This window comes from Eublepharis macularius, chromosome 2 (assembly GCF_028583425.1).
Source record: "Eublepharis macularius isolate TG4126 chromosome 2, MPM_Emac_v1.0, whole genome shotgun sequence".
NCBI lineage: Eukaryota > Metazoa > Chordata > Lepidosauria > Squamata > Eublepharidae > Eublepharis > Eublepharis macularius.
In genome coordinates, this window is record NC_072791.1 from 64,527,290 (window position 1) to 64,667,143 (window position 139,854).

Genomic DNA, 139,854 nt, shown 5'->3' on the forward strand with positions numbered 1-139,854 from the left:
CTCCTGCTACAGACAGACTAATATGGCTACCCATCTTGATCTAATAGGGGCAGAGATAAAATCTTATGGTTCAATGCCCTGTACCAATTTTTTTTTAATGGAGGTGGGAGCTACTTCCAGTACATACATGGGACTATGCAACTGCAAGGGGCTGTCTGTTCACTTCACTGGAAGGAGACTGCACATAGACAAGCCTCGTGAGTCTATAAAAACATCCATTAGGCTCTTGATTAAGGTGCAGCTCCTATTGTATTTGCTGCTGCAGGAATAGTCATTTGTCTCCAAGGACACATCATCTGCTCTTAATTCCCACAGAAGTGCACAAGGAAATCCAACAACTTAATTGTGGTTTCATTACAAGCTGCCTTTCATATGTATTGTGTGGGTGTGTTTTTTAAGGAAAAGTCATTCAGAAAGAGATGCATAACACATAACCTAATTTTATTGCATTCTGTAGAGCTTTAGGTTTGTAAACCATATAGTCAACAGGGAAAACAAATTTTCCAAAGAACAACATTCACAGAGATTCCTGACAGAACAATGTGCATTCCAAGAACAGAACAAGTCACATCTGACTCATAATTTAGGAACTCTTTACTTTGTAGATAAAGCAAGTCCAAATATGGTACAGCAAAAATTACAACAAAGAACAGACACATCTATTACAAGTGAGACTACAATGGTTGACAACCGGACAAGGATTTGACATGGCATTATTGCTTACAAAGCATTTGCGGGCATCTAATTCTTTTTGGTCTTGAGCAGAGTGCATCTCAAGATCCTAGCAATGATTTCCTTCCCAGAACGAAGCTAACAGACTAAAGAGATGTGCAGTGTACTGAGCAGCAATGGGTTCATGAAACTCCTAATGGGAACACTAATCCAATTTGCAATATTATCAAGCTTGGCCTACTGACAGCACAATCCTAAATTACAATACACACTTTTGAAGTAGGGGCATGGCTAAGTGATACAACATCTTCCTTTCATGCAGAAGGTCTAAAGTTCAACCCTGGCATCACCAGCTGAAAGGATCAGGTAGCAGGTTATGTGGAAAAGACCTCTCCTTGGTGCCCCAGAGAGCTGTTGGTCAGAGCAGACTAGGGTCACCATCCACTTCTTTAATTGTGACCTACTTCTGAGAAATGAAAAATACCCTAAGCTACTCCCACTTCCCCTGCCCCACCATGTTACCAAGTCTCTTTCTATCCTAGAAATAGAACATGGTCTAGGAAAAGCTCCTGAAATGAAGCTATCACCTCAGTGGCACAGAAGAAAAATCTACAAAGCACTTTAAAAAGCCTAGAGAATTTTTTAATGGTCTTTTCCTGGGTGTTCTGGGGGGATCCATAAGCTACTCTGCAACAGCTGGCAAGCTATTGTTGGAGAGCCCTGGAGTAGCAATACTGACTTTGATAAGCTGATGGTCTGACTTAAGTCTGCTGAAATGAATGGGTTTAGGATTAAACTGAGAGTGTAAATGATTAAAGTGAATATTGTATTCAAATTTAACCTTGACACCATGAGGACTATAAACTTTTAAAAAATTAAGACTTTAGATTCTAAAAAAACAAAACAGGAGCAAGAATGCCTAGGAACACAAACAACTGGAATGGAGATCAAAAATTTCTGTTCATCTGCCCATGGCAAATTGGGAAGGAAAAGAAGATTTAAAAGGGGGCTAAATCCCCTCTGCCTCTCCCAATTCAAATCAGGGAGGCATATACATATTGCCTTTGACAAACAGATGAAGATACAAGGTCTTTGTTGTGTCTGTCTGTGCTCACTTGTATGTAAAACCCATCACAAAATGGTTATTGTTAACCATCCTTCAGCAACAGTATACCTTAGCTTGCCAAAACTCTTTGTATGTTTCTAGATACATGTATATAAATAAAAAATTAACCATAAAATTGAAGGATGGCAAGGGCAACAACATGTGAGAACCCCCAAATGTTCCAAGACATCTAATGTATACCCACTAGCCTTGGTTGCAGCAGGTAAATGATTGCTTTTGGCAGGGACTGGTAAGGTTCCCTGACTGATGAGCCTATAAGCATTAATGAAATTCTGAGACCAGTTAGTGGATGACACTATAAAATGGCTTCGATGGGTGCAGCGAGCCACAAAATGGCTGTCTCAGGGCCAAATTAGGCATGATGGCACCCACAGGCCTGAACCATGGACGCTGCCATTTTAAAGCAATTTATAAATCCCACAGAATGCCACAGCACAGCAAACTGAGGTGCTCGTTTGCCCCATAACTTTCAAGTGCTGAAACAGCCAAGTGAGGGAAGGGTGTGGCCATTTCACATCTTAAAAAGGCACCGGGGGAGGGGGTGGGGAACAAGAATACCTCAGCCTGCTATGCTGTGAGTCCACTCAGGATCAGGTCCCCTCAGCATTTTTTAAATGGCTTTAAAATGGCAACAGCATTGACAGTCAGATCCATGGACACATCTAGTATGGCCCTAAGCAGCTGAGGTCAGTAACAAAATGGTGAGTTTACAAAGCCGCACGTTGATCTATAATGGAGGCAGCTGTTTTTGAACTGGTGTTCCCTGCAGGCAGAAAACTGATGCCTCTTGGGTTTTTCTGAAGCACCTCCTCCAACAAGTGGTGGAAAGCCAGGATTGGCTTGTTGCTTTATCGGAGAGATGCTTCAGCAAAGAAGAAAGTGGCTGCCAAGAAATACACTGGTGAGTGCCATGGTGCCTGTGAGTACCATGTTGATTATTACCTGTCAAAACCATAAATCTCTGTCCAAAATTGGTCTCTGGCTGCAACATTTGCTTAGGTTTAATTGTTTTACCCCTCAGAGGTTTGACTGTCAAAATGCCTCCCTGCCCATGCTTCTATGAGCCTTGTAAGAAAATTCAGATAAGCAGCAGTCTTGAGAGTATGAAACTACCTTATATCAGGTCAAAATCAGTATTTTTTACTCTGACTGGCAGCATTTCTCTAGGGTATTGTGTGAGGGTCTTTCATTTCACCTACTACCTGATCCTTTTAAATGGAGATGTTGAGGAAATGAATCTGAGACTTTCAGCATGCAAAGCAGATTCTCTACCACTGAACAATGACCTCCTCCCCTGTTTTCCTTTCTTTCTCAAGGAGGAAGGGCAGTTTTGATGAGCAAAATGGCACAGGAGTGCAATGATTAGGACCCCCCCCCTCGCATAATCTAATTCTGGGTTGTGCACATCTGAAATTTATTGTTTTTAAATCCTGGGAAGATCCAATCAGAGATCTTCCTAGCGTTATTTCTGTTTTGATCCTTCTTAAGCCTTACCAGTATGTGCTGGTCAAAGACCACTGAGGTAATTTCATTTAGGTCAACAGAACAGGTGTTGGAAGCAACAAAAATCTTAAGAATCAAATACAAATCAGGTATCTGAATAATGTAAACTTTTAAGGAGCCCTAAATGAAAATGTACCTATATTGACATTAAAACCAGAAAGGCATTTGTAGAACTTTAAAGGATTTGCTGTGGCACAAGTTTTGTGGATTAGAGCCTACTTCACCACACCAGTTGCATGAGAAGGGATCACAAAAGCTCATGTCACAATAAACTGGCTAGTCTTTAAAGTGCCAGAAAATACTCTTTTAGTTTTGGTGCAACACACTTATCTGAGCTACTCCTCTGCAATCTGAATATTCTTTCTCTAATTAGAATGACTGTTGACCATGGAACAAAAACTGTTTACCTGTAAAACAGAAAAATCCTATTTCCTGAAAAAGCAAAATTAATTTCCCCATAGCTTTCACTGATGTTGCTGTTGTTTTTGCTAATTTCTTTTTTTAGTTTTTTTTTATACACCAAAGTGATGCTTTTGCAAATGGTCAAGCACAAGCCTATGTCCATGACTAGGTTCTACAGTGTTCAATGGGGATTACTCCCAGGGAACCATATACAAGATTATTGTAGCCTGCAACAAAAATGATCAAAATACAGCAAGATACCTCTCCACTAGGATATTTATCTATCTCCTATTCTGGAGATGCCCAAAAATGGATTTCTTGCCTCTGTATTTTGCAAGAACTGCTAGTTATAATAGGAAATTTCTTACTGATTTATTTATTTATTGAAATATTGATAGGCTGCCTTTCCTACTGGTACAGTCACTAAAGTGGCTAATAAAGCCACAAGAAAACAATTCATGACAAATAAAACCAGCTAACATATGTAAACACTCCAAATCATGTTGACAGAGGTTAATCTGGTGAAGCAGGTCATAAATATTTCAAATACATAAATAAATGCCTACTGCCAAATATACCTCCCAGCAGAAAAATGAGTAAACCAGTAAGTAGCCAATGAATCTAGATGGGCGCCTCAAAAGCCTTCCTAAAGATCATGGTTTTGACGGCCCCCCAAATGCTGTGAGACATGGTGGAGCTAACTGATTTCTTCCCAGAATTTCAGCGCCAAGTCAGGTAGGCAAAGCCAGTGTTTGAGAAAAACTGGGCCAACCAACGCAAAGGCTTCGCTCAAGCGACAGTGAAGACGACTGAGGTCCCCCATTGACTGGGGTGAAAGCATTTTCGTCTCTTTCCCTGAACCGAAGGGGATCTGCAAGTGCATACATCTGGCTGGATCATGCCCACAGAAGACGTAAAACCCGGCGACACAGACGCACATAAATTAACCAGTCTTATCTCATTATGATATGAAAAATGCACAGAAATGGTCGATTCGCCCACGGTAGAAATAAACGGAAAACCTTCCCTTCCCCGAGATGGGGAAGCACGCCCACAGTCCTCGGCCGGGCGACGGAAGCGAAGCAACTGTCCACTTCGCGGCAGGCTGGGCAGGCGGAGGCAGCCGAGGAGCGAGCGGCGCGGCGTGGTCGGAGGCGCCTAGCAGCCCAGGAGGCTCTGGCAGTCGGGCGCCGTGGCCCTGCGGACCAGCGGGCGGCCTCTGAGAGACGGGCCCCCTTGCGCCGCTTCCGAGGCCGGCTTGCCGGGCGCCGAGTCGCGGGGCAGCCGCCAGGGCGTCGCCTCCTCCTCCGAGCGCCGCCGGCCGCCCGCCACGTGGGCCGAGGGAGCGGCGGCGTTGGCGGCGCTGAGGGTCGGCGGCTCGGGCAGGGTGAGGACGAGGGCGCCGGCGGCTCGCAGCGCCCGAACGCACTGCCCGTGCCCGCCGGCAGCGGCCAGCTGCAGGGCGGTGCGGCCGGCGCGGTCTGCGCGCTCCAGGCACAGCTGCCCGAGGCGGCGGAAGGCGCGCAGGAGCCACTCGACCACGGCCGTGCGGCCGGCCGAGGCGGCGTACATGAGCGGGCTCCAGCCGCGCGCGTCCACCGCGTCCGGGTCGGCGCCGTACTGGACCAGCAGCTGGGTGGCGTCCAGGTGGCCGCGCTCGCAGGCCAGGCTGAGGGCGCTGCGCCCGGCGTCGTCGCGCAGGTTGACGGCGGCGCCGCGCTCCAGCAGCAGCCGCGCGAAGGCCAAGCGCCACGCCGGGTCCTGCAGCGCCACGGCGAACATGAGCGGCGTGCGGCCCCGCTCCGCCCGGCAGTCCACGATGCTCCCGTCCAGGGCGTCCAGCACGAAGCGGCCCAGGTGCAGCCGGCCCGCCCGCATCGCCTCCAGGAAGGTCCGCGTGGCCGCCCCCGGACCCAGGTCCCGTGGCTTCAGCATGGCCGGGCCCCGACGGCGACTCCGGCGGCGGCCAGTCCCTGGAGCCGCTTTATAGCCTCGCCTCAAGTCGCCATGGCGATGGTTGCCTTCCAGCTCCAGGAGAGGCACGTTCGCCGCCCGCTCGACAGGCTGGGTCGTCGGAGGGGGCTCCCTCTCTTCCGCCAGCTCGCGCCACTCCCCGCCCACAACCCCCGGTTGAGGCCTCACGCGTTACAGGCTTAGGGGTGTCCACTGGGTTTGGGGCGGCGGGCAACGAGGTGGCAGGCAGCAGCGGCAAGCAGGTCCCTTCTTCAAGAAGCAGGGATGCCTGCTGCTCTAGCACTACAGGCCTCAACAGAGTAGCACCCAGCTGCTGCTCCAGGATGGTATCGTTTAATGTACTCTCCGCAATGACAATTTTTAAAAAATATTCAAGGATGTATAAGGGCGTCTCAGAAGTGGAATGAAAACTTAATTGGGAAGTGATGAGACTCTGAGATGGGTGAAGATTTCTGCGTGAACTATTTTTATATTGTCCTCCAACAAAGGATTCATTGGCCTCCGAAGAAATGCCTCCCTTTGTGCCTCCAGAGTCTGACCAATTTGCTTTTTCCTGTTTAGATGATCTTATGGAAGGGCAATGTGGTCCGGTAGATAAGATAAAATGCACTTGGGCCTCCCTTAGTATCACAGTGATGACTTGCAGACAAACTTCTGAAATTTGCCCATTGAATGATGCTGTGTTTGAGTCAATGTGAAGAAAGCACAATATGGGGTCTGATGGGAGTTGCTCGATCTTAACAAGCATCGGCCAGTTCACTGACAGTGTCTGCTTGGGTTTGTTTAAAAGACCAGATCTGTATACGGCAGCCCCTGTCGTCTACTCACCTGAGAGTCTTTTTCTCCCTGCTTTTCTACAGGAAAGATGGTGACAAAGGTGTCTCCCACACAGGGATGGGACTTTGTGGTTTCTCTGTTGCTGGTAAAAGCCCCGTGTGCAGAGTGGTAAGCTGCAGTACTGCAGCCCAGGCTCTGCTCATGACCTGAGTTCAATCCTGGCGGAAGCTGAGTTCAAATAGCCAGCTCAGCCTTCCATCCTTCCAAGGTCAGTAAAATGAGTGCCCAGGTTCCTGCAGGTAAAGTGTAGATGACTGGGGAAGGCAATAGCAAACCACCCCGAAAAAAGTCTGCCAAGAAAATGTCGTGATGCGACGTCTCCCCATGGGTCAGTAATGACTCAGTGCTTGCACAGGGGACTACCTTTACCTTTACCTGTTGCTGGTGTGGCTGCAGATAAAGAGTAGCAGCAATGGGACTTCCACAAGGCAGGTTTTCCATCAGTGGCCATCTCACCTTTCCTGGCCCACCAGGGCTTTTGCAATTTTTTTAAAAAAGTGCTAGGATAGTGTTATATTTACACACCTTGCAACAACAGGTATACCAGGTTCCCTTACAAAGATACGCCTTTTCCTTATATCTCAGCAAGGGGCTAGACACTGTTTTAAAAATGAAAGCTGAAAATTCAGATCATCTGCTATACTTGTTGTCACAACAATATATTGATACAAGGCTATTCTAGTGGAGTCGGGGGAGGAGGAAAAGGCTGCCACAGGGACAGGGTCAGGGAAAATGGCTACCATGTGGTCCAGAAAATCCTAATTTACCTACACATACAGCAGCCATCCAGCCTTTACTATGATCTTTCCCCCCAACTTTGGAGCACTGCAGGTTTGGGAAAGATTTGAGAAAAGCTGGGGAAACCCCTGAAGGTACACAAATGTTGTGGGGAAGCATGAAAAAAAATACTGCTTCCAAAAAGCATTGAACCTGGAGAAGATAACCCCTGAGGAATATCCCAAGAGCAGGATGAGTGCATCCGTGCTGTTTTTACAACCCAAATTCATGGGCCTCTAAAGGTTGCCCTGCCTGCTTGTACCCTTCTTTCCAGCAGGAATAAGCTTCCTGGCATGAAAGCAGACGAAGATGTGATGCATCTTCACACACTGGCTGAAAGCAAGGAGTGGTTCACATGTATATTTGTTGCATCATGGCAACTTGCACTTGTGAAGTAGCTATTGTAGCTAGAGCTTTCATATCATATTACATGAATTCAAATGTCATGCTTTTATTTGGTGTCAGAGTAGGTGACCAGGATGCAATGGGCTCTGAGAACAGTGCTCTACACAGTATAGCAAGCTCTTTTTTGCCAGAAGCCATGTGGCTTTATAAAGAGACATAAGGGTAAGTAATAGGCATTTAGGTGTACGGTGAGGGGAAGGTGGCTATGAGAGAGGAGGATGTTACCAGGCGGTGCACAGAGGCTGAGCGCCAGAGCCTTTTATAGAAACTACCAGTTATGTTGGCAAACTAATCCTTGAAGGCTAAAAATCTACTTTTAATTTTAAGTGAAAACAGCATAACATTTTTGCTTCCCTGCCAGTTTGAGGAAAAATTCTAGACGCACAGAAGACTACTAAATATTTACTGGTGATTTTGCACTGATATTTATGTGAGTGCAAGTTCAGCTCTACGTGCGTCAGATTACCATTGGATGTCACTGGTGCTGTAGTGTGCAAAAAGCCAGTGGGCACCAATGGCAGCTAAAGCACCCTCTGTATGTGCTGATGTAGCCCAAATTTAGATCTGTTTGCATAGAGCATGAAAACAGAAATCAAGTAGCCATTTCACATCAATTTCAATCATTTTCTGGGTGTTTGCTTTTTCACTTTTCATTGGTTGGCTGCACAAAATGCTTGAAACTATCACAGTGGTATTCAATGCCTAAAGTTTCTGCTTGCATCATTACATTAATTAAAATGTAATAATAAGCCACCAATCAGGCATTGCCAGGGCTCTGTGAAACAACCTGCTTCTTTCGATATTGTTGGATGAAAATCAGGTCAAGTAACCTTTTTATATATGTGAAGAGGAACAGAGAAAAAATTGGTAAGGAGACAACTTTCCATACAGAATCTGATGTATCCATTTGCAAACTAGGACTCATGCCACATACATAATGATGCTCAGCATATGCATACATGTGTACAACATTCTGTTTCGGGATTCAGTCAACATCTCTCTGAAACTAGAAAGGTCTTAATTAATGTGGAGAAAATACCATTTTTTTCATTTCATGGTTCCCAGTCATTAATAGAACAGAATTCCAGCTTCACATTTGGGGGTGGTGAAGCATATTAAAACAGTGCAGGTGTATTCCGAACGGTTCGTATCGGGAGTTTTTTATTTGTATTGCTTTCCAGTTATATAATCCTAAGCCTAACTGCATTGCTTATTTGCCGTCTTTGCTATCTGATTGAATTGCTTTTCATATACTGTAATCTGACTCCAGTCTCAGTGCAAAAGGTGGGCTATAAATGAAGTTAATACTAATAAGTGTAAGAAAAACCTTTTCCTTTTATGCTTTGCTGTTTAACATAGAGAACATTTATCTTTTTTATTTTGGAATAACTGGGAATCTTCTCAGAGTCAGTAATGTGGATCAGCAACATCACAACACCCTTTCAAATACAAAGTCTATTGTTTTGCTGTTTGTTAACCATCCAGATAACTTATAATGAAGAAAGGAATGGTTTAAGTGTATTAAGGAGAAAGCCATTTGTAAAGCCATCTTCTGAACGCTTTCTAGGTAAACGAAATGAGCCACATCTTTCCCCATGACTCTCATGGCTCAGAAGAGGAATTCTCAGTGTGTGTCAAAAGTAAAACCCAGCCACGACACCACCTTTGAGCAGATTTATCTGCTCATGGGCAGCGCTGGGGCAAATTAAGTTCTTAAGTTATCACTTTCAAAGAATGATCATCATGTATTCCTTGGTCCCCGGTATTCTTCATGCCAGTATTCCCTTCTGTTTTAGGATAGTGTTTATTTTTGTGTATTTGCTTGCAAAATGAATAGGTCTTGGGGTCCAACCCACCCCCACCCACAACGTTTTAAAATCAATTAAAATGGTGGTGTCACCCACAAGAACACTGTCATGTCTCGTTTGGCTGTTACAGAGGCATTATTGACCTTAAGTCTTGGGAAGCGCCCAGATGAAATGTTGGAATTGCAAACTGATGCCAGCTGCCACTCTGCAGTTCATATCAGCGGTTTAATCATCCATCCAACCCATTGCTGCTTTACTATGAATCTGTGTTAACACAATCCAGTGGATTCCTTCAATTTGCTGTTGGAGAAAATATGCAACCTAGTGGAGTGTGCATACTTACCAGAAGAGAATGCCCTGCCAGTTGATTTAGCCCAACAGGGAAGCATATCACAAAGCCTTCTTTCCTTCCCCTGTTGAGATTATTATACTGTTATCCAAAGTTGTTATTGTTAGGCCCCTTTCGGTGATGATGTTCTCCCTCTGGTGACTTTCCATGTGGCCCAGCATCTCTGCAACCATCCCCAGATACTGAATGCGAAGGACTAATTTACCTGTGTCTAATTTCAAAGCATGTAATACCCTGTGGAAGTACTGATTATTTTGCAAATGAAAACAGTACACTTTTTTTTTGCTGGTGGCTCTTACGGACCTTCAAGCAACAGATTTCAGGCAGCTACACAGGAGGGATGCCTGCAAAACCAATCCAGACTAAGGAGGGATGCTAACTTTGGCATGTTCCAGTAGGTGAGCTTACCCTGCCCAACTCCCTCAGTTATCTATAAGGCAGTCTCCGGATTGGATTGTCTTGTTGCTAGCACTCATCACGAGTAGTTGTGTGCCTGCACTTATTCTACAAGGCCAGCAGCTTGCAACTGCTTTTGCCCAGACCAACAGCTACATTTTTCTCAATGGATGACTGAGGCATATATCACAGTTGGATCAGTAAACTGGTCTATTTGTATTGTGTTAGCTGAGTTCATAGACAGACATGGAAGACACATAGATACACTTGTAGTAAGTCTCACTTAAAAAAATTTAAGAAAAATTTTAAAACTATTTCTTGTAACTGCTTTTAAAATTGGAGTCAGCAACAAATGAATTGTGGCGGTTAGCTGCTGCTGCTGCAAAAAAGCAGTGTAATCAGGTGAGAAAGCAGAATAGCATGTAAATGGACACATCCCAATTCATTCAGACTCATCTGAACATCACCTTGAACAATTCGCTCCAGCTTGCGACTTTTGATTAGAATGTGAACGGAACCAGTGAGTGCTCAAGTATGTGCAACTGTGTTCAGATTTTAGCTAGGATTTCAGTATAGATGGTATTGTTCATGTGTGGTTGAATTTACAGCTTACTTGGAAAAAAGCTGAAGATGGATTGTAGGGAGAAGCAATTTGGGTAGTGCTGAGTTATATTGATTCAGTTTTTGTCATAGGATTACCTGCGCTCCTTATTGTACTCCTTTTCAAATATTTTAAGTAAGCTGATTTGCAGTACATGACAAATTTGTACTTAGCAAGCTTTTGGCTAGGAAAAGAGCTTCCAAGTAACTGGAAAGGAGTCTTTTTCAAGGACGTGTCAAGGAAAGATCTAGAGGGATGATTACTGCCATGTTCTATGCATTCTCATTGATCTGAAACCACAACACTACTATAAATTTGGAAAGTGAGTTCCACTACATCAAATACAGATCATTTTCTGAAATCTCTTGTGGTCTTTTGAGGCCTCTCTTCTTTGGAAAAAACTATGAACTCGAATATTGAGGTAGCTCCTTGCACTGTGGATGATCTTCTTTGACAAGGGACATTGGTTCAAATGATGCTTAATGTCAGGTCCAGTATATATCTAAACTGTACTGACTCCATTTTCTAATGCTTCTAGTGTTTGAGTGTTTTCTTCCCAGGTGCACCAGTTCCCAGGCAGCATCCCCACCGGAGGAGACTGTTTTGTCTAACACCGTTCCACCAAGCATTGGCCTTGAAGAAGAGCAGCTTCCCAGGACTGAGAGATGTTGTTTTGAGAACTGTGGGGGGAGGCTGATCCAGATGGGTATTGTTACGCTGTATCTTATGCTTGCTCTTCATTGGTAACAATGATCATGTACCATCCTGATTCTCCTATTCAGGACAGTGGACTATAATGGACCTTTTCTGCAGTAAAGTTTCCTTTTCCAAACAATGGACTTGTGTTTGCTTCTAAAGGGAACCCTGTAGTGAGTGCCTTATTTAGCCACAGTCGGACACTTAACAGCATCAGACCAGTTTAGGAAAGCCTCAGTCATAGGAGTGGAAGATCAATTTTAAGAGCAAATGCAATGTGCCAATGAGAGGAGTGGAACCTCCTGTTCTTACAGCTCTCCTCTCTCTCCCAAGCACTTTTTTTGGGTACTGTAACCATTTCGAATATTGGAGGAGCCTGGCTGGAGAAAAAAAGGCATTACAGTGGAGGCTGCTGGGGGGGGGCAGGGTTCTGCACCCGTTACTTTTGCCCTCTTAAAATCAACTTCCATTGTGTACATTGTATTAATAGGGTCTGCCACAGTCATTTGTCGTTTGAGTTGGAGACAGAAATGCGATATTTTTCTCAATGTGTATATATTAGAGGGAATCTTGCTGAAGCAAGAGGCATGTATATGCTGGAGATACATGGGCTGTGTTCACACATATGTTACATCTCAGCTTACATGTTTGTATTTTCTGCTGCAGGTATATTTTAATTTGAGTGTTCATCTTGCATAACAATTTTATAGAACCAGCAACCCAAACTGAAAAGACGCCTGAGTGCTAATTTTGGGTGCTCAGATGACCAGGTACTCGGGATTTTTCTAGGCCATAAACCATTGATAAGCTGTGGGGTTCATATTTTGAAATGGGGGGAAACCCCTCTTCTCAACTTTCCTGCCAGCCTCCTCCCCATTAACCTTCCAGTCTCTTGCTTGCTTCTGCTTCACTGGTACCTGAAACAATTGGAATGAGGATCCCTGTTGCAGGGGGATTTAGAAGAACTATCACCACTTTCCACCATTTCTGACAAGTTTCAATGTTGTTTCTTCCCAACAGAATCTGTTAATTGTAGAAAGTACAAATTTCCTTGTAGACTCTGAGTTATTTAGATTACAGATCAAACTTTGAAGCAGATACTCTGAAGTTGCAATGAGGAACCCCATTAAGGAATTGCTTTCTGCAACAAAGCACCATTTTAAAATAAGGCATCCTTAAAATCAGGATTAATTGAAGAACTAACAGTAATTAGGTGAAGTCTTACAATCTGCTGCACTGAGTATCAGTGGATTCCTCAAATTCTAAATAATTCTCTGCCGTCTGAGTTTTAAGCTGTACAGACTCGAGCACCAGGTCGTTTTCTTGCAGTTGTGGCTTCAGCCTCTCGTCTCCCTCGTCAGCAGCATTGAGGACCTCTTCTTTGGCCACTTCAGCTTCTAGAGGGAAACAGACTTTGATGCAGTTCTTCACTAAGTCCTGCACCTCTGCATTGAGGGCTTTCACCTTCTCCTCATACTCTCCCAAAGCTTCCTGGTGGAGCTGCAAAAAAAAAAAAAGACAACTGTCAACATCCAGGGAACACATCCTCCTACTGCACCCAGAAGAAACACAACAAAATTCAGTGACTGTTGTGTATTTATGGAATTTTGCGGCTGAGGAATGATTCTGGCACTGGGAGGATATAGTTAAAAGACACCTTATCTTAAATGGAGTCTGTCTCTTTCTAGGCTGGTACCCACACTGTGGGACACAATCCTCAATATCAGTCAGGTCATCTCTTTATAGCTTTTTTGTGCTCAGACTTTTTTTTTTTAAAGAGGCATTTGCTAATGGGTGTTTGTTTCATTTATTCCTCACCTTTCTCTGCAATGGGGACCCAAAGCTTCTTACATAATTCTTTCCTCCATTTTATCCTCAACCCTGTGATGTAGGTTAGGCTGAGTGTGTGTGTGACTGGCGCTGTGAGCTTCCACGACAGGGTGGGGATTCAGACCTGGAATTTCTAGATCCTAGTCCAACACCTGAACCACTACACCACACTGGTTCTTCTCAGTGCTGACCTGAAGTGATATTCCCAGGGACACTGAGATAACAACAATGGGAAGCTGGCAAGGGAATGTGCAACTGATGCTTTTCTAGCACAGGTGCATGCAGTCTCCTGTTGGTCCTTTCCCACACCACCCTTTTTCAAAAGAACTAAACACCATGCAAATTCTTAAACCAAAGAAAGTTGTAATCATTATTGGAAGCCTTCTTACAGACTAGACAATTATCTAACCTAAATTTTGGGTCAAAATTCATTACTTGTGACATGAGTTGAGTCAGGGCACCCTAAACTCAACTGTGGCCTTTTTCAGATAGATGTGACACCGGGGAACTAACACTCCCAAGTGTGCTGCGGCCTGATTTAGCTTAGGAATATAGTGCAGAGGGGGGAGGAGCTTTCCCTCCTGTGTAATTTTCTTGAGTCGAAATGGCTCTGCTATGGGACTCCATGTGATACTCAAGTCACAGATAATGTGCAGTTTGGCCCTTAAAACACAGGAAGCAAAGATGTCCTTCATTACAGCTTCCTAGCAAAGGACCAGTTTGTACTATAATGAATTTATCGATCAACCTTTCACATGGAATGTAGATTTTTGGAAAATGTACAGAAAGGACGGTTCATCTCTTTCTCAGATTAGCCAAGAAAGTTTGTTGTGTTAAGACATGCCAGGTTGTATCACTGGTTGATGCATGATATATATATTAATTCTCCAAAGAATTGTATTTGAGACTTGAGCTGACTCCAAAACAAGTTTAGCAAATCTACTGTGCTTAGAACTGAAAAGAGAGACCACTTGAAGGGCTGTGTGTGTGTGTAAAATTCTAAGACAGACAAAAGATGGGAACGTCAAGAGATTGCTACTTCTGGAAAACTCCAGTTTGATAGATTATCTAAGAAACAGCCCCTCAACTGAGACTTTTACCAGCCTCTCTTTTGGTGGCCTATTGACTACAAACTTAAGTTGTTTACTAATTTAATTGACACATCTTCTTCCAAAGAATCCTTTGGGAATTATAGTTTGGGGAGGAGGGCTTAGAATGCTGTTGGTGATTCTTAGAATGTAATTTTCTATCTACCCTCTCCTGCCAACTTCTACATAATACTACATGGCTCACTTGCTTGAACCATCTGGATTTCTGGTTGTTGTTTTAATTTCTCATCCGCAAACTGATGACAGTTAAATACATGCAAAACTAATATTAGTGAGCCAGTTTGGTGTAGTGATCAGACAGATCAGGGTTCAAATTTCCACTTGGACCAGTCACACACACTCTCTGCCTAATTTAAAAGTCTGTTGTGAGGACAAAAGCAGAGGGGTAGGAAATAGGAGATTTATGAATGCCACCCTGAGCTCCTTGAAAGAAGAGTGGGATAAAAATAAGGAGATAGATGGGCAATAGGGAAGCTGATGAACACAGCCTTGTTATTTAAGCAACCATTTCTTATTTGGTTGTTGGGGGTTTTCCGGGCTGTATTGCCGTGGTCTTGGCATTGTAGTTCCTGACGTTTCGCCAGCAGCTGTGGCTGGCATCTTCAGAGGTGTAGCACCAAAAGACAGAGATCTCTCAGTGTCACAGTGTGGAAAAGATGTAGGTCATTTGTATCTACTCAGGAGGGGTGGGGTTGAGCTGAGTCATTCTGTAAGAGTTTCCCAGGGTGTGGAATGCTAATGGCGGGAGGCTTCACTGTATCCTGAGGCGGTTCTTTTGCATATGGATTGGTGCTTGATGTGCTAATCTTCTCTGCAGGGCTATTGTCGGGTGTGGAGTGTTTTGTTGGCCTGGTGTTTTTCAGAACTGGAGCCCATGCTCTGTTCATTCTTAAGGTTTCTTCTTTCCTGTTGAAGTTTTGCTTATGCTTGTGAATTTCAATGGCTTCCCTGTGCAGTCTGACAAAGTAGTTGGAAGTGTTGTCCAGTATTTTGGTGTCCTGGAATAAGATACTGTGCCCTGTTTGAGTTAGGCTATGTTCAGCCACTGCTGATTTTTCAGGCTGTCCAAGTCTGCAGTGTCTTTCATGTTCTTTTATTCTTGTCTGGATGCTACGCTTTGTGGTCCCGATGTAAACTTGTCCACAGCTGCAGGGTATACGGTATACTCCTGCAGAGGTGAGGGGGTCTCTGAGGGGGTCTCTGCATTTCTTATTTGTTTACCCTGAGTCCTTTGTTACTGTTTTCAGCTAGTGGCATATAATGTTGTTTATTCAAATGTTTACATCCTGCCTTTTGATTTTGTCAGTCCCTAAGGTGGGTAAATGGGATGGGACTGAAACCACTTGGAGTGTCCTTGATTGCAGAGAACTAAGGAATGTGATGTGTGCAGTGAGTGCTACTTAATGGATGCAGGAGAGCGACTTGGAATGTCGGGATTAATTCTTGATGTATGGGAGTGGGAAAATCCCCAGACTTGGCAGGGAGCATACACAGGGTCTTCACAGAGCTGCTCCTCTTTCAAGAGCTGAACCGCCACCTGATCAGCAGCATCCGGGGGGGGGGGGTCAGAAGGAGGCAGAGGCAGGACTTGGCTGAAGTCATTCTCAGCCTTGGGTGGGGAGAGCCTTGCAAGAGGTCAGAAGCAGCCAGGGGGCATATGAGGCTTGTTGCACTGCCTTCAAAGGAGGCCAGGAGGAATTGTTCAGTTTCTCCCCTTTGGAGCACAGGAGAGAACCAGGAAGAAGAGGAGGAGCAATAGGCTGGGACCCCTGCACCCCTTTCATTCAATGGCTTTGAAGGCATCAGGGCTGCCTGCCAGAGAGAAGCAAGGCTTGGACCTGCGACTCCCACCTCACCCTATGCCTGTGATTCTTTTCTTGCATTACTGGTCCACTCAATAACCATGAAAGACATTGGGTGTGAATTATCCACAGTGAGATACCTGGGTTTCTCTTCCTTTAATTTTCTCAAGGCAGTCTGTCTGCTTTGTTTCCAGGACTTGTTGATACTTGGCCTGCTTTTCATTCAACTTGAAAAAAGGAAAAAATAATCTTCCTCAATTTAATCACGTAAAAGTAATAATATAACCAATCAGCAAACCCTAGCCCATCCCAAAAATGATGCTGCACACTTGCTGCTATCAAACCTGTTTCATGGTAACTCATAGACGCTCCAAGGTTAAACTCTGGCACCTACTCAAGGTGGGGTTGGCCTCATGAAATATAAAGGCTGTGGATCAAAAATGATAACCCATCAGGTCTGAGACTATTTTTGTTTTTTTATGGATATAAATCCAAATTGTTTGGGACTTTCTTTTTTTGTTAATCTTGATTTTTGTTTTTTTCTAAATTTTGCAGTAATTGTTAGGAGAAGGAAGGTGGCTTCCTGACTGTCCTAAGAGGCAACCAATCAGCCCTGTGTGCCCAAGTAAGGGCAGTTAGTCGCTTTTTGACTGATACGCCAGGGCTAGCCAATCAGTGCTTCAGAACCCTCCTTTTTCTCAGAACTAGAAAACCAGGCTGTCCCTGATACTGATGCCCAGGAGGACAATATGTATGCCTAAGTAGCAGACAGTATGCTTGCAAGTGGCCTTGCTGCTGAAATTATGCACGTCTCTTTATCCTTAGGAAAAACTATAGCTGTCTTCACAGTACAGGGTAGTTAATTACACTGGGACCTGCTCCTCTGCTGGGAAGTCTGCTTACAAGTGAGACAGAGCAAGAAAACTGACAGCTGTGAAAGAAGAATCACATCTGTCATGGTGTAAGGCCCACTGGAGACTCCTTGTCTAAGGCAAAGGAATGAAAGATGACAAACACACAGCGTCTTCTGCTGTTACACTTTAAAAACTGGAGCAGCCAGTGACCTCCCCACCACTCCAGAAAGCTGGTTACAACACAACACAACAGGGCTGAGGCTCCTATTATTTCTCATCCTTATTCATTTTACGAAAGCACATGCTGAGGTACTGTTCACCCAAGGAAGAGACTTGTCTTGTGTACGAAGTCCTTGGAGTTTATCACCACAGCTGCCAAGAATGCCTTTGCGATCAGGTAATTACTTGATAAGTTTCAGTACTGTGCTAGCTTTTATATAAATCAAAAAGAGTCCAGTAGCACCTTTAAGACTAACCAATTTTATTGTAGCATAAGCTTTCGAGAACCACGAACGTGGTTCTTGAATTATGCTACAATAAAATTGGTTAGTCTTAAAGGTGCTACTGGACTCTTTTTGATTTTGCTACTACAGACTAACACGGCTAACTCCTCTGGAGCTTTTATATAGTTGCTTGGTGACCTGTGGTTGGGCAAGCAGTCAGCTGCTTCCAGGTCATGCTTAGCAACCACAAAGGGTTCCCTCTATACATGCATTTCAGAACTATTCAGCTAGGAAATTTAAGTGAGGATTTAAATTAAGTGATAGGCCTGAAATATAATAGAAAGGGATGTGTAGATGCAATGGAGGAGACCGAAGTAGGAAGTGAGAAAATGCAAGCTAGCATGCCAACAGCTACTTTGACAACAGTATCATGAGTCCTGGGCCAGATTAAACTACTTATGCCAAAGTACCAGTTTAAACAGGGTCCAAGCAATGAGCCTTGGACCCTGAAACTGCATCTTCTAGAACTTCTTAAGACATCCTGCCAAATGAAAGAAGGGTAGAGCTGGAAGTCATTATGCTAAGTCTCAGGCTCTTTCCTTGAGCCATATAACGAAGCCTTGGCAAGGTCCCTGTGGAATCTAAATGTACATTCTTTATTAGAACTAGATAAAAGGAGCAAGATGGCTTCCTTGCAACTCATGGAATCCAAACTTCATTCAAATCAGGGGAGCTTGTCAAGTGATCTTGGCAGGGAGGGGGATTTAGGAGGCTACCCAAGAGATTCTTACCTGTTTGATCTGCTGTACCACTTCTTGAATATGTGTGCAGTTGATTTCTCTCTTTAACCTTTAGAGGAAAAAAACACACCAGGAATTAAATTGTTAGGTCTGTTATCTTGGGGGTGCCTGTAGCTTTGATTAGAGATGATTGACAGGTTTATCATCATGGGAACCCAATTAAAATGACTATTCAATATAGAAAGATAAAAAAATACACTTTTGAATACAGAGAAGTGCCCAATTCCTATTCAAGGGGCAGCTAACCTGCAGTGTCCTCTTGAATACTTTGAATATTATAGCGGATACTGAAAATTTATACAAAATTCAATCACCTAAGCAATGGCCTTCACCGATATCTTGTCAGATAATGAGCATCTATTAAGGAAACCAACCCCGATGAGAGAGTTCCAGTAATGGGGAAAGTTTTCATCACACTTAAATACCAACTAGTGACAGCTTTGGCACTAGACAGCCATAAGAAGGACAGAGTTGAAAATCAAGCTGGCCATTAAACTGCTTTTGTGAAGACAGATCAGTTGAGGACTTGACTTGCTCCGTCCTACTTACAAGGATGTTAGGAATGAATACTTTTCCCAAGTTGTAACTAGAACATCTTTTATGCAGACCTTTCTGAAACTTGAGATTCTTCTCAATGAGACACAATGTTTTGCCTTAACAAGAAATAACAGAAGTTGTTTTGTTTGCTACCACCATAGCAAAGCTAAGAGCTATTCTTGTTAAATCTAATGTCAATTGTTCAGCATACTGAGGCAATTTTAGATTGGTTTTTTAATCCGTATTTCTGCTTTATGGTTTCTTTTGGTGCATTTTGTATTACTTTCTCTATTTTTACAATATATTTAATAGAGTTGTTTTTATTTCACTTAGATATTTATGCTTCATTTTGCTCCCTAATGGATACCTAAAGTAGCTGACAACATTGTCCTCCCATCCTCCATGTTATTGCTGTGGTGAGGCAGAGAGAGTGGCTGTCTCAAGGACAACCAGTGAGCTTCCACAGCAGAATGGGGATTCAAACCTGGATTGCCCAGGTCCTCATCCAGCACTCTAACCACTACACGATGCTATCTATTGATAGGAAACGAAACTCAAACAGAGTCGCTGAGAGAAATGTAGGTCCATCTGCCTATCAATATACCTTTCCTGAGCACTCCTGTCACTGGCATTCTTAGCCACGGCTTGGATTCGGTCTATTCTCTTGACCTCCAGTTTCTTCTTCAACTCTTTATTGTAACTGCACAGGAACAGATTATCAGACATACTTTATGAATTACAAGAACAATACATTCTATCAATACAAAACGTTTTCCCCTCTACATAAGTAATATTTTCAAGTTCCTCGGTCATGAAGCAGAGAATTGTTGGTAGAAGAAACGCAACATAAAGCCCTTTGTTTACTGGATTGAAACTGTTCCTTGCCTGAGGTGTATGATCCCCATGGGATGAGAGAAAATGCACACCTATTATACACAGGTTACATCATGCAAATCCCTGCTGTCAATTCTCTAACCGTTTGTATTTGGGGATTTCAATCTGCAGCGACTAACCAAAGTACGACAGCTCTCTTTTCCCCAGTTCAGACTGGTTACTGGTAGTGTCCTGAACCAAAAGCACCTGAGCGCCAGAGAGCCTGCTTATGTGGATACCTTTCAAAATTACACACAATCCTTCCGATCAGTTCCATTCTGCCCCCTACTCTTCCCAAACAGCTGGGTTTTTTTAGGATTTCTTTAAAAAGAGTTCCATGCATGCAGTCAAGCAGTCAAATCTGAAAAGGCTGCATGTGCAGGAGACATTTGCAGATGGTTTGCCAGTGGTGATACACAGAAACCAGCTTTGCACATATATTGCCCCCTAGCTGAACTGGGCTGAAACAAACACTTATTGGATAAATTAGTTGTTTATATGCTTTGGACTACAGAAGGTCATTCTTCAGACAAACCTCCCCCCCCCCCCAAATCAAGACAGCTGAGGTCTGTGGACACAGGCAATGCCTAAATAAACTAAAACGATTCTAGTCACAATTCATCTGGTCTCACCCAGAGAGATGGCTTGGGATTTAATTGCCCAGGTCCTGATGCAGGTATGCTTGCATGTCAAAAGCACCTTGCCCTGTCTTGTGCATGCATTGCAAAGATATGCAATGCATCTACAGTATTCTTTGATTTTCTTTATGCAGTGGGTCCATGCATCAGGCAGAATACATGAAAGCTAATTCAGTTTATTGCTTGCTCCTCATGCAGTAGGACGCCCTCTTCTCCTCGGTGTATATCTGTGCATATGGAACAACTGTAGCTTCAGAATGGATCAATCACAGAATGAGGAAGTGGAGAAGAGCACAACAACATAAGTATATGCAATTATACCATTTAATAAGGAATTTAAAAAGTGAGATAGTTGAACAGGAATTTTCAACACAAATGCTGAAGGGGAAAATATTAAACAATGCAAAAATCAATCCTTGTAAAGCTAGCAGATGAAAAGCCCAAATCATGGTTATTAGTTGTATATCTACCTTTCAGAAGAATCCTTCAGTGCCTTCAGCTCACATGCTTGCTTTTCTTTTGCAAGTTCTATCATTTTAGCAATTTGCTATTTTAAAAGATTAAAGAAAGAATATAGTATTAGGATTTAATTTAAAGTAAGACTACAGTATTAGAACTTCATTTTGCTTCCTATTAAAAATGTTGATGTCTGTAATGTTCCCTTTAGCCCCAACGAGGCTTCCAAGGAGGCTCTTCACCCCGCCCCGGGCAGATGTGCAAGTTCCACCATTGAGCGTTATACTGGAAGCATGGATCACACGTGGATCTGCTTTTTCCTGCTTATTCTGATGTGTAAAGTGACTCTCAGTCTCTTCATCTAAGCCAGTACCCAGCTACAATATAAACAGGGTTCAGGCAAGACCTTTGAGCCTAAGGGTCACTCCAGGAATGAACTTTTACAGACCGCTTTCCTCCTAGGAATCCATGGTGGATAAAACTACACGTAAAAAGCTGCCTGTATATATGCTGAAGGATGTCACAGAAATTCCCTATGAAACATAGGCTGCCATTCTAAAGGCCAATGAGCAGGAAGTGCCATGGATCTCCAGAGAGAGCTCATTCCACTGCAATGGGTCTGCAATGAAGAAGTGAGTGAGCAGGTAGTGGTCTGGCATGCCAGAGGGCAGGGTGTGTGCACAGTGAACAGATACCGATCTCTACCTCTGCAGCATGCTGCTCCTTCTTCTTCCGAATCCCGTCATAGTGTTCTTCTCCCAGCTGCAGCAGCTCTTCCTCCAGCTTTTCCTTCAGCGCCAAGACTCTGTGGCCAGGGCTCTCGGCCCTCTCTGCAGTGTTCCTTCCTGCAGTCATCTCATCTAAGGTTAAGCTCCTGCAACTTTAGAAATGGAGAAATAACTCTCACTGTACAGCCATTTTGCAAGGCATCCGTGTCTCTTTGTTATTCCCTACATGCACCATAAGCAAACCAGTGAATGATGAAGCCACCATCCACCTTCTGCCTTTGCCTGGCTCCCTTAATACTCTGCATATATAGAAAGCACATGGTGTAAGCTGAGAATTTGCAGGCTGAGTTTCCCTTTAATTTCTTCCCCTGCATCTCCTCAAGATTCCTGGAGATTTCTAAACATGGTGAATAAACAACTACAAAACACACGACACATTTTTTCAGTGCATTGGACTTGGACCTGCTGTTTCATTGCATCCTTGGGTGGCAAAGTGTATACCATTGGGAATCAATCAGCCAATTCCAACGCTCTGTGCTTAACACACTCCAAGTAGCTCTAGCCAGCATATCATTCTCCCCTCCTCCATTTTATCTGCACAATAACCTTGTGAGATAAGTCAGGCTGCAAGAGCGAGCAAGAGGTTGATTCAATCTAGGTTTCCCAGTTTAAATCTGGGACCCCCAGATTCCAATCCAGACTCTCTAACACAATAACATAAATTTAACGCAAAAGTAAGTAATGCAATCCCAAGACTTGCAACATTTCTCCTCTAATCTCTGTATAAGAGAAGTGTAAACCACATAGATGTTTTCCACACAGTTTATGGCAATTCAGATTTCATTCTGCTCTCATTCTCCAGATTTCTGCACAAGAAAAGGAGACATGAGATGCAGAATTGAACGTCGCCCAGCTTTTCCTGATTTTTTCCTGTGCACATATAGTGGCTTTTAAAAAAACCCTGCTGTTAAGTCACCATTGATGTGTCTTATATGCCTGGGTTGCTGATTGGTTGGCCACCCAGTGGAAACTACTTCCTCCCCAGCTCTCCACCCTCTCCCTCTTTATTTTTTTTAAAAATGAGGGAAGGGCTGTAATGCTGCAACATCATTTCTCATAAGCCTGTATTGTGAAATAAATACTGCAAATTCATAACCTTATAAATGGTGCCCGCAAATTACATTTTTTTTCATCTGACCAACTCTTTGGCATTAAGAGAAGCCTAACAACCAACTATTTTCTCCAATTATCATTTCTTGGGTTTACTTTTTATTTCCTTTCTTTACCACCAGGGCTCAAGATGATGGTGATTTGGAAATGAGGGAGGGGGGGACTTGATCTCAAGAATCTGCCCTCTCCATCCCAGAACATGGTCCCATGATGTGAGGAAGCCAACGAGAACACTGGTTTGTTTGGGCAGCATTTTGCTCTGCCGTAGAGGTGCCATTTTGTGCCAAGCAGACAAGTCAAACCACACCAGAGCAATCACAAAGAACTGTAATGGCTGATAGAAGATTCTGCCAGTGGAACAAGCATGGAAAGCACTTTGTAGGTTTCACCCCAGAACTCCACTGCCAACTACCTCTCCAGAATTCTTGGGGGGGGGGATTGGTAGGCACAGGACTGTCCAATCAGCAAATACAAGGAGAGGGAGGGGGTTGGTGGACACACTGGATTCCAACAATGCATGAGCTGAAATTTTTTTTAAAAGTGACGTCAGCTGCAACCCCCCCCCCTTTCCAAAGGGTGGCTCCAAACACACATTTCAACAACTCTGGAATAAAAAAAACAGACACCAAATCACTTCAGCATCCTGCAGTACAGAATGCCCAAGCTGATTCAGCACTGATCAGTATGAATACTCAGAAGTGCCAGCTTAAAAAGAAGCTGACGACTTACTGGCAAGCTGGGTTGGCGCCGGGTGCAAGGCGGAGTAGAGGCAGGACCAGAGGAAGTAGGAGGAGCATCCATCCTGCGCTGACCCAGCCGCATAGTCAGCGCCATTATACCGGAGCATCTGCAGGAGCAGCTTCTCACCCTCCCACCCTCTGCTGATAAACAACCATTTTGGGGACACTGTCACAACTTTATGGGTTGGCGAGTTTTGAGGCATTGGGCCTGATCCCAACAGGGTGAGTGGGACTTCGGGACTGCTCACCCCGACGGATCTGGAAGCAAAAGTCGCCAGGCAGAGCCGGCGACGGAACAATGTGTGCTGAGGTGCCAGCGGGAGGCTGGCAGGTGATGCATCGGTTGGCAGCCAGGCCTACGATGCCAATGGGGATCCATGCCCAGATGCCAGACCAATGCTCCATCCAGCTGTAACCAATAAAGTTGAGGCCATTTCTAACCCAAACTAGTGTCTGGTGTGATTCTTTGCCTCAACGCAGCCTGGCATAGCACATAGGTGACAAAGCGTGCCTTGCAGAAAGGACTATAATGTCTGTTCCTTTTGTGACTGGGAAGCAGCTGCAGGGCTTTCCAAAACATGTTCCCAGGTAGGTTACCATTCAGGCCTTTTGGAATACCTGTTTTTAGAATTCAGATATCATTGCAATTTAAAAATGCTGTAAGCGTTGAAAGAGATCATAATTTCAGGTTTCAATCAAGAGAATGTAATTATGGTGTGTATATGAGAGTGTAAATTTTTGGTGGTGGGGGAACAACTCAACTTCTCTCTCACCTCCCTCCTTTCAGTCTGTTATGTGGGTTGTGGATGGATGGAGCAGGTCCAGTACTCCAAGTCCTCAACATTCAGCAGCGATGGCAACTGCAGTTTGGATGAAGGGCCACATGCCAGAAGTCGGGGAAAGAGCATGATCAGGAACACGGTTGGAGGATCCTGGGCCATTCCAATGTGCATCTTCAGGGCCTTTCCAAATTTGAGAAGTATGTCTACCAATACCCCGCCCACACACTCCCCGCTGCTCCTGTGATTCCCTTCTCCCTCCATTTTTTGGCCAGGCTTGGTTAGCTGGAGGAGGAGGGAAGGCAAGATCAAAGCACACATGCATGCCTGACTCCCATCTTGACATGCATTTCAGTAGCTCATCAATTAATATGAAAAGTCAAGGCTTGAATGCCAGTAATCTCAACAGCCTTTTCTCTCTGTGTTGTGACTTTTTACCTTTTCTTTTTCTGAGATTTTGTTGGGCACAGTGTTTTCTTCTTGCCAGCCTGGACAGCCAGTTCAGTGAAAAGGAAGGTGTATTTTTGAAGCAGATCTTCCCTTCGCTTGCTTGCCTTCCGCTCCAGCTCCTTCAGCTCTTTCTCTTGCTTCTTCAACAGTTTTCCAAACATCTTCATCTGCTGCAGCTCCTCGATGCTAGCTGTCTGGGGCACTAGAACATGGCACGTGAAAGAAACTCTCCCGTTCAGTTAAAAGCCACTAAAGAGCTTCTTATTTTTGTTATCCATTTGAGGGACACATCTGCTCATCTTCCCTCAGGGTTGCCCACTTGTTGAACAGATCTCAACATTCAACCCATAACATTTATGCTTAAGAAAATGCAGTTCTTGCCACCAAAGAATACATTAATCGCTGCTGTAAGTGGTTGCAGGGAATGTAGTTGTGCAAATGTCGTGCATGCTTGTGGGATGCTATTTGTGAGTGGCTGGGATCCAAAATGCCATGTATAATTTTTTGTTGGATGTACTAGGGCATTTACTATCTCTTTTCACCCTGATCTCTTTGTATCCTTTCAAAAAGTCCATCTTAAGGGTTGGGGGATCCTCCAGAACATCATGCAATGTGAAGCAGCTGTGGAGGGAATTAATGCTCCCCCCACCCCAGTCTGTGCACATAGGAATGTTTACCATTCACATAGAAAGTTTTTTGAAACCTGCACATTATTTATTTACTTGTTTAAAAAAATTCTGTTGCCTCTTCAGGGAACCTGCTCAAGAAGGCTTACAAAATAAAGCACGATAAAAACATAAAACACCATAGAAGTTGTTAATTAAGATCTAGCATTAAAAAACTCAGGTGGGATGGAGCAGCTTAAAATGAGCTTTACAGTTTCAGGCTAAAAGCAGACTATAAAAATGGTGTTAAAAGATCAACCCCACTATTTATTGATGAGCAGCACAAATTTCTCACTATACCATTGTAGAACCTCTTAATGTTTTTTTACAATGTGAACATTTAAAAGGCAGTATCTTCAGTATGAGATCATTAATTTAACCATACCTTTTAAAAAAGGTGGATACACTGTAATGAAAACCTATTTTGGTTGTTACAATTTATCATGCATAAGAGGTGGTGGTGGTTGTTTTTACCGTGGCTGAAAATACACTTGTTTTCCCATTCAGACAAAAGGATAATTCCATGTATTGGGAGGGTCGCATGTAAGCACATTCTCCTCATAAACATGGTAAAACATAACTACTGAAAAGGGCTCTTTTTTCACGGCAAATCTCCCCACCATTTTATAAATCTTTGGTTTATCACTCTTGAGTTGGGCACACATTTAGCCAGGTTTTCCCACCCTTGCCTCCCCACAAAACAACAACAAAAATGGAGCATTTCTTTACCCTTTAAAATAAATAGGCAGACAGAAAAGTGGTGCACATTAGTATGGCTTCTCCAGAGGTAAAAAAAAACCCCACCCCTATAGTTTCATGAACTTTTTTTCTCTTTGAAAAAGAAAGCTTAGAAGGTTGTGTTCTTTTCCTAGTGTCTTCTCTAGATGTGAAAAAAGCACTTAACATCATATCTGATCTTGAGCATGAACAGTATTAGAATTACCTGTAGGGTTTTTTGCAGGTTCCTTTGTGGTTTCTTCTTTTCCTCTTGCTGAAGTTCCTTGGAGGAAAAACAACTGACATGATGCTACTGTATCTATTTTGCCTAATGAAAGATCATAACAATTGATATTTGAAATGGGCAGATTGGTAATTAGTCACAATTGAACACATGAAGCTGTCTTTGGTAAATCAGACCATTGGTCCTTAAAGATCAATATTGTCTGGCAGCAGACTGTCTGGGGCACTAGACTGGCAGCAGCTCCAGAGGGTCTCAGCTAAAGCCTCCTCCAACCACCTGCTACCTGATCCCTTAACCTGGAGATGCCAGGGATCAAACTTTGGACTTTCAGCATGCCAAGCAGATGCTCTGCCACTGCGCCACAACCCTTCCCTATCCTGCTTCCCATTTCAAAGCCATACTCATTCTGAACAAGGCTTATATCCCCACATGCCTTTAAGCCTGTACTCGCAGAATTACCTGCAGATCCATTTGAAGGAGGGATACTTATGGTGCCAGAGGCATTGGGTAGTCCATTGGTATTGAGCTGAGTAGTAGAAAGGCCTTTTTGTAAGCCGGGCTTCTAAAAGAAAGATCAAGAGCATGTCAGTGCAATCAGAATCCTGGAAGCAATTGCCTGGTTTGGCTCTTTGATTGTGCTTCAGCACCTTCAGTGGCTGCAGCACTGAAACCATGGGAAGCAGAAGCAAGAGCCAAAGATGCTTTGAGGCCATGAGGCGCATCTTTAATTTTTTTCCGATCATCTCTGTATCACATTAATGTTTCATTTTTTGTTTTGGATAGTTTCATCCAAAAATACACATTAGTTGCTATAGCCCCTACTACAGAATGAGAAGATAGCCTGGTGTATGTAATTGGACAGGTAAACAGAACAGGTGAGAAGCCTTTTTTTCATTCAGTTTTGGCACTCTAACTGTGCAAAAGTGGAAAACACACTGCCCATGGCCCTCTGTATATGCACGGTTGCCATTTTGTGTGAATAATTCAAGGGCCTCTTTACATATTGTGGAGTACACAGATTGGGTCTGGGGGCCCCCACCCTGTGTAACCATCAGATCTGACTCTTATGGGCTCTTCTTAATACCTGCATGCATGCTGCTTGAGTCAGATCATGACTTTGGCACACATGGAGAAGGGGCTTCAGCCCCACTCACTCACATCATTTGCAGCCTAGGCTGATGGCGCGGGGGATGGCAAGCGCTGACGACAAACTGAGACCACACACTGGCTGGGTGAAAATAGGCCACAACTTTATTGCGAACAGCAGGTAAGGAGCGAAGGCAGTCATGTGGATCGGATCCCCAAGCATCGGCTGGCCCGCCTGCCAGCTGATGAACCCTCCCCCCTCAGGCCCCAGCTGAGGGGGGGCACCCAAGGAGCGGCATTAAGGGGGAGATCATCTGGGTGTACACCCCTGCATGATTCCCCTGTCGCCTGGTGGTGAGTCCGCCTGGCAGCCCCCGAGCTGGGCATGCACCTCCGTGACTCACCCCCAAGATTCCTTATGGGAATCCCCTTACAGGAACCAGGGCGGAGGCCCTGATTCCCCCAAAAGAGATCCGATCCAATGACCAACCGCCAAAAGTTGTGACAAAGAAGAAACCATACAAGCAATGAAAGAAAGGGAGCGGTGGGTGGGATTCGCCGCCCGAGCCGAGTGATCTGAGGCCGGGCCGGGCCCTAAATAAATACCCAGCCAGTGGACCAGAGGGAAGACTGCCTCCCCGAGGTCCGCCGGCTGGCCCGGCCCCGCCCCCCGGCCGGCCGATTGGCCGGCCGGAATTCAAATCCGATTGGATGCTGGGCTGCCCGGCTGAGACCGAGTCAGCCAGCATACCGGCCGCCGCGCCTGCCCTGCCCCCGCGCCTCCCGGCAGCAAACCAGGCTCCCGGTAAGTCGGGCGCCCGCGCTTGCAGCCTAGGCTGATGGCGCGGGGGATGGCAAGCGCTGACGACAAACTGAGACCACACACTGGCTGGGTGAAAATAGGCCACAACTTTATTGCGAACAGCAGGTAAGGAGCGAAGGCAGTCATGTGGATCGGATCCCCAAGCATCGGCTGGCCCGCCTGCCAGCTGATGAACCCTCCCCCCTCAGGCCCCAGCTGAGGGGGGGCACCCAAGGAGCGGCATTAAGGGGGAGATCATCTGGGTGTACACCCCTGCATGATTCCCCTGTCGCCTGGTGGTGAGTCCGCCTGGCAGCCCCCGAGCTGGGCATGCACCTCCGTGACTCACCCCCAAGATTCCTTATGGGAATCCCCTTACAGGAACCAGGGCGGAGGCCCTGATTCCCCCAAAAGAGATCCGATCCAATGACCAACCGCCACCAGAGCCCCCCCGGGGGGGGGGCTCCCGCCAAAGCTCCTACCGCCGCAACCACTCCAGCAGACCATCCCTGAGGTCCTGCAGCCAAATGTCATGCCCCCAGCTGGACAGGTGCACCCCATCTGGGCGGAACAATGCCTCCATGCGGAATAATATGTCTGAGTGCTGGATGAGCAGGCCCCCAGCAGCAGAGATGTAATGTCCCATGGCGCGGGCCACCCTTTGCCGGATTCCGTCCACCTTCTCAGGGTGGCGCGCAAAACGCCAGCAGCGCCTCTGGAGCAAGTCCGACCACAGGAAGAAAGTCCGAGGGAACAGCCCCCTTAGATAGTCCAGGTCACTGCACATCGCCCGTTTCAGCTCCGGAGCCTCCCGCCTGCCCAGGTCGTTTTCTCCCAGCTGGATAATCAAGGCGTCGGGTGGGCTCTCCCGGCGGGCCTGCCGCAACAAGGTGGGAACCAGCGCCTCCCACCGCATGCCCCGGGAGCCTATCCAGCGAATCTCGATGCGATCATCCAACCCGAGGTGTCTTCCCCATCCTGAGGACGCTGCGTACTTTCCGGCCCAATGCACGATACTGTGGCCACAAATCCAAACAATCCTCCGGCACCCTGAAACGTGAAGCATAAACAGACTCAATGAGCCAGAGCCCGGGCAGGGCGGATGTAAGTGCGGAAGGCCCGGGACTGCCAGCGGCCGAGCCGCTGGATGGTAGACGCGGGGAGCCCGAGGCCTGCCGCCACTGTGGCTGCGCCAATGCGGAAGGAATGGGATGCGAAGCTCGCTGGCGGGAACCCAGCTGCCTGTAGGCATGCCCGCAGCAGGGCCGCGAACTGGTAGCGTGTAAACGGGGCGCCTCCCCTGTGCACCAGGAAGGGGCCGGGGAGGGGAGGCCGGACTGCTAGGTAAGACTGGACGGCCCTGACTGGACAGATAGCCTGCTCCCGAGAGGCCCGCAGGCTGACAGAGACCCCCCGGCCCCGTTGGTCGGTTTTGGATTGCCGGACCAGGATGGTGACCCTGCGCCTGGAAAGAACCACGTCCCCTGCTCCCAGGGCCCTGCCAGAGGTATCCTGGCGGGACCCCGCCACCAGTTCGCTGACCCTGAAGGCCCTGAAAAAGGCCAGGGTGAAGGCCATGTGTACAAGCCGCTCCTCGTACGAAGACCAGCAGATGTCTGCGAGTGCCTGCAAGATCACCCGCAGGATGGGCAGGGTGATGGGCCTGCGCTGGTCAGGTGCCCGCGGGGAGACCCTGCCCCACCCCTCTATGGCCCTGCGAGCCTGGAAACCGTCACATGGATCGGGGAATCCTTCTGCCTTGCAGACGAAAGAGATTCCCGACAACTCGCGCCGCATGGTTCCTGGAGCGAAGCCAGATCCTCACAGGTGGGCCAGGTAACGCAGTACCGTGGTCTTGGATGGCGGCCAGGGGTCCCGGTCTCCTTCCCTTCCGATGAAGGTGAGGAAGCGCGCCACTGCCTTGGCATAAGCCCGCAGAGTAGAGGGAGCCACTGAGCTGAGAATTCCCTGTGTCAACTGTGTCTCGCCAATCCGCCACAGGTTCACCGGGAATGGGTCGAGAGTGCGTGCCGCTTGAGGGGCCAGCGAGAAGAACTTCTCCATCTGGAAGCGAGACAGCGCATCTGCCATGCTGTTATCCAAACCTGCTACGTGCCGGGCTGAAAATGAGATGTTAGCGGAAAGACAGCATAGCACAAAATGCCGGATGAGCCGCATGACCCGCTCAGAGCGAGAGGACTGCTTGTTAATCACCCGGACTGACGCCTGGTTGTCGCACCAGAAGAGGACCCGTTTATCCCTGAACTCCTCCCGCCAGATTGTAACGGCGACCAAGATGGGAAACAGCTCCAGGAAGGTGAGGTCCCTGAGGATCCCGGAGCTGGCCCAGGATGAGGGCCATCGCTGAGCGCACCACCTCCCTTTGAAGAAGACCCCAAACCCCAGGCTGCCCGCTGCATCCGACTGCACCTGCAAGTCGGAGCCTGGAGAGAGGGCACATTGCCACAGCGAAACCCCATTGTAATTGGAGAGGAACTCCCCCCAGACCCTGAGATCCTCCTTCATCCCCTTAGTGAGCCGAATGTGATGGTGTGGTGCCAATGCCCCCCTGCACGCCCTGGCCAGGCGAGCGCAGAAGGCCTGGCCCGGGGAAACCACTCGGCAGGCAAAGTTGAGATGCCCAATGATGGACTGGAGGTCCCTTAAGGTGCACTTCTCCCGAGGGAGAGTGGACTCAATGATGGCCCGCAGCCGAGCTAACTTGTCCTGGGGGAGGCGAGAAAGGCCTGCCTCGGAGTCGAGTTCAATCCCCAGGTAAGTGAGACGGGAGGTGGGGCCCTCCGTCTTTTCCGGCGCAAGTGGGACCCCCAGCTCCTCAGCCAAGTCCTGGAAGATCCTAAACCGAATGGCACAAGTGTGACCACCAGGGGGCGCCATAATCAGGAAATCATCGAGGTAATGAGTAATATGGGGGGAACCCATGCGATCCTTGGCGGCCCACTCCAGGAAGGTGCTGAATTCCTCAAAGGCGGCACAGGCAACGGAGCACCCCATGGGCATGGCCCTGTCCACGTACCATTGATCCCTGAACTTGAAACCCAGGAGGCAAAAGTCCTGAGGGTGAACCGGAAGTAGCCTGAAGGCGGATTGAACATCACACTTGGCCAAGAGGGCCCCCCGCCCGCAGGACTGGACGAGGCGGACCGCCTGGTCAAAGGAGGCATATCTAACTGAGCACAGCTCCTGGGGGATGCAATCATTGACTGAAGAACCACGCGGGTATGACAGGTGGTGTATGAGTCTGAACTCTCCAGGGGCCTTCTTGGGGACGACCCCCAGAGGAGAAACCCTGAGGTTAGGTAACGGGGGGGAAGAGAAGGGGCCAGACACCCGGCCAGCCCCCACCTCCTTGGCAATTTTGGCAGCGACCACCTCGGGCAACTCCTTTGCAGACTTAAGGTTGCCCGAGGAAGTGGCCACACGGAGGCCCGTGAAAGGAATTCGGAAGCCTTTGGAGAAGCCTCCCATCAGGAAGGCAGCCGCCAGCCTGTTAGGGTATTGTTCCAGGAGGGGGCGGAGGGCCTGCAGGCGGATAGGTGTGTGAGCCAACCCTAACTCAGCGCAGCCAGGGCTACTTGCTGCCGCTGTTGGGCTGGTGACCGGCGGTGGAACTCGACCCCCCATCCCTATGGGCACCGCTATTGGAGGACCGGCCCCCCCGAAAGGGAGCCGTGGCCTGGGATCCTCGCGGGCATACCTGGCGGGAGTGCGGGGCACCACACGACTCGCAACAGTGCTCGTAACGGCACTTGGACCGCTGGCACTTGCCCTGATTGAATTCCCAGCACAGGCTGCGAGGTCTGTCCCGCCGGCTGAACCAGCGCCCCCCCCGGGCAGGCTCCGCCCGCCCTCTCATATGGGGGCCCACCAGCCAGAGCCAGAGCTTCTGGCTGATGAGGTCCCACCTGGCCCTGGGGTTCTGGGAAGCCCTCTTCCGGAAGGCCTCATCGTAGTCCATAGCTGCCGCCTCCCCGGCCAGGGCCCGGGCCCGCAGGACGTTGCCAAATGGTTGGACAAGTGCCACCCTCGTTGCGGATACGCTATCTGCACCACCCCCATGTAGACAGTGAACCCTTCCATCCAGTTACTAAAGGTCCGTTCAGCTGTCTCCTTTTTTGGCGTCTTTTTATCCCGTTTGTTGGACGGGGGGCACCTCCCATCCTCTGCCTCCGGCCTGAGGAGGGAGAAAACGTCTACGTAGAACCCGTTCAGGATTCTCTCCCGGGCCTTGCGCGATAAATGAATCCCCGGGGGATCCTCATCGTCCGTGAAGGACCTAGAGGAGAGGGGGCGTGTTTCGCTGTCCTCTGTTCCCCAAACCTCCCGGGAGTCCCCAACGCCAGCTGCCCCTCTGCGCCGCGAGGCCCAGCCTGGGAGGCCAGGGATGGCGGCCCCCGCTTCCCAGTAGCCCGCCCCGCCACACTCATCTTCTGAGGAGGACTCACCTGTGGATCCCTCGCTGTCTGAATCCTCCTGGTGCCGGCGGCTTCGGCTTGTCTTCCTGGGGGCCTTCCTTCTTTTAGTGGAGGGGGGCCGCCTGCGGCTGGAGCTCCTGGAACTGGAGCTCGATGACCTTTCCCCTCGGCGCCCTCTGGCAGGGCTGCTTCTCCTTCTCTTGCTGCGCCCGCTAGAGGGGACCTCGACAGGCCCTGGGGGAGGTGCGACTCCCCCAGGCCTGGAGTTCCCCAGGCTCTCCACCCTGGCAGAGAGTAGCTCCAAGGTGCGGCTGATACTCTGGAGGGAGGTGGCTGTGCTATCCTCAGCAGCCCCCCCTCCTTGCACTGAGCCCTTATTTGGGGGGGGGAAGCCGGACGCGGGCCCCCTTCGCATGCCCCTTGGCCTTCCTGGAAACCGTGGTGTGAGGGCGCTCCCTGGAGGGTGCGGAGCCCTTCGGGGATGGCTGTTGCTGGCGCCTCCCGACTTGAGGCTTTTTCCCCTGACCCCCGGCAGGCTGCTTGGGCTTTCCACCTATGGGGCCCTTCTTGCTCCTGCTGCCGGCAGCCCCCTTGTTGGGCCCCCCGGGGGATGCTGGTGCTGCCTTGCCACCCCCCTGCGCCTTCTTCCCTGCCCCGCCAGCCCGCCTGATTGGAGCCATGCCCTGGCCGGTGGTGGCTTCCGTTGGGGCGGGGTGGTGCCGCTGCTCCCCTGCCCTGGCTAACCGAGGGGCCGGGAGCAACCAGAGGCTGTGGAACGGCTGCCTGGGTTGCACCACGCGGTCCTCCCTGGATGTCTTCACCGCGGAGGGGCCTGGGCTCAGCTCTGCCCTGGGTCCCCCACCGCGGCGCTCCCACCTGCCCTGAGCTAACAGGAGGGGCAGGGAGCCCGGTCCACGTGGTCGCCCGACGAGCGGAGAAGCAGAGAGCCAAAGGGGGGCCCAAAGCCGGGAGGCAGTGGAGCTGGGCGTGAACGGGGGAGGCTCAGCTAAACCTCCCCGGCCTCAGCCTCCGTGCTGCCAGTCCAACGCCGCTTGCCTCCTCTCTGCGTCTTCTCGTCGCCGCTCGCCGCTCCTTCTCTCTCCGCAGCTCTTCTCTCCTTCGCCGCCCGAGCCGAGTGATCTGAGGCCGGGCCGGGCCCTAAATAAATACCCAGCCAGCGGACCAGAGGGAAGACTGCCTCCCCGAGGTCCGCCGGCTGGCCCGGCCCCGCCCCCCGGCCGGCCGATTGGCCGGCCGGAATTCAAATCCGATTGGATGCTGGCTGCCCGGCTGAGACCGAGTCAGCCAGCATACCGGCCGCCGCGCCTGCCCTGCCCCCGCGCCTCCCGGCAGCAAACCAGGCTCCCGGTAAGTCGGGCGCCCGCGCTTCTTGATCTGAAATTATCCCAGAAGGCAGTTTTTGATCTATTGGGAAAGCCCATGTGTACATTTGTGGATGAAGTTAATTTAGCATGTAATGCTGAAAACAGCTGTTTAAAAAAAATGTGAACCGTATTCTCTGCGAATATGCTATTTGAAAAGTTTTAATGAATATAGGTTTTGCCAATCCACGATCATATGAAAGTGCATTTTTAACTGCTTCAGCCACCTTCCATGTAGAGAAAACTGGTGCAAAGTCATTGTAAAGTCACTGAACAGATGTGGAAAATAAAATAAATGATTTAAGTGAAAGCTGCTGTATTCATTAGTGAACCGGTAGACCTCTGGGTCTTAATGTAGAATTAATCTTATAAATCTGACTCTACAACCAACTTCTGCCTATCAGTTCCTTTTAGAAGAAGAAAGAGACTGGATTCTTTCCCCGATCATTAAAGTGTGTGCTAGCTGTCTCCTGAAGCAACACCAACTCCTTTCAGCTTTTCCCTAACTGCTAACAAAGCAACCAAATGGCCAGAACATTTGTTGCAGCAGTTGCAGGACTCACCTCCATATCAGCCTCTTGGGTCTTGGTTGACTTTTTGTCCTGTGCACTAAAAAATTTGATTGGGTTGCAGAGGGCCATGGTCATATCTAGGGGAAAAATCCAAGACACTCAATACAACCATCCATTTCCTACTTATTACACAGTAGAACTCCTACAACCTGCATGTTGGTCAACTTGAGATACCCAAACTCATACATAATTTTCCAGACTTGCTGAGTTGTCCTAGTTTTTTGCCATTATAACATGGATTAATCCGACTATTGCTTTTTATCTTGCCCTTCCTCCATTCCTCACAACAAACCTGAGGTAAGTTAAGCTGAAAGAGACTGGCTGGTTCAAGGTCACCCAGCAAGCTTCGTGGATTGGCTCTTCAAGGACTAGTCCATTTATAGCCACTACACCACACTGCCTATCACATGAATGCACTGGGGCTTTCAACTCAACCGCAGTCTCTGTAATGGAACTCTTAAGAGCCAAGCGACAAGTGGCGAATGACACTTGCCTGGCAAGGGAGCAGACTCACGGGTATTCACTGCATGATCAAGTGGAGGGCAAGTGAACAGGGAGGAGTACACGTGAGTCTGCTCCCTTGCCAGGCAAGTGTCATTCGCCACTTGTCGCTTGGCTCTAGGTCTTGCAAAGTTTCTGACACTAAGAAAAATGTGCATGTACGTAAATCTCTGTGTAGGCAAATTAGAACAATATTCCCAGTGCAATCCTATGCAGAGCTACTCCAGCCTAAGCTCACCGATATCAATAGATTTAGACTGGACTAATTTTGCATAGGATTGTATTGTTAATTACATTTTGTTTGGGTGCAGAATATTTTTGGGAATGATTTTTAACACAGCACACAAATAATTTTCTAGGTAAGTTTAAACACATGCGTGCGTGCACCCACTCACACATGTCCACATAAGAGGCATTCTACACGTGTATGCACAAGTGGCTGCTGAGGATGTGTGCAGATTAACCTTTCAGAAAATTAGAGGTCAGCAGTTTATTGTTGAAGGGATAAGCAGGGTTGCACCTACCTGTAACTGTTGTTTGTCTAGTGTCTTCAGTGCAGGCACACATTGGGACTGAGCAGCTGCAGTGCAGCTACGGAGAGAGACCCTCTAGTTCTAAAACTGTAGGGAGCGCTCTGTCCACCCAATGTGAATGTGTGGGCGTTTCCCCACCTAAATGGAGCATTGCAGAGCAGAGCACCCACTTATCCCTCAGTTCTCCTGAGCTACCAGAGGTCCATGTAAAAACACAAAAGCAGGACAGGAGGAAGGGGAATGTGTGTCTGCACAGAAGACACTTGACGAATAACAGTTAGGGGTAAATGCAACCTTGTTTTCATCATAGGTCTTCTGTGCAGTCCCACATTGAGAGTATGACAAGCTACTCACCAAGGCAGGAGAGTGTAAGAGAACTAGCTGAAAAGCGAATGCAGGATGGCTGTCCCCACTGCTGCATCTTTTCTTAAGTTTGTGTTCAAGGAGTAATGCCAGATGAATGTGACTGCTGAGGACCAGGTGGTGGCTTGACAGATGTCTTGCAGCAGCGTTCCTCGAAGGAAGGCAGCAGATGATGCCTGTGCTCTGGTAGAATGAGCCAAGGTTCCATGTCCAGTAATGATCAGGGCTCAGTCTACCACAGCACAGGCATCATCTGCTGCCTTCCTTCGAGGAACGCTGCTGCAAGACAGATCTGGGAGGAAAAGATCTGTGGAGGAGGGGTCCAGCACGTTCAGCAGGTGTACGAAGCTCCCCTGGAACATGGCCCATAGGGTAGGGAACCAATCCTGACATGGCTGGAAAGGGGCAATGAGGATACAGTGGGTTTGGAAGTGGCGGATTCTGCAAAGGACCCTGGGTAGTAGAGGAACTGGGAGGGGAAGGTGCAGAAGAGGACTTTGTCCCACAGGACTTGAAGAGCATCCCCCAGGGAATCTGGATCTGAGCCTGCCAGTGAGCAGAAGGTTCTGGCCTTGATGTTGGAGGAAGTTGCAAAAAGGTCCACATTTGGGGATCTCCACATCTGGAATATGGGATGTATGTAGTTATTGACTGACCACTTGTTGTGTGGCTGGAGCAATCTGCTTAGGGAGTCTGCTCTGTCATTTGTTGTGCCTGTGGGAATATGTTGGTCTTTATGGCTTATGGCCACAGTTCTGAAGCCTCGGCACACAGAGTCAGTGATGCCACCCCTCCTTGCTTGTTCAGGTAATAAAGTGCGATGGTGTTGGTTTGTACCTGAACTCTTTTGTTATGTAACAGGCATCAGGTCAAAATGCCTGATGTCCTTCGGGATTGGTACGATTGGTACATCGCAGAATGCTACTTGTAGGGTTGACAGCTCTGGAAGCGATACTTAGGTGGTTGGTGTTGTTGGGTATGAACTCTAACCGCAGGAGAACGGGCTGTCTGATAAGTCTTCTTCATTGGAAAGAGAGGGAATTACCTTCAAATTGAAAATCCTTGATCTTATTTCATTTGTCCTGCGGTAAAGCAGTGGAGTGTATCCATGTGTGCCAACATAAAACAATTGCTGAGGCCATGGATCTGGCAGAGCGGTCAGCTGTATGTCCCCCCCCCCAATTATCTGTTGTTTGGCCAGGTCTTCTGGCCTTGCCCTGCAGAACCCTCATGAGCCCTTTTATCCTCAGGTAAATCTTGGGTATAGGTAGACAGTCATTCCCACAGGATCAGATTGTAGGAACCCATAATAACCTGAAAGTTTGAAATTTGAAAGTTAAGGGCTGCAGAGGAATAAACTTTTCTGCCTATTGTATCTAGCTTGCATTCTTTCCCATCCATAGGGGATGAATGAGAGCCATAGTGGTATCTAGATTAGACTTTTTTGGTTACAAATGATGAGGGGTGTGGATGATTGAAAAGAAAGGTGTAGGCTTGTTGTTTCAGCTTATAGTAGTTCTTGTTTTTACGAGAAATGGTAGGTATGGAGGCTGGTTTCTCCCAGATGCCATGCACAATATCTAGGAGGTCTTCCACTGTGGGAAAGGCCACAGATGCTGGTGAATAAGTATAAAAAGCCTGGACAACCTTGCTCTTCATTTTTGGTGGCAAAGCAGAGACATCTATCTCCAGGGCTCTCACCAGCCGCTCAGAGAAAAGGTAGAAATCATCATTGGGGGATCATGAGGTGACCTCCTCAACAGCTTCCTCAGGAGAGGGATCCAAAACTAGCTGTGATGTAATGCAGGAGTGGGAGGCAACCTCTTCCTGTTCCTCAAGGTTTGATAGAGTTGGCAATCGAGCCTGGAACTGTTGAGATGGAACCAATGGTTCCATTGGAACCAACGAAGTCAGAACCAAGGGAGTCAGAGCCGGGGTCAGGAGAGATGCAGACTGTAACCAGACAAGAAATTCCTGCCAGTTTGGGATCTCTGCTGGGTAAGCTGAACCATGTGGCCATGACATAGATACAGGAGGAGCTACAGCAGTCAGAACCAGAGATGAAGCCCATGTCTGAGCCAAGGGCTGAATAAGTTGCGTGGGTCATGACACTGGCAATGGAATGGAGGAGGCTGCCATTGGAATCAAGGAGACTGTTGGAACCAAGGGGGTTAGAACTGAAGGTAGTGGTGCCGATTCAGTTGTGGCCGTGGTAAACATAAAAGCTAACTCCTCTGTTAGGCTCACCTCCTCGGCCTCCTGATGTAAAGTTGGAGTGGTGGAGATGAAGGTGTTCAGGGAGCAATAACAACTTCCTCCTCAACAATAAGCAAAGGTGTCAAGGATGCAGAACGGTGTGAGGAAGTGGAGGCAGGTCTTTTGGGGTGTTTGGTCTTCATTTTCAACTTCTTTGTTGGCAATTCCAAAGTAAAGAGCTCAGAACAGGATGGTTCCAGTGACTGATGCTTTGATGATTCCACCTTGCAACTTGGGCATCATTTGTGTGTTGAAATCCTAGGTGGACAGAGATCCACAGGTGGAGCAGCAGGAACTAGAGAGCAAGGTTTAGTCAGATCTGGTGTTCGAGCCTTTGGAACCGAGGAAGGTAGCTCAGATCGGGGATTGGTTTCATGCTCGACAGATGACTTTGCTGCCAGCCTACTGGAGCCTGATAAGACCATATTCCACATCAGCCCTTTGAAGTGGGAAGTTCTGGCCTTTGGGGTAAATCTCTGGCAATACCAGCAAGTGGACACATGATGGCATTCCCTAGACAAAGAAGGCAAAGCTCATGCTCATCTGTATGAAGCATCTTTGAATCACATTCGGAGCATTTTTTAAATAGTGCTTTATGAGACATATACAGCTCTTTTCCTTATTTCTTGTTATATGGAGATATGTATACCGTATACTGAAGATTAGAGACTTATCTGAAAAGTTGAACATGTGGAGAAGTGCAGAGAAGAAAGACCAAAGAGAAGAACCTCTCTCAACTATGGTGAAAGAAGAACTAAATGAATAAGGGGGAGGGGGGCTACACTCTGCAACGCTCTGTTTAGGCAGGAAAATGCCCACGCATGCGCATTGGGTGGATGGAGCACTCCCTATAGTTTTAGAGCTAGAGAATCTCTCCCTCTCTGAGACTGGCCTGTATCTGCACAGTCCCAATGTGTGCATGCACCGAAGACTGACAACAAACAGAGGGTTGACTTCAGCTCCCCTTTCCCTCTATTGTCTCTGTTTGATTCCATTTCTGAAAAAGAAAAGTGCACAGCCACGGCTGCTGCACATACAGTAATCTGGATCTGAGTCACAATATTATTAGTATAAATATTATTTATCAGGTTGGTAGGAATTTGGAGTTTTATTGTTCTATCACTGAATTTGAGGTTTTGTTGCTCTAAGCCATGAAGAAAGGTAGAGTATAAATGTTTTAATACATAAATAGTACGTAAAATATTGCTTCTATTTATTGTTGGTAATCGGGTATTTTCAAAAATATTAATAATTACATTAACATTATTAGAACTAACCAAGCAAGATACAGAGCGGTCTATGATCAGATTTCCTTTTGGACAGTTTGTTAAAGTTAGAAGCAGCTGTGTGTGGGTATCTGTACATTTTCAACTCTGTAGGGAAATTAGTAGCTCTTGTAGGGCAGGGGGTGGGGAGGAGGGCAGGAAAGTAACTTGAAGGGAAAGGATTACATTCCTTCCACCAGCACCTCAGCCTCAAACCAATTTGGGTACCTCTATGGCTGCTTCTAACCAAATCCCTCACAGAGTTTGAGGTGATTGTATCTTCTAATCTACATCCATTTTTACCCTTAATGCACTACTTTCTTCTCTCTTATCTACTCTTGATGATTCCACAATGCCATATTTGCCTGAGGAAACTTCACCTCCCTGTGTCAAATACTTTCTCCACATCATGAATGTTTCACTTAGAATTCTATGGGTTATAACCTGCCTTAAGAAATGCATATAAAACAGCAACATTCTTTCTTTCTCTTACTCAGATCCTATCCCAATCTTCTTACAAGCAAAAATAGGTGGGGTAATCCCATTTTTCCTCACAAAACCCAATGAGGTGGGTTAATAATAATAGTAACATTCGATTTATATACCACCCTTCATGACAACTTAATGCCCACTCAGAGCAGTTTACAAAGTATGCCATTATTATCCCCACAACAAAACACCCTGTGGGGTGGGTGGGGCTGAGAGAGCTCCAGAGAGCTGTGACTGACCCAAGGTCACCCAGCTGGCTTCAAGTGGAGGAGTGGGGAATCAAACCCGGCTCTCCAGATTAGAGTCCTGCACTCTTAACCACTATACTGAACTGGCTCTCTGAGAATAATTGGCCCGTGGTCATCCGGTGAGAATCACAGCATGAGGGCCTAACTGCACATTACATTTTTATCAGGAATCTACCTAGGGGTCACACATTCACACATATTTGGGGAGCACTCAGGATTTAGACCTCCCCACCCCACACAAGTTTTCCAACCTGAAATGGCTCGGCGGGGTGTGTGTGTGTCTGTATTTCCCCCACTGGGGAAGAAACTGCATAGCTGTATCAGTATACATGCAGTCTCCAAAGAGCATATACAGACTCCCTGGAGCCAATTCAGGTCACAAAAATGGTATTGGGGGGTTGGGGTCTAAGCCTCCTCTCTCTGCTTGCCACAGTCTCAGTCTGAATCAGGCCATCACATAAATGAAATTCTCAGAGTATATGCATGACCTAACCAGCTACATCCAAAGGAAAAATATAATGTGAAGTTAGGCTCTCTAAGTTAGGACTTGAGCCCAGGTATCACAAGTTCAAGTTTCTAACCACTAAACAACACTGTCCTTGTAAATTAAAGACTCCCTCCATACATGTCAACTGCATCCAGCAGAAAACATCCAACAGTAACAAAGTGATGTCCATGTTTCAAAGCTGCAATAGAGGAATAGAGATTTCATTTCAAGGAATTTCAAGAGCAATACCTGCCCATGAGTCAGGAACATAGTCTTTCATCTCCACATAAACGAAGAGAGAAGGCAGATTAAGTGGCATGTTGGCCTCACTACGAAGGCAAATGTGGTGATAGCCTAAAACAGAGAGCACACGTCTCAGCAGGGAAATACACTACAAACAAGTGACAAACAGAATACCAGTAAGGAACGAAATTCAAGTCCAATGTACATTGAAAGGCAACTTTTCATGGTATAAGTTTTTGTGAGTCAAAGCTCACTTTGGCCGTTGTCACACGGCCATAAATTTAGCGCCAAACTAGCGCCATCTCCCGCTGAATGCTCACCTTATTCTGGTTCTCTTGCGATTTCGCCATTCTCCCCAATTCACGCTTTGTGACTCTTTATGTTGTCTTTATCCACTTCCATGTGAATGCCCTGGATTGACTATGAACGCTTTGCAGCACCAAAATGCTCACTCTTCCCGATCATTTGTCTCACCTAATACTGATTCTCCTGCCCTACACTCCCACAAGCCCCAGCACGACCCGCAATTAAGCCTCAAAGTATTTTTTTTTTTAATGTCAGCTTTATAGCGCTATAGCACTATTCTGCCATGGGTGGGAAACCTCTGCTACCTATCACAGTTGGCTTTTGGGTTGGCCCAGCACAACATTGGTATCACAGAAGAGTGATATAGCGCAAATATGCGAAAAAAATAATTAAAAAGGGGGCGGGATTTTTAGGGCCCCGTTTCCAGAGGCACTTTGATTGACCATCGAATTGCACTTTTCCCTTTTAATGTGACTGACTGGAAGCACAAGCAGTCGTCAAAAGATGGGAGAATCCGTTCTAATAACGATAACAGAAGAAACAATTTCTAGTGCAAAACTGACGAAATAAGGGCCCGTGTGATGACGGCCTTTGTCAGAGGGAATAGTTTGTAAAGAACTATTTTAAGAACATGGAGATGGCAATCACAGTTCTGCCAAGGCATGATATGAGGCAGTGACCTCAAATTGCAGTTTTTGCATGCCAGTAAGGATAGCAAATAGGAAGTTGTAGAAATGGTGTCTAGTAACAGGGCCTTTTTCAGTGGTGTCACCTCAAAGTTCGCTCAGCACCTACCTTACTTTTCTTTAGGGATCAGATTAAAATATTCCTTTTTACAAAGGCTTTTAACTACAAGGCTTTATCTTTTAGCTGTTTTATGATTTGCTTCTGGCCTGAGGACCATTTTATCAATATCATTTTTGTGCTGCTCATTGTTTGTTTTATGCTATCTTTATGCCTTGTTTTTAATAGCTTGCTTTAATTGTTTCAGCTTGTTTTTAATGGCTTGGTTTTGTTTTTAATGACTGTATTTTTATGGTTTTGTTTTAGTTGAGCAGGTGTTTGGTGATGCAGCATATAAATTTTCTTTAAAAAAACTTTCCTTCTCCATCTTGCAAGAAATGTATAGTATAATATAGTGAGCTGAGGCATAGGAAAGAGCTGTCATATACAACGACTGAAAGATGTCATACACAAATTGTTAAATTTTCAGTTTTAAAAGGAGATCACTTGAGGTATATAGAAATGATATTTGATAAAGTTAACAACCATCTGGTTTAATACTAAGAGAAGGGTTTTTAGAAGTATGGACAATTGACTGAAAATTTGTGGCCTTTGGTCGCAGTATGTAATATTAGTAGAGAACAAATTGAATTACACAGTGAATGGCTATTACCCCAAACTGTTCAGGCCATGACAATCAAATGTACTTTTCCACACTTGAAGAAAATCAGTCCAAGCCCAACTCTTACCTGAACATACAGCAGTGATGGGAATGATGCGCTGACCAATGAACTTTCCGCCTTCCTCCAAAACCACAATTCTGAGAGACGCCAACTCTGGCATCATAATCTGGGGAGGAAAAAAAGAAAATAGGAAAAGTTCAGGAGGCTTCTCTTAAATCCCCACAAGGCTGTGCCAAGCTGAGCAGCTGCATTCTGGGCCACACTAGACATGAGAGGAGCAACCAAGGTTGGTGTTTACTGTTCTGCCTGGACAGCCCTATGCATGGAGATGGGTGTTGAGGCACATGAGTGAGGTGACACTCCTGATTTCCGACCTCACTTCTCTAGATTTCATTAGCTCATATACTTTTCTCCCAGTCTTACGCCATTCAGTAATAGCAGTGACCCAGATCAAAGAGAAAGGTGCCTGAAGTAATTGTGTGAGGGGAGGTAAGGTGAGGGAGGGAACAATCAGCTCCCCAGAGCAGCATACCATTTTTTGTTTTAAAAGCATAACACTTATTTACGCTGCTTTGTGTGTGCCCTTCCCCTAAGCATAAAAGGCATAAATCGTGATCGTTGGTGTGGGTCATATTTGTGCCACATTGTTGGCACTTTTTAAACAAAGAAGATTGAGACACTTTAGAAGAAACACTAACCACAATGCTGAAGAATGCTAGGAAAGAACCTATTTCAACGGCGTTGAAAGGAGAACTGAGGGAATTCAAGGGCACTCGCCCTAACAACTGTGTTTTTAAGCAGGAACGAGGCTGCACATGTGCAGAACGGACGAGCGCCCCCCTAAACAGTTTTTAAGCTAGAAAAATCTCTCCACAGCAGGCCTGCATGTGCGCAGTCCCAGTGTGGGGCTGCATAGAAGGATGGTGACGAACCATGTGTCCCTGGGTGTCTGTAAAGTATACACTGAGAGTTGGTATCATGCTACTACTGGCCTGTAGAAACATCCCTGGAAGTTCAGAATCTAAACCAAACGTATCACTGGAAGAGAAATCACTGATCTGAAGTGTTGTTACCTTTTCAAATACAAAAGCCTCCTCCTTCCATACAGGATTAATTGAGTTTGCAGTTGGTGTCAGCTTGGTTCTGTATCGGCGTTTGGGATCACCTGGCAGGCCAAACAACTCCACTTCTACATAGGACCTCACACTGCGCTCTGAGAGAAACTGGCCAGAAATTATCTACCAATGAATACAAACAAGATCAGCACAATATCCCATTTTAAACCCAGAACTGTCCGTAGTGTCTGGCTTTCTCTTTATTTTAGAGGCATGTCTGCCTTGCTTCATTCTTTATGAGGCTGATCCTGGGACCACATCACTCCAGAAAGCATTCAATGCTCCTATATATCAAAGACTCCCTGCCTATACAAAGCAGACATCACAGGTAGCCTAGTTTTTCCCACAATATACTACATTACTAAATGCAGGAAGTTTTTTTGGAAATCCTGAGCAGAGGCGAGGACTGCTTTTTAGAAAGAATTTCATCTTTCATGAAAAGCACCTTTCTGGGGGAGGCTCAAACTGGCTCAGAGGTTTTTGTGTATTGACAGTGAAGACATTGTGAAGAAGGAAACAGCCCTGTCACTCTGAATCAGTTTCCACTGTTCTCAATTAGTCCTCCGTTCCTTGATTAGTCAAACTGGTCTGCTATGTGATGTTAAGCTATTTCCAGGAATAAGATGACTGATTTTTTAAAAAAGGGTGTGCGCACATGTGCAATCAGATCAAGTACGGAAATAAACAAAATGAGAAAAGTGAGGGACATCTCCAGCCACCAGAAAGTATGACTTCTCCACTGAAAATGTACAAGTGTGAACACTTTGTGTAACCCTAATGTTTGGGAAGAGGAGCATTCAAACAAATCCCCAGCTGCATGCTGAAGTGGTACAACTCCAGTTGAGCTGTGTCACATGATTGGAGGGGGCTCAGAGTTTCCTGTTTAGAAGTGTACCTGTGTTGTCCTTTGCTGCAACAGAATTATTCAATGAGGCAAATGGTAATTTTCTATTTTTATGCAATTTATTAACACTGGAAAAATAAGATGTTTTCATAATAGTATCACCTGCTTGCACATTTTCCTATGAAGAGCCCTGATAAGGAAGCCTTGGTCTTGTACATACTCCTGGTGAAAGCATAAGTCCAGCAACAATTTAGTGGTTTGTACTTGCCGTTATTGACAATGTGCTTGCCACCACTACATCAATGCGGTCCACAGAGTAAGGGTCAAATTGCTTATCTGGCCGGCGCATGAAGTCATGTTTGAGGAGGTAGCCACTCTGCCCATTGAATTCAAAGAGGGCCAGGTTCTGTTGCATGGCGGCATCTGTGAGAGGAAGAAGCCACAAAAACAAGTGCAGCTGTTGGTTTATATATGGAAAATTGATGACATTACGCTTCAATAGTATCTTTCTGTCCAAGACCTCTCAGCACGCTTTACACAAGGGATTAGCCCTCTTTACATGGGAAGGTTGTTTTGTGTAATAGGAGCACCTGTCAGAGTAGTCTTTTACCAAAGGAATTTTTTAAAAGTACCCTAGTATTGATTTATTGGCTTGGATCCTGTAGCAACTCTCCCCTGACAGAACTTTTGTTACTAGAGTAGAACATCTTCCCCTGTTCCCTCCTACTATAGCCCAAAAAGCCCCCCCTCAATGGTGCTCCTAGGAAAAGGGAAGTCCCCAAGAAGAGCATGAGGGGAGTTGGAGGTTTGCAGTGGGAAGCAAGACTGCCAAAAATCTTCCTGTTTTTCAGACAATATCCCACTTCATCAGACATATATGGGTTTAGGTATACTTCAATGTAATTATTTTGCTATACGGGTTATCATTTTTGTGTAGGAAAGTCACTTTCCACCACTGCATCAACAGAGAAAAAGTCAGATTTGGAAAGTTGGTAAATATACACGGGGGAAATTAATCAAGGCTGTTTTCATACGTCTTACTGGCTGCCGGAATGTTGTGCAAAACTCCCAGCAGACAGCCTCTTCTTGTGCGAAATCACCCCAGGAAGATGCGAGTTCACACAAAACTCCCAGATAACAGCATCTTTCTGGCATGATTTCACGCGAGAAGAGGCTGTCTGCTGGGAGTTTTGCACAACATTCCAGCAGCCAGTAAGATGTGTGAAAACAGCCCCCAAGTTAACAAAGAAGCAAAAGCTAATGGGGAAAATTGAAGCCTGATGCTTTCCCTCCATTGTCCTTATGCCATTTCTGTTTCATGTGAACAGGATTTCAGATCAAACTTGAAATGTATGTGAACATGTCAGCCTCAGTGCTCCTGACACCCTTCATTCCATTCCCCCGTCATTCCCTCTGTACCTCCATTCTCTTGTTTACCTTTCAAGTCTGTTCTCACTGACTCATTCCACTATACTATCTCTTCCAACAATGTCTGAGAGCCAAGCTACAAGTGATGCCTGACACAGGTTGGACACTTGTCAGCTTCCCTCAAGTTTTGATGGGAAATGTAGGCATCCTGGTCTTGCAGCTGTAATGGAGAGCCAAGCTGTAAAACCAGTATGCCTACATTTCCCATCAAAACTTGAGGGAAGCTGACAAGCTGTGTAAGGCGTCACTTGTAGCTTGGCTCTTCTTTTCATTTCCTCACCCATTTCCCTCTGGGAACACCCTCCCTTTCATTAAACCTCTCTTTACTTTCCATCTCTGTTCTTCAGTACATACATCAGCACCTTTTACATATGGTGTAAAGAGAAAGGAAAATGAGGGCAGAAATTAGGGCAAACAGAGGGGAAAAAATCGTATGAGTTGTTGTGTCCCAAGCAGAAAATGCTGGACCTCCTAATTTTCTTCATCAATATAATGAAATTAGACTGGGTGAAATGATGGTGTGTTAGACGCTCAAATGCAGATACTAGGAGGACAACTGCACAAGTACAGACTTTGCTGCAGTCTACATTTATTGTACATCAATACTGAATTCAGGCATCTGTCATGTGACCTGACTTGCTAGGTCAGGGCTATAGCAAGCATCTGGCATCATCATTTGCACCAGCATATGGAAACTGTTGTAGGCAGTGTCCAATTGCTCCACTTACCCTATTATGAAAACTCAGCCAAGCAGAACTCCACATCAGGGTGGTGATAACCATCCATTTGTCCTTGTATGAAATAAGAGGTTCTTCCAGTTACACTGTAGGCTCTACCCATTATTCCAATATTGTCTTCCTTTTCTTCTTGCATCTGGCCTTGGTGTTGCCCAATATCAAGTGCTGGTCTTCTTTTTTTATCCTGATATCTCTGTATGTTATCTGCTTTCTCAAAAGTCCTCATTGCCCATGCCTACCTGCTTTCCCTATATCACCAGTCCTAAGAAATTCCAAGTCCTACTTACAGACATTTATATTAAGGGCGAACTCACCATGTGATTTTCTTTATCATTCATGTTTGTTATTAGATTTATATTTAACTATGTTTGAAATAAGGATAAAAACCAGTCTTCTTCATGGTGGTTTAATATATCTGACCACATGAGTACATGTTCATAACACAGTTTCAGCCTCAGTCTTGTCTGTTTGTCTGTCTTGAGTGTTATGTGCAGTCAAATCACTTCTGATTTACGGCAACCCTATGAAAGACCTCCATTTGTCCTATTGTTAACAGCCTTGCTCAGGTCTTGCAAACTGGACGATATGGCCTCCTTGGTTGAGTCAGGCCATCTTATGTTGGGTCTTCCTCTTTTCCTATTGCTATCCACTTTTCCTAGCATTATTTCCTACTACCTTCCACTTTTCATAGTATTATTTCTTTGAAAAGGATGCTTATTTTCTAACAATATGTCAGCTGCAAAAAAGGCCCAATAAGAAATGAGCAAATGAAGGAATATAAATGAATGAGGACTAGAAAAGATGAAAGGGAGAAGAAAAATAGGAAATGAAACAGCTTTGGGAAATGTATGCAAACGTGAGAAAATGACTGAAAGTGGGAGCAGACCCAAATGGTAAGAAGCTGTGAGAGACCCACCACTCACCTGTTGTCTGGAAGTTTAAGGCCGCCATTTGGCAGCCAACATTCCAGAACATCTGAGGCATGTAGTTTGAAGAATCCATACGGGTGCCCTTGGGATAAATTCGGCTCATCTGCCTCTTGTTATAACTGAATATATTTGCTAAGAAATCCACCTCTACACATTATTATGGTATTCATATCCTAGGAGTACTGGATCATTTTTTAAAATAAGAAAAATGGTTATTGGTATTTAATGAGTGCAACAGGCAAGCACGTGAGATAAAATACAGACAATGAAAATCCTTTCCCATACTGCCTCTATTTAAATTCACACTGTATAGCAGAGTGATACAATCGGAAGAGAACAAAGGGACCACTTAATACATCATAAATCTCCTTCAAAGTAGTAAATTCTATATGGTGTTCAATAGCATTTAATTTTTGGTTTATATTTTGCCAAATGTTCCCTTTTAGGGACAAACTAGGTGTGATGAAGGCCTCACATCCACCACAAGGATGCTACCGCCATTTCAAAGTGACTTAAAAATGCTGCAGATTGGCAGGCTGAGGTGCTCTTGTTCCCCCCCCCCCCCTGTGCCTTGTTAATTGCCAAAACAGCTGCAGGAGTGTGTGTTGCTCTTTCAGCACTTGATAAGGCATGTGGGAGTGGGTCAGGGCTCACTTTGCTGTGTTGTGGGCCTTCTGAAATTTTCAAAATGGCAGTGGTGTCCTGGTGATGGACAGGAGGATGTCATTGCATCTAGCCTGGACCTTATTTGGCTGCTCTGCCATTTTCCATAAGATAGAAAGTTTACATTTTCCTGTCTGAAATTTGGCAGACTGAATCTCTTGAGTGAAAGTCATCATCCCTGAGAATTTCATTGTGTGGGTGGGTGGGTGAGTGGTTGAGGGGCTAACAATCAGAAATCTTCCCCACTGAAACCAAAAGAAAATAAATCGAATAGCTAAAATGAATAGTTTAAAGAATTAATTTAAAGAATTTTTTAGTTTTTAAAACCTAAAATGAACCAAAAACAAAAAAATGTACACACCTATACTTATGATCACCATCATTAGGGTACAATTACGAAAGCAGGGGCAATAAAATAAGGATACTCTACAAACTGGATGGAAGATTTGGACAATAGTTCATAAGCCTTCGTCTCAGTGAAAGAGGAAATGACATAACTTCTATTCTTCTCTGGAAAAACAAACAAGGGACATATAAAACATGCCTCATTCCTAGTATTATAGCTCCAAATACTTCTTTCCCATTTGCAGTCTAACATCAACCCCCCGCCCCGCTGCTATCCCAGTGTCTTCTTTTCTCAAACAAGACATATAAAAGTAGACTTGGGCTTTGGAGAGGTCTTTCCAGACATAATAAATTTATCCAGGAAAGGTACAATGTCACTACTGGAGCACCCAGACAACATCATCCAGCAATTGCTTTTGTTCTGGGAGCAATCCACAATCAGCAATCAACTGCTTACCAAAAGAGTAAATGGAGTCACTCATCCTATCAGGCATGGTGGTTGCATGTCTTTTGCTATGTAATTGTTGTACTACTGCAATAGGAACATCATGACATCACCATGAGGTACTTCACAACATTCCTCTTCCACCTCATAGATGCAGAGAAGTTAGCCGTGTTAGTCTGTGGTAGCAAAATCAAAAAGAGTCCAGTAGCACCTTTAAGACTAACCAATTTTATTTTAGCATAAGCTTTCGAGAATCAAGTTCTCTTCATCAGATGCCTGATACAGTCTCTGTATCAGGCATCTGATGAAGAGAACTTGATTCTCGAAAGCTTATGCTAAAATAAAATTGGTTAGTCTTAAAGGTGCTACTGGACTCTTTTTGATTTTCCTCTTCCACCTGTTTATGTCCTTCTGTTTGTCCCTTACTTCTAAGACCATGAACTGATTTCGTACAACAGCAATTTAATTTTTTGTAATGCATGATCCTAATTAGCCCTTTGTTTCATTTCCAGGCTGTCTGAATTAGTCTTTCTTCTTGCTGAGGGATTTATGGAGCAGGAATCTGTCCAAATGTATATTTAGCAAAAACACAGGAAGGCTCATAACGCCAGTAATTTTATGTCTGACAATGATTCACTTGAAGCCAAAACTTGAGGGACAAGTTCTGCATTTCATCAAGTTTTTGCATCAGTTCTATAAATCTTCACAAGGCCACTCAGTACTTGGCCCAAGTTCATGAATCTTTTGATAAACCTTGGCAGATATAATGAAAGCATGGAAGGAACATGATACATGGCTTCAAGTACACAACCTTCTCTCTCTCCCAAATAGTTGATTATGGTGGCTGTGGAGGAGGCAGGGCAAGCAGGGACAAAGTTCAGCTCTCAGTCAGGCAAGTGTTGACCACACAGAAACTCTATTGTCACAGGGACGTTTCTCTGGCTTGGTGCACCTCTGTATGACTGAATGTAAATGCCCGGTAAGGGTGAGACTAGCTGAAGCATGGGAAACCAGTGACTGGATTTAATTTTATTCAAACGCAGCAGGACAGGGATCCCAAACTAGATTAGGGCCATAGTGCTGGAATCCTCTCTCATCAATGTCATTTTTCTGATCTAAGTCACACCCCCAAACTGCATTTTGCCCTATGTATATTTTCTCCAGCATGGCAAATAATAGTTTTGTGAGGGGAAAACTTAGACCAGGAAAAAGGCATGGGAGGGAAAGAGTTAAAATCTCCATTTCCCTGCTTCCCCCACTACCACCCATGCCATGAATTCAGGCCAGTTTGAAGAGCCTGGCAACTATTACATAAAATTCAAGAACCTGGTATTTTTGATCATTGATCAAAGCTTGTCAGACTCCAGCAGCCCTAGGGAAAGGAAGCAGGAAAAGGCTTCTCGTGGGCTGAAACTTCCTGTCTGTGGCCAAGGCATGTTGAAATTTGTGTTGCTCCTGATCTTGTTCTCCTTAGCCCCTACCTGAAACTGTGGTGCTTTGGTATCCAACCTAAGTTGCTGGACTTTCCCTCTTATCTAATTATGCCACTAATATCGCAGCTTGCGTCAGACACTAACTTTTGTCTTTGTACGAGTGGATGCTTGTATCAGAGAACTCCCTCCCCATCTGCAACAAAGATGTCAACATTTAAACATGTCAGAATTCCTGCAAGCAAAGCTCTTCTGCATAAGAATTAGTCTGATGAGGTCTGCCGTACTGGGTTTCATTTTGCCATTATATGAATATTTATTTATCCCAGCTATTGATCATATTTGTCTTACTCTGTGTAATCAGCCTTGAATCTCAGTAAGAAAGGCAGATGATAAATGACATTATTATTTAATAACAACAACAATAACTTGCAATGCAATCCTAAGTGGAGTTACTGTCTTCAAAGCTCATTGACTTCCATAGACTTAGAAGGATATAACTGTGCTTAGCATTGTACTGTTAGTTGTCTTTTTATGCTGCCTTTCTTCTCAAAGGTCGCTAAATTATGCATTTTGTTGCATGTCAGTTTGTAAATAGAATCATACACAGACAACTCCAAAATCACTTTCAGTACAGAAGAGAGAATATGTTGGAAGTAGGAAAGCAGCCTCTGGAGAGGGCAATTGGAGCAGAAAAGAAAGAAGAGGGGGTACAAAACCCTTTCTCTGCCTGCTCCATATTGCCTCCCTTGACTGATTTTCTTTCTATAGAGCTTGCAAGATATAGAGCAGAACCACAAGTGACAAAAGGCACAGATTGGACACTTGTCTGCTTCCCTCAAGTTTTGATGGGAAATGTAGGCAGCTTGGCGGAATGTTGGACAAGTGACAGTTGAAAAGTCCATTGGACAGCAGTCAGAGAGAGAAGCTGCGAGACCAGGATGCCTACATTTCCCATCAAAACTTGAGGGAAGCAGACAAGTGTTCAATCTGTGCCTTTTGTCACTTGTGGTTCTGCTCATAGTTAAGTCCTAAGAGGACAGAAAGCAGATGACACCCAAATGCCTGCAAATGCAGACACACGGTAAATCTTGCTATAACTATTTGAAAACATATTAATTAATCAGGGAAAAAATCTTCCTTACGTGCTGAGATTTCAAACGTGTCAAATTTGATGGGCTGAATATAATTAACCAAGCTGGACATTTCTTCATAAGCGGTCACTTCCAGACCTGCAGTACCCTAAACAAAACAAGGACAGTTAAAGGGGAAACAGAAACACAAACTGGAGTCTTCTGGCACCTTAAAGTCTAACATATTTTAATTGAAGCACAAGACTCCATGAAAGTTTACACTATAATGGACATTTATTAGTCTCTAAGGTGCCACAAACGCCTATTCGTTTTGCTGCAACAGGCTAACACACCTACCCTGCTGGTCACAGAAACCTAGACATACAGAATGGTTTACATGAAGCCCAGTTTTATCCAGTCGTTGGTGAAATCCTGATGAACAATCGCTGGATAAAATTCAAAATTGCGGCTGTGAAGACCACAGAGCTTTCTTCCTCAACAATAGTTGCTCTTGTGTTTCTATGACAACTTCCAATAAAAGATCTCAAAGCTCATTAAAAATGTGATGATCTAGCTAGGGATAGGGTGCACACATGCAAAAATACACCCATTCATGTATATACCCTAGGCTGGGTGAAGATCAGATAGGACTATGTGCGGCTCCTCATCTAGTCCAGGCTGCCATGATAACATGCATGGGCCAAGCTGGACGAGATGCTGGAGAGCCATGATAAGATTTCTTTCAAAACATCCGCAGGAAGGTTGAAACTGCATCAGGCCCAAAGAGCTAGGGGAAGAGGTAGGTTTACCTTTACCCCTTGGATTGCAATCCCACAAACTGAAAGCTATGCTGGAAAGAATCACATGATCAGAAATACTTAAGGAGAAGGGAGTTCAAGGGGGGTGGGAGTTTCTTAAAAGCGAAATATTTAAAGCACAATTTCAAATGATTCTTGTGAGAAGGAAAAATGGGAGGACCTTAAAGAAGCCATGGTGGCTTCATAAACAGTTTTCGAATGAATTGAGAAATAAAAAAGACTCATTTAGGAAATGGAAGGAGGGCCTTATAACCAAGGATGAATATAAACAAATAACCAATGCTTGTAGGGAGAGGGTTAGAAAAGCTAATGCTCAGTATGAGCTTAGGCTAGCAAGAGATGCTAAAAACAACAAAAAAGGGTTCTTTGCTTATGTTCAAAGTAAGAAAAAGAGCAAGGACATGGTAGGCCCATTGCAGGGACAGGAAAGTGAAATTTTAACAGTCGGTGAAAAGAGGGCAGAACTGCTCAATTCCCACTTTTCCACAGTCTTCTCCTGCAAGGGAAATGGTGCTCAATATGGTAATAACAGAACACATGATGGAGAAAAGGAGTTATGGCCTAGGATCAGCATAGAGGTAGTAAGTAAAAACCTAGTTTCTTTAAATGGAACTAAGTCCTCAGGGCCAGATGAATTGCACCCAAGGGTACTAAAAGAACCCGCAGATGTAATTTCTGAGCCTCTGTCCATTATTTTTGAGAATTCTTAGAGATCAGGCGAGATGCCAGAAGATTGTAGGTGGGCAAATGTTGTCCCCATCTTCAAGAAGGGCGAAAAGGAGGATGATTCAGGTAACTACTGACTCATCAGCTTGACATCTATACCTGGAAAAGTTTTAGAACAAATCATCAAACAGTCAGTCCCTGAGCATTTAGAAAGGATTAGCCGTGAGAGCCAGTTTGGTGTAGTGGTTAAGAGTGCGGTTCTCTAATCTAGAGAACTGAGTTTGATTCCCCACTCCTCCACTTGAAGCAAGCTGGGTGACCTTGGGTCAGTCACAGCTTCTAGCTCTCTCAGCCCCACCCACCTCACAGGGTGTTTTGTTGTGGGGATAATAATGGCATAGTTTGTAAACCACTCTGAGTGTGTGTTAAATCATCCTGAAGGGCAGTATATAAATCCAATGTTATTATTATTAGGTAATTATTACTAAAAGCCAGCATGGGTTTCTCAAGAACAAGTCATGTCAGACTAACTTTATCTCTTTCTTTGAGAAAGTTACTACCTTGCTGGACCAGGGGAATGCTGTTGACATAGTTTATCTCGATTTCAGTAAGCCTTTTGATAAGGTTCCACATTGTTGACAAGTTGGTAAAACATGGTTTGGATCCTATTACTATTAGGTGGATCTGTAACTGGTTGGCAGATTGCACCCAAAGAGTGCTAGTTAATGGTTCCTTATCCTCTTGGAGAAGAGTGACAAGTGAAGTGCCTCAGGGATCAGTCCTGGGACCTGTTCTGTTCAACATTTTTATAAATGATTTGGATGAAGGAATAGAGGGAATGCTTATTAAATTTGCAGATGATACTAAATTGTGAGAGTTAGCAAATACGGTTGAAGACAGAGTAAGGATACAGGATCTTGACAGGCGGGAAAACTAGGCTAAACAAATAAAATGAATTTCAACAGAGATAAATGCAATGTTCTGTATTTAGGAAGGAAAAATCAAATGCAAATGGATGGGGGAGACAGTAGTATGTGTGAAAACCATCTAGGGGTCTTAGTAGACCATAGACTGAACATGAATCAGCAGTGTGATATGGTAGCTAAAAAGGCAAATGTGGTTTTGGGCTGTATAAACCAAAGCATAGTGTCCAGATCACGAGAAGTGATGGTATCGCTCTAGTCTGCCCTGGTTAGACCGCACCTAGAGTATTGTGTTCAGTTTTGGACACCACAATTTAAGGAGGATATAGACAAGCTGGAATGTGTCCAGAGGAGGGCAATGAAGATGGTGAGGGGTCTGGAGACCAAGCCCTTTGAGGAAAGGTTGAAGGAGCTTGGAATGTTTAGCCTGGAGAGGAGACAACTGAGAGGTGACATGATAACCATCTTCATATACTTGAAGAGTTTCATATAGAGGATGGCACAGAGTTGTTTTCTGCTGCCCCAGAAGGTCAGACCAGAACCAACAGCTTGAAACTAAATCAAAAGATGGTTGTTGTGGGTTTTCCGGGCTGTATTGCCGTGGTCTTGGCATTGTAGTTCCTGACGTTTCGCCAGCAGCTGTGGCTGGCATCTTCAGAGGTGTAGTACCAAAAGACAGAGATCTCTCAGTGTCACAGTGTGGAAAAGATGTTGGCAGGTCATTTATATCTACTCAGGAGGGGTGGGGTTGAGCTGAGTCATCCTGTAAGAGTTTCCCAGGGTGTGGAATGCTAATGGCGGGAGGCTTCACTGTGTCCTGAGGAGGTTCTTTTGCATATGGATTGGTGCTTGATGTGCTAATCTTCTCTGCAGAGCTATTGTCGGGTGTAGAGTGTTTTGTTAGCCTAGTGTTTTTCAGAACTGGAAACCATGCTCTGTTCATTCTTAAGGCTTCTTCTTTCCTGTTGAAGTTTTGCTTATGCTTGTGAATTTCAATGGCTTCCCTGTGCAGTCTGACAAAGTAGTTGGAAGTGTTGTCCAGTCTTTTGGTGTCCTGGAATAAGATACTGTGCCCTGTTTGTGTTAGGCTATGTTCAGCCACTGCTGATTTTTCAGGTTGTCCAAGTCTGCAGTGTCTTTCATGTTCTTTTATTCTTGTCTGGATGCTACGCTTTGTGGTCCCGATGTACACTTGTCCACAGCTGCAGGGTATACGGTATACTCCTGCTGAGGTGAGGAGGTCTCTACTGTCTTTTGCTGATCGTAGCATCTGTTGTATTTTTCGGGTGGGTCTGAATACTGCTTGAAGGTTATGCTTTTTCATAAGCTTTCCCATCTGATCAGTAATTCCTTTGATATATGGCAAAAACACTTTTCCTGTAGGAGACTGTTTTTCCTTGGTTGTTTGATTCATCCTGGGTTTGATTGCTCTTCGGATTTCATTTCTGGAGTAGCCATTTGCCTGAAGTGCATGGTTTAGATGATTAATTTCCTCACTGAGAAAGTGCGGCTCATATATCCGTCTTGCACGATCCACTAATGTTTTCATTATGCCTCTTTTCTGTCGGGGGTGGTGATTGGAGTTTTTGTGTAAGTACCGATCAGTGTGAGTTGGTTTCCTGTAGACCTTGTGACCTAACTGAAAGTTTGCTTTGCGTATGACCAAGGTATCCAGGAATGGGAGTTTTCCCTCGATTTCTTTCTCCATTGTGAATTGTATGTTCAGGTGGATGTTGTTGAGATGATTTAAAAACCCCATCAATTCTTCCTCCCCATGGCTCCAAATGATAAATGTATCATCCACAAACTGGAACCATACACTAGGTTTGTGGGGTGCTGATTCTAGAGCTGTTTTTTCAAAACTTTCCATGTAGAAGTTTGCTATAACTGGGCTGAGTGGGCTCCCCATGGCCACCCCATCCATCTGTTCATAGAATTCATTGTCCCATTGGAAGTAACTGGTTGTCAGACAATGGTGGAATAAGGCTGTTACATCCTCTGGGAAAAACTAAAACGAGATCCCACTCGCAAAATCACCAGGCTAACAAATGCGCTGATCAAGAATTCCTCACTACATCCCGACACGCAGAGAAAACTATGCAAGACTGAAGCACAGCCACCTAGACTATGTGGACTCCCCAAAATACATAAGGATTCAGCCCCACTCCGACCCATTGTGAGTGCCATTGGTTCACCGACATATGAATTAGCTAGACATCTGGCAGATCTCCTGCAGGACCACATCGGGAAAACCTCGTCTTACATCAAAGATTCAGCAGATTTCATCAACAAAATCAGTTCTCTGAAACTCAATCCACAAGACATACTTGTCAGTTTTGATGTTGTATCCCTGTTTACCAAGGTTCCAGTAAAAGACACTATTGCACTTATTAATCAGATTTTCCCTTACAGGATGACTCAGCTCAACCTCACCCCTCCTGAGTAGATACAAATGACCTACATCTTTTCCACACTGTGACACTGAGAGATCTCTGTCTTTTGGTGCTACACCTCTGAAGATGCCAGCCACAGCTGCTGGCGAAACATCAGGAACTACAATGCCAAGACCACGGCAATACAGCCCAGAAAACCCACAACAACCATCGTTCTCCGGCTGTGAAAGCCTTCGACAATACATTAAATCAAAAGAGTTTCTGGCTAAACATTAGGAAGAACTTCCTAACAGTTAGAGTGGTCCCTCAGTGGAACAGGCTTCCTTGGGAGGTGGTGTGCTCTCCTTTGGAGGTTTTAAAGTAGAGGCTAGATGGCCATCTGACAGCAATGCTGATTCTGTGAATCTGGGCAGATCATGAGGGGGAGGGCAGAATGGGTTACATCAGTGTTTAGTTCTTACAAGCCCAGGGTAATGCCAATCGCCACCTTGGGGTAAGGTAGCAATTTTTCACAGGCCAGTTCGCCTAGGGATCCTGGAGGCGTTTTGACATCTTCTGAGCATGGAGCAGGGGTCGCTGGGGCAGGCGGGGGGTGGGGGGGGTAATTGTGAATTTCCTGCATTGTGCAGGGGGTTGGACTAGATGATCCTAGAGGTACCTTCCAACCCTATGATTCTATGTTTCTATTTCCTTCCCCCTCCCCAACACACACATGTGGCTATTTGCACCACAGAGTAAAACTTAAAAGGTACCAATGAAAGTGTTGCGTTTAGGAGGGTGAAGGTAGTCCCTGTCTTTGATACTCTCCCAAAGAAAGCCTTAATTGGTGTGATTACACAGAATTGGACTGAGGCCAATAAAAATAATTACCACTATGCTGTGAACTTTCAGCTATTCAATTAGGATATATCCCATTTATTTCAGCTGCGCTTTCATAGAGACAGTGAGATTAGGACAGGATCTTAAACTTCCCAACAGTCCCATCAAGAAGATGAATATGAAAATAATTAACATTCACTAAGTAAGAAAATAAAAGGATCAGCAACTTAAATTAAATGCTATAATTTTTAGAGTCAGTAAAAGAGATGTTTGAATCCTGCACCCCAGTCACGTAAATATCACACATTCCATTTGGCAGGGAAAAAATGTGTTAATTAACTTAACTATTTCATAACAGAATATTTTTGTTATGCCCATTAGGCTACCATAATCAAGTTACTGGGCTCGATTTAAGGTTTTGATCATCATTTAAAAAGCCCTTCACAGCTGCAGGACCTTTCCCGCTGTGCTCCGCCATGGCAGCTTTGCTCATCTGAACAGGGTCTTCTGCAAATACTACCCTGCAAATGGGCTAAATTAACAGTGACTTTTCATACATATTCTCAGTGATGGCCCCTGCCTCACGGAATGGCCTGCCTGAAGAGGTCAGGAAAGCTTCCATTCTCTTGGCTTTTTGCAAACTATGCAAAACAAATTATTCAGGAGGGTTTTTTACTCAGATAATAGGGCTGAGCTGTAAGAAATGGCTCAGAGAGATGCTTTGGTAAAGGGACAAGGATTGTAGACTATTCTACTGGGTACTAACTGTTGATGTAGTTATGCTCCTATTGATTAGTCTCTACATTGTTGAAGATGTCATGTTTAATTACTTCCCTTCTCCCTTCTTTAGATACCACATACCCTGAAAATCTAGTTGATCTCTAAGCACTCAAATCCTGTGGATTTATGCTTGCTTTCAAATTTCTATTAACAATACCCTACTGTATTGTTCATTGAATGTCCTAGCTGTTGGTCATATTTATTTGCACTATGTAGTTCACCTTGGGTCTCAGCGAGAAAGGTGGGCAATAAACAAATAAGCAGGCACAATATTGACTTTGGATTAAAGCTGAAGCCCCCGAGGAAACATACAAGGCCATTTCTACCTCAGCTATTTTCAATGTTTATCATTTGAGAAGGAAAAAAATCTTCAGCACAGGTGTTGTTGTTGTTAGTTATAGTCCATCCTTCTTACTGAGATCCAAGGTGGATTACACAGTGTAAGTGAAAACACAATATAATCAACAGCTAGGAGCAAAGTACAATAGGGAATAACAGTTAGGACATTAAGTGAAAGAGATACAATAGGATATAGTAGCAGAAAATTTGAAAAACAATCATAAAGCTAAGCACAAAGATGAAATCTTTCTGAAACAAAGCATAACGAATTTACATGGCATGTTTAGCAGCATGGAAAATCCCTAGAAGGCATATGTCTACATCAGCAGGAAGTACTCAACAGAGTAGCATATAGTCCCTTTTCCTATCAATGTATCTCTTTGAGCCGCTTCTTACGACACAGCCATATAATCTGGGTAGAAAGTTCTCCTGAATAATTGTGTTTCCTTCACAAACAATGCTCAAACCAAACTACCAGAAGGTTATTTCAATGGAATAGGTGCATGAGGATAGTATCCATACCTCATCAGACTGCAGCTTTTTAATCTCTTCTTCATTCAGGTTCTGCAGGTCCTCCTCCACTTTGGGCACCTCTTCAGTTGCCTCATCTGCCCTGGCTAATTGTTCAAAACACACATGCAAACCTATCAGTAGTTTATCTAACAACATCCTTGTGATCTAAAATTCCTCTATAGAGAACATTTCCTTCCATCCCCAGCTTTATAGCAACTCTAATCTGGAGAACTGGGTTTGATTCCCCACTCCTCTGCTTGAAGCCAGCTGGGTGACCTTGGGTCCGTCACAGCTCTCTCAGAGCTCTTTCAGCCCAGTCCACCTCACAGGGTGATTGATGTGAGGATAATAATAACACACTTTGTAAACTGCCCTGAGTGGGCGTTCAGTTGTCCTGAAGGGTGGTATATAAATTGAATATCATTATTGTTACATATCATAGCCAACTCAAACTTTTGCAATGTGACCCTTGCCTTTTCTGTGCTGCCTCTCAGATGTTCCCAAACACTTATGCCATGGCAAAAACAAACAACACTCTTGCTTTGTTTTACCTTTATGTAAACAGCTTCATTCAGATGTCTCAACAAGCACCTATAAGACTAACAAAAATTGTAGCAGGGTATGAGCTTTTGTGAATCACAGCTCAATTCTTCAGATACAGCTAGAATGTGAGTCTATCTGTCCTTATATCTTGGGAAGTAGAGTGGTTACAGAAGCCGAATTACAATAGCCTGTGACCAACAGATCAGCAGACATATCTACATGCCTGTAGCCACCACCCCAACGACATCAAGCAATCTATTGTGTACAGCCAAGCCTTACGCTATAGTTGCATCTGCTCCGACCCCTCCGACAGAGATACTTACTTGAAGGATCTGCAACAGACATTTTTGCAACTACAGTATCCCCCTGACATAGTGAGAAAGATGATTAGGAAGGCCAGAATGGCACCCAGGGGCAGCTTGCTACAAGACAAGCCTGAAGAAAATAACAACAAAACACCGCTGGTGGTCACCTACAGCCCACAACTCAAGCCAGTTCAACACTTTCCTCACATAGGCACTGGGGGGCTGACCTGTTCTTACTTACAGACAGCCTGCAAAGCTAAGACAACTACTCACCCACAATGATAAACTACTTAACACTAACTTGGACTACTTAACACTAACTTGGATACCAGGTATGAACTGGTATCAAGGCCTGCAACAAACCAAGATGCCAACTTTGCTATCATATAGATCACCATCATTGGACCCAACAACATCAGCCATACCATCTCAGCTTCATACTCCTGCTCATCCTCTAATGTGATTTATGCCATCACGTGTCAGCAATGCCCTTCCACCCTTTACATGGGACAAACTGGCCAGTTCCTTCAACAAGGAATTAATGGACATAAGTCTGACATCAGAAACCAAAACATTAAAAAAACAGTGGGGGAACATTTTAACATTCCAGGACATTCAGTTGCTGACCTAAAAGTAGCAGTTCTCCTGCAGAGGAATTTCAAAGGGAGATTAGAAAGAGAGATTGCTGAACTGCAACTGATAACGAAGTTCAAGACAATGCATCCACCTGGACTGAATCGAGACTTAGACTTCCTGTCTCATTAGCAATGCTGATTTCTGTACACCTACCACCCCTCTGCATATTCCACCCTATCCAATCACACCTGCTATTATAATTCACTGGATTTTGTCATTTACCTGCTATTGTCATTCAGCATCTGAAATCACTCCCCAAGATATAAGGACAGATGGACTCACATTCTAGCTGTATCTGAAAAAGTGAGCTGTGACTCATGAAAGCTCGTATTCTACTACAAATTTTGTTAATCTTATAGGTGCTACTGGACTCTTGCTCTTTTCTACTGCTACAGACAGACTATCATGGCTACCCATGTAACTGGACATAACTGCCCCTATAACATTAGAAGGCATGTGGTTATGGATGTGCCATAACTTCCCTTCTCTACATATGCTTCCGGCATTAAAACTACTGCCCAAGCTGGCAGAAAACACGGAAGCTGCTGCCCAAGCAGGCAGACAAAATGGAAGCTGCTGCCCAAGCAGGCAAGCCAGATCCTGTCTGGGAGTTGGAACATGCAAACATAGGGAGAAACAGGTGATGCCAGCTTCTCTCTCCCTTGCCCTGGATGCTCACTAAGGACCTGATACAATAGGGCCTTCCTGGAGTTCCTGAATTAATCAATGCATCCCACCCCAATGATCTCACCTTAACCACTTTCCTATTATTAAGCAGCTCAGAGAGATGATAACCTCACCCATCCATCTCACAGGAGTCAAATTGTAATTTGACAACTTTAGTTCCACCTGGAAAGACTTAATCAAACCTTCCTAATTCTTTGTTACACCTTGAAGACGGTTTACTGGCGTATTCTCTCACCTTGGGAACAGTTCACCTATTCTTTGTCTTGCCCCAGAGACAACTTTGCAATTCTTTGACCTGCCCCAAGACCAATCACTCAAGCCTGTGTTTTGGGGTAGAAGATGCAATCTTGCCCAAGGTAGGCTCCATGGTATAAAGTAGGCTGCCCTTCAGCCCTAAAGTGTGTGCATGCTTGGATCCAGCATTCTACCCTCGAACTCCATTCGAGCCCTTCAGCCCTGAAGCACAGGCCACTCATTGCTCCTCCTCTCTCTCAGATGTCTGAATGGTAACTATCCCCTGCCTTTTTACTTTCTTTCCTAGTTAGTCTTGAATACGTGATGTGTGAATGTGTTGTGTGCTTCTGATTTTTGTTATTTTTAGCAAAGATTCTCTGTTTGTAATATCTGTCTGTTTATTGAAAGGAGTTCTCTAGCTGGGACAATTCTCATATACATAGACTAAAAGATCTCTAAGTTACCCCTCCTTTCACAAGCTTCTCCTTGTTGTTAATTCCCCCCAACTTGTAAGGAGACCACATTTGGGTAATACCCATCTTGATCTACAACAAGCTATGTTCATGTCCATAAACAAAGGTTTATTGGGATGACTGGTTATGGCCACTTGGCATGCTGGAAGGTGCCAACGGATGGATAACTCTCCAAAGAAACAGAACACCCCAGAATGCTAAACTGTATACGACAATGATGAATACTCTAGATAGCAAGACAATTCCTTGGAAGCAAACAAATAAGCATTGTTTAGAGAACCATTAACAAAGTTTCTGCTATTAAGAACAGTAGTGTTCTAAAATGGTGATGTCCTTTTGTTTCCGTGCTAAGTCTATTTGTACTTAACTGTCATTGGATGAGCTTTACAAAACCAACTCTTGGTGATTGTAGTCCCTTCTCAAGGTGAGGTCTGGTCTTTTTTATTAGGTACCTGTGCTATCTCTGTCCACTGTTGTGAGCTGTTCAGCAGCTTCCTCCTCTGGACCCCTCCCTTTCTTCAAGGTGTCTTGGTTCTCCCCAGGTGGGAACTGGTTCTTCTTGTTCTTAATCAAGATTTTCCCCAAGAGATCCTGGGGGCTTGGCAGTGGAACCCCTGGTTTGAGCTGCAAAATTAAAAAAAAACATCATTCATCTTGATGCAAGGCTCATTCATCTTGATGCAAGGCTCATAAGATTCCTCTCACCAAGATGTAATACAGACTTGCAAGAAAAGAGCGGCACAAAAACCTGCTCTGAAGCCTTCCTCCCATGGAACAATCCAGCATCTTTTGTTTACTTACTGGGAATTTTTCCAGTGGATCTGTCAGCAGCATATCCCCAAATATGGTTCTGCAGTATTCCGCCATCTTAGCCTGCTGCTTGGGCCTAATGAATAAAAAATTCAGGAATAAGACACAAACAAGGTAAGCCTGGAAATAGCACCTTTGAAGACTAGCATCATCCATGCTTCAACCCAGAAGGGCATGTCACTTCTTTAGGTATGTGATGCTGGCCCAAAGTTGCTGTCCTAACAAATTTGTAAGTTTCTGATAGTTCAGGAATAGTTCAAAGTCCTGGTTCTTCTAAGGCCCTAAATGGCTTATGGCTGGGTAGCTGAAGGACTGCCTCTTCCCATACCTGCCGCTTAAGATCTTCCTCACAAGCCCTGCTCTCTGAGCCTGCAGAAGTAATGTGGTAGTGGGGGCAACCAGAGATGGGACTTTTTCTGTGGTGGTGCCTTGCTGTTAGAATACCTGGTGACTACCTACTCTCTTTTAGGTGCCAGGTGGAAACATGCCTTTTTAACCCAGGCTTTTAATTCAGGGTTCTTTTAAATTGTTTTTCCAGCAAAGTGTTTTACAAGAATCATTTTAAGCAGCAAAATGGTTGTTTTGTTTTTATGCTCTTGCTGGGTTTTTATTGCAGGGTTCTTACTAGATATGAGCACGAAACAGAAAAAGCCCGAAACAAGAGTTTTGTGTTTCGTCACGATCCGTGAATCATGAAACTTCACGAAATTGACACGTTTGCCGAAATGATTTGTTAGTTTCATGATTCGTCAGAACCCAGGGCATTTCAACGGCCCCCTTCATACCCGGAGATGCCACACTTGCCGGGAGACTTCAGCAGGCTCTCCTGCACCCACCCTCCCAGTTTGCAATGTGTTGATCAGGAAGGTCAACAGGAAGGGTGGGAAGGGAAGTGCTGCCAGAGTGCCTGACTGAACTGGGGACCAGGAGTTGCTGGATCAGAGAAAGATGAAGGACCGGCTGTGGTGGAGCTGGTTGGCTAACAGACCTGCCTAACAGGGTTTGGAGAGGTGAGATTGGTGTGCCCATGGTTACAGAAGGCCCTCCTCCTTGGTTGCCTAGGGGATTGACCCCGAGCTCTTGGCTGTATGGGGCAGAATGGAAGCTCTCCAGATAACTAGGTGAGCTGCCAATCAAGGGTAACTGGGCTATGATTGGGGGTTCCAATAACAACAAAAGGTCTGGGCCCATTGTTGCCTAAGGAATTAATGGATCGGCGCCAGCCGGTCTGAAATTACAAATTGTTCACGAAGCTAATGAAACAGGTCCAAAAGTCGTGAATTTTGTGATAGTTTCGTGATAACTGCAGCCCCACAAAATGCTGTTTTGTGACACACGAAGGCCCGTTTCATGATGAAATTTGCTTCGTATTTCAATTTGTGCCCATGTCTAGTTCTTACTAGCTGTTAATTTCTGGTTACTTCTATGCTGTTTTATGTTTTTATCATGTTTTACTTTGTAGGTCACCTTGAGCAGGTTCTCTGAAGAGGCAGCATAGAAATGTTCCAAATATATCAATAAATAGTCCCACTCCCGTCTCGGGTGTTGCTGAATAGCTTAACAGTAGCTCATCAATAATGCAGTCATAAACAGAGATACACCTTAAGTCCACCAAAGTCAATGGATTTAGAAGGATATAACTCTGCCTAGGACTGAACTGTAAGTGATCAAGAGCTAATCTGGGATGGTATTTTATTTTCACAATTTCTGTAATTCAACTATTATGCTATCAAGCTCCACACTAGTCAAGTTGAACGAACATGATAAAGAGGCTCCTAAAATTATACAGGCCACAACTTTTGAGTGACAACCAGAAGCCTTTGAGTTTTGACTGTCTAGGGAAGATGAGGAAGAAAAAGGGAGGGATCTTGTGCTGCAGTTCCTTTCAAGTCTGGGCTTCACAGCAACTGTGAATTTGTGCTTCAAGAAGGGTACTAACAATCCACCTATAAGGCTTGCCTCCAACCAATGCATTCCTCTCCCCTCCCACCCTCCACTTTCCCATCCCTCAAAGGTAACATTTCCCCCAGTAAACAACATACTCACGAGTCCACATGATTCTCAAAGGATAAGATCACAGGGTAGGGGGAGGTTTTGAAAGCACTTTCTGCAATAGCTTCAATTGCATCCTGTATGAAGCAAGAGGCACAAAGAGCCTGTCAGAAGAGGGAACTGAGATGCACCTCTTTCCGGGTAACAATCTAGGCTTCAGATCTACAGAGCAGCTAATTCTATATGATTTCCTTGATAGTCAAACCTTCTAGATAGCCCTTTTTAACTTAAGAGTTTTATTTTTTGTTCCTTTTCATATTAGAACTCTGGCCTTATATAAGCATACAGAGAAGTGCTCAGAAACAAAGCTCAGCCTCTCAGTTCTTATATAATAGTGAACTCATGCAATAGTTTCTCAACCAGCATCCAATATTTTTGATATTGGATGTTAGTTTTAATTTTGTAAATGAAATATACCACAGGTGTCACATCTCAAAATAAGCATCTTCTTTTTTAAAAAAAAATACTCTGATAATACATTAGCTCCTACATCTTCTGCTGATGGTCACTGATGTTCCTGGCTTTCCTCTCCAGCCTGTTGTCCTTTCCTACCCCAGGGGTTAATGGATCAGGGGTAGCAGCCATGCAGACTAGGAGGCTGCAGTGGGGCAGAGGAAGAGAACAAAATCCCTCCCTTCTTCCTCTTCTGTCAGCAGAGCTCTGCTCATGGATGAGGCAGGAGAGAGCAATCTGGTCCCCCTCTTCCTCCTCACTGCAGCCCCTGAACCACATGGCTATTACTCCATGTGCATCCTGCAACACAGGTATAGAATTTCCTGGAGTTGGAAAGGATTACTGTGGGGATAGGGAAGGTGGGAGATCAGAGGTCCTTCTTGTCCTGCACCCAACCCAGAGACAGGAAAGAGAGCAGCAACACAGGGGACAGTGAGGAATCTTATGGGTAGACTAATGGCGAGAAGGTTTGACTAATTCAATTAGAATCAGGAAGCAAAATGCTGATGAAGTCTGCATCACATTATTATTTGCATATCTGCAACAAAACAAAGCAAATCAAATAGCTGGACTGGGTCATCCTGAATTTCCCTTGTATAAGATATTTTACATATAAAAGGAAAATGTAGTCCCCTGTGCAAGCAACCAAGTCATTACTGACCCATAGTATTAGGGGGACGGGACGTATTAACACAGTAGAAAAACCAAGAGTGAGGGTTTTTCTAGTCAGCATGGGCATGAAACAGAAGACAAAATATGAGAAAAAATACAATTGAATTGCAATCGAATTACACTCAAATACACTCAAATTACAAAATACACTTGAATTACCCGGATAATTCGAGTGTATTTTGTCTTGTGTGGTGAGACCCAGAGAAACTGGATGTTATCTCAGTTCCTGTGCCATCTCAACCCTGCATTTTTCAACATAAGGAAGGAAGGTGGAAGGCACTTAAAGCAAAGGGATCAGCAGGCAAGAGGGGTACTTAATAACTTCCACTCCTGCTCATATTTCCCAGGGCCACCAAGGAGGGCTGACTAAACACACAACATTCCAAGAGGTCCAGATAGGGATATCCTGGAACGACAACTGCTATCCAGTCCAGAGATCAGTTTTGCTGGAGAAAATGGCTACTTTGGAATGTGGACTCTGTGGTATTATACCCCACTGAAGTACCTTCCCCACCCAGTCCCTACCACCCACAGGCTCCTCCCCCGAAATCTCCAGGAATTCCCAAACTGGAGCTGGCAACCCTAAGTCCCAATCACCCTAGAGAAGCAGGGAGCTGGGCAAGTAGACAGAGGCAGTCTTGTGCCAAATGCCACCATGACCCAAGGGTAGCTGCCTGTTCCAAACGCCATAGCTCAGGAAAAAAACATAACAAACAACCTGGGAAGGGCAAATGCAGGGAAGAATCAGCAGGTATGAGAAAAGTTGAGCATCCCTTTCCTTTCTATCAATGCTCCCCTGCAAATCCCCCTCTCAGCCCCTGCATTAGATCACAGGGGATGTATGCTATTGGGAATCTTATGTCTGACTTGTACCATCTAGTTCTGCCTTGAGTAAGCAGAAAGCCAGTGTGATGTAGTGCCTAGATTGACAAACTAGGGGCTAGGCAGCCCAGGTTCAGTTCCCTGCTCTGCCATGGAAGCCAAGCATGCACACTCAGCCTAACCTACACCATAGGGTTGTTGTAAGAAAAAACAAGGAAAGAGAATGCTGTAAACTCCTTTGGATCCCCATTGGGGAGAAAGGCAGAGTATGAATGAAATAAAAAAGAGAGCTGTAGCCAATAATGACTTTCTAATAGTGAGCTATAGATAAATAGATATCTGCATCATACTTTATATTTTGTGTATCCTCTTAATACTCTTACAGTACCATCTTGAGCAGTTACATCCTTCTAAGACTACCAATGGACTTAGAAGGGGATTACTCTGCATAGGGCTGCAGTACTAAAACATTTACCTGTAGACCACCACCATTTATAATGTATGAAAATGGTCCTCAGAAAGGAATTGTTTGAGAATGACTTCTTAATGGTTTCTTAATACCATAAGGATTTAAGATTCTCAAATCAAATTCAGCAGAAGTTTCAACATTACTTTTTATTTATTTATTTAGGAAACAATATTTTACCTAAAATTCTGTTAAGCTGCTATTCACTTTTCTTATTTTCTGTCCTCCTTTTACTGCTAATTGGTAGCTTATGGTAACACTACTTTCTGTATAATTATTTGCCTTCTCCTGCTCCATTCATTCGGTGATGTCATGCAACCATATACCTTGTTATTATATAGCAGCATGCAACTGTTCTACAGAAATCCAAACCTTGGAGCGTAGCTTCAATAGAGTCAATTGACTTTTACCAGGGATTAACATGGCCCAGGACTTCATATCACCGTTTGCGAAGAAATCTACCTGATTGAACAAGCAACTAATTGCTAGGGGGAGGCTGCTGCTGGTTTGCTTCAAGGGACCACTTGAACTGCTTCGACAATACATAAAACTGCTTCAGGTTCAAAGCAGGAGAGGATCCTCCCCACCCCGCATTGAGGTAGAAATCAGCCAAAGGCAGAAATTAAGAGAGGGGAGGATCTATATATTACGTAAGCTATAGTGAAAGCAGATTGCTGTGCTAACAACTTGTAATTTCTTCCCAAGGTTCATTGTTGTGATGTAGCTGAATCCTTCTGTACAATTACAGCTCTGGTAATGCACAATAGCCTCTATTTGCCCTATCAGTTCTATGGTGTTGTGTAAAGGGAACCTTGATGTCTGGGCTGTGAAGTTTTTGTCACCAAAGACCAGTGATTTTTTCTTTAAAAAGAGGAGCTGATATTCATGAAGCCCCAAGCCCGTTAGCTGAAAGAGGTGCAGGAACTGTGTCCCAGCATGTACTGCCAGAAAAAAGCCTTGCCAAAGTCTACAAGCATATCAGACGACTTAATCATTACAGGGAAAGAAGGATCTTTGTTCTTCTTCATGCCCTGCAACTATTGCTGAAAGTCCTAATCCACTGATCAAGCAAATTATGTGGATTTTCATCAAAGCAATGTGTATCTTGCTGTCTGTTTCTGATAACAAAAGGGCATTTTCACCAATTCACCCTCCTACTGCAGACTTGCATTTGCCCCCCCCCTTGTGCTACCCAAGAGGGTCCCATGGAACAACTGGGGGGTCAGTGGGCAGCAGGAGGAGGAGAGGTGGGAAAGACCCTTTTTGCACACTCCTCTAGAAGACTTTTTAGGGTACAAGATGAGATCTCTTCCTTAAAAGGGCTTTGATTATCTACCTTCACTGAGAACCAATGCCATAGTTGCAAGTCATCTCAGTTCAAGCAGGTGCCCCAGCCCAGAAAGTGTCACACACCTGCCGGATCAGGTTTCTGTACACAGATTGGCACTGGGTGTGCAAAAAACAGCTATCAGGATAAAGGATTCTGTGCAGCAACACAACTAGCATATGCAAGACAGACTAGCACATGTTTGTTGCTGTTCAGATGTTTCTCTGAAAGCATAGCTGGGAGCTCATCCCCTGTATGGGAAAGCCCATATTGGTGGCCCCCAGATACTGCCAGTCATTTAAATAAGCATATTTAAATGCATTACCTTGCTTTTTCAAAAAAATGAGAGTGTGGAGCTTTCTTATTTTGAATATGAGAGCTTACATTTTAAAGGATTCTACTATTCACATAAAGGCCTGGTTTTGCCCATAGCATTACAACAGACAGAGGCTAAGTGATGAAAATCACTATCACTATGGCTGCTGTGTCCATGTCTCATTTCAAACAAAATGATTTCCTGTTATCTATTTTTTGGCACTTCATTATCATTTAAGTTTGTAGGCTTGCCATATGCAGTGCCATCCTTCCTAAGCACAGTTGCACTAATGTTAGTGCCCTTACAAGGGTTTAACTCTGTTTAGGGTGGTGCTGATGGTTACCTGCTTGTCCATTTGCCCTTACAGCCCTTCATGAAAGTTTATCCATCTGTATGTTCACAAATTACCCATACTGGTTTAACTTCCCCTTTGTGCCTTGGACGGAAGAACCCCAGGTTCAAATTCATTGGTTAGCCTTGGGCAAGTTGCTATCACTCAACTAAACCAATCTCACTGTCGGGGAGCTAAAAGACTGCTCCAAGCTCCTCAAAGGAAAGGTAGGATACCATAATGTACCTAACAAATAAACAGGTAAAAATAAAATAACCTCCAGTGAGCTCTATACCTTGAACAGTATTTCAGTGGTCATTGTGAACCCATGTGTGATGATGGGCTCCTCATCTGGAGGCTTCCCTTTCCAGCAGTCAAGTTCCACACAGCGGCAACCAGCCAAAAGGGTCTGGCGATACATCTCTGGAGATGAGATTCCCGAAAACTGCCCAGCTACAGAAAAAGAGCAGCACAAGGAACAATAAGTTTGTCATCTGACTTACCATATGTGAAACCTTAATGTAATCTTCATTTTTGAATGCTAGTGATGAGAGTGCAAACTATTTTTTGTCCATGCAATAACAGCTAAATTGGTTATATGGTACCTCTTCACTTATGGCAGAGGGAAGAATCATGTATACCACCAAGAACTTTATGGAAGAAGTGCAGGGTAAAAATGTGACCAGTAATTACAATGATTTTGGCCCTACAACTGGGGTGATTGCTCGATGGGCACCTACAGGACCACATGATCCATAAGGCTGACAAGGCTGAAGCCTAGACTAGGGGCCTGTCCATTTTTATACTTCCACATAAATTACAATTAATTGATTCTCTGAATAATAAGACTGCTCTAATAATAAGATAATTAACTGCTTCCTTTTGGTGGTGGTGGAGTGTACCCTCAAGTCACAGCTGACTTCTGGTGACTTCTGGTGGGTTTTTCATGGCAAGAGGCTAACAGAGGTGGTTTGCTGTTGCCTGCCTCTGTAGCCCTGGTCTTTGGAGGTCTCCCATCCATTACTAACCAAGGCCCTGTGATCTGAGAAATCAGGCTCACCTGGGCTATCCAAGTCAGGGTACTTCCTTATTGAAGTGAAACAAATTTTATATTAAAACAATTATCCATAAATTATTTATTTTTAATAAATAATAATAATTTTATTCACTTCAAAATATTACAGTATTGAATAATTATACCTCCAAAATGGGCTTTCCTGAAGAGTTGGACTCGCGCAATAAAAATAGTTTTTTAAACGTGAATAGAAATTCTTCAGGAGACCCTCAAAATGGATATAGGGCTATGTACTGTGGTCTAGTGCCTACCATACCAGAGTCAGGCTGTCAGTTGTAGTGGGGTGAAAGATCGAAGTGCTGGAGTGGGCCCCAAGTACCTGAAAGCCTAGGGGCCTGGCCATGGATACAGCCCTGGGCACCTATGTAGTTTCTTCCCACAAATGCAAAAGCCACATTATTTTATCTGGAGTACCCATTCACTCTGGGACAGAGTTACTATGCCCTACAGGAAATTATGTTCCTTGAAGCTTGTTCTCACCAGTGGAGTTGATCTGATAATTGTCCTCAGCAATCATTTCTTTGTCTCTCCTTGATAGTATCCTGAGAACAATGCACTGGTGGTGCTCGAACGTCTGGAGTTTGGAATGAGGCAGGAAGGATCCTCATAAGGCCATCCTTACACTTCCTCCAGAACTATGCAGAGCTAATATAAGAAGCCCCTCCAGTCTTTACATCAGCATTGTTGCCCAGCGTACAGAGAGACAATATACATCCTCTGGCAATAGAATACCTGGCAAAATCTGACTTGTTTCTGTATTTGGACATACCTGTTAGATAGGTGTTATGGGATGAGTTGATAAAATAGTGAGAGAGTGGCTGGTTCATATCCTGGTACAGCAGTAGTTTGTCCTGTAATATCACACTGTTTTCAGGACCACACAAGAACCAAACCATCCCCTCTGGAGATAGCTGCCCTGAAAGATAAAAAACAATTATTAATAGTAATAGTCTACAGGGGCCTAAAGGAACTAAGCTTGGATGCTCCTGCTCTTCTGTTGTTGGATCCAAGTCACAGAAAGTATAGTAGATGTCATTTACACCTGCCACATCTTTAGGAAACATTCATAACCTTTCTAAACTGTGAGTATTTTTGTTCCTTCCCTACCTGTCAAAGCCTACCCACAACTCTTCCCAACATCTGTCTGGGTTCACGGCAGTCATCATAGAATACTTATCATCGTCATTACTTCCAATGCACCTCTATTACAAACATGACCAATAACCATAACCATTAAAATTCTTGCATCTGGTTCCAACATTTCCATGTAAATATGTGCAAAGAAAAATGTATTTATTTATAAAATTCCCAGTGCTAGGCAAAATTTAAAACAAAAACAATGCAGGACAGTATAAAAACAGGAACAGCCATCAACCATGTAAAAATAGCTGAATTGATCACATTTAATTGTTTGTGAGAATTTTTATATCTTTGAGTCCCTTAAAGTATAAGGGAATATCACATGCTGCATCTCCCCCTCCCACATTCACCCGGAGAAGCTAGTCCATAATTGCAGTAGTAAATCAATAATTATACAACCCCTACTGAGAAGGGTCTTCCCTGGAAAGCTGCAAATCTAATCTTTTTTACTAGGTGGCATGCAGCAAAAGAACCTTGTTAGATACAAGAGAACAGGAAGGCACATATGGGGAAAGAGAAGCCGAGCCCTTATAAAGCATTGTGTGTACACAGGCGCCTTGAATTAGGTATGGAAACCAATTGGCAGCTAATAAAATCAGCCTATAGAAATCTGTGCCAGCTGCTTCTGAACCAGGCATTTCTGAGATATGCTATGGGTTCTCTTGCTGCATTCCAAGAGGACCCATAGCAACCTATAATACAATCCCACAAAATGTTGCAGTATTTCCAGATTTTGCCACAACCAAATTTGTTGCACTCACCCAGTTGGTAAAGTTAGAAAATGAACAGCATAAACTTCAAAGTCCATGTCATTGGCCAGGCTGGGAATGATGCTAAAGGCTAGTTCTTCTGGGAAAGGACTCACCTCTCTGAACATTCATCCCACTGGACTCGTATTTTTCTATGAGACCCTGCACTTGCTCTGGCTTGGCAGGGGGGAAAAGCACATCATTGAGGTGGGAATCTCGCTGTTTCTTGTTGATAAATTTTGTCAAGTGTTCTTTGGTCATGTAGGGCTTGGCTTTTGAATGGCTAGGAACAAAGTGAGAAGGACCAAGAGATAGTTTCATCTTCCTGGGAAATCCCACTTCAGTAACACAGCACATCTGACACACACATTTTGTTTGTTTTCTTCTCATCCTTCCTTTGCCCAGCAAACTTTATGTTTGCTTTCAACCCCATAACTTTCTTGGTATCTAAATAACTTAATAACATCATATATATCTGAGAAATATTCTGAACAATGATTAAGTAAAGCCAGCAACTGACAGTGCTGGCGGGATGAGCATCAACTTCAGCCCTCATATTAAGGAAGGGAATTTTTTTCAGGGAAGATAAAAGACAGTGACAAATGCTAAAGCAGTCTCAAGATGTATGTAGGGCTTGGGGCCCATGAGATATGGTTAAAAGGAGAACCTATGCAGTAGGAGGAACTAGAAAAAAGAGGGACTATGGTAGCTTCTTAGACAAGAAAAAATCCAATTTGTGGAAATCTGAGATCAAGTTGAGTTTTCCAAAATGTTACACAACATGACATCATCACTTTGTGTCCTTCCTCACCTCCAATCCGGATCTGGAGCAGCTAATAAGGTGAAGTGGAGTAAGGAAGCACATGATGTGGCATCTTATTCCATATGCTTCCCTAATTAGGGTTGCTGCCTCTAAGGGACAACTTTCTGTTCTGTTCTTGTTGCTGCATTTGCAGCAGCAATAGGTCATCACATGGGAATATTCTCATGCTTTCCCATAATGCCTGCCTGTTCCCTCTCCACCTGTCGTTTTTTCTGGGGTGGGTGGGAATAATCAATAGTAAGTATATCATTCAGAAGTGACAGTGAAAAGGTGGGGAATTTAATGCTACAAATGCACATTTACCATATTAACTGCACTTAACTCTGTTCTGGATTGTGGCCAAGGTTAACAAAACAGTGGGCACATCCACAGTGGAACTGCAGATCAAGGGAGCATACAACCTCCAAGAGTGCTGATGTGAAGCCAGCCTAACAGTTACTTCACATTATGCTGAGGTAAAAAAAGAAAGGTAAGGATTCTGTAAGATCTCTGCTGTGCCTCACAGCCTTACCTCATCTGTAGAGTATCTCTTTGCTTCTACTGTTTTATGAAGACTTACTGTGAGGTGAATATTTCATTAATCTCTGGCCGAGGACACAGGCTCATCAAGAATGATTTGTACACAGTCTCAGGGAAGTCCTCAGGATTGATGCCATCATTCTGAAAGCAAAACAGCAACTGGCATTATTAATGATTTTCCATGGCTCTATTTCTAAAATGTGCAAGACAGAGGCTCAAGACTTCCATGGAGGTCCTCCTGATCTCTCCTGAGATAGGAGCAATGAATACATAACTCCTGAAAGGGGCTATTGAGTGGGCTGTTAAGACTGATGATAGAAATGCTGAGCAGTTTTTTGGGGGGAGGGGATAATGAATTTTAGAGGTGACTGTATTAATTTCCCCTTTTCTGCCTTCATACCTTATGTCTACCATGCTGACTACATACAGCAGTCCTTGCTTATTCGTTTTAGTTAGTGTTGGATAAGTATTGTTGCAGAGTAGAAAATTTGCACAGCAGATAAAGAATCACAGACACGTGTGTTCAGCTTCTAAAATAAATGTTTACTACATATAGGAAAAATAATAAAGGATACATTGGAGATAAAATAAAGAAAAGCTAACTTAGTTCCTACATCCTTACATCCCGAAGATAATGATCTAACTAACAAGAGCAATGGCGTCCTGAGTAAAGGAAAGAATGTCAGTTGCCCCCCAAGAAACCTGGTCAGCCAATAATCAATCCTAGAGCTGTTCATTAAGCATGCAACTCCCTTTTTACCCTGGCGGGAAGAACAACTGACATCTAACTGGTCTTATGCAAATTAGTTGTCTCTAACTAAACACAAACAAATTAACTCTTTCATGACTGAAGAGAATGACACTTGTAAAAATCCCAACAGTTAGAACATGTTCCTGTTGTCTCACTATGTGCACCTGTTGCTGACATGTTCTGTATTTGTTTCCAGTCTGTATTGAGCTGTCACATCCTGAAAATATTAGCTAAGATTTGGAAGCTAGGATTTGTGTGGACTGCTGGAGAGAATGGACTATGCAATGTCTCTCAATACTAGGTCATACACCAGGACTTTGAGGGGTGGGGGTGGTAATAGAGCTAGAAAGATAGATAGGTAAGGACTATGTGTATTCTTCTTCTTGTCTGCTCTGCTGCTGTCCCTTTGTCAATCTAATGTGCTATTCTCAGGGAAACCTCCTTCCTTTAACCTGATGCTTCTTCCTCCTTTTTGTTTAACCACCATGAGGACAAGATATGCTCTCTGCAATCTCTCTCCATTCTGGTCTGGACAGATAGCTAGAATGCGAATGTTACACTTTCCTATCCAGCATGGAGTTCCTTTACAATAAAGAAATCCTATTTCTTTACTAAAGCAACAAGACTAGTATGAATTTTACAGAGGCATATTTAAGTATGGTACAGCTGGAGCACTTCTCCCAGGCCCTGTGTTAGGGGATCTGGGCTGGCATAGGGGGCTACTACCTGCTACCCACCCAGCCACTGCTCTGGCTGCCAGTGCCATGTGCAGCTTCACCCTCCCATTACACCATTGCATAGTGCCCTCCTTGTAAGATCCCCAACTGCTGCTGGTACTGCCTGATGATATCTCTCCACTACAACAATGAGGAGATAGTCAGTTGGGCTGCTGCCAGGCCTCTGACTGCCCCCTACAGTACTGCTGCAAGGCAGCCATGATACCCTAGACAGGTGATGCAGAGGCAAAGTAATCGACTGGTCAGTGGGGGAGACTTTGGCCTCTAACCAAGTGCTCCCTCAAGGCAGTTGGCAGACAGGGGCAGGAACAAGTGAGGCAGTAAGTGGGGTGGGGGGCTCTGACCATGGTGCTGATTGACAGCAGCCCATGATGGCACATGGCCGGGACAGGTGAGGTGAAACAAGGCAACCAGTTGGGGGTCCTCCTGCTACCGACTGCTCCAATGAGGAAACTGGCAGGGACAGGCAAGGTGGGCAAGTTGGGTGTGAGTGTATGTGGCGGGGGGGAGGGGGGGCTGCGAGCACACTGGGTAACGTTAGAAGTGGCCCCTGGAGATCCTGTAGCATATGGACATTTTCCCATTTGTTTTCAAATGGAGTAGGAGAACCTGCTGTCACCCAGCCTGCGGAAAATTGCATTTATATTCCTGTCCAAAGCAAGACATGTGAACTGAGTCCAAAGGAGGTGTCCAAACAAGTTCTATGGCTAATACAAACTAAAAATGAATAAATAACCAGATCTGGACTGTAGTCATCCAAGAATTCTTACAGAGCTAAAAAAGAAACAGCTGATTTTTTAAATATGTCATTTGCATTAGCATCATAGCTGTCTGTCTGTCTGTCTGCCTGCCTGCCTGCCTGCCTGTCTGCCTGTAAATGTATTCTTTTCCATACTTAAAATAATGTATGTTTTGAATTGGAGTTTTCAAGAAACCTGGAATGGGATGTCTGTGTCTTTGATCTCGTACTGTATGACAGCAGCTTCTCCTGTGTGGTGTAGTAGTTACAGTATCAGAGTAGGATCTGGGAGGCCCAGTTTGAATCACCACCTTGGACCCATAGCACACTTCCAGCTTAGCCTACCTCATAGGGTTGCTGTGAGGATAACATGGAAGAAAGAATGATGATGTAGGCCCTTTGGATCTCCATTGAAGAGGAAGGCAGAGTGTAAATGAAGCAAATGAACAGGGAAATAAATTTTAAAATAACCAAGCAGTGTTGTGCTACTTCAATAGACTGTACATCGTGGTTTAGGAAATCCTCTGACCAGCTAATTTCTTTTTTACTGTTATAGCAACAATGAGCTTATATTGGTTTAATAATCATTCTCTTTCCTGGGGAACTGTGTGCAGGGTGGGTAGGTAGGTGGGCTGGAGGAGAGTAGAGATCTCCAACCAAATCCTCAACACCCTTTGCAAGCTTCAGTTCTTTGGAGGAAGTCATGCCATTACACTGACATAAACCCCAATGAAAGTTTTCAGTTCAAATACATTCAATTCTCCTGAGGTTTGAGATTAAGAGTCAAGGAAAACAATTACCTTAGAGATATGGAAAATTAAATAGGAGTGTGAGATCTGGGATTCATAAACCATCTAAATAGCTGAATTCATACTGGTCCCACATAATCCAGCTATGCCAGATCACATTGGAGAATCCTGGATCAGATCCAGGGATCCAAAGTCTGATGAGCGGGATTATTTGGCCACGTGGCCCTCATCTCACAGAGAAGAAAGGCAGGCAGCCAGTAGAGGTGGAGCAGCAGTGAGTGAGTGGGTAGCAGTGCAAAATGGAGGAAAGCCTGGCACTGTCGCGCACAGGGCTGGGCACAGCAGGCAGGAGGCTCACTGGTACTGCAGGGCTGAACACAACAGGCAGGAGGTCAGTAGTCCAGAAGGCAGCAAACCAGGGTCCAGAAGTCAGGCCAAGTGTCAGGACAAATATGCCAGTCAGAGAGAGGAGCAGGCAGAAGGGTAGTCAGAAGGCAGGCCGGGGTCAAAGTCCAATCAAGCAGCAGAGCAGGGCGCAAGGCAAGAGCGTCCAGGCGTAGAGCTCTGGTAGCAGGGAGTGGCGAGCTGAGTTGCTTCCACGCTTGGTTTCCTCGGCGTCTTCCTTTTATGCTGTCCTAATGAGGAACAGCTGTTGCCTCTCTCTCTAACAGCTTCGCTCGGTGCTGTGCCTGTAAACGGGCACTCCTTCGCCTCTCCAACAGAGCTGACTTATCTCTATGTTTCCTCCTTTCAGCTGGCCCCAGGTGCTCGGGTTTCACTTTTGCCCTGAGGGAGTCTTTGTCTCTTACAGCCTCTGTGGAGGTTTCTGGCTGTTCCTCATCACTGACAGTCTCTGCAGAAGCTCCAGGCTGTTCTTGCTGAATTCCCTCTGGAGCAGCAGCAGTGGTTTCTGACTGCTCTTCCTCTCCAATAGCTTCTGCAGGGGCTTCTGGCTCTAGAGAAGATCCTGCTGACCCTTCCTGCTCATCTTCTGAGGAGGACTCTGAGGCAATAGGTAAGGTGGCCAGTTGAAGCTGGGGCTGACTCATGACAGGCACCATGGCTGGAGAGTGGCATGAGGCTGGCAGAGGACAGGATGCAGCAGTGGATTCCCATACCACCCCTCTATCCCCACCTGAGCTCCAAAAGAGCTCTTCAAGATGCTGCTGGCCACCTTTTAAACTCTGCAACTCCAGCCAGCCAACCCCCCCCCCTTTCTTCAGGTTGGGAATCAGGATTCTCTAGTTTGACATGGGAGGCTTTCTAGTTTGACTTTGGGATTCTCTGGTTCAACATTGGGATTCTTTGGTTTGACATTGGTTCCCTTGCTGCAGTTTGGGTTTGTTGGTTCAGCTTGTGTGGGAGTGGGACTTGCATTTGGGATTGGCTTTTGGCCAGGGGTTGCTTTTGCCCGGAGAGCCTTGGAAATGTTTCCCCATAGGAAACAATTGAGAGTGGCCGGGGGCACCTTGTTCAGGGGCCCATAGAATTGGAGTCATGGATCTAATCTTCCTGAAACTTGGGAGGTCTTTGGTAGACAGTCAAGAGTAGGTTCCCTGAAAATTTGGGGGAGTTTTCTTGAAAATTCCCCACCCAGCCCCTTGGATAGTTTTTCTCATAGGGAATCACCATCATCATCAGATAAATTCAGAATTCTCTAACTGGATTAGAGAATCTGACATGAATTTCAAAAATACAGAATTTTTTTGGTATCCCTGGAACCTGGATCCAGATCCCCCAGATTTTGGTTTTTGGTGCACTAAAATTAAGAATATACTTACCTTCCCCTTTGGAAGATGACACGCACTTAATGCAGCTTCTACCCTTTTTCTGTCTGCAGGAAACATCTGAAAAATACTGAGAGAAAGAAAAAGGTGAGTAAGAGACAAAACAAAATTTCATAAGGTGATTTGGGAAGGATGGCCCAGTAGAATGTTCAGTGTGACCATGAAAAAGAGAGGGCAGGACAAACCATGGACAACAGAATGACTTGTTCATTGCTCTGTTGCAGTTTTTTGGTGGGCTGTTTCTTTTTTTTTCATGAAAAAATGCAATTGTCAAATCTATTGAAAGGGAAGGGGGAACAGGTGCTGGGGAGAAAAGCTTTTCTGTAATGGGGTAAAATCAGCTGTGGAAGGATGATTTTCAAGAGGAAAAAGACTAAAAAGTTCCTGTTCTCATTTCCTGCCACAGCAGCATCTTTGGAAAGAAGATCTAACGCTGACAGTGCGAGAGTCACATGCCAAAGAGTGGGGCATTGTTCAGTTTGCTAGATTAAAATTGAAAAGATACAGAATGATTTGGAATTGAAATTTCGGAAAGGACTGTTCAAAGAATGCTGTTGAAGGCTGAACTGTGAAAATGGACGTCAATCAGATTGTATGGGACTATGAAATTATTGTTAATTACATTTTTATATTTAATAATAAAGTAGTGCTGTACATAATGGATGCAACATTTCCTCTCAACATTCAAGTGCTTTGTTGCCGTTTTTATTAGATTTGTAGCATCACTTGCTCAACTGGATTTTGTCATGCGTAAGATAAAAATCGTTTCAACCTGTCACATTTCAAAAACGTTGCATGACAAATAATAAACATCACTGCATGCCTGTTGTCAAGCACATTTTAAAATGAGCTCATAAGTGGTTCATGCAAAAATAATTTTAGAGAATAGTTGTTGACTGTCAATGGGCTTAGAATAGTGTAATTCTGTTTAGGATTGCCCTGCTAGTCTCTCTAGAGAATTGATCCGGCACAGGCTGCTATTGAACCAGACTAGAACTAGTAATCATCTGATTTTCATTTCCATTTTCTTGAAAATCAAATGGAAATGAACAGGTAGTTAATGCTGCTGCCTCTTTCTAAATTAAAACCTTTGTAGAAGAGTAGTGCTGAAGCCCTGCCTCACTATGAAACTTTTCCATATGTTTCAGCAGTTCTTTATTAGCAGGTGTTTAGGAAATGCATGACAAAATGATTTATTTTGATGCTATTATTAGTGTTTTTTTCAACTCAGAGTCCCTTCTTGTTTTCCTCACCTGTTCTTCTTTGCCATCACAAGCAAACCAAATGTTGAATGGGAACCAAGGTTATATCTCTCTGTGGGAATTAAGCCACCTGCTTTCTGTGGTGGACTTTCTTCTAAGCTCCAACACTTACTAATCCAATAGTTGTTAGAGTATTCTCTTTTAGTTCTGTTTTGGTCACCAGATTTTTGTTATAGATTTACCTTGCCCTGCCAAACCACTGGGGAATTTCCTTTTTCTCTTTAGCAGGATTAATGAAACCAAGCTCATATTACATTTCCTCAGGAACGTACCTAGGTCTGGCGATGGAAGTGTTGTGAGAATTTCATGCTTGTCCTGTTGCAAAGAGGCTGCCACAGGTAACAGACAACTGAACAGAAGGAAAAACCCTCCCATGGGTAAAATACCAGACACAATCAATAAGATACTTGATATAAAGGTAAGTTTAAATTGCAAAGTGCAATAAATATGTATTGTACTTACTTTTATATCAAGTATTTTATTGATTGTATCTGGTATTTTGCCCACAGGAGGGTTTCCCCTTCTGTTCAGGAGTTTCATGCTTCCCGAGTGCCTAGGGTCCTGATTTAGTTTGGTACAGCAGCAAACATGGAGGCCTTAGTTCTTCCCTCTCACACCATTTTCTTGACCTGAAACAGCCCCAGGGAGCCTCTATTTACTTGGTGTAGCCATATCAGTACAAACGCCAACAGGGCAAATGGAAGCTCCCCAGAGACCATTTGGGGAAATGGCACAGGAGGAGGAAGTTCTAAGCCCTCATCTGTAGTGCCAGTCGACATCCAAAACCTGCACACCTGGGAAGCCACAGAGTTCCCTAGAACTGACCTAGAGACATACCCAGGAAAAACATACCATTATGCCCTCACCTTCAGAAACCTTGTTGTGCATTTTATGGCAGGTGCTGAAAAATAGCTGAATTCCCTTTAGAATCTGATACCTGACAAATTGTATATAATCTCTGTCTGCAGAGCCACATATCAGACTGGATGACTCTATACATTCCCTCTAAAAATAAGCTTTGAGGATAAAAACTGGCTTTGTCAAGGGACTATTTACATGTCAGAGGTAATGCAAATAGCAAACTCACTTCTTGACTGGAATTTTCCCATCAGCATTCAACTGCAACTTCAGTTTCAGCAGTCTGTAAAAAAGATCAGAACAGACCATCTTTCATTGGCCTTGCTACCCACATAGTTAGGAAGGGGAAGAAATGAAGGAAGTAGGATTATAATCACAATAGAGAAAATGGGAGTTAACCATTAAAATATGTGCATGTTTTTTCATAGTCCAGTGAAAGACACTTTTGAAAAATATATTGTTGAATACTTTCACGGCCAGAGAGAGATGGTTGTTGTGGATTTTCTGGGCTGTATAGCTGTGGTCTTGGCATTGTAGTTCCTGACGTTTCGCCAGCAGCTGTGGCTGGCATCTTCAGAGGTGTAGCACCAAAAGACAGAGATCTCTCAGTGTCACAGTGTGGAACACCAAAAGACAGCCAGTTCTTTTCCACACTGTGACACTGAGAGATCTCTGTCTTTTGGTGCTACACCTCTGAAGATGCCAGCCACAGCTGCTGGCGAAATGACAGGAACTACAATGCCAAGACCATGGCTATACAGCCCGGAAAACCCACAACAACCAACACTTTTGAAAAATCTTTGGTGAACTGTAATTCTTAGAAGTGCTGAAATGAAGTTTCTCACTGACTGGAAAAATCATTAAATTCCCTGGTCTCACAGCATACTCTAGCACTGCAAATTGTGAGGGAAATTGATTCTGATGTATTAGATACACAGCACAATCCTGAGAAGGGGATAAAAGCACACAGGGAGACAACATGACAGCATATCTCCAGAATGCCCCAGTAGCACTGTACCCTGCCTGAGTCTCAGCGCATCACAAGCAGCTGAGCTGGTGATGAAAGGGGAGGACCCAGGGGCGTGGCAGGATTTAGTGAGGGAGGGGGCAGAGGAGTCAAACTCTCTCCCACTTTGGAGTGTGGGTTCGATGACCCTCCTCCACACTCAACTGGATAGCAAAACACCTTCCATGATCCAGAACAAAAAAGCCCACCTGCATGCATACCAAGTTTTCAGATCTGGAAAGAGCAGACAATCCTGACTGTTGAATAAGAGATGCTTCATGGCACAGCCCCTGTTCCTCCAGCACTGGACACATCTGCTCATGCAAGACCACTGCCTGTCAGGCAGCTGAGAAGCATCTAGCATGTGAGGAATATGTTCTGCAGCGAAAGACCAGCACCACAGCAAACAAAGAGGAGCATCTACAGGCAAGAGGCTAGCTTGGAAGATGCCCTCCTACCTTGACACAGCCAATCTAGCCACCTGGATCCACACCATGGTAACATTAAGACTAGACTACTGTAAAGCACTGTACATAAGTCTTCCCTTGAAATCAACTTGAAGACTTCAGTTGGTACAAAATGCAGCAGCCTGCTTATTATCAGGAGGTAGGTGAAGCATGCATACTTATTCCCATTCTGAAGTTCCTCCATTGGCTTCCCATCAGTCACTGGGCTCAGTTCAAGGTATTATCACACACAAAGCCCTTCATGGCCTTGGTCCTTCATATCTGCAGGATGGGCTCACTTCCTATGCCCTACCACTGGAGCTTCAACCATCTGAACAGTGCCCTCTGCAGGCGTCACCTTGCACACGGGCAAAATCAATAGCTGCCTCTATATGTGCTTTCTTTGTGGTAGCTCCCACCTTATGGAATGGGTAGCCTGAAGAGGTTGAGAAAGCTCCAAGCCTCCTGACTTTCCACAAACTACTCAAAACTGAATTATTCAGGAGTGCTTTTTGCACAGGTAATAAGATTGCATTTTTTGTAGTTGAATGTACTACGACATGTCAACTGCTTGTGAGAAAGGTGGACTAGAAAGGAAGGAAGGAAGGAAGGAAGCTCTGTTCATTAGACCTCGTCATGAGGCTGGGGTGTTCTACTAACCCACTTGTCTTTGAGTGGATGAGATGTGCTCCCTGCCACTCTCTGCCCCATCTCCTTCCCCATCTGTGACATCCGCTTCAGGCTTCCTGGGATGATCTCCCCTTCACATGTCTGAGGCTCCCTCTCAGGGTTGCTCATGCTGGGGTTGCTGTTTTGGGGTTTCATAGTGCCACTGGACTGTTTTGTTCTGCAGCATGATGTAATAGAGGTCCAGTGGTACCTTGGAGAGACTGACTACCCACTTTTGCTGCCAGTCAGATCCTTGCCATGGGAGAGGTGGGCATCCTGTCGGCCACACAAGTGCTCTTTCCCTGAGGACTGGCAGATGAATGCTCAGGTCATGTGCCTCTCTGGGAGCTGTGCTGTCGTAGAGCAGAACCACAAGTGACAAAAGGCACAGATTAGACACTTGTCAGCTTCCCTCAAGTTTTGATGGGAAATGTAGGCATCCTGGTCTCGCAGCTTCGCTCTCTGTCAACTGTCACTTGTCCAACATTCCGCCAAGCTGCCTACATTTCCCATCAAAACTTGAGGGAAGCTGACAAGTGTCCAGTCTGTGCCTTTTGTCACTTGTGGTTCTGCTCGTAGATGCAGTGTGCCATTCAGAGGGGTGTCATTGTATGCTGTTGCCTGCTTGGTGATGCTGCTGGAGCCGCTTTGGACCCCAGTGCAGTTGCTACATCATCTATGCTTCATGGAGGGGTGCATGTTATTATTTCCCCCTGCTAAATGTCCATAGAAAATAGACCAGTGGCACCTCTAACACTCAGCCAGCTTGCTGCCTCCACTACAGCTGTGTTCAGGATTGGTCTGTGTCAGTCATGCTACTGGTGTATTGTCACCCAGAGCTGGTGAGGATTCCTCACTGTGGTGATCAATATAAGCAGTGGAGGAAGCTCTTGCCAAAAGTTACCACTGTAATGCTAAACAGAAACTTCTGTCTGAGGTTTCTGGATGGAATTGCTTATGTGTATTCAGTCATCTCGTTTGTTTCAGCCATTGCCACTAGGTGACCTAATACAAACCATACTCCAATACAACTGGGCAATACAACTTAACCTTAGACATCAAATGCTTCTACAGAACTGGTCTGCCATTATCATCTTACACAATAAAATGAAGAAACCTTTGAATGGCTTGGAATTGCAAAATTCAAAATTAATTGAACGTTACTTACATTTTTTCCAGGAAGCTGTAACGAGAAGCATTATATGTAAATGGGTTCCTAGCAATGGCTAAGATATCATCTGCCCAACTCTGGGGAAAAAAACAAGGATAAGTTGAATGTCTAGAAAACTGTACTGTGCAACATCTACACATTAAAGCCATTGCACTGTTGTGCCATAACCTAGGTACACATGGGAGTGACTGGGACTACAGGAGCGTTCCATTATATTTTTGCTTGCACTTACTGATGGGGTACTTGAGGAACATAGCAAAATAATTTCTACACTTCTTGTGAACAATTTGTGATCACAGTTTGAACAGCAGCAACACATGGTCCCCTTCCAACATTTCATGCTGGTTCAGGGACAGCCACCCTATAAAATTTCCCAGTACCTTTCCGACATTTTCTTTATAGGAGACAAAATTATGAAAGGTGAGGTCCACCATATCAGGACCAGCAACCACAGTCAATGTCTTGAGCAAGAAGTTGTTGTCTGGAAAATCCAGATTGAAAACCTCCCGGAGCTTCTGGCTCTGTAAAGGAAAACAAACATTGACAATGAAGAAGCCCATACAAAAGAGACGGGCTTTCACTTGAACCACAAGAGAACCACACTGCTGGTGCTTAATATCAAAAAGGTACCAGAGCAGCTTTTAAATTAACTTCAGAGGGGGAAGCCAACAGGAGCTGGGGAGCCTCTCACTTGAGACAACTCAGTCCCTCAATGTAAATGCTCAAGGCGATATTGGTAGGAGCAGAATAGAACTTGGGAGTGAGAATAGGATGACAAAGGAAGGCCGTGTGTGGAGACAAATGGGCCAATGGAACCGAGTTTGCTGGAGAGGGAAATGAGTTATAGGTGTCTATATGCCAATGCTAGGAGCCTCCAAGCCAACATGGGGGAGCTGGAGAGGACAGTGACCTTGAGATGGTGAGATTTTGGAATACCAGATGGTAGTGAGCATGGACTTGGTTCTGAATGGGGCTCAAGACCTAGGGATAGATGTAGCTGTTGTTGTATCAATTGGGGAAAGTGATCACAATGCTATTAAGTTCCACATTCTTGTCCAAAGTAGTAATATTTAATTTCAAAAGAGAGAACTTTACAAAAGCAAAGAGAATAGTTGAAAGGAAGCTCAAATCCTTAGAAGATGCTTAGAAGCTATTTAAAACAACACTAACTGAAACCCAGGTAGAATGCATTCCCCAGGTTAGCAGCATCAAAGGAGAGTTTGAACCCTTGGGACTGACTGAGCCATTTGTCTTGCAAAACTTCTCTTTGGAACCATTGGGAGTGGCTTGGCTTTCCCATTAATCTCTGGGTCTTTGCATCCTTGTTGGAACCTGCTGGGCTATTTGGACTATTCATCAGTGGTGACTTCAAATGAGATTGAGCACTTTGAAAGCAAAACAAAAGACGCTATACAATATGCCACTAACTCACCTTAGGAATCTTGGCAAATTTCCCTACTCTAGTATCTCGAATACTTGTTATATCCAAAAAATCTGTTTCCTGCAAACAAGAAAAACATAACTATAAAGAATTTATTTATTTAAAACATTTTATGCTGCTTTTCCACCCAAATAAGGGTCCCCAAGGTGGCAAACATCAAAACATTATAATATTTCAATGTTAAAACATCAAGACATTAAAACAGTATTTATAATAATAACATTCGATTTATATACCGTTCTTCAGGACATATTAATGCCCTCTCAGAGCAGTTTACAAAGTATGTTATTATTATTCCCACAACAAAACACCCTGTGAGGTGGGTGAGGCTGAGAGAGCTCCAGAGAACTGTGACTCACCCAAGGTCACCCAGCTGGCTTCAAGTGGAGGAGTGGGGAATCAAACTTGGTTCTCCAGATTAGAGTCCTGCGCTCTTAACCATTACACCAAACTTATATATAAGTATATATAAAATATTTAAACAGTTCAATACAACATAAACACGCATAATGTGTATGGGCTAATAACAGTTAGTGGGGAACATGAAACAAAGCCAAAAATGTTTTCACCTACTGGTAGAAGACATAGAGGGAGGGAGACAAATCTCCCCGGGGAGAGAATTCCAGAGTTTGAGTGCCATGACCAAGAAGGCCCTTTCTCAAGTTTCTACCCACCTAGACTCAGATGGCAGGGGCACCCAAAACAGGGTATCCAAAGGTATTGGAAAAGCAAACCATATATATATATATATATATATATATATATATATATATATATATATATATATATATAAATTCCTTTCTTCTAAGCAAAATAATAAGCAATTAATTTAAACTTTCCAAGAGAGGGATTTGCAAGGTTGAAGCAAATCTCTTTGCAAAACAGCTCTTTGCAGCCTTTACAAAAACAAACCCCACTCTGTGGCTTAGATTTGGAATCTTGCAAAAGCTGAGCTATCTAACAGTTTTATGTTTATTATATACTAATGAGAGTCTCAGGTTGGCCAAAAAGTCAGTATTAAAGTCATTAAGAGGATACGAAACACTGACATCATTTTCTCACGCTGCTGTTAATATTTATTGCCTTAAAATATTATCTGAATGAGTGGTAGTACAGTATGACCACCTCTGCTGGCTAATAAACCTGAAGAGTTCTTGTTCTTTTTCATACCAGCCAGCAGGAGACAGTGGTGGCAAAAAGAGAGCAGGCCAGGCTGGCACTTTGCCGGCACCAAAGAGACACTTCACTATTAGAATATACAGGGGGGTATCTCAGTAATTTTTATGTGGATTCTTAAAAGGGTCCAACAACAATCCTGTTAGGATCCTGCTCAAGAGATAATCCTAAGAACACTACATGGATGTCTCCTTCTTGTGTAATTTTTATACATAGCTGCAAGTTGGGAAATTCCTGGAGATCTGGAGGTGAAACCTAGAGAAACCTGGAGAAAGTGGGGTTTGGGGAGGGAAAGGACCTTGGCATGGCATAATTCCATAGAGTCCACCCCCCAAAGTAGCCATTTTCTCCAGTTGAACTGATCTCTGTGGCCTGGAGCCCAGTTGTAATTCTGGGAGGTCTCCAGCCACTACCTGGAGGCTGGTAACCCTATTTATACATGTTATTCATGGCACCTCAAAAAGTCATCCCATTATCAACAAATTTACATGAAAACTGGCATTTTTGTCAGCAGGTATTTAAACTCTCAATTTGCTCACAAAATTTTCCTCTCCTAGAAATTTAAGTAAATCATGGTAAACAAGCCACCTTCATATTTGCTTATTATGATTAATATTCTAATCCAGCACTACTGCATTTCCCAGGCAAACAAGGCATCTGATTTCTAACTCCCCTCCCAAATACCTATCACTCCCTTTGACAATATGCAGCTTTGTAAATGTAAGGTCTACCATGTTTCCAACCTTATGGTAACCTGCACGTGCTATTCAGCTTTAAAGAAGGTTTTGATGAACTGTGGGCTTTTATATTTTCAAAGGGGGAACCTCCATTTTTACTTCTTCATCCCATGATTTCTGGGGCTTTTTGAAATCTGATTTGCATTCAGCACCATGTCTGTGTGGCACGATAGGCATCACTTCTTTGGGATATGAAAAATTTACAGGACTAGCTCAGTTTCCTAACCACTGGATAGACCCTAATGCAGAGTTTACCACTGTTAACCTCATTCCACCACACTGAAATCCAAATAAAATTACTTTTATAACATCCACCACCAGAATATTTTAGAGATAGGCCTGTAGTTCTCTGGAACCTAAATTCTATTTTCAGTGCACTCTCATGAGGAGTTACTTCATCTCACAAAGAGTTAGACAGGCATAACTCTGCATAGGATTGCACAGTTCATCTTTTGAAAAACTCTTCTTCTTTAGCCAGTATGATATAGTGGTTAGAGTGTCGGACTTAGGGTTGCCAGTCCCCCAATGGGGGTGGGGGATCCCCTACTTCCACCCTCCACCCCCGCCTTCCCTTATCTGGCTGGCGATGGAGGCACGGGCCTTCCAGGGGTGCACTCCCGGGTAGCGTGGCATGCTCCCGCAGGCTGGATCTGATCTGATCTGGGCCCAAATTGGGCCTAAGTCGGGCTGGATTGGGCTGCTGAGGAGCATTGGGAGGACAGGGGGACCTGGCAACCTTAGTCGGACTAGGATCTGAGAGCCAAACTACAAGTGACACCTAACACTAGTTGGACACTTGTCAGCTTCCCTCAAGTTTTGATGGGAAATGTAGGCAGCTTGGTGGAATGTTGGCCAAATGACAGTTGAAAAGTCCATTGGACAGCAATCGGAGAGCCAAGCTGCAAGACCAGGATGCCTACATTTCCCATCAAAACTTGAGGGAAGCTGGCAAGTGTCCAACCTGTGTCAGGCATCACTTGTAGCTTCCCTCTGGGAGACCCAGGTTAGAATCCTTCTCTCCATGTAAGCTTGCTGGGTGACCTTAGGCCAGTCTTGTTCTTGTTCTGAATTTTATGACCTAGCTCAACAGGGAATGGCTGTTAGTTATACCAAAGTGCTATCTCAGACATGAGATTATAATTAGTATGGTCAAATGTTAATTTGCACCCTCTCATGTTTGTAGCAATGCTGATAGCTGTTAACAGACAAGGATACATGCTCGTAAATGTCCACAGGAGACATTTTGTAACAGGTAGGCAATTTAACATCTAACTCAGCCTAAATTACTTCACAGGATTGGTGTGAAGAAAAAATGGAGGAGAGACAAACAATGTGAGCCATTTTGGGTCCCCATAGGGAAGAAAGGGAGGGTATAAATAAAGTAAGAAAATAAATATATACTTAAGGTTTCCCCTTGTCTCCTATTCCCACTTATCTTGGGCCTAGAGAAAGTCTTGGGGATATTGCTTGACAGAGAAAATCAGGTGGAGGAAAGAGGCTTTCTACTTGCTTTGTGTACCTTGATAAGTATGGGTCAGGCTAAGTTTTTATGTGGATGTGGACAGACCACTGAAACACCAATTTCATAAAAGAAAAAACATTATTGACTTGTATTTGCTTTCACTGATTTTTTAAAAATTTAGTTGAGCAGTCTAACAAATACCATGAGAAATACATGCAATACTCTATCCCTAGAATTAAGACTTACCCCCGCTGATTCTCTCTATGTATTATCCTGAAGCTGTTCCATCCAGGCTAGATCTTTGCCTTTCACTTTCCCAGTCATATCTGGAAATTCCCAGTGAAATTTAATGCTTTCCCATTCCCCAAATCAACCTCTGTCTCCTAGTTCATAGAATCATAGGGTTGGAAGGGGCCTCCAAGGTCATCTAGTTCAATCCCCTGCACAATGCAGGAAATTCACAATTACCACCACCCCACCCCACCTCGACTGCCCCAGTGACCCCTTCTCCATGCTCAGAATATGGCAAGACACTTCCAGGACCCCTAGCCAAACTGGCTGTGGAAAAATGCTACCTGACCCCAAGGTGGTGATCAGCATTACCCTGGGCATGTAAGAAGGGCCACGAGAACTAAGCACTAATGTAACCCATTCTGCTCTCCCCCTCATGATCTACCCAGTCACACAAAATCAGCATTGCCATCAGATGGCCATCTAGACTCTGCTTAAAAACCTCCAAAGAAGGAGAGCCCACCACTTCCTGAGGATGCCTGTTCCACTGAGGGACCACTCTAACTGTCAGGAAGTTCTTCCAAATGTTTAGCCAAAAACTCTTTTGATGTAATTTCAAGCTGGACTTCCGGTTTGGGCTGATGGCGAACTGAAGTTGCCTGGGGGAGCTGGGCAAGCAAGAGCATCTGTTTTGGCAGGCCAGGTGCTTAGATCGCCTGCTGCCACCACTCTCCAGGCAGGTGAGGGTCCAGAATGCTACGCGACCCTGAGAGTGTGTGATCTCGGCAGTGGGGGGGGTTCTGAATAAAGGATTTTCCCCATCGCCTTGAGGTCCCCTCTGAGAAGGGCGAGCTAAGATCTCTCCAGAGCTCTTTGGAGTCGAATTACGGCATAAGATTGCCAGAACCCAAGCTTTTGTACTGAATCTGACCATCTATAAACAGAAGAAACAGCACGAACAACCCAGGAGTAACGAGAAAAGGTAAAGATCGCTATCATTTTTTCTGGATTTAATAGAGGAAGAAAAAAACAAAATAAGGAAAACAAAAAGACAAGGCTGTTAGCTGAGTAAAGGAGTAAAGCAACCTTGAGAAAATTGGCAAATTTGGATGGAGCTATATAATGCTAAAAGACAAAAATAAGTTTTGTTTATACATACCTTTGGTTTTGCAAGAGATAACGACAGCGAGAAAGGGGAGGAAACGTGGGAAGAACCAGCTTGAGCACTGCGAGAATATAAAGGATACTGAGAGCAGAGAACTTTTTGCCTAGAGAGGAGTTAACTTGGAGGAAGTGGGAGGAGCGGAGAGTGGAAAAGACCGCGGAAGCAAAATAAAGAAAACAATGCGAGAAGCTGAAACTGAAAGACCAGCAGGAAGCGGAAGTTAGCCATTTTAAGAAGGGAAAAAGAAGTAAACAGGACATTATACCATAGAGAAATTGCGCCCGACATCTTGGTAAGGTCAAAAAGACGATTTTGAATTTAAAGTGTAAATTTTAAAACAAGATCATAAAATAAAGGAATTAGAAGCTGATATTAAATATGGAGTTAAGAAAGAGAGCGGGCACATGGGGTGGCGCAAAAGCTAGCCCAGGCACGATGAAGAAAGGTGAGAAAGAACGGCAAACTGCTATAGAAGCATTAGGGAAAAAAGTGCTGGATGGTAACAAAGAGCTGGGCCAAACTACACAACGTATGGAGGAAAATTTGTTAAAAAATATAAAAGATTTAATAAAAGCAGAGGTGATAGAGCTGGCTAAGAGGATAGAAGATGTAAAAACAGAACTTCAGACAACAAATCAAACAGTGCAGGAGGTGGAGCAGAAGACCTCTAGTTTACAACTGGAAAACCGAGTACTACAGGAGCGTGTGGCAGTGATGGAATGTAAAATTATGGAAAATCAGTTAAGATTTCGAGGAGTGCCAGAGTCTATGACACAAAATGCACAAGAGCAAATGGTTGCAATATTGGCAGAATTCCTAGGAAAACAGCCAGAAGAAATTGAAATTAGTTTGGATTTGGTCTATAGAGTAAACTCCACTTATGCACAGCAGAAGAACCTACCTATAGATATAATTGCACAACTGACAACTAAAAGAATGAAAGAGGAGATATTAAGAAGACACTTTCAAAACCCACTGGAATTGGAAGGGGGCAGAGTCAGAATTATGAAAGAGCTTCCAAAATTTTTTTGCAAGAGCAGAAGAAATACCGAGACTTAACTGGAAAACTGAGAGAGAAAAATATCAGGTATAGGTGGGAAATACCTGAGGGTTTGAGTTTTAGTTTTCAATCAGAAAGAGTGACTATCAAGTCCAAACATGAGATGACAGTGTTTCTGATTAACAACGAAAAAGACTTTCCAGGAGTGTTTAAAAAATAGTAACATGGAGTACAAATTAATATCTTGGAATGTTAATGGATTGAACTCACCTCAAAAACGTAAAACAATTTTTCATTGGGTTAAGAAGCAAAATTGTAATATAATATGTCTACAAGAGACTCATATTAAAGAACAAGATTTTAAATGTTTAAAAAAATAGACAATTAGGACAAGAATTTTGGGCATCTGCTAAGCAAAAGAAAAGAGGGGTTGTGATATATGAAAAGCATGAATTGGACCCTAAATTAATTTTTAAAGACAAAGAAGGAAGTTATTTGGCAGTAGAAATTATTTTGAATTTTAAGAAAACTTTGGTTTTAGGAGTATATGCACCAAATGGAGCTAAAGATGACTTTTATAAGGAACTAATTCAGAAAATGGACCAATATTCATACGAGAAATTATAATTGCTGGGGATTTCAATGGTGTTGTCAACTTACAATTAGATAAGAAGTCAAAACTACTGTATAAAAAGGCTGGGAAGTTACCAAGATCATTTTTTGAATTGGTTGGACAAGAAAATTTGGAGGACATTTGGAGAAATTGGAATCCTAAAACAAAAGATTTTACATTCTATTCCGTAAAACACCAGTCTTTTTCAAGAACTGATATGATTTGGGCGACAAAGGAATTAAATTTGTTCACAAAGAAAATAGAAATATTGCCGAGGGTGAGCTCAGACCATAACCCAATGATATGGAAAGTCTCGACAGGACTTAGGAAATTTAGATGGAGACTAAATGAAGATCTTCTACAGAGTCAAGAAAATATTGAAGTTATCCAGAGAGAGACAAAATGTTATTTTCAACAGAATGATTGCCAGGAAGTGCCAACACACATGGTGTGGGATGCATATAAAGTGGTGATGAGAGGGATCTTGATTACATTGAACAGCAGAGAAAAGAAAAAAAAGCAAAGTAAAATTCAAGAGATACAGGAGAAAATTTCCAAGAAGGAGAAAGATTTACAGAAAAGACTGGGGAAGAAAACAATAATTCAAGAAATAAAGATACTACAAGAGCAGCTAAGGGCTTTTGCAAATAAAGAGTTAGAATGGCATTTAAAGTCTCTGCAGTAAAAATCTTTTGAAGGGGACAAGCCAGGAAAATGTTTAGCCTGGCAATTAAAAAAGAAAAAGGAAAAAAGAGCTATTGGGAAGATAATGGAAGAAGGAACAGAAATAATGGAACACCAAGGGATAAAAAGGGCCTTCTATAAGTATTATGCCAAATTGTTTCAAAAAAAGATGATAGATTTAGAAAAAGATAGAAGCATACTTAGAAAAAGCAAAATTACCAAAGATTTCAAGGACAATGAGAGAGGCCTTGAATGTTCCAGCTACAGAGGGAGAAATCTTAGATACGGTAGATTCAACTAAGATAGGGAAAGCACCAGGTCCAGATGGAGTTTCAGCTAAATTTTACAAAGTAATGAAGAAAGCCCTTGTGCAACCCTATTTCATGAATGAAATAATGAAGAAAAAAGATCTCCCAAAGACTTGGAATGAAGCAAATATTTCGCTGATCCCCAAAGAGTCACAAGATTTAACAAATGTTAAGAGTTATAGGCCTATATCTCTGTTGAATAATGACTATAAAATTTTTGCAAGAATTGTAGCGGAAAGGCTTAAAAGATTTTTAATGGACTTTGTAGGGGAAGAGCAAGCCGGATTCTCACCAAATAGACAAATTAGAGATAACTTGAGAGTAGTGTTAGACGCCATTGAATACTATGACAAGCATCCTGAAAAAGAGGTAGGCCTGTTCTTCGCAGATGCAGAGAAAGCCTTTGACAATTTAAACTGGGATTTTATGTTTTTGACAATGGAATGGAAATGGGACAAGAATTTATAAAAGCAGTGAAAGCTATATATACTGAACAAAATGCATCATTAGTGATAAACAGTGACTTGACAGAAAAATTTGAGGTAAGAAAAGTTACAAGACAAGGATGTCCACTTTCACCTTTACTGTTTGTTATGGTGCTAGAAATACTTTTGAGGCAAATAAGGGAAGATAATAGCATCAAAGGTATAAAACTCAAAGGGTTTTCTTACAAGTTTAGAGCTTTTGCAGACGATGTGATGTTTATAGTGGAAGATCCAGTCCAGACATTACCAGCACTGTTAGATAAAATTAAAGAATTTGGAGAACCGTGGCTGGGTTTAGTATTAACAAAACAAAGTTGAAATTGCTCTGTAAAAATATGACAAAAAAGAAACAGGAGGAATTAATGAACGTTTCAAAGTGTGAAGTGGTTCAGAAAACAAAATACCTGGGAATAGAACTATCAGCTAAGAATATAGACTTATTTAAAAACAACTACGAAAAATTGTGGTTACAGATAGAGAGAGATTTGCTGAAATGGAATAAAATGAATTTATCACTGTTGGGATGTATTTCAGTTGTAAAAATGAATGTACTACCTGGAATGATGTTTCTGTTTCAAACGATTCCAATTGTTAAAGATAAGAAGCATTTTGATAAATGGCAAAAGAGGATATCAGAATTTGTTTGGGCAGGGAAAAAACCAAGAATCAAGATGAAAGTGCTGTGTGACCCAAAGGAACGGGGAGGCCTTCAATGACCAAATCTGAGACTGTACCATGAAGCGGTTTGTTTAATTTGGTTGAAGGAATGGGTAAAATTATCTAATTTCAAACTGTTAGCTTTAGAAAGGGTATAATAACTTGTTTGGTTGGCATGCGTATCTATGGTATGAAAAACATAAAATGGACAGTATGTTCCAGCATCATTTTGTGAGGAGGAATGTCTTCATGATTTGGCAAAAATATATGAAATTTATGGGAGAAAAAAGACCTATGTGGATTGTACCGGCAGAAGTGGTGAACCCAAATATGTATTATAAGGGGGAAGATTGGTTGACCTACAAACAGCTATTGTGGGGTGATAGAGACAACCTCAAAATAAAAAGTAAAGAGGAATTACCATTTGATTATGGTTGGTTGCAATATAGACAAATTAAAGATGTATTTGAAGCTGATAAAAGAAATGTGGGTTTTAGATTGGTCTCCAGACCACTCACCATCTTCATTGTCCTCCTGGACACGTTCCAGCTTGTCGATATCATCCTTAAATTGTGGTGTTCAAAACTGAACACAATACTCCAAGTGTGGTCAAACCGGAGCAAAGTAGAGTGATACCATCACTTCTGGACACTATACTTCTGTTTATACAGCCCCAATCCACATTTGCCTTTTTAGCTACACTGCTGTATCACACTGCTGACTCATGTTCAGTGTATGGTCTACTAAGACCCCTAGATGCTTTTCGCACATACTACTACCAAGACAAGTCTCCCCCATCCTATAATTATGTATTTGATTTTTCCTTCCTTAATACAGAACATTGCATTTATCTCTGCTGAAATTCATTTTATTTGTTTAGCCCAGTTTTCCAGCCTATCAAGATCATCCTGTATCCTTACTCTGCCTTCAACCGTATTTGCTACCTCTCTCAACTTAGTATCATCTGCAAATTTAATAAGCATTCACAGGGGTCATTTCATAGAAAAAGAGCTGCAGGAACTCATTAGCATAACTCATTAGCATATGCCACGCCCCTTGCCATCACCAGAAGTGTGTCATTAGCATAATTGATTTGCATATGCCACACACCTTGACATCACCTATCCTGGTTGGTTTGGACCCAATCCTGGCCATTCAGGGCCAAAATTGGAACTAAAATGGCAAAAGGGGGCTGAAAATGGCCGAAAAGGGCATAAAATGGTCAGGATTGGGCCGCTGCTGAGCAGGAGAGTGATCCACCACCTGTCAGAGGCCTGATCCTGGCCATTTCGGGACCAATCCTGGCTGTTTTGGGCTGGATCCTGGCCATTTTGGTCCCAAAATGGCTGAAAGGGGCCCAAAATGGCCAGGATCGGGCCTGAAATGGCTGGGATTCTGCTGCTGCCAGATGAGGGAGTGTTCCCCCACTTGGCAGTGGCCAGATCAGGGCTGTTTTTGCCCCAATTTGGGACAAAACCACCTGATCCAAGCCAAAATGGGCCCCATGGCCATTTGGGGCATATTTGGGCCTTGATCGGGCCCAAAATGGCCCCGATCAGGTCAGTGCTGAGCAGGGGAGGGGACCCTCACCAGGCACCAACTCAATCCTGGCAGTTTTGGCCCTGATCCTGGCCAAAATGGGCCCCAAATGAACGACCGAATATGGCCATTTTCCTGTGTTCATTTCTGCAGTCCCTTTTGAACCCAGAAAAGTCATTCCCAGGGTTGCTGGACCTGAGCAAAGGAATAACCATGAGAGTCAGGGGGCTGCAGTAAGGAGGCCGAAACAGGGCCGAAACAGCCAGGACCGGGTCAGTACCGGGCAGGGGAGGCTTCCCCCGCCCGGCACCAACCTGATCTTGGCTGTTTTGGCCCCAATCCAGGCCGAAACAGGCCCAAAATGGCCAAAAATCAGGTGGGCGGGGCCACCTAACACGTGACCTCTTGGGAGAACTGTGGGACTGCATTCCTGCGCATTCTCTCTCAATTACTCACCACCAACAGGCAAACAAGGCAAACATGGCACACGCACTCCCAGCAGGGTGCTATGATGACATCGCTTTCAGAAGTGATGTCGTGCTGGCCACGGGGGTGCTCCCTTGCTTCACATGGGGCTGATTTTGGACTCAAACGTGCGAAGTGTGGGAGCACTCCCATGGCCAGTGCAATGATGTCACTTATGGAAGTGATATTGCTGCAAAGCAATGCGGTTTTTCTTCCAACTGGAACTTGAGAACATGATTCTAATCTAGCATGGAATTAAGTAAAACCTGACCAAATTTCCAGGCCCCAAATGGATACTGTTACTATCATAAACTTCTCAATTTGTTGTTCTCAGGCGTCGGTTAGTATTTGGATAAAGAGGAGGAAGCAAGCCTCAACCACAATCTCTGAGTGAAAAGGAAAGCAGAACTAAATTGAAGCCTCCCAGCGCAGGCCTGTGGCTCTTTCCCTTTTCGCCTCTGAGGGCAAGGATGGAAGACTTTTCTTTCTGCCTGTACATAACTGCTACATTGATTCACCCAGGTTCCATATTGAATATCCACTCTTCTCTCTTTTGTCAGATGTTTTTATTTATTTGTGTGTTTTGCTTAGTTACTGAAATATTTTGAACCCCCTTTCCTTGCAGTTCAAGGAAGCTTACAATGTAGAACAAGCATTATCCTGTTCCAGACCGTCAGGCAGTGTCTTGCCAGATGAGTCCTTGCTTCTATAAATCCCAACTATAACCAAGGTTGCCAAGTTCCTGCTGTGGGTTGGGGATCTCCTGCCCCCAGCAGGCCTTTCCCCACTGCTGCGCAGCTGGGCAGTGGAATAAAAATGAGAGAAAAATGGGGAGACATGGCCAGCATCTCAACATGCTGAGGTCACTTCTAGCATTACTGGAAGTGATGTCATTGCATCCCCAGTGGTGCTCTAGCATTCAGTCAAAACTGTATGATTAAACTGTAGAGTTTTGGCTGAATGCTAGAGCTTTGCTGGTGAACCCTGACCCAGTGGTGAGTCTTCCGTTGGTTGCCAGCCTCATGCTGGCAACTCTAACTATAGCACATAACATGAAGGAATCTTGAAGAAGGGACACAGAAGCTTGGCCTATGTGAGAATGGGAGGGGGAGCCTTAGAATTTTTCAGTGGGATGTGGCAGAGAGAGACAGTGAAGTTAAGGAGAAAATTAAAGAACAGATAACAGTTTCAGACACGACAAAGATGTGGAGGGGTCAGAAGCACAAGGGATTCAATTTTCCCTTCCCACCCCATCTTCTTCTCTGGTGCACCACGGCAAGAACAGCATCATAAAGTGTACGATTGGGTTCATTAGTGTTTTCTGAGAAGCCAGGAACAATTAGATGTGTTTTGTAAAGTTTGTTTGTTTTTGTTTGTTTATTCATTTTCATTTGTAATCTGCATTTCTCACGAGGACTCAAGACAGATTACATGTACGGTAAAACTGTTCAATCAATCAGTAATCTGATTACAAAGTATGATAACATCTGAATGATAACATTTGAATCTCACAACAAAAATTCCTAGACAAAGAAAACTATTCAGTCAGCCAGCAAAATATGATAACATTTGTCTAACCACAAAGATTCTTAGTGGGGCTGGGACTGAAGAAGTGGAAGAGAAAAACACATTATCCCTAATAGAGGTTATTTTCTGAGTTGATCCATTATGCCACAGCTCTGCTCCCTGTACAAGAAGGCCTTCTTGTACAATTCTCGTTTGCACATTTTGTGAAATGATAGCATCTTGGAGACCTTCCTAATAGCTTCAGGCAGGTCATTCCCTAATATGGAAGCCACCACAGCAAACGTGCATGAATGGGCAGTTACCAATTTACCTGTTTGCAGGTATGATGTTCCCTTGTCCTTAAGCAACAGAAATGGCACCAGAGGAGTTTTTAAAATTCCAAAAATAACTAACTAGTTTATTTACTTTAGAGGGGAACGGTCAAGTGAAATATATCTCTGAGGTAAAATCAGAACATGCACAGACTTCTGTTCTTATGCATTTCACAGATAATTAAATGCTTATGTTTTGAGGCTTTGGTTCCCTTGTTTTTCTCCAAGCACTCTCGTACAATATATTGTCGAAGGCTTTCACGGCTGGAGAATGTTAGTTGTAGTGGAGAATGTTAGTTGTAGATTTTCCAGGCTGTATGGCTGTGGTCTTGGCATTGCAGTTCATGACATTTCACCAGCAGCTGTGACTGGCATCTTCAGAGGTGTAGCACCAAAAGACAGACACAGAGAGATCTCTGTCTTTTGGTGCTACACCTCAAGATGCCAGTCACAGCTGCTGGTGAAACATCAGGAACTAGAATGCCAAGACCACAGCCATACAGCCCGGAAAATCTACAACAACTAACACTCTAATACACTTTATTTTAGTATTCTCTTTCTTTTCTGGAATGCTGGAAAGCACAAACCAGTGCTTTCCTTCAATCATTAACTGAGATCCAAGCTACAAGTGACGAATTACACTTGAATGGCAAGTGAACAGACTCACGTGTATTCCACCCTGTTCACTTGCCATTCACTTGTGCTCCACTTGATCACTATGTGGTCAAGTGGAGCACAAGTGAATGGCAAGTGAACAGGGAGGAATACACGTGAGTCTGTTCACTTGCCATTCAAGTGTAATTCGTCACTTGTAGCTTGGCTCTGAATCTGAAGGTCTCCACAGGCAGTTTCCAACCACACCCAACCAAATATCTCTTCACTCTCCAGAGCTACCTCCCTGCTTGACTGAGTAGGGAAATCTCCTCTCCTTAGAAGATCTACCCCCTTTCTTTGGCATGTTTGGGAATCTGCACCTATTTTTTAAATTTTATTTATTTATTTTCAACTTTTATTCCACCCTCCCCACATTTCCAGCAGGCCCAGGATGGATCTGACCTACTTCCCTCACCTCCTTGCCAACTTTCCCCAGTTCTCCTGCCAGTGTTAAAACTGCTCTCCATTAGGATCTGTCTCCTACCTCTTCACACTCTATTCATCTCTGCTAGGACTGAAAAAAACCCTCCTCTTTCCAGCTCATGCTAAGCGATCAAATCCCTTGGAGTAGCCTGCCACTCAAAGCTCTCTGATTCTATGGGGGATTAACCCTTAAACCCTGCAGCCAGGGCTTTTTTTCAGCAGGAATGCGGTGAAACGGAGTTCCGGCACCTCTTGAAAATACTTGGCAATAGTGCGTGAAAATAATATTATTTCAAAGAATCCCATGTGTTTCTTCCTCATTTACCTCTTGAGAGTTCCACCACCTCTTTTCCCAGAAAAAAACCCTGCCTGCAGCTGTGTGTGCACAGCACTTCCAGGCTTTTTAAAACATGCAATCCACCACTGCAGGGTGGCACCTGCAAATATCTGTCATAGCAGAACATAGCAGGAGAGGCAGTACTGCAGTTATGTAAGTCCAATGCCCTTAAGGCCTTTGTAGGTGATAGTTAGAAACTTGAATGAGCCTGGTTACTAATTAGTAACCAATGGAGTGTCTGTGCCGGATGGTAGCTAGGCCATGGTGTTCTGTACCAAGAGCTTCCAAGTTATCTTTAAAGGCAGACCCATGCAGAGTGCATTACGGAAGCCTCACATCAGGGTAATGCTAGCATGGATCCATGTGGCCAGGTGAGCCAATGTACAAAGCCATCTTCCAAGGAAGCAGAGTGGGTAGAACACCTTTTCCAGCAATAAAATGAGAACCTGAATTTCTCCTAGCCTCTTAACTGTGTCACTGAGATGCAATTGGACCTATCAAAAGTGGGAGGCCCCACATCCTTCAGGGCCTTGGCCTTCCCTGTCAGCATTACCTCCATCTTGTCAGGATTTAATTTAGGGCAGATGATTTGCACAGGAAGGCCTGGAGTTGCTCTGCTTTTTCTATCATTTTGCCCAGGAAAAAGCACATAATGCATTGTCTGAAGTAGAAACCAAGGATGAGTAACGGCATAACTATTCAATCCATACTTAAAAATTACTGGCCTACTAAAATATTTCAGAATGCTACTGTGTTAGAGAGGAAAGTGTTCACCCAAACACAGATACAGACAGTTTCCCACCTCATTTGACTCACTGCTTTTCTCCAGAATTCCCCAAATTGCACGTCACAGAATAACTAATAACGTTCCAGCTTAGGAGAGGACATTGCTCAGTGAGAAAGCACATGTATTACATGCCCTTGTCCCCAGATTCAACCCCCTCTCCCTCCAACAAAAAAGTGTCAGAAGTGTCAGACTAGGAATGACCTGTGAGTGGGACAATTCTTCCCCATTTTTCCACACACACCCAGCGGCTTGCTGCCTTGTAGGGTTCGAAATACGGTCAAAAACAAGCTTAGAATGAATTCAGTAGAGAGAACAGCCTGGAGAGTAATTTGAAGAACAAAAGCAGTCAGTGGGGAAAGGGTTAAATGCTTATTTTCCACTTCCCACCCCTCTCCCTCTCTTCTTTTCAGAAAAAGGCATCCTTGGATCTCATGACATGTATTTGTCCCTAATGCCAGCTGACAGTTACTATAGCCAGTACTGTGCTAGCTGACAACTTTAAGAATGCAATCATAAGAATGCTTTCCTGGGATTAAGCCCCAGGGAATAAAACAGAACTCTGTACATTGGCCTCTTTGACATCAGCGTCTTCAGTTAGACTCTAAGGTTCAGGTCTTACCTTACTCTGGAAGGTCCAATATAGATAAAAACCCTTTGGGTCAACCCGCAGAATCACAGGAGAAGCATTTGTGGTATCCTGAAAGGAAAGCAGATCAGAAACTTTTGTTTATCAATGCAAGTCAAGGGAAGAGGAACTTCAGTCTTAACATACAAGTTGGCTTGGATGGTCTTTAAGACATCTTCCCAGCTTTTAAAACTGTGGCTCTGCTTCTGTCCAAAGACATTTATAAAGAGCAATTTGTCTCTCATTAGAAAAATAGAAACTTTCCTGCAACTGAGTCAGGTAAACATTCTGGTTCTGTCCGTTGTCCTCCTCCATCTCTTTCGTTATCATAGTATTCGTTTAAAAGAAAGGAACACTTGATTTCTGCCAATATGACCACAGATTTATTTGCCCTGGGATCTTCTCCCACATCTCACCTGTTGATTTCTTTTAGAAGAAAATAAGTCAGACTACTTCACAGTCCTCAAGGGGCAGCAAATTTATTAAGGGTCTACAGGAACATGGATTCAACCGTGCAAAATCTAGTGTTCTTAAGAAATAAAATAAAACTCAGAGATCCTGAAAGTGAGAGTACATCTTTGTCCAGAAAACATTCAAAGATTATTAGTTTGGGGGCTGGGTAGCAAAATTTATATGAAGTGAAAGGTAGCTAGGCTGAGTAGTGAAACCGATGATGTCAAGGAAAGAATGGTGCTTCGATCTATGGCTGAATTGCCCTGCACAGCACAGGAGGAAAGCCATGACGAAACCTGCCCTACAGAATGTTGAGCCAATGGACAGTCTAGCCCTGAAAGGTGAAGGTGAAGCCTCCATTTAAGGAAAGCCTGAAGCTGCTAAGTCAGCAGGCAGTGGCAATTGACACAGCTGGATGCATCCAGGTGACAGTTCCCTCCATAGCTGATCCAGCAATCTTGCACAAAACCTGAAGTCAGGAAGAGGATCCTCAGCAAAGAGCTACCACATCACGCAGGCATTTTTACATGCCACAATTTGCACTGAATTTGTTATCTCCAGCATACTGTTTAGACTATACTCCAAAGAGGCTTCTGGTGCATCTGAAAGGCAACAATCAAACCCCTTCAACTGGAGAATTCAGGTCCAACAATAATTTCAAAAAGCGCCCAAGAAGGTGAGAAAGAAGTATTATAGTTTAAATCACCTGAATATATCCTTTGCTTTCCCAATGAAACACCCCACTAACTAGAAACAAAACTGGTACTGAAGGAACAATTTTCTCTGTGGCCCTCTGTATAGCCTGCCAGCCTCAATAGTTGCTCACCACCACTCCAAGCAGAGGTGGGAGAAAAAAATTTAAAACTGGTGACGTCAGCTGCATTACTGCATCACTTCTGGGGGAAACTTCTAGGAAGTAACTTGGAGGTAGAGTAACCAGGTCCCCCTAGCCTCTCAGCAGAAGGTGGGGGACCCAGTTCTTACCTTTCTGGCCTTCCCATGATGATCCTGCTCACGCACGAGCAAAGCACCCCTGTGATGATGTCATTTCCAGGAATGTCATTGCGCAGGCGCACTTTGCGGTGGGCAGATTATGGCCTCAAATGGGCCTGTTTGGGGCCAAAATTGGCCCATGGCAAAGCACAGGAGTGCTCTCTAGGGGCTGCATGATGACGTTACTTCCAGGAGTGATGTCATTGCACCACCCCTGGAGCATGCCCAGTGCTTTCCTGTTCCTTTCCCCCCTGCTGGCCAGGTGAGTGGTGGCGGGGAGGGGGGAGGGTGAAAGCAGGGGATCCCCTGCCCCCACCAGGGGAATGGGATCCCTACTTCTAGGTTTTCTCAGCAAGTGACATAAGGACACAGTTGATGTCATGCCCCCCCATGGCACTGCCCTCACCCTCCAACTGGTTGCTAGGTTGACCTGTCAACCTTACTCTATAAGGAAAGTAGCAACACCAGAGAATAGGTGAGAAGCTTTAATATTATATTGTTGATATTTTTCTTAAGCCATTCCTGAATATGAGAATCAGGTTACTGGTCCTTCTAGCTCAGTAAACTCTCCAGAATCTCAGGCACAGAAAGGTCTTTTCTAACACTGCCTACCTGACATCCTTTAACGAGAGATGCCAGGGACTGCGCCAGGGACCTTCTGCTTGCAAAGATTTTACTCTCCCACTGAGCCATGACCACCTGCAAGGCAATGAGCCAGGAGGCTTGTTCCACTTTAAAATATTGTTTTCATATTGTTGTAATCTGCTATGGGAAGGTAGGATATAAATATTTTACATAAAAGTGTATTGGTTAGGGTTGCCAGCTCCAAGTTGGGAAATTCCTGGAGATCTGGGGGGTGAAATCTGGAGAAACCTGGAGAAAGTGGGGTTTGGGGAGGGAAAAGACCTTGGCATGGCATAATTCCATAGAGTCCACCCCCCCCAAAGTAGCCATTTTCTCCAGGTGAACTGATCTCTGTGGCCTGGAGACCAGTTGTAATTCCAGGAGATCTCCAGCCACTACCTGGAGGCTGGCAAGCCTAGTATTGGTTTAATCTAGACTGACATTTTTAAACAGTACTTTCAGACACTTAGCAAAACATACTCATGTGACTTCAGCAGTTCTAGCTACTTCTCCAAAATTGCTTGGAAGGTCAGAATTAGTGCTGTTTTCAACAGCAATTGAGACCTGCACACTCTTCTGCCAGGCAGAATTACAGTAAAGATAAGGGATGCAGAAGGCTCTGCTCTACTGTATAGATGGATATCAAAATGGCAGTAATGCCGTGAAGGTGAGAATTCTCTAATTTTAGAGAATGTTAAAATACAGGGCTAATATCAATAAGATGGAAAGAGAGTGGTTTAGTGCACTGACATTGCTATAGAAAGTCAGTATTTCCCACCTGCAACGAATCCCCCAACAACAGAAAGCACACCAGCAGCATGAAAGTAAAGATGATGGAACTGAAAAGTTCCTCTTTGGAGCCTTGAAAAGTTTCATCAGAACTGGATTTTCGCATTTGGACGGTACTAAAACATCAGGATTTGATCTGGAATTCTCGCTGTATACAATGCCTGCTAGGACTTTGCCATAGTAGGTGAATTAACACTGTCACTGCCGCACATTGTCCTATGATTTTTTGGAAGTCTCTGCACATGTGCAGTGATAGGTGGTGATGCCCAGGCAATGTCACACATGCTCTGAATCCTCTAAATCATCACATGGCAATAAAAGATAATAAAATTGACTTACGCACCATGCTGAAGACCACTAAACATATGTTTTATTGTGCATGTATAATAGCTCTCTGTACTGACGTGGCATGATGAAACCCCCATATTATGTCATTGGATAATGTAATTGTGCCTTAAGTTCATGTACACATGGTGGGACCTAGTGTAGCCTTGAGTCTATGAGACTATGCCGAGTTCTGTAAATATCTGATTTGCTTCAGCAGCAACAAGTTCCACTTGGAGCATAATTCAGTGAAAATTGTACATGAAGGGACTTCTCATGTTCTGAGAATTCACATACATTTTATTCCAGTAAGAAATGGTGAGGATATGATGTATTTGCCAATATTCTGCACTAACGTCAATTTAAGTAACAAGATGTATACATTTCATTCAAAGTGCAATCTTAAAGAGATCTATCTCAGCTCTGCATCTTTCAAGAGTGCCAGAATATATGCAGGATATGCCTATTCAGACTTAGCATACTGTACTTTGGAAATATCCCTCTTTAGATAATTCATAAAAGCTAGGCAGTTCTGTATATCTATAGTCCTGGATGGTTTTAAATCTGCTCTGCAGATGGTTCAATATGAACTGATTAGGCAGAAAGTTTACAATCTGCTTTTATCTCCATCTTGACCGAGACTCAGAGTAAGAAACTCCATACAGTTCTGCACAAGTGCTCCAGTCCCACAGCCATTCTCAAACAGAACTGAATGTGTGTTTCTTTTGTTTTGGGAGCAGAAGAATGGTAGCTCCCCACATTCACACAACATGTTCTTATATCTAGTTTACTCTTGCTAGCTTGTGTGCATCCAAAACAGGAAGAGGGTGCATTATTCCTAGTAACTCTTTCTCTATGTTCAGAACTGGTGTTTGTGCACACTAAGAGCTGGTTTACACAATTTTTTTGTATATGCAAGTAGTTCTAACCATCTTTGGGATACTTAAGAGAACAAATGTAATGGATGAACTAAGCAGTCAAGGATGTAATCATCACTTCCACCTCAAACATGAACTTGGAGTTGCCAGGCGACCTCAGGCACCCTATTAACTCAGCCTCACTCCCTTGCTGCTGTGCCCCACGAAGTTCATCATAACATTGACTGTGATACAGCCGATTGCTCAGATAATTATGCAAAAAAAAATATTGCTTGTCCACAGGAGTGCTTTTACACACACACACACACACACACACACACACACACACACACACACACACACAGAGAGAGAGAGAGAGAGAGAGAGAGAGAGAGAGAGAGAGAGAGAGAGAGAGAGAGAGAGAGAGAGAGAGAGAGAGAGAGAGAGAGAGAGAATTAACGTGTATGCATGCACATACTTTGGAAAAAAGGTCCTTTTTCTTGTTTGCTTGCAGGACACCCAAATTAAGTTGTTGCTACTCCCAGGCCAACAGCACATGCAGTTACAGCAAAAGCCATGATACTCACATCATCCCACTTGATAAAGCGTTCTCCCTTGGTCAGGTACTCCTTCACCTCAGGGGGCATCAGGATAGGGCTGAGCACCGACATTTTGGCACACCAGTCTTGCCCTCGGATTGTGAGACTCTCTTTCTCTTTCTCTCTCGTTCTTCCTTTCTGCCCTTTGGGCCTCCTCACGTGGTGCTCTCGGCTTCTTCAGGAAGCCAACATGCTTTATAAGCTAGAGAAATCATGGGGATGGCTCCAAAAGCCCGATGAGGAGACACTGATCTGCATGGCAAATTATCAGCATCCAAAACAAACCGGTGAGCTCTACCAGGGCAAAGGCCCAGGGACTGTGGGATGGGCTGTCAGAGTCGAGCAACAAACTGCTCAGTAAAGCTCTGCAGAAAGCCACAAGCCAAAGCTTCCTGTTGTCAACTTCCCCATAAATGCTTCCACTTATCGCCTCTTAGTGTCACCAGCTGATTCATAAAGTATTTCAAAAGGGTTAAAAGAATTTCAAAACTCACTTTCAAAATTCTTTTTGGTACTGATCCATATTGTTACAAGCTAAGGAACATGCACACAGCCCAGCACACAAACAAACAAGCCACCTGTCCTGATTACTGACTCTCACAGCCAGCAGACAGGGGTAGTTTCCAAGCATCAGAGCTGGACAAATCGCGGTTCCAAGGTTCAGGCATGAGTTAGGCAACACTGACAGCTTACAGTCCAAAGGGGTATTCCAGGAATAAGGTTCTCAATAACAGGCCGAGGTCAGAGACAAGAGAATCAATTCCAAACACAGCAGCAAGGTCAGTAGTAAGCAGACACGTTGCTTCCATACAGCCACTCCTTCTCTGCTGCTTTTAAGCCTCACACTGCTCAGCATCATGCACCTGCCAGCTGTCTCAGTCCTGCTCCAGCAAGTGCTCATCATCACTGTTGATGCTGGTGTGGTGTTGTGCTGCTAGCCGGGCACTGTGCCTTCTGGCTGGAAGGTCTCTCCTTGCCCTCCTCTGATGGTGTTTCTGAGGCTCTGGTGACAAGGGGGGAGAACTGGCCAGTGCCTGGCTCTCTGTGGCCGGCCCAGGGCTGGGAAGCTGTGGGGCCAATGTGCTGGGATCTGGCTGTGGGTCTGTCTGATCCCTCAAAGACCACCTCCTCCTGTGGTGCCTCTGCCACTGGCCATGGGTCTGGGTCAGGTTCACTGGCTGTCTCTTTCTTAGAAGAGTCCTCTGCATCTCTTTGCTCTGCTTGGTTTGGCTGGTCCACAATACCACCCAGTGATAGATTGCTAAAGTTGCATTTTTAGCAACAAAACTCCTCCCTTGAAGCAAATTTGGATCAAGAACTGTAGCTAAGAGGCTTAGATTTAGCCACTAGAGCATTTTTTTGCAAATGGAAGGATTTCTGTCCATGAAGTGTGACTTTTTTGCTTCCCCTTTCCTGCTGCAGCTGTTCCCCATGGTGGGGGGGGGAGGTTAGAGAACAAAATGCCCTTTGAAATGAGGGTTGGAGGGAGAGAGGGAGGCAAGAGAGATGCTCCCCAGGTGGAAATCCTTTTGTCTATGGAAATGTGGTAGACCCAAGTTGTCACAGGCTGGGCCAGCCCAAGCAGGGTGGTTCAAGTCCAAACCTTAAGGCCAAAGTCAAAGGGGAGTTCCAAGAGCAAAAGCCAAGTCAAACCGGTGGTCAGAGCACAAGATAAAGCCAGGAGTGAGTCCAGAGTCCAAAAGCAAGGTCAGGCACAGTCCAAGGTCAGTCACCGATACTGCCAGGTCCAAAAGCAGGCACAGGCAAGGTTGCTTCCACGCCCAGCAGTTCCTCCAGACTGGCTCTTATAGCCAGGCATGGTTTTCAGCCAGCTGCTGGGGCTCTATCCTGCCACTACTCATCATCACTCTCCAGCAGCTGGCGTTGGCTTAAGAGGCGAGCACTGCGCCGTCTCTCCTGCAGTTCCAGTCTCTGGCGCTGCCTGCGGCGTTCCTTGGGCGTGGGTGAACCTGGGGGGGTGGAGGCTCTTGGCTGCGCTGTACCTGTAGAAGTCCCTGGCTGAGCTTCCTCTGTAGTATTGGAGCTAGAGGGTGCTGGTGCCTCAGCTGCTGGCTGTAAGCTCTGATCAGCCAGCAGCTGTTGCTCCTGATTGCTGGCTTCTGCTGAATCAGGGCTAGGGCTGGCTACACAGGGCTCCTCTTCTCCTGAGGAGTCCTGGCTGGCTACACGAGGCTCCTCTCCTCCAGAGGAGACCTCACTCTCAGAGGTCATGGGCCATGACACAAGTGAAAGATTTCCTACTTGTAGACTAAATGAAAGCTCTGTGAGATAAAACATTACTACATCCTATTCCTACCACTCTTCTTTACAATTGTAGAAATTTGCAGCTGTACTGACATGTGTGAGGCGGGTGCTGAGGGCAAATAACTCACTTCCACACATAAGTTTGGGAGAAAACAAGCCATATTTTATTGGTTACAGCCATTGGAACTTTGGCGTGTCATAGGGCACAGATCCCCAGCATTGACTGACCCACTTGCCATTCAGTGGAACACCTCCAGCTGCCTGGCTGGGCACCAAACGTCTGTCCCAGGTACAGCCCTGATAATTTCTTACCGCTTGGAAGGAAGCTTACCATTGAACCCTAATCTAAGCATGTGCCCTTTGGCTTCTCCCCAAGGGGTGAGCCACCCAGTCGGTGCGAACTCGCTCTAGTGGATCTGGTCCAGTGCCTCAAAACCACCCACAAGTTGTGACAAGCACCCCAGCAGATGCTGGCTACCTCAGGGAGGTGGGATGAGACCATCTTATCGTCAACACCATGCAGAATGGCGATGAGACCCCCAACGAGCTGTGTGGCAGCAAACAGGCTCCACCTCCCCCCAAGATGCCCAGTGTCCCAATAGGGCACCCACAGGAGCACAGGAGCCTCGGGGCCTTACCACCCCATCCCATATAATGGTGGCCACCTAGCCTCTGAAAAGATGGACCTTCACCTTGCCTCACCACCCTGCTGCAACCTGGCCTGCTGCTTAGTCAGGAAGGCCCCTTTTAATTTTCGATCTTTAATTTTGATTAGAGTCTGATTCCCCTGCTGTACCATTAAAGCAGTACGGTACTCTTAGAGCCCTTTAAAAAGAAAGTTATCCCACAGTAATGCTCTGCTGTTTCATGGATGTGGCTTTTAATTTCACTTTTAGTTTTTTTGGGCGCTGCATGAAGTTGTCTCTCCAGCAGGATACATTTCCCTTGAGTTTTAAAAAAGTGGCATACACAATCCCTCCTGCCCCCAGAAGCATATAATTATAGTCCTTTTACAAAAACATGCAGAATCTCACTCAGCTGAAAAAAATGTGTTAGGTGCTTGCTTTAGGAACAGACAGCATTCTTCCGCATGCGGACAGTCTTGTGTGGCTTCTCTGTGGCTGTGGCTGCCAATAACTGTGCAGCATGCGGCAATGGGGCTTCCCACAGTTTCCCCCTAGTCCTCCAGCACTGGCCAGCGCCATCCCAGGCACTACCAGGGCTTCTCTGTTTTTTTTTTAATTGGCAATTGAATATCATTATAACATGATAACAATCTGTGTCTGAGAATTCACTGAATTCTCAGCTTTCATTTCAAAAAAAGAGTACATATCTAGTCCCTTTCATTGTGAACATACAAGGCAAAAGGCATATAACTACAATGGAAGGGGCTAGGGACTTACCCTTAAAAAAAGAAAGCCAGGACTTCAAATAACCTGATTGTCATAACTCCAATAATATTCAGTCAGTGATTACTAAAAAGCTCCCCCAAGTAGTGATGGGTGGGAATGGGCACCAGAGGGACAAGGCTGGGAAAATTGGCTGCCAGAGGGCATAGATGCATCATGCACATTCATCTTTATAAGCAAAACACCCTTAACATCCCAAGCCAGCAAGTCCAGGAAGAGTCTCTCTACACAAGGCATCTTACATGGGGATGCTCAAGGGAAAGATCTTATACTTGTTCTCCCATTGTGGATACACATGCATCGCTAGGAAGACAGTGTATACTTGAATATAAGACCACACAGAAAGTAAGTCACTTGACTGTCCCCATGTAAGACAGCTTGTGTAGAGAGACTTGAAGATGAGGCCCATCTTAATGGGAAATGGGTAAAGATTAGTATCTGGACAGTGAAAGACTCTAAATAAAAATTAAATTCCCTTAGAGCCATAGGTGCATGACTTGAGTTCTCTTATCAGTCCCTAGGTTCCCCTCCAAGGGCCTCCTGGGCCCCAGTATTCTGGGTAGGCAGCAGGCAATCTCTAAGTTCTCAGCAACCCATCAACGACAATGTTGATGACACTTTGAGTAACACCACAGCTGTTAAAACGACATAAAACAGATACGCATTTGTAGTTTTGATTAGGGTTGCCAACTTCATCTTGGGAAATTCCTGGAGATTTGGGAGCAGTGCCTGGAAAGGATGGGGTTTGGGGAGGGAAGGAAGGAAGCTCAGTGGGGAAGCGATACTGTGGAATCTTCCCTCCAGACTTGCTATTTCCTCCAGGGGAACTGATCTCTGTAGCCTGGAGATCAGTTGTAATTCTGGGGGAACTCTAGGTCCAACCTTGAGGTCGGTGACCCTAGTTTTGACACGCACTATCATGGAGATGGGGTTATGCTTCTCTCTGGACATTTGTCTTTGGGTGTTTCCAGCTCCAGTTTTGTGCTGTCAGCCAATACAAAAGGATGCTCAATAGCCTGCAGCAGCAGTGAATAGTGTTTGCTCCCACCACAGTGGATCTTACACATTTTCTCCAAGGGAACTGGTCTCTATTGTCTGGAAATCAGTTGTAATTCTGGAAGTTCTCCATCCTCTACACTAAGAGGCACTGATCGTGTACATTAGGCTTTCCTGCATCAAACTATCAGGAACCAGAGACTGCCCAACATATTTTGGTACTTGGGTCAGAGAAGAAGAATAAAATTTTGTCCCTGGTCTGGGTGGAGATTTGGGTCAAAGGAGGAAACAAACCTGATGTGGAGTTTGCCGAGAATATTTTGCCTCTTTTGAATAAAGCAAAACACAGGTTGCTTAAACAGCCTTTTTGTGTCTAAGTGATTTCCATCTGCAAGCTGTGATTCCACAAGTTTCCTCCTATGAAAATCAGGTGTTAAGTTACAGTCCTGACTGTATTCTATGTGCTATGCAAAAACATTGTATCAGAGAGAACAGAGATATTCTCCTCTAAAAAAACCAGATGACAAAAACAAGAAAAGATTGTGCATTAAAACAATTTCCCAATAGGCATCTTTTGTGCTAAAGGATGCTAAGTGATGCAGATGTGTACTTCTGAGCTCCAGCATGGCTCTTCTCCCCCTCTAAAGGACACCTTGGAGACTCTTTGGTGCGTATGCATGCAGTTTCTACGGAACAGCTGGGATGACTGCTTCTCTTCCATCAGAACTAAAATCAACCTTTCCCATAAAACAATAGGTATTGTTCTTAAGACAGGTGAAAAGCTGCAATCTCTAACATTCCCCCTCCCCCCACTATACACAAGTAATGTATTCCTGTTTCTGCTATGATCCCACAGATATGGATGAAAAACACGTTTTGGATGATGTCGAAGAAACAGCAGAAATCAGCAGCGCACAAACAGGTAAGCAACTGCTGACCACTAACACGTTCCATGGTCTTCCCCCACCCTCTCCCTCAACTGCATTTTTCATTGACTTTCATTGTAGAGACTGCCTCAACTCCACCAAGATCTGCTCCTCCTCAGAATGTGGCCCAGTTATCACCTGCCATGCGCCTTGAGAATGCCTGCAACAGGAAGCGGCAGGTTGCTCTGCTTAATGAGGTGGCTGAGAAGATGCTTTCACAATGTACCAAGGAAGACCTGGAAGACAATATGAGGCACAGGCAAGCCTTTGAGGCAGAGCAGCATTGGTGCACACAGCTGCTGCAGGAGGACAGCAAACGTCACTACTTCTGGAGACTCGGGAGGACAGAAAGGTCTTCCAAGAATGCCCAGAACAAAACATGGATGTTCTGATGGAAGTGGTTGCAGCATTAAAGAGCCTCACAGACCTTATGGTTCAGGAGTGGAGGGAATCACATTGTCGACAAGATAATACAGGTATTTCCTCTACTGTGCAGGAACAACGCCCCTGCAGGGAGCCCCCTACAAAGCATTCATGTACTGTTAAATGGAAACAGAAGCGTTCCCTCCTTCTGAGGGCCAAACTACAAGTGACGAATGACACAGGTTGGACACTTGTCAGCTTCCCTCAAGTTTTGATGGAAAATGTAGGCAGCTTGGTGGTATGTTGGACAAGTGACAGTTGAAAAGTCCATTGGACAGCAGTCGGAGAGCCAAGCTGCAAGACCAAGATGCCTACATTTCCCATCAAAACTTGAGGGAAGCTGACAAGTTTTGACCTGTGTTATTCGTCACTTGTAGCTTGGCCCTAAGTCCAAGAAGTACATGGTGATCCCAAAACACCAAACTACATCATGCAATGTAATTTTAAAAACTTTGCGCTGAAATCTTTCTTTTCCTATATTTTTATATTTTGCCTAACATAACTGGGTGATCATCTCACCTTTTGACAATGAAAAACCTATGGGCTCAACAATGTAAGCAGCTGAACAGTTCTCCATCCACTGCTGCTCATCCCAGATGAGTTGTCCCACCAATCGCTGCTTCTCAAATAGATCCAGTAGCAGTGGGGGACAGGCACTCCAGCAAGAGCAAACCATCTTCTGTTTGCAGCCCAAAGGAAAAGCTTTGATAGTCCGCAGTGCCAAGGAAGACCTAACATAATGGTTTCGTGTGGAAACCTTCCTCAAGAACATGTTGCAGGCTCAATTGAATGCCTAATACATATCAGGATGACCTGAATCAAGGCCAACAGTAAAGCTTTGGGAACCAGCATGTTTCTTGAAAACTGGAAGCAGACTTTTGAAGGCACACCAGAGTGATTGCTAAAAACTGCAAAGGCTACCACAAAAGTATGCAATGAGAAAAGTCACTCAATAGCACTTGGGTGATTTCCCATCAAAAGTCTGCAGCCTATAATTTCTACAGGTTTCTTGGCAGGAGCGGAACTGTCCAATCAACTAATAGTAGAACTTGTAAGGGGAGGGGAATGCTGGGCACCTGGTGTTGCAACATTGCAACATTACAATGCATGCCCAAAAGTTAAAGAAAAATAGTTACATGGATCACAAAGGCTGGAAATCCCAACACTACACCGACACTTCCTCAAACGTCTGGAATGAAAAACTGAATCCACGCTGCACAATAAAGAGGGCAGGAAAACCAAGTCAAATCAACACTGATTAAAGCAACTGCTTATACATTTTGGATTTACTCATGTGTAGAAAAGCCCACTCCTTTAAATTTTGAATTCAAATAGTTGTATGAAATATTGCCCTCTAGTGACCAATCTTTGTAACTACAAATACCACCATGAAAGGGTACAACAGATCCCATTTTATTTATTTATTTATTTATTTCCATCATTTATATTCCTTGATGGGGACCCAAAGCAGCTTACATCATTCTCCTCTTCTCCATTTTATTCTGGTGTGCAAAGTACTTCAACCAAACCTCTTCCTATTCATGCTGGGCCAGCATGCCCTGTCCTTCACTTCTCTGTGATACCACTTGCAATTATGGCCACCATTATCTGTGCACAGTTTCTGGCAAGCAAAGTATTTTCAGAGTGCATTACCTTATGCCAAATGCCTCCAGTTGTGCCAATTAGATGCTGAGCCAAAATGATCTTAGGCTTCTTCACCTTTCCCCCCCAAACATAGATGCTTAGCAAATGTAAAATATTCATAAGTATTGATGTGTAAGGTATAAATCTTATTGAAAATGGAGGTTTGATTGTACTGAACTGTGTAGCTTGCTATCCACCCCCCCCCCCCCAACCTACTTGCCTTTTGTTTTAAAAAGTAAGCCATACATGCATACCACAGTCTTGGGATCCTTCCAGTCCTTGATCCTCCTCCGCTGCAGAAATTTTTAAAAAATTTGCAATGCAGAATTTCCACCCTCCCTCCTTATCCATTTTGTGATAGGTTGCTTGTTGTTCCTCCAGTCCAAAACACTAGAGTGCAATCTATGAAAACCTAACAGGCACTCCCCACAAAATGCTATCATTCTGCTCTCTTTTATTTCAGATCGATATGAATTTCTGTAGTGCAACTAGCTTTATAGCAGAGCTATCCATCCTAGCTTCCTCCTAGTCTTACTGGTGCTGTTTCTCCTCCTTCTGCAACCGATTCATGCTATAACAAACACTGTTTAGCTATAGTTGAAAACATTATAAAGTTGCTGCCCACTCACTTGTGCACGTGCAACCGTCTGTCCAAAGAATCACACTCAAATTGGCCATTTGGATTTGCTGTCAAGAAATGAAGGCACAAGTACAGGTAGCAGGCCATGGAAACAACGTTGTCCTGGTTCGGGGACAGGGGAAAGTGGTTGTACCTTTGACTGTACTTAAGAAGGCACCTTTAGGGCATAACTCAGGTCTTCACAAACCCATTGGAGGAAGTTGCATATTTCATATAGTGCTCCCTGTCTTGTGATGAGGTGAGAATTATCTTTGGATCCCAGCTGGAGAGGCCGAAACCAACAACTGGAATGAGAAAACGAACTGAACATTCATTAACAGGCCCTTGAGGAACACCAACTTCCAACTCCCTACTCTCCTTGTGGGCCACCCATACCTAGCTCTGAGGTAGTTCATCAGGAGCTTTTTGTAAGTCACAACGGCTTCTCTTAACGAGATCTGCTTTTCAGAATGGGCTTGGATTCTAAATGCCATAGCTAGCCTTCCCCTGTAGGTGGGGCTGACACATTTCCATGTGAGACTTTGAAGAAATGACTAGAAAATGAATAATATCCTTGTGACCCACAGAAAAGTCTAGTTCAAACATCAATGTGCTTTTACTGTCTGAATTGCTAGCATCAGAAATATAAACGCTATATGCAAACAGTTATTTCAGTTCAGATTTTAAAGCTGCTTTAACAAATCTTCAACCTACTTGTAACAAGTATTTTTAAACAAATACATACCTTCTTGAAGCCCCCCCCCCTTGCCCCCTGAAAGCACTCTGCTGTATTCAGCATCAGTATGGAATGGATGAGGCAAACTACAGCCTGTTCAACAGCTGTGGCTGCCTATGAGCTGAACCTTGGATCTGTTGACTTGTCCACCATCCCCTCTGAATGGCTGTCAAACAGCTTTGCTGCTGGGTGGAGGTGGAGTTTCCTTTCCATACCAGAGGAAATCTTAAGTGGCTCAGCTAAGTAGAGAACTGCCACTTCAGGAGATACTAAGCACCAGTTAAAACCCACCAGAAGTGTTCCTGTTCTAAAAACAAGTTCTTTTTCTTGATATGGAAGCTGTAAAGTCACAAATCGAATGCCTGTTTTGTAAAAAAGATAGGTAGGTCAAAGCTGTGTTCCAGGTAGGGCAGAGCGTTGGCTTGGCTGGGACTATGGCCCAGCAGGACTGGGATTTACTATTATGGGAAGCGTGCCAGCGAACTGGAGCCCTGCTGGGCTTGGGCCACTGCCATAGTATTATTACCTGGGGTTGTTCCAGCTTTCTTCCATAATTGGGCTTTGTTAAACTCCCTGTTTAGATTGCTTTGAAAAGGGGGGAAACATATTCATGGGAGGCTAGTTCACTAACAATCACTTGGCTGTGTGGCCTAAATGGCATTATCCATGGCTATTATTCATGTTAGCTAAATGCAAGTAATGTATCAGCTAAACACTAGCTGCTGAGCCATGGTGAGAGCTACTGCCTATCAGAGGCAGCTGACTGGCTACTGTGGAAACAGGATGGAAAATGATGGGCCTCCTAGTCTGATCTATGAAGGCTCTTTTTATTCTTCAATTTATTTAAAAGGTTGTTCTCTGCCTCCCATAAGCACTCTCAATGTGGCTTCCATTAAAATATTAAAACAATGAATAAAACAAATAATGTAAAAGGCCTCTAATTGAACCAGCAGTCCAGGGGTTTAAAACCATTATACAGACTTCTTTGTTGACCACAGAGCCCAATATAATTAGAATACAGAGCTAATATGAACCAGAGGGAAGGCAAGAGTCTCACAGTGCAATCCTAAACAGAGTTACATCCTTCTAAGTCCATGGAAGCCAATGAATCACAGAATCACAGAGTTAGAAGGAGCCATACAGACTGTTTAGTCTAACCCCCTACCCAATGAAGGATGAGCCTAAAGCATCCCTGTCAAATATTCATCCAGTGTCTTCTTGAAAACTGCCAGTGAAGGGGAGCTCACCACTAGACATGGGCATGAGCCCCCAAAAAATAACGAACCAGCGGATCATGGTTCGTTGCAGACGACGATCCTGAATTCGCGAACCGCAACAACCATCTCCTGTTGCCGAATCAGTTGATCGTTCATGGAAGCCAAAGTGGAGCGCGCTGGTATTCCCAGCGATACAGGAACAGTGGGTGATGCCGGTGGCTGCCGGGCCTAGCGGGCACGGGGAGGAGGCGGGGGGTCTGGCCGCTCACTGGCGGCACCCCCCATGTGCCTGCCCGCCAGGCCAAACTGGAGCACGCTGGTATTCCCTGTGCAGGCAGGAACAGTGGGTGCTGGCGGCGGCCACTGGGCCTGGCGGACATGAGGAGGCAGCAGAGAGCTGCCTTCCCTTTAGGGGGCGGGGGGTCTGGCTGCTCACTGGCAGCACCCCCCATGTGCCTGCCCGCCAGGCCAAACTGGAGCGCGCTGGTATTCCCTGCGATAGCAGGAATGTGGGTGATGATGGCGGCCGCCAGGCCTGGCAGGCACGAGGAGGCAGCATTGAGCCCTGGCACCAGAGAGGGGGAGGGACTAGAGCTCTAGCCCACCACTCCCACAGACCTGATCAGATCAGGCACTAATGTGAGCCCTCAGCCGAGGTACCCACCGAGCTTGGCCCCAGGGCCTGGCAGCAGCCCTGGCACCAGAGGGAGGGAGGGACTAGAGCCCTAGCCCACCACTCCCACAGACCTGACCAGATCAGGCACTGACTAATAATAATGTGAGCCCTCAGCAGAGGTGCCCACCGAGCTTGGTCCCAGGGCCTGGCAGCAGCCCTGGCACCAGAGGGAAGGAGGGACTAGAGCCCTAGCCCACCACTCCCACAGACCTGACCCGATCAGGCTCTGATCAATAATCAATGTGAGCCCTCAGCCAAGGTGCCCACTGAGCTTGGCCCCAGAGCCAGGCAACAGCCCTGGAACCAGAGGAGATAGATCCCTATCCCCCAAAGCCAAGCTCAATTGTACTCTCAGGGCTAGCAAGTGGCAAGCAAGAGCTCTGTCCCACTCCACTGCTCGCAGAAAGTGAAACCCAGCCTTGGAGACCACGGCTATTTATAAGCATGGGTCCCATTCAGCAACACAGGAGGTCTGTGTTTGGCCATCAGAGCTGCCTATCAGGGTTTGTAGGGATGAGATTGGAGTGCCCATGGCTAAAGAACACCCCCTTCCCCCTCCCTCCCCTGGGTGTCTTCTCCCAACTTTTAACTGCTTTGCAGCTCTGTGGTTGGAAGGAAGCCCTGCTGATCAAGGAAAGCTGGGCTTCCATTCGGGTTTCCAGGGTGACAGGAGGGCAGACAGAGTTCAGGCATTCCCCTGGCTCCGTTGCCAGGGGAATAGATTGCTGGCGCCTGAGTGTCTGGCTTCCCGAACTGCACCCAAATGCAACGAACCAAGCCTCTCCCGACCGCTGGTTCATTGGCCGTGGACAATCACGAACCGCCGGGTCATGATTGCGCGATCGCCATTTTCGTGGGTTTTTGAGGTTCGTAATGTGGTTCGTGCCCATCTCTACTCACCACCACGACCTGCCTTGGCAGCTGATTCCACCTCTGAACTAATCTGACTGTGAAAAAGTTTTTCCTAATATCCAGCCGGTACCTTTCTGCATGTAATTTAAGCCCTTTGCTTTGAGTCCTATCCTTTGCCGCCAACTGGAACAGCTCCTTGCCCTCCTCCAAATGACAGCCTTTCAAATATTTAAAGAGAGCAATCATGTCCCCCCTCAATCTCCTCTTCTCCAAACTAAACATTCCCAAGGCCCTCAGCCTTTCCTCGTAGGGCTCAGTCTCAGACCCCTGATCATCCTCATTGCTCTATTCTGCACCCTCTCAATTTTGTCCATATCCTTTTTGAAGTGGGGCTTCCAGAATTGCACACAGTACTCCAAGTGCAGCCTGACCAAGGCAGTATAGAGAGGGACTATGACCTCCTGCGATTTCAATGCAATGGCCCTTTTGATACAACCCAAGCCTGAGTTTGCCTTTTTTTGCCACCGCATCACACTGACTGCTCATATTTAGTTTACAGTCCACTCTTACCCCAAGATCTCTTTCGCATACACTACTACCCAGAAGTGTATCCCCCATCCAGTATTTGTGCTTCACATTTTTGTGGCCCAGATGTAATACTGTGCACTGATCTATGTTGAATTGCATCCTGTTCACAACCGCCCACTTCTCCAGAGTATTCAGGTCTTGTTGAATTAGTTGGTTAGTCTTAAAGGTGCTACTGGACTCTAGTCTTTACTATTTTGAAATCAAAGTGGGGATGAAACCGTGGGTGTTTGCCACTCCTCCCAAGAGATTGACTATGTTTAGGATTGCACTTTCAGTCATAGCAAAGGGGAAAAAACCAATACCAAACCAAACCAATCATACATACCCGTTCAAAACTTGTCTTCTTATGTGTTTGTGCTGCTATATGTGCTGCTGCCTGAATGCAGTTTGGAATGCAGGCTAATAAATTGAAGCTTAATTCCAACAAATGAGCAGAAGACCTGACCCAGGATTTAAAGTGTCACTCGTTCTGGATGGAATTGCACCTACCTAGAAGGAACAGGTCTGTAGCTTTTGGACCCAGGCCTACTGCTAGATAAGCAGGTGGCAGCCATGGCCAGGAGTGCCTTTACCAGCTTCATCCAGTTAATCAGCTGTGGCATTTTGGCCCTTTTCTGGGCAGAAAAGATCTGGCAGCTGTGGTGCATCCCCTGGCTACATCTAGATTAGATCACAGCAATATGCTCTGTATGAGTTTGCCCTTGGAAAGTATTTGGAAATTTCAATTAGTGCAGAATGCTGCAGCTAGGGAGCTGATTGGGTCATAGGGACCATATCACTTCAGCCTTGGCACATCTACATTGGCTCCCAGTTTGTTTCCAGGCACAATTCAATTATAGCTCTGTATGGTTTGGGACTAGGGTTGCCTCTCTCCCAGTGAGGGTGTGGGATCCCCTGCTCACAGCCTTCTTGTCCCGCCCCCACTTGACTGGAAGGTGGGGGGGAAAGGCCTTGGAATGGGCCTCCCATGGTGCACTCCTGGCGTGATATGATGACAATGTGCAGGGAGCACTACTGGGGCTTGCACAATGACGGGAGCGCCCACCCACAAAAATCAAGGTAAATGCCAGGCCCCCCTTCATCCTGTCGGGAGCATAAGGGGACCTGGCAACCCTAGTTGGGACCAATATATCTGAAGGACTGCCTGCTTCCTTATGAGCCTACCTGTCACTGCGAACATCTTCTGAGATCTTGTTTTGGGAAGCCCTGTCTTCTGAGATTAGGTGGGTAACAACCCAAGGGCTTTCTTGGTTGGGGCACCAAAGCTCTGGAACTGTCTCCCCAGAGAGACTGACTTGTCCCCTTCTGTTGCCATCTTCTGCCAGTGGGTGAAGGCTTTTTTGTTTCATCTGTCTCCCTTAGGGATCCCTCCTTCCTGTTCTATTTTAACTGTTGTTTTTATGTTTTTATATCTGTATTTTAACTTTGGTTTTATATATTTTAAAGATTTTCTTGTCTCAATATTTTTTAAAATGTGATTTCATTGTGCAAGTTCTAGTTTGTTAGCCATCTTGGTGGCCCTGGTGAGGGCAGAAAGCAAGATATAAAATTTGTAAAATAAACAATTAATTTTATTTATTTTATTATGTCATTTATAGTTTGCTTTTCTCACTGAGACTCAAGGCAGATTACACCGTGTGAGATTAGTACAGTCAGTTTCAAGGACATTTCCATAAACCATGCCATAGGGCAAATAAACACAGTTTTACAAAGACATAACATTAGTAAGAATCCAATACAGAGTTGAAGAAATGCTGAAACAGAATATAAGTAATTCTAGGGCTGACATTAAACCATATGAAGCACAAGTAGCTCATAGGAGCACATATTTAAGACAACAGGTAGTACGTAAGGCAACATAGTGGTGACATCTATGGTCCTTAACTCATTAGCAAAGCATCTGAGAGCCCCTCCGTACAATACAAAAGCCTTTTTGAATAATTTTGCATTTTTTGTGGAAAGCTAGGAGAGTGTGGGATCACCTGACCTCCTCAGGCAGGCCGTTCCACAGGGTAGGGCCACCACAGAGAAAGCCCGTGTATGGGCTGCTGTTGATTTTGCCCATGTGCAGGGTGGCGTCTGCAGGAGACCCTGTTCAGATGAGTGAAGCTGCAGTGGAGGGACACAGGGAGGGAGGCAGTCCTGTAGGTATGCTGTGCCAAGGTCGTGAAGAGCTTTGTAAGTGATAACCAATACCAGTTTGGTATAGTGGTTAAGAATGTGGGACTCTAATCTGAAGAACCAGGTTTGATTCCCTACTCCTCCACTTGAATCCAGCTGGGTGACCTTGGGTCAGTCACAGCTTCTAGGAGCTCTCCCAGCCCCACTCACCTCTCGGGGTATTTTGTTGTGGGGATGATAATGGCATACTTTGTAAACTGCTCTGAGTGGGCATTAAGTTGTCCTGATATAATTCGAATGTTATTATTATTATTGAACTGAACACAGTAACTAATAGGTAGCCAATGGAGTGACTACAGAATTGGAGTGGTGTTCATGCTCCTGCTCACTCCTGATAGCAGTCATGCTGCAGTGTTTTGCAGCAATTGGAGTCTCTTAGTTAATTTGATGGGAAGCCTGTGTATAGTGCATCACAATAGTCAAATCTTAATGTTACCATAGCATGGATCCAAGTGGCCAGGTCTGCAATGTCATGGTAAGAAGCTATCTTCCAGGCTAGAGTGTGGTTGTAAAAGGCATTTTTTGTGGCTGCCTTAACTTGTTTTTCTAGTAGCAGTGCTGGATCCAATAAAACCCCTAGGCTCTTAACCGCATCTGCCAGGGTCCGACGGACTCCATTGAAAGTGGGGAGTACAATTTTGGAAAAACCATTCTGATGAACTTATGGGAAGACCTATGGACTAAGGATATAAAATTTACAGCCTGTCAGTTATTAAGAGGAAAATGGTATAAAATGTTTTTAGATGGTACATCACCCCTAAAGGCATTATGAAAATTAATAAGGGCTATAATGGACAGTGCTGGAACTGTCAGCGCATGGATGCAACATTTTACCATATGTGGTGGACATGTAAGAAAGTGCAAAAATATTGGATAAAGATATATAAAGAGATGCAGAAGATTTTCAAACAAGATTTTGAGCTGAATCCAAAAAACATTTTATTAAATATTCTACCAAATAATCTCAGAAAAGAGCAGAGAGACCTCTTTCGTTACATGGTGACAGCAGCTAGAGTGCAATATGCAGCGAGAGGGAAAGCAGATGCCTCTCCTGAAGTGTCAGCGTGGACAGATAAGGTCCATGAATGGCCAAATTAACTACTTATGTACATAACAGATCAATAGCTGAATCTGGGGGGAAATGGAAGGATTCTTTTGATTACTTGGCCAGAACTTATATTAATTAAGGTAACTTAGCATAATGATAAAAGGATGAAACACAGGGAATGATTAGTAAAATAATTAATATTAAATTTTGTATAAGTATAAGTAACCAAGGAGAGGGAAGGAGATGCATCACATAACTAAGTTTTGTTATTAAAGTTCTTTTATTATATTTTTACTAGTTTAACTCAATCTTAAATGTAGTGCTTGTATAAGTTACAAATTAATCTCAAATATACTATTTGTCTAAATTAGTATGTCTCAAATTAATTTCAACTATTGCCTGTATAAGCTTTATTATGCACTTTGTTTTTTTCTTTTTAATAAAAATTAAAGAAAGGAAAGGAAAGGAAAGGAAAGGAAAGAAAGAAAGAAAGAAAGAAAGAAAGAAAGAAAGAAAGAAAGAAAGAAAGAAAGAAAGAAGTGTCCTTCAAGATCTCTGCGTTCCCAACAGGCATCAACTCCGTCTTGTCTGAGTTCAATTTCAATTTGTTTGTTTTTAGCCATTTCACTATACCTGTTAGGCAGCGATCCAAGATTTCTATGGCATCCTGAGGGGACCTGGATAGCGAGATGCAGAGTTGGGTGTCAACTGCATATTGGTGACATCCAACTCCATCACTGCAAATGAGTTCTCCTGTCTACCCATTACTGTTTGCAGATCTTGTCAGGGAAGCAAATCTGGCTTCATCAGTGGATCAAATACGCAGCCTCTTTCATTTCAATGAAGTCTGTTGCCACACTTATTTTAAAAACTTTTTCATTTTTTTACATTTTTATTTATTGGCAACAGTGGCTAGGTTGCAGCCTCGTGGACCAGTGTTCCATCAGAATTCACAGATGAAGCAGGAGGTGTGGCAGCCCTCAGTCTTCAACCTTTTTGGCCACTCTCTTGCTCACATTCACGAAAGCTACTATTAGCCCCATTAGGAAGAAAAGGTTTAGTGTACCTGTCTTTCTATCTATCAGGGCTAATATTATGATTTCTATAAGAAAAATGACCCCAATCCAAATTGGGGACTCCACAGTGACCTTCTAACTTTAAAAGTATACCCAGAGATTGGGTTACAAATCTCCTATGGAATGGGCAGCTCATCCCTTAGAGTTTTGCATTCGGTCACGTGCCTTTTCAGCACTTTGCAAAATCGATGTGCTGAGTAACTTTGTGCATAGATTAGTACTTGTCAACTACACAGCAGCTAAAAGTCTTCCAAGCCCAGGGGATCACTGAGAGCTTTTCTTTGCCACAGTGGAAACGTCTCTTCTTTTAGCACGAAAAGGCAAGGTCAGGCCTTTGGGGGAGGGAGTGGGGGTGGGCTAGCATCTCCTTATACCTCTTTCAAGTAAAACCACACTTCAGTACTTGACTACTTTCATATATATTGATACTATTTTTGCAATTTTGTATTGGTCATCTTGGGATGTATTTAGGATTCCCATCTCTGGGCGGGGGAGGGCTCTGCACAACAAGCCATTCGACGACAACAGGGGTAACTTTCCCTTAATGTTGAGAAGGAGAGGTGTGAAAGCATTACATGTTGAATTTCTGCCTGTCAGGCACAGGAGCCCTTTGATGCCAGCCCTACTATTGTGCATGTATGAGAAATTAAGTAAAACCAAATGCTTGTGTCAATGAGTATGGTTTTTAGAAGCCACTCAAGCCCCTGGAAAGGATGTCAAAAAGTCCAAAATGCATGTTTTTCCCAAGCTGCTCTGAACTCTGCCTTCTGTAACACAAGCTAATTTATCCTTGCTCCCTACAGCTTCATCTCAGGGACAGCAAGGATGGTGCCAAAATAGTTTCTGGGAGAAATGCCTGCCACTTTTTCTCAGAGCACTGTGCTTCCAATGTCTTTGTATGTGTCCCTGTCAGCCTTGTGGACTCATGGGGACCCCTGTGAGCTGAAGAACCCACAGGCATTTGGAGAGCATGAGCAGAATTTCTGAAAAACTAACCACAGAGTGCTCAACATGTTTCCCATACAATGGTACTCTGCACATCTTATCCACACATTACAGAGTACACAGGTTGAGTCTGGGATCCCCACCCTGTGTGACAGTCAGATACAAGCTGTGGGTTCTCCTCAGTTCCTGGAGGGGGCAGTCCCAGGGGATAGCGATTTTGGGTTGTGACCCTGGCATGTGAGAAAAAGCTTTAGCCTCTCTCCCCCCCTCCAATGCGTTTTTCTGATTTGAATTTGTCCCTAGTGGCCCATTTGGCCCATTAAGGGAACTCATGTGTAACCCAGGGAGCAGATTTGAACCAGGGACTTCCTACTTCATATTCTTAATATTGCCTACATGGACTACGTAGTTACATAGCATGCGTAAACCAAAGAAAAAATGCCTGGCCAGTGGTGATGAAGGGGAGGCACAGCAAGGCAAATATTCTCCCCACCCTGCCCCCATGATAATAAGGCAGTTTTGACTACATTTTCCTATGTGAGACACTGGGGGATTTGAGGGTATGAGAAAGTATTTCATTGCTTCCAGAAGCATTTGCAAGCTGCCCAGGCTGGGCTGAAACATAATGATGGGAAATGAGATGGCGAAATACTGATGTTTTGTAGGGAAAAATAAAACCACAGGGGGGGAAACTGCACTTATTGACTGAGAGATCTGTAGCAATATGACAAACCCCTCAAAACAAAGCATTCAAGAGCTAGTTCTGCAGCTAAGAAAGAGGGTGAATTTCAGCGAACATGATGGGCTTAAAATTAGGAAGCACACAGAGAGGCTGTAAGTCCTCATGTGGTACATAAATGAAGCAATTGTGTGAAAAGTAAAGGCAGAACATTTATAGTATAGTGAAAATGAATGATTCGCTGCTCAAGACTGTAATTACGCTTTGGAAGTCACATCACTGCAAGGGACCAGTGAGATGAATCCTGCCGCTGAGTTTCTATGAGAGCTAAATAATTTTACAGCAACCTATATCCTTTGTTGCATTTCAAGCCAGGCTAATAAGGGTAAAGAAAGCTCAGCCTTAGGGGGCTCGAGCTGATTGCCTGCTTGGGTCCCTGAAGGCCCACCATTGTTCAGCATTCCGTAACCCTCATTGCACAGTCACATGATTACATGAAGGGGCTTAGGAAAGCATTCCAAAAACTGGAGATGGCTTATGGTCTGCGCTAAGGATGGGAAGGGAAGATTCGACCTGGAATTTGCTTTTCAGGCGTGCACAAGCTACTTGCCATATTCTGCTCTAGACAGGCACTTTCTTCATTTAAAGCATGGGCAGCAACATATGGCATGGCCAATGAGGACTTCTGGTATACCTAGACAGGAGCAAATGGGTCCACAAACCCATCTGTTGCGCAGTGTTAGACATGCATTCTTTTCTGCTTTGCTGTGCCACACAGCTATTCTAACTAGACCAATAATCTACAGTAAAAGGCACCCCAATGTACAGAGGCTGTATGTGTGCGATGGCCACAAAAGTGGCACTGCATTGCACTTTAGACCTTTAAGAGCCAAAATGTCTTTGCGCTGGGGTCCATGAAGGACTGCCTTGCCCTGAGTTGTCTAGCCCATGAATTAAGAGCCTCTTCCCAAGCCCTGCAGAGGTGAGGTGGGTGGTGAACAGAATGGCTTTTTTCAGTGGTGGTACCTACTGGCGATACTTGTTAGTTATTGTAGAAAAGTTGCAGAGTTTGGAAAGCATGGAATCTCATGCGGTGAAACACTCTTCAAGCCAGCCTATTGTAACAGATAAAAGTTACCTTTATTGAAGCTGATTCACATTCACTTGCATTTTTGTAGTAACAGAATAAAAATAGGAACTTAAATAACACTTCTCTCTAGTACAAGTGGCCAGCTAATCTGGCTGCATGTGAGTGTGAGTACAGGTGTGCCTCTTGGAAGCTTGCACAGGAGAGCTCTGCAAAACTGCATTGCTTCTTACAAGACCAGCAGGGAAGAGAGAACAAGGTACAGAAAGAGAAGGAGGAGTCAAATAGAAACTTCCAGATCAGACAAAGAGAGGCATCACAGAAATACACAGTCTGCTTCTAATATAAAGGGGGAAATAGCACATGCCAGTGTCCAGGCATGCCAAGTCACTTCTATTCTAATAGCACCTTGCCTTTGGAATGTCCTTTCCCTATGGACTTGCCTGACACCTATTATAGATCTCCTAACACCACTCATTCACCCCCCACACACACTGTTTTGGGGTCCCCAAGTCTTTTGGGGGTCCCTGTGCTGCACACAAGATTTCTTTGCTGAAAAGCTGCATTTAGAATTTTGACCCTGTTTCTGTCATCTTTTGCTTTTGCTTCTCATCTATCTATAGGAATTCTAAGAGTTTCCCCAGTCATCCATTTAGGCTTCTACTTTCTTTTGGCTCCAGGAATAGTCTTTGCACATTTTTCCTTGATAATATCTCTGTAAGTTGCTATGGCAACCTCAAATGGCACCAGAACACCAATGTTTGCTCCTGCCCACACACATCTGCACCTGCACGAACAAGAACATTTGGGGGAGGGTTACCTCAAATTGGGTAGAGGGGGTTGAAATATTTTTATGCAGATCTAGACCTTAGATTTGCTGAATAGTTATGGATGGCCCCACTGCTCAGATTTCACTATCTACTTGGGGGCCAGCAGTTCACAATTCAATACAGAAACTACTATTGATGTCTAAATGTAGTTATTATAAATAATGTCAGTATTTGGGAGGATCCATTTCTGATCTGTGTACATCAGCTGCTAGATGGTTCTTCATGGCAGAACAATCACTCGGCCCATACTAATGACCCATTAAGTTCAAAACCCCTTCTCTGAAATGTTACATACCATTAGCTAAATTAGGTATAGACTTTCCTGGTTCACATTAGTAAAATTACTTAGGACAATAAATAAATTCCTGAAGAAATTAGTTTATATCCTTTGCAAAGGCAATGTAACTTAGTTAATTGTGGTAAGCTCAAGGAGAGGGTTTAGCATCTCTTAGAACTTATATAATAAGCATTCCTCACACAGCATGGAAAGGACTCTTTTAAAAAAACAAATGAACATTTTTTTAAACTTCAGGTTTCTTTTAGCTAGATTGCAACTGATATGTACTATCTCTGCAGAGGAAATACTGAATCCTGTTTGAGTCTGGACCAGTAAACTCTTGCACCACAGCAACCCAAGGGCTGCGTCTTAACACATACACAAAGCCAGTATAGTGTAATAGTTATAATTTCAGGCTAGGATCTGAGAGACCCATGTTTGAATCATCACTTACCTCATAGGATTGTTGTAAGAATAAAATGGAAGAGAGGAGGAAGATATGCTTTGGGTCCCCATTGTAGAGAATGGCATGTTATAAATGAAATAATATAGCTGAAGGGGGGGAGGGCAAATAAAAGGCAGGTTGGTGGGTGGGAAGGATAGAAAGAAGCAGGGAAATGTGAGGATATTGGGGTTGTCAGGAGGAGGGAAAGAGGAAATAATGTGGGGATGGAGATAAGGGGAAAATGAGGTGCTCCCTGCAAGTCCTTGCAAGTTCCCCACTGTGCAACTGGGCCTGGCATGGAATCTGGCATCAAACAGAGTTTTCCCAGGAAAGGCTGCTAGGATGAGGAAAGGAGGGAAAGATCAAAGATAGGGAACAGATAAAGATAGATGGGCTGGTGGGTGGGAAGGAGATAAGGAATCAGAAAAAGAGGAGAGGCTATGGGGGCTTTCTGGAATGGGAAAGAGGAGAGAGTGTGGCAAGGGAAAATGAGATACCCCTCACTCATCAACTCATCTAATTCTCAGCATGGCTTACAGCTCCATCTGTGGATACTTAAATGAAGACAGTGGGGCCATAAGTAGACAAGACAGATCTTTCTATAAACCTGAGAAAAGCCTCAGGTTTGCACAAAAATCTGAAAAAAAACATGAGGGAGGGTTAAACCCTCACAAAATGATAAAAAGAGCACATGTAGCTTTAACAAACAAATGCCCTCAGGTAGTTGTGTTTCCTTGCGCTGTTTTAAAAATATTGAGTTAGAGGTGGTCAATTACCTCAGGATTTAGAATCAATTTAGAATCAGTTTACCTATGTATTTTTTTCTTGTAAATACTCCACCTTGCCAGGGTCTGAGTCAGAGAGAAGGGAGAACATCCCAAGGTCAAGCCTCTTCATTTCACATGTATTACCATAAAAGACGATGCTGGAGAAACAAAGCCATTTTAAGAACGTGTATTTTAAGAGCAGGCTACCAAGAAGTCATCAGAAAGAAACACAGATTTGCTGGTGGCCAAAAGAAAAGCTGAAAGACAACAGAAGCCTATTGGTAATACTACAAAGGCCATGTAGTCTTCCTAGATCAAAACCTCCAATTTTTGAAGATGCTTTTCTCTTACTGATTGCATGAGATTTATTCTGAAGCCCTTCTTCTGATATGATTAATTCTCATGTTGAGAAGGCATACGTAGCCATGTGAGAATGATTATGTGGCTGTTTGTTTTGTTCCTAAGCTGCTATGAGAGCTGGCCTAGTGTGGTTGATAGGGTACCGGATGTGTTAGACTAGATGCTGAGTACCTGGGCAATGCCACACTTCCAGTATGCCACCATATGCTTTCCAGGATCTTGCCTTGTTTCCTCTAGACTGCTTTCCTCCTCATTCTCTTTCCATCTCTATTGTCCCTCCAATAATATCTCTTGACCCAGAATGGATTACATCTCTTACTGCCTTGTCTGTGGCCAGCTAGGTGCTGAGTATACAGTTGATTTTAAAGAGAGATTTAAGCAAAGAAACTATGGGAGCAAATGTGATGTAAAAATGGCAGTATTTAGAACAAGTGGGAGAACCTTCCAGTCTCCCAGGACCCTTTGGCACTGACCTATATGTTACCATTATCTAATAAAAGAACTTCAAATGGAGATTTCAGCATGGAACAGCTCATTAGAATGCATCAATAAACTCTGAGGACTAAGTAAGACCTGGGATTCCTCGACAATTTTAAGTGTTAACTAGTTTTGCAAATCTAAGGAAATTCCGTTATCACTAATTATTGCAGTTATGAATGGTCTTCGTACTTTTCTTCATTTTACCTAATCAAATCTCATTCTATTCTTCCTGCATTTCACAGTCCTTTCTGCAGCAGTTTACAACTTTTTTTCTTCAGAACCTGGGACGATCCAGTGTAACTTCTTCTTGTATTGGTTCTATGGGGCTTAGGAAGCAAACTTTCACACAAATTTAAGTTAAGAAAAAATCTTTTAAAAGCCTTTAAACAATTAATACAATACAACTTCCCCCCTTTAACTAAACTCATAAATGCAACCATATAGAACCTTTAAACCAGCAATGTCTTTGAAAAGGTAAACAGTCCAACTAAGTGAAATCAGACAAGTGATAGAGTCCTTTTTTCACTATCCTTCCAATTTGAAGCAACTATAGCTCAGGCTTCTGTCCTCTTCTTGGGGAATTACAGCCCTGCAAAAATAATATAATCCCAATAACACTATCCAAACACAATACACAAACACTAGTTTAAGTCATATTGTTCACACACAAAATTTGATTACCTTCTTCAAGGTGATGATAAGAGCATATTAATTATTATTCAGCTCCCCAGCAACCAGCTTCTTCCTCAGCTGCCTGGCTCTAGCTACTGACTCTGTCCTGCTGGGTTAAACCAATTACCTCATAGGGGTTACACCAGCACCACCTATCTGAAGAAACAGAGTCCATAAAAGACTGTGCTAGAGTCAATATATGTTAGCCTTTAAGATACTTAAAGATTTGAGTTTGCTTCCTCCAGGATACTTGGGGGGGGATGGTCATTGCCACATTCTTCTTTTCCTCTTCCAGAAATGGATGCTTCTCCACAGTTGTTGCCATTCAGGCCTTAAAGTTTCAGGTTGGCACAAAACTTATGCAACTTGCTGGGAAGGATGGTGAGATAGACCTGAAGAAAGAATGTGTTTTTTCTGGTTACAACCTTACTTACTTCATGTCTCTCCTTGAGAGCTCCTACTGCCTGCAATGTTTAGTCTCCAGCAGCTATGAGGAAGAAAAAGTAGTGATGATGGGCACCCAGTGAAGTAGAATTGGGGCAGATATTTCTTTATTTAATGAATAATTAATTTGTGGAATTCGCTGCCAGAGGACAGAGGGATGGCCAGTAGCACAGAGTACTTTGAAAGGGGACTAGACAGATTCATGGAGGAGGGGTCCATCAATTGCAACATGCAATGGTTAGTAAGGGGGACCTCCATATTCAGAGTAAATAAACTTCTGAATCCCAGAGTTTGGTGGCAACAACAAGGGAAGGCCTTGTCCCCTGGGCCACTTGTTGGCCATCATGGCAACTGATTGGCCATCATGTGAAACAGAATGCTGGAATGGATGGCCCACTGGTCTGATCTAGCAGTAGCAGGGCACCTCTTATATTATGTTCATACAGAGAAAAGGGTTAGAAGACTAATTATGGGAAGCTGGCTTTGAATGGCACATCTAGCCAAGAGCAACAGGATTTACAAAGTCGAGCCACACTTGGAATACTGGTTGTTCCTGAATATTTTATTTGTATCTTCTTTAGCACATCTTCTGTTATGTAATTTGGAGGAATCTGCCATTGGGGTTCCTTGTGGGACCCTGGACAGCTCCCTAAGTCAATTACCTACTGAACAGATGGCACTAATTTAAGAGATAAGCCTTCCCCTCCTAGTCTTCTGCAATTTCTGAGAACATCATCACTTCTGCTATTCTTCATGTGAACAAGTCCTGGAAGAAGATTTGCTGAATTCAAGGAGTGCTATCCACATTTGCTGCAGTCAAGAGCAACAGATGGGTTTCAAGGACTGCATCCTCATGGATAAATAAAAGTATTGTGCTTCTAGTTTCACATATACCTGCTTTTGAGTATAAAGTGAGCAGACATTCATACTCCTGTATGACTGCATCTAAAACAAGCCTAGGTGTGTACAGCAGGACTCTACCATATAGAACTCCTCTACTGGTGACTCCCATACATGCTGTAGCCTTACATCAAAGGTGTTTTCCAGGTTCTGTAGCTGAGCAACAGCTAAGCCTTTCAATGAGCAGAGCCAGTTGGAAGTCAATAACATCACATCTCCCTGATGCTGGGGATCCTACCACAGATCTTTATCTTGCTATCTGCCTGTGCTGCTCTTCCTCCCGCCCCCTTCAGTAGCATTGCCCTCTTAAGACAGATTTGTTGGACTCCTGGGAACCGGAAGATTTCCCCCGGTTTAATAAAGGCTTCCTTCCTAGTTGCCAGTCAGGACATACGGAGGGAAAAAAATCAAGACTGATCAGAGAAGGAAGGAAGGAGCTGGGTGGGGTTTGCTATGCAAATTATTAGAATATTACAGAGGGAAGCTTCTCACTGCTCACTGATGTTCTGATGCAGTTCCATTCTAGTTTTTTGTAACACACATACGCACACGTTTGGCATGACTTCTTTCCTTTGTGCATTTATGTTTGTAGGCATTTTTTAACAAGGAAGTTGAATCTTTCTAAGAGGGAACATTGACACTGCAAATTTTAGGCAGCCAACTCTGGAAATTCTTTTGGAACTAGACTTACAAATCTGATGATCATTGTGAAACCACAGTGCCAGGAGACTGATGAACAGGGGTGGACAATGAAGTGGAAATGGCCCTGGAGAAAGCCAAGGGGAGCAGCTCTGCTGTGCTACAAGCCGGTACTGCCAGGCCCCTCAGCAGCACCAGTGATGAAGACTGGCTTGCTCACAACATATCCCCACAAACGGGTGGCAGTGCAAGAGGAGGCAGTTGGTGGTCTGGCACTGATAATCATTGCTATTGAAAAGTCTGAGCCGAGTTCCTGGGGCTTGGCTCTGCTTGCTCCTTGTCGCCAGTGGCCCTCTAGGGCAGCAGCATACTGGGAAATTTCCCTGCAAGTTAAGTGGCCAGTCCACCCCTGCTGATGAAAATCCCTTCCTTGATCATCACTTCCTTAAAAAAATGCACTGACTATCGATGTGGTTGTTATGCTAAGGATATGTCTGCTGGCCTTTTAGATATCAAGCTGGCCATTAATTCACCTCTGAGCAAGATCTCCAGCAGCAGGGCAATACACCATTTGCTCAAATGGATACCTGCGTTGTTATAGCTGACATCCTGGGATGGATAAATGTTTTTCTAGCCTTTTGGTGCCACCAAAAAACCAGCTCCATGGCATCCCTGACAGATATGACTAGACTGGACCCTAGTCATGGAGGACAGAGTTTAATGCCCTGGAAGGAGGGGGAATCCCCCAGAGGGAAGAGTTTGCAAGCATTGCGGCCCCTTGGAGGGTGTTCATTGGGGATGGAGAAAAGAGGGCACTAGAGGAGGCCAGCCTCTATCCTCTACCTCTCCAAGAAATGCCCACCCATCCTGAAAGGATGCAAGGGATTTTGGCAGGTCTCAAGTGCATGTCAGACTTTGGACCTTTTTCTTTCCTTTTTCAATAGCTGCAACCTAGTGTGAAATGCCTGCTTTCCATATTTCATATTCCACGATAATCCAGTGAATACCTTTCTATGGTTAAATTCAAACTGTGTCAACACTGTCCTCACCCAGAGGCCTTCAGCTCAGCCTTTGCTAATACTTTGCACAAGCTCAGAGGATCACCAGTACCAAACAGCTGGTGAAAGTTAAACCCAGGAACATTTTGTGGTGGCAGCATAAACAAAAAAAGAACTAACAACTAGGAGTGAGTGAGAAGCCCTGCTCCAGGTCGTGTGTTGATTAGGTGTACCTACTCAACCATTTTGAACCAAAGATGTTCTAGACTTTTAGTCACCAAAATACAAAGCATTCGTTGCATTTACAATAGCGCAAAATGGACACCCGTGTCCTCTCCGGAATCTGGGGCAATTCCTTCAAATGAGGGCTATCTGGCAGCTGTGCAGAACAGAGGATACCCAGGGCTCTCCTCAGGATCGAGTATTACTGGAGGGTCACTTTCAGAGGGACCAGTCCCATCTCAACCCTTAAATGGCTGCTCCCAGTCACATAGCCCCAAGAATGTGTCTTTACATTGACAAGTTCTGGCTCTTTTGAGTGGCAACTGCCAAGTCCGAAAGTACTCCTTGGGAGACTGGATACACACTCGAAAATCTGTAAGTCTTTGGTATTTGTCCATACAAGTGTATCAGCACTGTCTTAAGTAGAGTAGCTGCTTGATGTCAAAGAGAAGTAACTCTGCTTAGGATTGCACTGTAAGACTGATTTTATCTTTATTTCTTGAAAAATATTTTATCCTGCCTTTCCTAAAGGTCCAAGACAAAACAAATGTCAAAACAGGCAACAAAAATAAAATCAGCCTCTGATTTGTTCATACACATTCAAGAGCCAAGTCAGTGGTGGAAGTGACGTAAAAGAGAAGGCATAACCCATTACAGGATGGAGAGTTCTAGGCCAACAGAAAAGTTCTTTGTCACCTGCATTAAAGTTTGGGTCCGGTAGCACCGTAAAAACCAACAGAAAAGTGTTCGTGTAAACAACTGCAAGGTCTCATGAGGCAAATGCTTAGGGACCTGTGATGGAGCAAAGTAAACTAGCAAGAGGTTGCAGCAGCCCCAGAGGCCTTTATATTTTAAAAGGCAGAAAACCATTTCTTTCAAAAGAAATATTACATCAGAGAGAACTTCTTAAAATATTTGTATTAATAGTGTGATTACACGTCCAGAAATCCATTTAGGACTTCTGAGTTATTTAGCTGAATTTTATCATGGTCATCACACTTCTACAAATATTTCTGGCCTTTACCTTCCATTCTAATTACCAGTACAGTAAGTTTTGACATGTGTGTGATGGGCCACATTTTGGCAATCCATTCTTTCATAGTTAACGGCATGCAAACTCTTAGAGATAAAGATTTGAGCAGATGTCAGCAATCAGAGGTCAAGGAAATATATTCATTTCTCACAATGCCACTGAGTAACCCTCATAACACCACCAAAGAATCTAGTGGAATACTGAACACTGTAATACATTCATCCCATCTGTATGATGGGACAGTTTGTAAAATCACCATTTGTCTTTCACATTTTATGTTCTTTTAAAAATTTCATTTAAAAAGGGGTAATTTAAAGTTTGCATGTGTATGAATAAATTAATGTGGACAAAAAAATCTATAGCTGCTGTTAACAATGACCCACGGAATATATTAAGGAAATTTCCTTTCATATTGACACAAATGGTATTGATTTTTTTTAATGCCACATGGGATTCTGCTATGCTAAACCCATGCACCTCTTCCTATCCCTGCTTCTTGTCATCAGCAGAATAATGGAAATATTGGATAATACATTTTTGGTTATTCTTACTACATACTGTTGACTGATTTTGTCACGATTACTTACAGAGTTCTCTGTCATACCTGTCCATCCTTCAGTATTTATGTCATCTTAGTGGAAAGTAGTGGAACCAGTAATGTTTCCCAGATCACTAATTCTACATTTTCCAGCATTCAAGATTTTTGATCCACTAGAGCAAATATACAAAATACTGAATTTTGAATTTTTCACCATGCCTATATAGAAGATTGTGCTTAATTTCCGCTAAGCATACCATATTCATCTCATACATTAACCTTTGTATTAACAACCAAAGCTGTTAAAATATATTAAATTTTAATTCTCGTTAATTGAGCTTAACATCTATTCACTCATTTTGCATACATTTCCCCCCCTTTTGCATTGTAAAGCCGTCTTAAGGTTACAACAAAGAAAGCTTTATAAATGGCCTTACAGGTGTATTTTTGTAATGTCCAGTCAAATACTGATAAAAGCTACCTGTCAAAACCAGAGAATGCAGAAGGGATTCTTCCTTTAAGTGGGACTCACAAATGTGATCTGTAGGGAACCTAAACAATTCCTAGAGTTTGTCCCTGACAAAATAATCGATTCAGTTCTGGAGAAGAAGCAGGAAAAGAAGTGCGTAGCTGGCACATCTACTTTTCCTGCTTATTAACCTGTGAAATACCTAACCCAGTTACAGGCAACTTTGGGAGCACCAAGAGACGGATTCCCCTGCATGTTTACTTGAAAATAAGCACTCCTGAGTTTAATGGGACCTACTACTAAATGGGGGCTATATGATTGCAGTTTTATACGTCTCCTCTTCACTCCACCCAAGCCTCTTCCCTAGATACCTCTGGTTTCTGCTTCGCCAATCCATCTCCAAAAATTAATAATACTTCAGATCTCTGAACCTCAAAACAAGGGCCTGGGAATCAAACACAGTCCCGTTTTAACACCGCCACGGCTATTTTTAGCGGCGATCTTACTAGATCTGCCCTTAGAATAGGAGATCAAACAGATTCCTTTGAGGGGGGCGAGAAGGAGGGGGGAGCGAAAGAAGGCGCGACGGCGATGGCGGGCATCGTTTGGGCCCCCGTTCGAAGCCCTGATGCTTGGCCCCGCGCCAGGCCTGGGAGGCTCCGGCGGTGGTCCTCTCCCCGGTCTCCATCGCCTTTTTAAGGCACGGCGCCTCTCCTCTCCCACCTCCTCCGCCGTCAGATCGCTGTGCGTTGCCCCTTTAATACCCACCCGCCTGCCCTGCCTGTCCCTTCTCTCCTCCCTGCCGGCCGGGCGTTCAGCGTCGTGGAGCCGCAGCTTCTGCGAGCGGGATCCGCGGAGGAAGCGGCGAGGACCAGGGACGCTGCCCAGCTGCAGGCGGGCCAGCCCCAGCCCCGGCATCCCCTCGGCTTCCTCCGCCGTGCCTTGCCGCTGCCGGGGAGCCCGAGCCTCCTCCGCGTTCCTCCTGCGGGGCCCGCCCGCCGCCGCCGCCCGCCTGCCTCCTGCTGCAGCCCGGGCATGTCGTGATGTGATCGGCGGCGCGTCCCTGGGGGCCCATCCCCGCCGGGAGCCGGAGCAAGACGGAGAGGGCGGTGGAGCAGCGGGCCAAGGGCCGCGCCCCCATGAAGGAGAAGGAGGCGGGGGCGGCCGGGGAGCGGGGCAAGCCGGCCACCTACACCGGGGACAAGAAGGCGCGCATGGCGGCCAAGACCAACAAGAAGTGGGTGCGCCTGGCCACCGTGCTGGCCTACGTCCTCTCCGTCTCGCTGGCCGCCATCGTCCTGGCCGTCTACTACAGCCTCATCTGGCAGCCAGTGCGGGGCGGCAGCCAGCCGCACGCCCAGCCGCAGCCCCCCGGAGCAGCCACCCCCGGCCCCGGCCCCACGGCGCCTCCGCTCAGCCCCGAGCGGCCGACGGGGCCGGAAGAGGGAGCCAGCCCGGCGGCCACGAGGAAGCCCCTCACAGTCGCGCAGTAGCGACTCGAACCGGCCCAGGAGGCCGGAGGCAAAGTCCAGCCCTGCGACCCCACCCCGAGGTGCACCGGAGCCACTGATCGGGGAGAAGGAGGGAGAGCCGGCCAGGACCCCGGCTGCCCTTGCCTCGTCTGGCTTCCTTGGACGCAGACCTCCGCGCTGGAGTGTGGAACGCAAGGAGACTTGAGTTGAGACGCTTTTCTTCCTGTCCTGGCCATTGGCTTCCCCCGCTGTGGGACTCCAGCAGGGAAACAAACTGTAATAATTTTAGTTTCTACAAATGTGCTTTATTAATCAGTAAATTATTATGGGGAGGGGGAGCCACGTGGAATGGAGCTCAGGTATGTCAGCCTAGCTGAAATGTACCCAGATGCATTTCCTTTGTATTCTTGTGTATAGATTCTTTGTATACAGATACACTTAGTTAAAGCTTAGAGAGAAGCTATATAATCTATATTCTGTACACACACAAAGACACACACAGAATGCTGAATGATGTTTAAAGGGCTATTGGGGAAACCTTGCTTTGAAAGTGACAGCTAACCTGGAGCAGAAAGCTCTAGGGGGTAGGGCTGATTTGTCCCTCGGCTTTATTATTCCGTGCTTAGCATATATTTTGTTAAACACCAATTTCTATATTTTAAACAGAAATGTTAGATTTCATTTTCTGCTTAAACAGAAATGTGTTCATGAGATTTTACTATGCTCATTGTACACTCCGGCTTTATGGCTGTGCTTCATTAGAGGGTTAACATTTGGAGAATTCCTGTCTTGTCTAACAACATGCCTGATTCTACACTCATTTAATTGCTTCCCTTCTGTTTCCACTGTATGTTGCTGTCCCCAGTTTGTATTGATTTCATCCTTCGCAGTGCAAATGGGATTTTCATAAGAGAGTATGGAAGCAGCAAGCCTTTGATCTGTGCCTGGGAGCCCCAGAACTACCCTCCTGCCTCTTTCATGCTTGTTCCTTATGTATCCTTGGAACTACTGCTAGAGCATCCAGAAATAAGGAAATTGAACTGACCTGAAGAACCAGCTACCAAGGGCAGACTTTCCTCTGTTTGGTACCTCTAGAAGTAGTTCCAGCTTTAGGCCAGTGCTCAGACCGCGACCCCTCCAATATACTCACCTTCTGTTGTCCAGTTTATTAAGAAAGGCCTGTGGCTGACTTTAGTTTCCATAGCACTACATCTAGCTTGTTCTCTTAAATGTCCATAACAAGCCTAGTCTTTTCTTTTTGCCTGGTCTGTTTCTAATTAAAATACGTTGCTGTATGTATTGCCAACTAGGCAATTCATGCATCCTCCCCCCCCCCCACCCCCAAGCATGCAGTTCACGGTGTCTAGTTGTCCAGATCAGTTTAAGAGAAGTCTGACCATTTTAATGAGAGTGAAATCCTGGCTTTTTAGAAAGGGTTGCTTCATACGGTGCAATTTTTTTTCAGGGAGTTAAGTCCTCATGTAGGAAAAAAAAATATGTACACTGAGTTTTGGGGCCCACTAACAAATACATCATGGGATGTGTTTTTGTGAGCCAGAGTCATCAGATGTGTGAGCGAAAGCTTGTGCTACAATATGCTTGTTAGTTTTCAAGGTGCTGCAAGGTTCTCTGTTGTTTCTGCTGCAACAGACTAACATGGCTACCCCTACGGAGCACATGTCCTGTGATTGCTGAAATGCTGTGCAGACTGCTGGAGATCAGGCAAGCACGGGTGAACATCAGCTACCTGTTCTGTGTACTTGCAGCATTAAAAAAAACCAACACCTAGCACTGTGGGTCAGCACTTCAGGGTAACTTACTTTTTTCCTTCAAGGAGACTGATTTCTTGATAGGGTTTCTGATGTATATAAGTCAACTGTACAGCAGTAGATGGGAGTTTGGAATCTGATCCCCTGTGAGCACCGGCAGCAGTTAGGTGCCCTGTTAAACCACAGAAATAGTCTGGTATGTCAGAGATGGTCAGTGGCCACTGTTTCCCCTTGCCTCTTTTGAAGTAAGCAAGTTTCAGGCAGTTTCTTCTGTCTGACGGAAGCCAGGAGCTGAAGTGACAAACTATATATTTTTTCCAAATGAAGGCGCTGGTGGGCAGGATGTGGAGGTAGTCCAGGGGCTTTTGAGGGGAAAGCGCACTCCCACAATGTGGAGAGTAGCAGCCCTGACATGTTTTAGAGAAATACATTAAAAAACACAAACCCTCTGTTTTATTAATTCAATTACATAGTAAATTATATGCCCTTGGGGGGATTTCCAGTATATTTTTTTTATATGTTATATGGTTAAAACTGCTAGTTGGACATTATAGTCTGAATGGTCAAATGCTCAGAAAGAACAAAATAAAAATGTTGGCAAAATTGTTTTCATGTTGGGCTGACAAGCCACTAGCCCTCTGTATGATTGTCACTGAACGTCAGACTTCAATAGTTTTAAATTTAAAATTGTAAACATGCTCTAATGTTGTCTATATCTAATTCAGCCATGTAAGCTATGTCTGTATTCAGAAGTTCTGTATATTTTTAAAAAAAATATTTTTAAGGATAAAAAATACATTGAGAGATTTCTGCCTAAAACGCATGTACCCTGAGACTTGTTTTTTTGGTCTGTCTTGTCTGATTGCACATGTGGGGAATTTGTGAACTTGACCTATGGTGAGTGAATAGTTCACTGATCTGATCATTTAGCCAGTGAGCAGGTCTATATATTGCTCTATGCCAAAATAACTGACACATTTCGTTATTTCTATTGCTATGGAAGAGGGCTACATGAGGCCAGGTGCTGGGAGGTAACTTGGTCCTCATAAGAGCTTCTTGGACAAAGGGGCACCAGTCTAGAGAATAGTGAACTGTACTGAAGTGCCATTGAAATCAAAGGGTCAAATTAATTGTGACTGGGACTTAAGCATGACTGACTTTCTGTGGCCTGGGACCAAAATGTATACAGTTGATTTTCCACTTTTAGTGCATGATTTTGATCTTTGGGGAAATAACTTGGAAAACACTGAATATGAAACTAGCTTTATACATTTCTACAAAGAAAGCACTTGTGTTTAGGAACTATATCTTCCTGAAGATAGTCCATATGATCCATTTGAGTCAAGGCCAATCACTGCTTCCCACTGTGCGTACGCAGAGAATGCAATTCATGTATGTGAAATCAGCACACATGACTTTACATGTATGTTGTGTTCTGTTTTGTGCACAGAAGGTGATGTGTACAGAGACCCTTGTTATGGTTGCTGTTTGTGCCACAAGAGGGATTAGGCCCTCTTACAGTTCAGTGTTCTGAGTTGGCAGAAACAGGCTTATGATAGCTTGATCTGGGATTCATCTGCTCTCAGACTCAGAATGGTATGAGTGGGAGTGAGAGGAAACAGATTCCTGCTCTAGTGCCTGGACAATTTCTTGGAATCTATATTGGAAGCCAGGCTGTTATGAGAAATTTTGAGTTCTCAAGATCCCATGTTGCTTTGGAAGCCATTCTACTGATTTACAAGTTGTTTCGCGCTCTTAAAACTCAAAAGGGGAATTTGCTAAAGCAGGGACAGCACTTTTATTGGGGACTTTGTTCAGGTAGTAGGTATTATGTGCAGACAGGACTTACAAACATTTTTTTAAAAAATAAACAGGTTTTTCAAGATTACATCAAGCCATGCATCAAGATAAAGCCGATGGAAGGGAAAGTGAATTGAATTTAAAGAGCAACACTTAATGGATGCTTTTCTCATTATCATGATCGTAGGCATTTCTAGAATCTCTGCATTTGGTGCTTTTCACATACATTCACAGCACTTCCTCCAGAAAGGCTGCTGCACAAGAATGGTTTGCCCATCCTCTTGGCCCACTGCTAACAGGTCAGCAATTAAATTCTTCAAACTAAAGCTGGAAACTACTTTCTGACATTACAGAGACCAATAAATTCCACATGCACGACAGTGCTGTCATGAAAAAAGAAACTCTTCCCAGAATTCTGTGTTTTATAGTGGAAGTATCACTGATGTAATATTGACATATATTTGTCTAAAAGACAGTTCAGATTGGGATATGGCTTTCTATCCATGGAGGAAGTGTGAAAAATGCCAGAGAAGGGGGTTGTGGACAGTGGAGCAGGAGATCTATATGACAACTGTCCTTTTGCTGAGGAGTTAGCCGTGTTAGTCTGTGGTAGCAAAATCAAAAAGAGTCCAGTAGCACCTTTAAGACTAACCAATTTTATTGTAGCATAAGCTTTCAAGAATCAAGTTCTCTTCGTCAGATGCATGGTACAGAAACTGGTCAAATATAGAAGAGGAGTGGGGAGGAGGGGAGGAGAGAGAAGATGCAATTAAGGGGGGAGAGGGAGGATGCAACCAAAACATTCCTTTGCTGGGATCCTTTCTCCCAGACCGCAATGTCAGCATTCCAAGTTGGCCTGCCACACTTTTCCATCTGTTTGTCTGAGCCAGTCATACAGGCAGATGCAGTGGCCATTGTTAACATTTTGACCATATGTGATTATATCCCAAGTCAGCTTGCTGAAGTCCCTAAGAGGAGACTGTGATCAAAACCAGGAGTGCTGAAATTATCCTGTGAGGAAAACATACTATTTTGGAATATCTCAAGTCATGCTGCACTGCCTGTGATGGTTCCTCAGTCAGTGGATCACAATAGCCGTCAAAAGAAAATGATCTTCCATGAATGTCTAAGTAGCAACAAGCTTTGGAACAGTGCATGCTGACCAAAACGATCATAGCCCTGTGAGCAGTTCTAGGGAGGTTATCTGAGAATTTCTGCTCCATGAACTTGATGGCTTATCTATAAGAGAGAGACATCTACAAAGCATCTGTTAGGGCTCAAACATGTTGGAGATCTCCAAAACATCTGCAATGCATTTTATGGTGCTATATATATTGCATAGGCAAGTAGTGGTCTGGTGATTTGATGTTTTATATATATACATTATATATATATATATATATATATATATATATATATATATATATATATATATATATATATATATATATATATATACATACATACAAGATATATATATAT

General features: G+C 44.4%; 3 protein-coding genes and 1 long non-coding RNA gene across 7 annotated transcripts; 2 read left to right on the forward strand and 2 right to left on the reverse strand.

The window, feature by feature from the left end:
* Positions 1-4,861: 4,861 nt before the first annotated feature.
* On the reverse strand, positions 4,862-6,378 carry ANKRD63 (ankyrin repeat domain 63). The gene has a single exon (XM_054969919.1). The coding sequence runs from the start codon at positions 5,636-5,638 to the stop codon at positions 4,862-4,864; it is 777 nt and encodes a 258-aa protein (XP_054825894.1). The 5' UTR covers positions 5,639-6,378.
* Positions 6,379-11,785: 5,407 nt separating this feature from the next.
* Positions 11,786-105,200, reverse strand: PLCB2 (phospholipase C beta 2). Of its 4 annotated transcripts, none has more exons than XM_054972226.1 (32): positions 104,879-105,200; positions 100,246-100,323; positions 85,057-85,125; positions 84,005-84,145; positions 83,622-83,701; positions 80,562-80,615; positions 78,207-78,282; positions 73,490-73,590; positions 72,224-72,390; positions 70,988-71,134; positions 69,439-69,596; positions 64,751-64,833; positions 62,696-62,780; positions 62,347-62,518; positions 59,026-59,120; positions 51,838-51,934; positions 48,898-48,982; positions 47,804-47,928; positions 44,984-45,138; positions 43,830-43,994; positions 42,823-42,922; positions 41,051-41,155; positions 34,651-34,736; positions 26,841-26,943; positions 26,364-26,420; positions 24,744-24,957; positions 21,594-21,762; positions 20,903-20,979; positions 19,526-19,621; positions 18,376-18,433; positions 16,428-16,514; positions 11,786-13,046 (listed from the first exon to the last, which is right to left on the reverse strand). In XM_054972226.1, the coding sequence occupies exons 1-32, from the start codon at positions 104,960-104,962 to the stop codon at positions 12,768-12,770; spliced, it is 3,648 nt and encodes a 1,215-aa protein (XP_054828201.1). In that variant the 5' UTR covers positions 104,963-105,200; the 3' UTR covers positions 11,786-12,767. The 4 variants fall into 4 exon arrangements, with proteins under 4 accessions (XP_054828201.1, XP_054828200.1, XP_054828199.1 ...); XM_054972225.1 differs by having other exon boundaries at positions 21,594-21,768; XM_054972224.1 differs by having other exon boundaries at positions 26,364-26,465.
* On the forward strand, positions 77,401-78,677 carry LOC129324817 (uncharacterized). The gene is made up of 3 exons (XR_008596561.1): positions 77,401-77,440; positions 78,266-78,299; positions 78,619-78,677. It is a non-coding gene; the product is annotated as an uncharacterized LOC129324817 (long non-coding RNA).
* A 28,955-nt stretch (positions 105,201-134,155) lies between the features above and the next one.
* INAFM2 (InaF motif containing 2) lies at positions 134,156-137,378 on the forward strand. Its single transcript, XM_054970259.1, has one exon. The coding sequence runs from the start codon at positions 134,471-134,473 to the stop codon at positions 134,822-134,824; it is 354 nt and encodes a 117-aa protein (XP_054826234.1). The 5' UTR covers positions 134,156-134,470; the 3' UTR covers positions 134,825-137,378.
* The last annotated feature ends 2,476 nt before the right edge of the window (positions 137,379-139,854 follow it).

Coding starts and splice junctions, on each gene's coding strand:
- ANKRD63 (XM_054969919.1), bottom strand. CDS start 5,638: ATGCTGAAGCCACGGGACCTGGGTCCGGGGGCGGCCACGCGGACCTTC.
- PLCB2 (XM_054972223.1), bottom strand. CDS start 104,962: ATGTCGGTGCTCAGCCCTATCCTGATGCCCCCTGAGGTGAAGGAGTAC. Junction 20,980..21,593: donor AGGAGCAGCATGCTGCAGAG/GTAGAGATCGGT, acceptor CTTTTAAAATAG/CAAATTGCTAAAATGATAGA. Junction 18,434..19,525: donor GACAGGAGTGCTCAGGAAAG/GTATATTGATAG, acceptor TTTCCTCTAAAG/GTTAAAGAGAGAAATCAACT.
- INAFM2 (XM_054970259.1), top strand. CDS start 134,471: ATGAAGGAGAAGGAGGCGGGGGCGGCCGGGGAGCGGGGCAAGCCGGCC.